The 119104-nt window shown below is 41.2% G+C and overlaps 8 protein-coding genes across 11 annotated transcripts; 2 read left to right on the top strand and 6 right to left on the bottom strand.

Moving 5' to 3' along the window:
• The first annotated feature begins 12453 nt into the window (after positions 1–12453).
• ccn2a (cellular communication network factor 2a) lies at positions 12454–15253 on the top strand. The gene is made up of 5 exons (XM_070849607.1): positions 12454–12717; positions 12921–13137; positions 13248–13499; positions 13616–13827; positions 13940–15253. Exons 1-5 carry the CDS (start codon positions 12655–12657, stop codon positions 14234–14236), a joined length of 1041 nt encoding a protein of 346 aa, XP_070705708.1. The 5' UTR covers positions 12454–12654; the 3' UTR covers positions 14237–15253.
• A 2292-nt stretch (positions 15254–17545) lies between these two features.
• Positions 17546–25313, bottom strand: chga (chromogranin A). Its single transcript, XM_070849795.1, has 8 exons — positions 25268–25313; positions 24943–24992; positions 24022–24115; positions 22113–22181; positions 21919–22008; positions 19971–20273; positions 18750–19183; positions 17546–17861 (listed from the first exon to the last, which is right to left on the bottom strand). Exons 1-8 carry the CDS (start codon positions 25311–25313, stop codon positions 17778–17780), a joined length of 1170 nt encoding a protein of 389 aa, XP_070705896.1. The 3' UTR covers positions 17546–17777.
• Positions 25314–29177: 3864 nt separating this feature from the next.
• On the bottom strand, positions 29178–30491 carry LOC139217481 (phospholipase B1, membrane-associated-like). The gene is made up of 3 exons (XM_070848782.1): positions 30374–30491; positions 29936–30007; positions 29178–29333 (listed from the first exon to the last, which is right to left on the bottom strand). Exons 1-3 carry the CDS (start codon positions 30452–30454, stop codon positions 29196–29198), a joined length of 291 nt encoding a protein of 96 aa, XP_070704883.1. The 5' UTR covers positions 30455–30491; the 3' UTR covers positions 29178–29195.
• A 5272-nt stretch (positions 30492–35763) lies between these two features.
• sel1l (SEL1L adaptor subunit of SYVN1 ubiquitin ligase) lies at positions 35764–45760 on the bottom strand. 2 transcript variants are annotated; one of them, XM_070849339.1, is made up of 21 exons: positions 45214–45760; positions 45030–45067; positions 44361–44556; positions 43103–43270; positions 42582–42687; positions 41884–42046; positions 41712–41765; positions 41519–41578; positions 41347–41428; positions 41058–41212; positions 40798–40854; positions 40641–40709; positions 40163–40240; positions 39910–39972; positions 39640–39727; positions 39226–39374; positions 38813–38978; positions 38515–38589; positions 38175–38347; positions 37937–38065; positions 35764–37780 (listed from the first exon to the last, which is right to left on the bottom strand). In XM_070849339.1, the coding sequence occupies exons 1-21, from the start codon at positions 45299–45301 to the stop codon at positions 37508–37510; spliced, it is 2430 nt and encodes an 809-aa protein (XP_070705440.1). In that variant the 5' UTR covers positions 45302–45760; the 3' UTR covers positions 35764–37507. The 2 variants fall into 2 exon arrangements, with proteins under 2 accessions (XP_070705440.1, XP_070705439.1); XM_070849338.1 differs by having other exon boundaries at positions 38515–38592.
• A 1022-nt stretch (positions 45761–46782) lies between these two features.
• arhgap18 (Rho GTPase activating protein 18) lies at positions 46783–64133 on the bottom strand. 3 transcript variants are annotated; one of them, XM_070849082.1, is made up of 18 exons: positions 64013–64133; positions 56903–57137; positions 56161–56299; positions 55122–55204; positions 54724–54876; positions 54163–54226; positions 53528–53646; positions 52357–52428; positions 52083–52176; positions 51694–51785; positions 51308–51385; positions 51004–51163; positions 50820–50902; positions 50528–50734; positions 50250–50384; positions 48907–49028; positions 48755–48810; positions 46783–48586 (listed from the first exon to the last, which is right to left on the bottom strand). In XM_070849082.1, exons 1-18 carry the CDS (start codon positions 64114–64116, stop codon positions 48495–48497), a joined length of 2088 nt encoding a protein of 695 aa, XP_070705183.1. In that variant the 5' UTR covers positions 64117–64133; the 3' UTR covers positions 46783–48494. The 3 variants fall into 3 exon arrangements, with proteins under 3 accessions (XP_070705183.1, XP_070705182.1, XP_070705181.1); XM_070849081.1 differs by having other exon boundaries at positions 55122–55201; positions 63980–64133; XM_070849080.1 differs by having other exon boundaries at positions 63980–64133.
• Positions 64134–67217: 3084 nt separating this feature from the next.
• On the bottom strand, positions 67218–70117 carry fkbp6 (FKBP prolyl isomerase 6). Its single transcript, XM_070849872.1, has 8 exons — positions 70049–70117; positions 69048–69165; positions 68865–68954; positions 68537–68739; positions 68192–68311; positions 67919–68116; positions 67414–67523; positions 67218–67290 (listed from the first exon to the last, which is right to left on the bottom strand). Exons 1-8 carry the CDS (start codon positions 70115–70117, stop codon positions 67218–67220), a joined length of 981 nt encoding a protein of 326 aa, XP_070705973.1.
• Positions 70118–71552: 1435 nt separating this feature from the next.
• Positions 71553–76178, bottom strand: tmem244 (transmembrane protein 244). The gene is made up of 6 exons (XM_070849950.1): positions 76086–76178; positions 73694–73779; positions 73500–73576; positions 72268–72393; positions 71906–71950; positions 71553–71650 (listed from the first exon to the last, which is right to left on the bottom strand). Exons 1-6 carry the CDS (start codon positions 76176–76178, stop codon positions 71553–71555), a joined length of 525 nt encoding a protein of 174 aa, XP_070706051.1.
• A 5025-nt stretch (positions 76179–81203) lies between these two features.
• On the top strand, positions 81204–93507 carry tmem200a (transmembrane protein 200A). Its single transcript, XM_070849645.1, has 5 exons — positions 81204–81355; positions 90512–90652; positions 90848–91146; positions 91280–91443; positions 92027–93507. Exons 1-5 carry the CDS (start codon positions 81312–81314, stop codon positions 93137–93139), a joined length of 1761 nt encoding a protein of 586 aa, XP_070705746.1. The 5' UTR covers positions 81204–81311; the 3' UTR covers positions 93140–93507.
• Positions 93508–119104: the final 25597 nt, after the last annotated feature.

Raw genomic sequence — 119104 nt, forward strand, 5'->3', positions numbered from 1 at the left:
GCAGGGCGGTGTGTCCTGAATGTCCTGCACCTGCATAAACACAGCGAGCCAAAAGAGCTGCCTGCCGCCCTGCCAGGCACGCTAAACCACATGTCCAAAAGGCAAGAGAATAACATACCTGGGAACATTTACCGTGAGAAGCAAAGGTAAAGCAGAATACAGTTAACCACAAAAGTTTGCATTCAGAAGGTGCAACCTTCTGTTTATACATGCTTAATGAAAGTCAGAGTGAAAAATAAGGTTTAAGTTTTGCAAGTACAGACAAAAGCATACGTGGAAACAAAATACAGAACACTATGGTATGTGTGACATAAGACAAAGTTCTATCTTTTCTATCAGACACAGCGACAGACAAAAAGAGAAACCAGATGGGTGGAGAAGAAGGAAAGTCAAAACTGAAATCAGACTGGGTGAGAAAAACTATTTGGAAACTTTAGGGATAATTAAGTAAAATGAGGTGTATAAAAGGTAAAGGGAAAAATGTGTTAGGACCAGAGAGAGTGAGAAATGGGCCTCCAAGACAGGCTGCGTATTGACATGCTGTGACAGAACACCTACCTGTCAGATGTGCCCCATAAAGGCTCTCCGCAGTGGGACAAGGCTTCATATTCACACAGCGTCACACGACACCTTGTAGTTACACAACTCTCGCACCCCTCAATCATTGTACTGTAAGTGAGACCTCACAAGGGGCCCTGGCCATACATTCTGTGCTACTTTATAGCACAGGGGGCTCGGTTTTAACTAGCAGGGCCTTCATATTTGATCCTGGAGGAGTCTAAACTGTAAAAATGTCTTGAAGAGGTGATTTAATCCAGCTTTTAAATGTGCTCAGGTTAGAAATATGAGGCGTGAGTGATAGCCATCTGGGTTACATACCAGAGGTTTCTTATGAGAAGATATCAGTGATCGCAGAAGAATTTAATGCTATTATTCAGTCTAGCAATGAAAAATCTCTAACTGTACATTCTGGTTAAAAGTAACTCTTACATAGTCACATCTACAACATGCATTACATGAGTTGTCAAAAAATCTGAGTTTGCTGCCACTGATTTGACAGATAGTGATGTTTCCTTCCTCCGTCACTGCCTCCTCCTCCTCTGCTGGCGATGGATTTATACACTGAGCAAGACAGGATACAGCTGGAAAAATACCAGAGAATTCACAGTTGATGATGCAGGAGGCATATTTGGGATGACATATATGGATGATGATACTTTTAACTGGATTAAGATTTGCAAATCTAACAAACTAATAATCCTTAAAGCAGACATTTTGGCGCGTGATCAAGGCTGCTGTCATTTCCTCAACCAGAGATGTACTGAAGGGTAAACTGAGCTCTAGGTGAACTCTGTTTATACATAAAAGTGTATGTTGCACACTTCATGTGAAAGTTTATGAGGACCTATATGAAGTAAATTTGCAGAAGCTTAAATGATTCAGCTCTTTTCTTGCTGAGACTTAGACGAACACACTCGTGCAGACGTATTTTACTGTTCAATATGAAGCAGGAACCAGGCGATGGTTAGCGTAGATTAGCTTAGCTTGGCACAAGGACTGTAAAGAGGAAAGAACGGCAAGCTGCGGTTTTACAGGAAGTTATGTGTTGGACTATTTCTTGGCCGGACGCAGTGTCTTGCTAGGCTAAGCTAACGTCACCTGGCTGTAGCTTCATATTTGGCATATGAGAGTAGTAGTTCTCACTCTTGGCAAATAAATGTGTTTCCAAAAATATCATACTTGTGTATTTTGTGTAAGTTATATAAATGTACGATTTTTAAAGGAAAGAAGTTGAAATGCTTTTGTTGAGGAAACAATTAAGCATGCTTAGATTGGCTGTTGTCCTCAATCCAGGAACTTCCAAATGGAAGCCGTAGTTTACTCACCACTAATTTACCACTGTAGTATTTAAAAACGTCTGTGTTTGTACCCTGATTCATTCCTGCTGAGAGTGGAAAACATATTTCTTGCCATCTGTGCTGAGGTTGGGGAAATATGTGAAACCTGGGTTGTCTGCTGTCTGTTTGACAGCTAGCTGAGCGATGACTCCTTCCTGCGTCATCACTTCCTCCTCACTTTGCTGAGGAATCCACCCTCCACTGTTTCAGCTGGGGAATATTCCATGTTGTTGCAAAGAGGATGATGGGAGCATAATATTTTCCGCTGTCAGTTTGGAGTGGGCAGGTATGCTGCAAGGTAAAGAACACTGTGTCAGAGTAGGACGTCCTGGATGTTTTACTTTATTATGAGGGGATGTTGAGATATCACACTGTCCTCTCTTAGTTTGTGCATTAATGCGGGAGGTGAACTTATTCTTACCTATTTTCTAACCTGCATTTTCTTCAACAAAACTTTAGTATGGTGTCCTTTTTACTAGATCAATGAATTTATAAAAGAAATGCTTTGGTCTCTTGGTTATCGTTACCTCCAGAAAAAGCAGCAGCCATTCTACTTTTGAGAAACTGTGATGCTGAGGTAGCTACTTTTAGCAAAGGAGAGAGAAAACAGTGAGTTACAACAGGCCACCTGTGACCTTCCAGCTAACAGACACATAGACGAGCACAGAGGGGTCAGATTCCCACCAGACAGACAGACAAACAGACAGACAGACACGGAGCGAGGGTGTAGGCTGTAGACTGACCTTGCAGCTCGCAGACAGATGGGGAGAGGCCTTTCGTTCCAGACACACAGACAGACAGGGAGGGGTCCCGTTAGCCACTGTGCAGAAACTGCATATCTGGAAACAATTAGAGCAGATGGGAACCCTGGCCAGGCTGTTTCTATAAGGCACAGCGCAATTCTATCAAGAGTTTATTGGGAACAGTTTGTTCTCCTAATTTGTTCACCAAAATCAGTGGTCACAAAAGTACAGTTCATTATTCCATCAACAACTCATGAAATAGCAGCTAACAATATTATTTTTCAGTCCTTTATTTAGTTAAGAACACACTTGCGTTTGCATTGACAGCCTAGCAAAAGGGGAAAGCCCTCGAAGAGTAATATTTTCACAGCCGTTTATCCTCCTCGCACTAATCGTTCACCTTATGTTCATTTCGATTAGTCATCTGAAAACGGCCTTCCTTTTGCAGCGTTCAGCACTCAGCTCCATCAGGGGACAAATCTATTGTTGACTTTGCATGTTCTTTCTGTCCAGATACCAAACGGATGCTGGTTTTCGTCATCGGTGCCAAGGGGTCAGACTGGGTTTTCATCGGTAAAGCCAGAACTCCTGCGGTGATGAAAGGGACTCATTGCACACTTCCCGTTTACATTGTTTCTTTTAGAAGGGTTTATTCTTTACATCGGTGTTAATGCCAGTACAAGAAGCTGAATCTGTGGCCTGGTTTTATGTTCTAAACAGACACAAAATGTTAGTGTGTAGACAGTCTTTTAACCCTTTTTGATTGTCCATTATTGTGATAACATGACCATGATGATATCAATTTTTTTCAGCTGTAACAAGTAGCTGTTTTCAGCAAAAAAAAAACAACACCTGCTCAGCACCAAATGACAGGTGGACACAGTGAGCAACTAGCTAGTGAACACTGAGTAGCTTTTAGCAGCTAAAGAGCCGGATATTTCAGGAGGTGACCAAAATAGAGGTAAAAGGAGTGTGAGTCTTGGAGACATTCATCAGATCACAGGTTGCCAGAAACATGTCTCCAAATTACTGCTAATGTCGCTGCATACTGTTTGCCATCAGATTTGCCAAATCAACTTAATTTCACATATATCACATATAATCATGTCATGTGATTCAAGCTATATAGGTCTAAAGTCTAAAGGCTATATAGGTACAAAGTCTACAATTTTGAGGCCTTTTCCCCTCAGAATCAATAACATTCTGTTAGAGGGGATGGATATGTTCGTATAAGAGGTAAATAAGCAGCTAAAACTCGGTAAATGGCTTGTAAATAATTGGTCCATTTGATTGAAGTACAGTAAATTGGGATTTGCATTACTGGCAGGCAGCTGCAGAAACCAGCTTAACAAGCTCTATGGCAGGAACACTCTGTTTCTGACAGTAAACAAACAAAGCATTAATGCAGCCATTAAGATTATATGAAACTGTATGAGAGCACAGTTCTCCTGCTGACAACCAGTAAATAACCATCCAGTAAAACAGACAGTAAACACACAATTTCAAGACCAGTTTGACATCTCAGGCAACCTCAGTATGTGAGAAAAAAACACACATGAATTTAAATGAAAGCCTTTAAAAGTCTAATGATAGAAAAACAGTCTGAGTTTATTTGATGTTGAGGAATGTTAAGGTGAAGTCTTGACCTGGATCGCTGCACATCACGGCCCGAAACACCTGTCTGGGAAGCAGAAACCCACAAAGCAAAATGTCATTTTTTTTCTCTGCTTGAAGTAACATTTACCTTGGCAGTGAATGAGACAAAGCAGCAGCGTGTGATTAAAGCCGATGTTTTTATTCAAGGCTTTTACAGGAAGCTAATTAGCTAAGGTATGCAGTCGTGTGCCAAGCTAATAGGGGGAAGCTGACATTCCTGCAGGGAAGTGGTGGCCTCAGAAAGCTACAGAATATGTATTTACATTCAAGGCCTACTCTGCTTGAACCACAAGACTTTCGATTCAGTTCACAACATGGATTTTTTTTTTCAAATTCAAATATTGAAACAAGTTAGGATGTGGTCTTGCTGAGTGAACCACAAGGTGAGTCAATTTGGGAAGACTGGATACAGCGGAGGTTATTTGTTCTTCTGTTGTAACTAGATGATAAAAGTCACTTTGAAATTAAAAAAGCAACAGTAATTGATTCTGCTACAGGTAAAAATGGCTGGTTAGACCTCATTGGGCAGAACAGTGTAATGAGAATAATACGACACAAGTACAAAGCCTGTCATGAGAGAAAAGCATTGTGTTAAATGCACTTACTGGGCACCTCTTTTGACAATTGCATATAGAACATGAATGCAATGTAATGTGTCCTCCAAAAGCTTTTGAATTTGGTGTATTCACACAGGAAAAATGGAAGGTTATTCACAAAGAAAATGGATTCTTCCTCCTCTATGGACCACGCTTCATGCTTTTTTCCTTTGGGTTTTAGTGTAATTTCTCTTTATCTTTACCTGTCATCTTCCACTGCTTGTTAATGTGTCCATTAATGATCGAGCTGAAGGCAGGAGGCACTCAGCCTAGCATAGCGTGTTTTTAACCCCCTCGCTTCCAGTCTTTATGCTAAGCGAGGCTAATCACCTCCTCGCTTTAACTGCATACTTAATGTGCAACCATGAGAATCAATCTTCTCACCTAACTCCTGGCAAGCTGTGAATAAATGTACCTTCTAAAATGTTGAACTATTCCTTTAAACAAACGTGTGTCTTGGGATTAAATGCCTCCATTGTATCTGTAGCACTGTGTGTGGCAGGACCTACGCTATATTTAGAAACCAACACTTGTAGAGGGCATCTTCAGGGTCATAGACTCCATATGATCCCTATAGTTCACTGTCTGACTAAGCAGCAGGCAGCAAAAGGCAACTGATTTTACATGGCTTCATGATGGTGGAGGACTGGCTCAACAGGCAGGCAACAGGCAGGACTGATGTCCGGCTGCCCCGAGACTTTGCTCCATTTCATCTGACCATCTTGGTGTAATATGACTTCCACAAGAGGAAGCACTCAGTGAGACCCAAGTGTGTGATGATGTCTAAGATTAGAAACCATCCTGACCTCCAGCTGACAGGTCACTGAGACAGAACAGAGGCCATCCTGGACCCACATGGAGCTGTGTTTAAGTAAAGACCACCTGACTTCCATATCACTGTGTGTGGCAGTAAATCTACAGCTGAGATGAGTTTCTGCTGTTTGTTGAAAGAGTTACAGCCTAAATTCTCATCAGTGTCTCTAGTCTAAACACTTTCCAGGACACAAGTTTTAAATAGGCACTTTCCACTCTCTCTCTCTCTGCCTTTGACGATTCAGCCACCCATCCACCCTCCTTGTTCTGTACAAATATCTGTACAAATGTTCCCATGCACTCAATCCAGTGCTAGCTTCCACCTGTGAGCTTCAGCCAATGAAAAATGCTTTGTCCAAAGCACATGAAAGCAATATCCTCTCCCTTGTTAACGCAGACTGGCAAATGCATTCCCCTAGATGACCCTAACTAAATGATTTATGAGAAAATTTGACCAAAAAATGCAATCCACCTTCCAACTATGCCCCTCTGGCATCTAATGGTCAATATATTATACCTCGGCCCATTACCCCAAGTAATCCTAAACCCAACTATTTCGTGCGGGCTGTGCCTGAAAAAGATTGGGTCTCATGCATGTTTCCATCTGAACATTTTCCGCCACTCTCGGCTTTAAATAGACACAGTTTCCATCTTGACAGTTCATCTGCCCACCAACCCCATTGTTAAATCTCAACAAATCATCCCCAGGCCCTAAATCCATTATTAGTTTCCACTGCTTGTCTCTTCATAGAGAGGCTTTAAAAAGTTTCCATCATTCTCCAACTCTTTCATCTCTGAGTACTTGACCTGTCCTTTCTCCATTGTTAAATGCCAACAGATTACCATCCCATCCATTTAAAATTTTCACTATGAGTGTTTTTGCAGACAGGCTCCAAATTGTTAACAAAAACAGCTTCATTTGCCTGTTTGCTTTGCTGATGAAACACATCTTGCAGATGACACTAATGTTATGCACCTAATCTCCTGTCTTGGCAGGTTTGTTCCCTTGTTCTGTATTCCTTATTTGTGGCTGTGTGCAATGTTGATACTAATAAATGTGTTTTTTCCCACTGCACTACTTTAACATCTACTAAAATGCCTAAAAGTCTCAGTGAATTACAAAATAACAGTATTTTCCCTCCCATGTGCGACCATGTTGTTTTCAACTTCTCCACCCTCACCGTCTCTCTGCATGCAGTCCAAGAGTTCAAAGAGGCAGAAATATACAGGCAGGAAAATCATTTTGAGATCTTGGTTTCATGTTCAGTTTACTCAGTGGTATATGATGGTTGGTTTGAAGGCTAAAGCCAAGGAACATTCCTCAAATAGCCTGCCAGTTACCACTAATGGAATTTAGTTTAATGGACAGCTGAGTGAAGATAACACAACCAAAGCTTTAAATATGGATCTGCTTTGAGAAAGAACAGTCTCATATACACTTAGTTGCCAGTTCAAACTACAGCCTCCAAAATTACCTTTATTAAAACTTTAATATTTTTATGAATATGGGATTCATTGCAGAACTATTGCAGATTAAATTGTGTTTTAACTAAGCTTACCTGACAAACTAAGTGTACATATAAAGTCCACTAAATACTGTAGCACTAAACATAACAACTCACAACTTTTCAGACTGACATAAATTAGATAGTAGGCTGTGCAACTTAAAGACTTTAGAGATGCTGCATGTACTTAAATGTTCACTGTGAAAGTAAAGTGGCTTGGTGTGGAAGAAAAATGCAACCTCAGTTGGTGTTTTTTTCCTCTTTGATATTTATCTACTTATTTTACCCTCACAAGTGCTGGGAAGGTATGACTGCAGCTGTACTGAATACGAGCAATGTGCAGGAGCCATGGAAACAGATACAGGAGGTCCCACAGGACACAGAGGCCTCCTCTGTGACGTCAGCATCATATATGATATCATCAGCCCTGGTGTGATGGAACTGCACACACATGAGGTGTTGTCAACTGGGAGTAATTTCCACAGAGATTATTCCCAGAAGGAGAGTCTAAACCAGGACGGTGTCGTCATCAGAGCCTGATGTGGGCATATAAAAATGTAGCCTGGTCAGACACTGAGTCTGTCATCTCCACAGATCCTGAAGCTGGAAACTTCCCAGCTGACACTGTTATGTAGCCTCATGATGTCACACAGTAGCTATGAAATGAGCAGTGAAGTAAAGAGGCTATAAGTAGCAGGAAGCTTAGTAAATCCAGACTAAGATAGACGGAAGGCCTTGACCTGGAACTGCTACACAGGTTACATGACCTTGAATTAGTGTGACTAAACAGCTAAATTAGGAACATCCCTCAGTCAGTTTATTCTCTTGGTAAGGATGGATGTTCTAAAAAAACAACAAACTGTGAAACAATGCAGGTTATTACATTATGATTATTAATTACACTGGTGTCAGGTGTATTCCTTAGACTGATTCCAGTGTTCAGTGTTACTGGTTACAGTATGTCAACTCATGGGCTTGTTACAACTAATGCTAGAAACTAATTATTACTCTTACAGTTAAATAATTTCCACATCTGAAATCTAGTTTGTCTACATGTATACTTGTAGGACCTGTAGGATAACTTAAAATCTATAATCAATATTTTCATATATTTAAAGCGAAGGACCCACGGCGTTAACACAACAAACTTTGACTCTTGAAAAACTTAGAGACTAGCTGGTGAACATAGTGTAGGATTTAGCTAAAGAGCAAGATATTTCCTCATAAGTAGGTGGAGACCAAAACAGAGTTAAAGGAGAGTGAATATTGGATTTACGCTCATCAAGCGGCCAGAAACACAACTCCAAATTAATGGTAATGTTGCTCCATAATCGCTGAATGTGGGAATATGCAACTGCTTGCTAAGAGGTTTGCTAATTAACTTCATAAGGTTTAGAGGCCTTGTTTTTCCATGGCTTTACTGATGCATTGGAGTTTCACTTCCTGTCCACTGGTACATAAAGGCAAAACATCCACTAGTCTCACATGCAGTAAATGTTTTTCTTATACAATAAATTTAAAGCTGCACATGTTTTGGCTTTTACTGTTAAATCTTTGTAAATCTAACCTTAACCCTATTATAACCTATAAAGTTAATTTCATTCAGAGAAGAAGATTGAAGGCCAGACAGCTTGCACGCAGGTATGTTTAACAACACCGATGCCAACAAGTACAAAACTGAACAGTCTCCCCTGACATTGTATCACTGCCACGGCTCCATTACTGATTTTAACACACAGCTACTCTCTTACACAAATATCTTGGGCTATACTTAGCCTTGACATATCTGGGCCTGCCACACACAGAGCCATATGTTTCCTTTGGCCACCAAAGTCAAACCATCCACACATCCAGATCTGCAGAACAGTGAGCACGTGGCCCGTCAGCTTGCTGATATTCAGCACAGGAAACCCTGAGACTGACAGACTAAGCTCAGGGAACATTACCGTCTGACTGCAAAAAAGAACAACATTCACAAAAATATCACTTTCCCAACTTACACTTATGATAATAGAGTGACTTTTTCAAATAATCTTGTGATTCATAGACTCCTTGTCATGGTATACCACTCAGACATACCTTCAGTGCGCTATTACTCTCTCAGACTTGATGTTATCTGTTAAAAAAAAAAAGTTCTTGCAGTCTTTAAAAGGCATCAAAATTAGTTAAATCAACCAAAGCATGAAAATTACAACAGGATTTCTCTTTACTTCCAAACGACATTCCTTACAACCATTCAAGAAAATTGCCTGTGATGTAAGATAAATTGACTTAATAAACAACCTGACAGCATTACTCTGCACTTAAGATAAAAATGTCAGCCACGCTCGAGTGTTGTTTTGCAGCGTGGCTGGAGTGCGTTCCTCTATCAAGCTGTTTCCTTTAGATATCATGAAACTTAAGTTTGGGCCCAGAGTAATGACTGACAGCACACACACACACATAGACAAACGCACACATACACGCGCGCGCGCGCACACACACACACACACACACACACACACACACACACACACACACACACACACACACACACACACACACACACACACACGCACACGTACACACACATTTAGTCTGTTTTACTATCTTTGTGGGGACTTCCCATAGACACAATATATACTGTAACTAAAAACTATTAACTATTAACCTACCTTGACCCTGACTCTGACCCTGACCTTAACCATCACCAAACAAATATTTTGACAGTTTTAATTTGATCGATAACAACAACATAGTTCAGAAAAATGTCATTCTTCAAGTGGGGTCCATCCAAATGGCCCCACAAAACGCTGTGTGTGTCTATCCAAGTGGAGACTTAACATCGACACCGTGTATACTGTAACCAAAGAACACTAACCTATCCATGACCCTAACCATCACCAAAAAAAATGTTTTGACACTTTTTGTTTTATCAATGACAACAACATAGCTTAGAAAAACATCCTCCAAGTGGGGCCCAACAAAATATTCCCACAAGACACTGTGGACCCCACACTGTGACCCTGCTCCCAGTTTTTGGGCCCCACCAAGAAAGTAATACAAGAACACACACACACACATACACACACTTTCTCTGGTCTGTTTGAGAGACAGAATACTCCACACACACACTTTTTTTCCTTGCTCAGATGGTCTAACAGGAGTCCCTACTGTACTGAGCCAGCATAGAGAAAGAACATATCCATATTAGGAAAAGAGCAGACGTCCTTATATGGGGAAGCTTCCTCTGTAGTAACAGCCCTGTCTGTTGGCTTCTCCTTCACATTCCTTCAGCTCCAGGTTTCTCTGGGAGTTTTTCATTTCCGATTCGCTGGCTAGAGAAGGAGCAGGGCCGCCTTTCATAAGAGTCTGGCCTGGTGTGTGATCCCCTTTTTCAAAAAAATACACAAACCTCCGTCTAGCCTCTTTCCTGCAAACTTCCATTCTGGGGTTTGATGTAGTAAAATAAGCCTGGCCAGGGGCAGGGCACACCTGGCCTTTTTAAGTTCGTCATAGACTAAACCTCATTAGGCAGGTGAGAAGCCAGAGAACATGCAGCCTTTGTTCCCGTAATATCTGCTCCTCATGTCTTCATGTGCCCTTCACAAAAGTTGACTCAGGATTTTTAATCTTGATTTGTCCTGACTAAGACCCAGTGAAGTCAAAATGTCCTGTCAAATGTGAAATCAAATCCCCAGCCTTTGTTTTCAACAGAATCCTCCAAAAAAATGCCACCTTTTCAGGAAGTATGAAAAGCAGCCTCAAGCTCACATCAACTAACATCCATTTCGGGAAGTGCCATTATCTGAGAACATTAGTCTTTGTCCTCTAATACCTTTCCTGCATACCTTGGCAGGGCAGCACTCTCAGCTCAGGTAACTCAGGAAACAGACTGGCAGGGTAGCATTCAACAGCAGAAATAAATGACAGAATATACAAAATAATAATACATGGTACAATAATCTAATATTTCACAAAAAGGCAAGGATTAGAGCAAAGTCTGGGAAATGAATGCAAATTTGTGTGGCAGAATTTTATTTTATTTCCTTGTCTACCCAATTAATTATCTCTTTCAGATTTATCTTGAGAGCCTTTGGAGGGGACTCGACCCCTAGATTGGGAACCACTGTGTAGTTACAACTGGTGGCAAAAGTGAAATGCCACTTATGCATTGATGCAAAAATATGCATCATATACGAAGATATGAGCCACAAGACCTAATTTTGTGTTGATAATATTTGTATACTTATGTAGGATTTTAAATGCAGGACTTTAACATGTAATGGAGTATTTTAACATTGTGCTATTGCTGCTGTTTCTTCAGTAAAGGGCCAGGATACTTCTTCCACCACAGCTGCCTTTAAATGAGTCTTGTATCCATTGGAGGGAAAGAGGTGCGAGAATAAGATTAGAATAAAATAATGTGTATATCATGTGTATTGTACAGCAGGACTAAAGTATTTGTCATCAAACTGCTTCGTTCTTGCACAAGAGATCATAATGTGCTCACAATGCATTTATAATGGGTAGTGCTTAAAGCTGCAGCCACTGATGTAAGAGCAAAAAAATGCTACTGCAGTGTCCCAGATGTAACCGCACAAGTACAGAAGACAGCAGCAGTTGCCAAGTCTGTGTGCAGGAACGAGCACCTTGATAGATAACCATCTCATGTTAATGATTTAAATGAATTTCCTTTCTTTAACAGCTCGCTGTTAATTTACTAAAGTACAGGCTGTCTGTGCACCTTTGAAGCCAAAGCTGAGGAATGCTGTTGTGGACTGAAAGTCTTACCCATTACACATAAATCTGTTTAATCATTGCATGCTGATGCATTTTTATGAGTGTCTACCTGTTGCTTCTTTCATGTAAAGCTCTTTGTGCTTTAGGTTTAGTTTTTTTTTTTTTCTTTTCTTCTTTTTTCAAAATTAATATTTATAGGTACCGGCTGTCTGTTTGTGAAGTCAGGCTTCAGGAATTCCCAGTGTGGGGTCCCAGGCCTCTAACCAGACTTAACCTCCCATTCCAGATGAAAGCTGCTCTGAGAGAGACAGTGTTGTTTGGCTGAGCAGCAGAGCCTTGCCTTCAGACAGCAGGAATGTGGGATGTCTGGAGTGGGGGTCAGGAAGCGAGGAAAGAATGCCAAGTATGTCCATGTTTGTCCAGGGCTGGCTCTCCATTCAGCCCCAGTGACGTGCTTCGAGGGCCAGCGAGTATAAAGGGAGCTCAGCTCTGCACTCAGAACTCAGATCAACTCCTCTACCGAAGCTAAACTCTAGCTTTCACCAAGAAAGAAAGAAAGACAGACTGTGACCGGAGCAGCAGAGAAACGCTACGAGACAAACGAGACAAGAGATCAACTTGATCAGAAAAGGTTTCTCAAGTTCAAACTCTGAGACTAAAGGAAGACTTTCTCAACAAGACTTAAGGAAAACCTAGAATCTATTTCTACAAGGAAGAAAAGATGTCTGCTGGAATGAAGAAAATGATTTTGATGCCTTTCCTGTGCATCATGCTCTCATACATGGTAAGTTAAAAATCATTGCAAATACTTCTTGGAGTACTAATATATGGGACAATACTTTTAGTCTTTAAAGTTACCTCTTGTCAACACATGACTTGAGCTCTTAGAGGACATTGTGTTCTCCATGTGCTGGATGTATACCTGTAACTATAACACTTGTGGCACTGATATTTAACTGATCATGTGTCTGTGTGTCTTGTGCTCAGGCTGCAGGTCAGGAGTGCAGCAGCCAGTGTTCGTGCCCCTCTACTCCCCCTCAGTGCCCCCCAGGAGTGAGCTTGGTGCTGGATGGCTGCGGCTGCTGCAGGGTGTGCGCCAAACAGATGGGGGAGCTCTGCACTGAGAAAGACCTCTGTGACCCACACAAAGGCCTCTACTGTGACTTCGGAGCCCCCATCAACAGACGCATAGGAGTGTGCACAGGTGAGAAAACTGAAATAACTCCTCACTTATTCGTCATTACAGAAGTCTGCCTTAAACGTCCTCAATATACGAACCCAAACATGACCTTTCCTTTGTTGTTTCCGCCACAGCTCGTGAGGGAGCTACCTGTGTGTTCGGAGGCATGGTGTACAAGAGCGGAGAGACCTTCCAGAGCAGCTGCAAGTACCAGTGTACCTGTTTGGACGGAGCCGTGGGCTGTGTCCCTCTTTGCTCCATGGACATTCGGCTGCCCAGCCCCGACTGTCCCATGCCGAGACGGGTCAAGGTGCCTGGGAAGTGCTGTGAGGAGTGGGAATGTGATTCTCCTTACAGACACAGCTTCATGGGCTCTGCTTTGGCTGGTAAGTTAGTCTCCTTTTCTGCTCATGAGACTGTGGTTTCTTTGCTGGTCTTAAAACAGAAATGAGCCATAATCTGGATGGTCTTTCTAATCTAGTATTTACTCCTGTGTTTACAGCCTACAGAGAGGAGGAGACCTATGGCCCAGATCCCTCCATGATGAGGGAGAACTGCCTGGTTCAGACTACTGAATGGAGCGCGTGCTCCAAGACTTGTGGCCTTGGGATCTCCACCAGGGTCACCAATGATAATCGCGAATGCCGCCTGGAGAAACAGACCCGGTTGTGTATGGTGCGACCATGTGAGTCACAGCTGGAGCAGAGCATCAGGGTGAGTTTTTGTTAAACTGCACTGCTTTCATGAACTCTACAGATATAATATCAAATTAAATAGCCAAAGATTGCTTAATTAAGTCATTTTTCTCTTCATTTTCGTCCTACAGAAGGGAAAGAAGTGCATTCGTACTCCCAGGCTCTCCAAGCCCATGAAGTTTGAGATCTCTGGCTGCACCACCACCAAGTCATACAGGCCAAAGTTCTGCGGCGTCTGTCTGGATGGCCGCTGCTGCACCCCACACAGAACCACCACCCTGCCCATGGAGTTCAAATGCCCCGATGGACAGGTCATGAAGAAGCACATGATGTTCATCAAGTCCTGCGCCTGCCACCACAACTGCCCCGGGGAGAACGACATCTTCGAGTCCATGTATTACAAGAAGATGATGGGAGACATGGCATGAGCCACTGAAGGACGATCACAGCTTATGACTTGAAAACGAACAGAACTCCATCTCATTTTGCAGCTCAGTATATATGTTTTTTATGTTTTATTTTGTCATTTTCTCATTGTAAAAGTAGTCCAGACACTTGTCAAAGTGCCTGTGTGTTTTGCATGGCTGGTATACATCAGCCACATAGACTCAGACAGAGGGTTGCATAGCAGCTCCAAGAGATTCCTGCACTATAACTTCTATTTTTGACAAACCTACTGTCAGGTTACCGCCCAATCCCCTTGAAATCTCTTTTACAGCCCCGTCCAATTTACTGTATGCAATTGTGTTATCTAAACCATGACCTCCTCTCTAAATGAGGTGTCTAATAATTCCCCCCACCCTCCAAGCCCAGACCAGACCTGCAAACTCTAAGCAGCTGTAGATGGAGCACGCAGACCACAGCAGGCCAGTGTTCCCTTGTCCAAACAGGTCTGAATGTGTCCTTGTGTGTGTGTGTGTGTGAGTGTGTGAGTGTGTTGAGTGTGTGTTTGTTAGCGCAGGCCTGAATGTCAGCCTTGTCTCTGTGTCAACGCTGTTCACTCCGCTCACAGAGTAGAGAAAAGGTCAGAGTTTCCGCCCAGCATGTGGATGAGAGAGCAAGCAGCGTGCTGAGTTTAGGGTTAGATATGGAACACAGTGGGCTTTGCCATGGCACTGAGACAAAGAAAAAAAAGACATGTTGACTATTACTGATTCAGGTCAGAAGGAAGAAACCAGGAACAAAGTGTCTATTTTGTACAAAAATAGAAGAAAAGACTGGAAGAATTGTAATTTCATTCCTTTTTTATTGTTGATGTGTAAATTATGTAAATATTTGTACAGTTTAAGTTAATTTAAAAGCCAAATTTGTTCTGTGCTTTGAAATGTATCGATAGTGTATTTTTTGTCAACAGTATTTTTTACTATTTTATTGAGAAGTGTGACAAAAGTGTTACATGTTTCACTTTGTAGCTGGAAATAAAATGTTATATTTTTTTATACAAACATGACTTCTCCAAGTTTTCTGTCTTGAATTTTGATGAGTATGGACTGATTAGGATTTAGTTTTAACATCCACTGACAAATGGTCCATGCACTATAAGATCTAGATCTAGTAACACCTGAAACTAAGCATATTTCACAGGCACAGGACTCACATGTTAGTTATTTGCATCATCTGTGCATGTTTAACCCTTGACATTGAAGTATTCCTGATCATAATCATGAGCACAAATATCGCTCTCAGCAGAGTGCAGGAAATCAACCTCAATCAGTCACTATGTCACGTCTGCAGCTGAGGTGAATGAAGCATGAAGGAGTTTTCTTTATGATAGAGCTAATTAAAATAAACTGGAACTCTGATATTCTGCCCACAGTAGTGGGCGTGTACAGTAGGTATAACAGTAACACATGAACTACATGTTGGTTTGTTCTTCCACTGAGCTCTTCTACAGAAAACAACCACACTAAAGCAAAGAACTGGTGGCTGTTTACCAAATGACCACTGTTCCCTATTGATTTGTTAGCTGAGATGATCGAAAATATTTCAAATGTAATAAATAATGCATTGTTGCAAAGTATTCCTGTCGTTCTTATATAAGAACAGATGGAAATAAATGAAGCATGGTTCAAAAGAACAGTGGGGAAACGTCCCAGTATGATAACTGTGCCCTTTCAAATCTCCCTTGCTGACAGCGCTCACCTTTGGAAACGAGAGCTGAGACAGTCTAATGTCGCCATCTGGTGCCCCTTTCACTTTGTTGCCATTAATTTTTAATAACATGCAGCTTGGTTTGCCATCCATATAAATAGATCTTAGCAGGAGATCCTCACCACCTTAAATGAATCTGTCTGGTCCATAGTTCTAATAGTTAGTCAAACTGCATTATGTTTTTCTGCAGGAAGCTCTAAATATATATATTTGACAACTGAAGTGTCCAATGGTAAACTAAAAAGCCAAACCTGGGTGAAATGTACTCTTCTTCTTCTCTAATTGTAATTCAAACATTTTATGGTGTCTTTAATCTTTTGTTTAAAATGACTTTATCATTCAAAACCACCTTCAAATATTTGTGATTTTTAGCAATGTCCAGCTTCTAATGCTGTGAAAAGCTTCATAAATCTAATGATTTCTCATTAGATCTCTTGTGTATGCATGTTTTGGTGTTGGACTGTATATACAGACACACTTTCAGTTTCCAGCTGTGTCTACGGGAGCTATATTTATGTCAGCTGCTATAGAAAGCAGAACTTTTAGCATTTTCAGTTTCTCCTCTGCCCACATTCTGTTCTAGACTCGTTTCAATCTCAAAAAGCTCTCAACATACTGCTTCTAAATACAGTAAAAACTGATAACATCGCACCGTATGACTCAAATCTACTCAGGCTCTTTCTTTTTAATAGTAGCAGCTAAAACAATAATGCCATGCTGATGCCAAAACTAAGGGTGAAAGTGCTTTTGTCTTGGAATTGAATGTACTGTACAAACAGCTTGTGTGTCAGAGTTATGATTCATCTTCTCAGCTTCTTCCCCCACAAACACAACCAAGTGCAGACTGCATCTACACTGTGTATTAATGTGCCTTTACAGCGAGTAGCTCGATTCACTATGGACTGTGTGTGTACAAACATAGTAGATGAATATGAATATTATAGCACTGAATGAATCTTCACCCTAGTAATTCACTTGCCTTTACCACCTTATATTTAATTAGGTGCTATGAGATTAAAGGGATGCAAAAATTAATTCAGATACCTACACAGTTGTAAATGTGTTAGTATGCTGAGTTTATTGCATGAATTCTCTTTTAAATGTTAGAGGTATTAAAAGAATTTACCAAAAGAGAGTTTTCCAGATAAACTCTTAAATTTATTGGTTTTCTTACATAAATTAAGTACAGTTTAAGATTACAATTCAACCATTAATCTGCTAAAAATGTTCAATTATTGCCTTGGCCTGACTGTATTTATAAGCAACTACGACTACTTCCCAGAAAGAGCTTTGTACATGTATACATGCCGTTACTGTACAGCCTCACATTGTTGGTGTGTGTCTACCTGTATCTGCTTCAACCTTTCACATAAATCAATGTGCAGGGTTAAAATTATTTGAAAAGCAGCCGAGATACATTTGCAGAAAGAGAGAGATGATTGTCAGAGAAAATGAAGGAAAACAAGCTGTCGACCTTCACTGACAGAAGGAATTTTCCTTTAGGCGCCTTAGTGTGTGTTCTCAATATAATATGCATGTGTGTGAATGCAGAAAACTTGTGCATTTGTATGTTTTTAGTGTGCATGTCTAGCTGCAGTATGCTGTGCATCTACTGTATGCTAATGTATGTGAGGGACAGAATACCACAAGGGAGGCTGCAGCAGTGTGGTGCAAGGGGGCATCCTCCAGAAAAACAGCGAAAGATAAAATCTTGTCACATATTCACACAATCTATCTGTGGAAATAGGCAGCTGGTAAAGCGGAGGACGATGAGGAGGCAGAAGAGGTTGCCGTGTCAACTTTTTACCAATCTCTCTCTCAGCCTCGCCGCAGCTCATGGAGTTTCTGGGCAACGTTTTCCAGCTCCGACTCGATGGCTGCCAGGCTCTCAATCTCTGGCTCCTGCAGATATAATGAGAGGACAGCGAGTGGGAAAAAGATAGAGCGCAAACAATCATATATATATATATATGTGAAAACCTTACCAGCACATCTGCTCTAAAAATATCTGGACACAATCAGCATCTACACACTGCTGTTAGGGCTGTTAAGTGTGTGGCCACAGTATGACTGGCTTCCTTTGACGATGCTGCACCATTTTGCATCCTCGTGGGATTTGGGCTGTAAGAAGGATTCTGTCCTCTTTATTTTTCATTATTTTTTACAATAAAACACAGAAACCCAACTAAGTTTTTGGCCTTGAGTTAACTACCCTGCTAACTGCTGAACAGTACAACAATTAAACGTTAGCCTTGTTATGTGGAAAATGACAGAATGCATAAAGTCGTTATTTAGAGAAATAGAGTAACACTTTGGGAAGTATATGTATTTGATTTCTTGCTGAGAGTTAACTGCATGAGAAGATCGATGCAACTCTCTTATCTGTGCGCTAAATATGAACCTAGCACCAAGAGTTCACTAACTTAGCTTAGCTTAGCTTAGCTTAGCTTAGCTTAGCATATAGACTGGAAAAGGGAGAACAGCTTGGCTGACTCTGTCCAGAATCTCCCTACCAGCATACGCAAGACTATTTCTTACCCATAGGCAGCATTAGTGAGTAATTAGAGAGCTTTTGAGGTGATAGAAGATGGGTTTTGTTACCTTCAGACAGAAGCAGGCTAACACTTTCCCCCTGTTTCCAGTCTTTATGCTAAGCTAAGCTAACTGGACACAAGAGTGGTATCAGTCTTCTCATCTAACTCACAGCAAAAGAGTGAATAAACCTATTTTCCTCAGCTGCTTCACAAGGTCACAGCACTTTGTTGGGAGATTAAAGGATGGACAGCACACCTCTGACTTCCGGCTGGCGCTCCCTTCTTCCTCCAACCCCCTCCTCTCCTCAGGTCCCCTTCTGGCGATCATCTGCAGCTCCCTCTCCTCTGGACTCCTCTGCGTGCCTCTTTTCTTCTTCTCCTCCTCTTCCTCTTCCACAGGGACCTCTTTCGAATGATGTGGCACTTCCTGCTGACCGTCAAGCTGCTGCGCCTCCTTTCTGACCGCTTTCTTCTTCAATGGCAGCACCTTGCCCCTCTTGGTCCATTGCTTCGGGCTCTGTCTACTCCCACTCTTCGTCTCACCTTCGCCCTCGTCTTCTTCCTGTTCCTTCTCTCGATTATGTGAGAAAAGTGCAGATCTCTTGTCTTTCTCCTCTTCATCTTCTCCATCAGACTTTTTTTCTTTGGATTTGTCTCGGGGTGCATCTCTCTTTTCATCAGATCCAGCACCTGGGAACATGAAAAATAAAGACTTAAGAAGAATGAATCTCTACCAGACCACCAGCAAAATACTCTCCACCATCAGCAAGACTCCACTTCTTGTAATGAAATATTTCGTGCCAGCTGGCAGCTTTGCCCTCAGTACTGCTAGCTGTGCTTTATGGGTCTTAACGGCATCGCTGGAGCAATGAGATGAGTTGGCTCAAGCTTCCTCTTGTAGAGCAGGTATGCATATTTCATACTTTGTCATTTAAGTCCAAAAAAAAAAAAGAGAAAAGATTTTCTTTGTTATCTTGTTGAGAGGTCTGGAGAGAGCTAAATCTTGATTGCAGTCTGAGGATGGAGATTCATGTGAGCGATTGCAGCTGTAACCATGCACTCAAGCTCATTTGAATTCTAGGACATGGAGACGTTTAATTATTTTGTTGGTGTGCTGTCAGTACGCCAGCCATGTTGGCCTTGCTCCCCTGTGGTGGAGAGTGAAATTCATCATGTAGATGGAAGCACTTCCATCAATCACACAGTCCTTTGGTGGCAGACAGTTTCATCTTTTTTTTTTTTTTATCTCAAGATTCTGCTATCTGCCTTTGGTCAATGCTGTTCCATATTTTAATTTGCTATCCTTGAATAAAATGAATATGATTTGACAGAGTCCTTAAAAATAAATAGCTCCAAATCTGAATATGCATGTTTCCTGTCAGCTTATTAGTTCTCTTTTGTGTTCCCTTTTTGTGTTTTAGGCACACACACATCAAACAAAGACAGGCACACATATAGAAAGAGAATATCGACTTGCCTTTCTTATTCTTGGTCATGCTGTCCTCCTCTGATTTTTCAGTTTTCTCTCTATAGTCTTCTTCCTCTTCCTCCCTCTTTTTAGCCTTGCCCCCACTCCACTCGTCCACAGATAGACTTCCTGGGCTCTTGTCATTTTCCTTCTTTACTTGCATCTCTTCGCTGATGTCATTGTCCTCCTGTAACTCTCCATCTCCCAGGCGCTCATCCTTTTCTTCCTCCCCGTCTCCATTTCCTGTCCTCCTCTTCTGTGACAGAATAGATCGTTCACCGGGGCCTCCTAAAGCCTCCAACATGGATCGATCTGAAAACGGAGGGGGGGCAGAAATTTAATTTACTAGAAGACATTGATTTTCCAGTGATGTTAAAAGACGGTGCTTACACAAAAGCACAACAGTTTATTACCGGGGTCATTTTGTGTTGTAACAATTAAATTTGACTGTTTTCGCTTAATGGAGCAGGTCAGTATGTCAAATTTTACATGACAATGATAAAATTGTTTATGAAGTGACCTTTAAATGCGTCTCTTTTCTCACAAAACAGCTCTCACCTCAAAAACAGTTAGTCCATTACTCAAATGACTGATATTTTCATAACCGATGAATCATAATTTTTCAATAAGGACAAATATTTTATGGTTCCAACTTCTCAAAGGTAAATGTTTGCTACTTTTCTCTTTGTATCCTTGTAAGTTGAATATCTTCAGGCTTTGGACTGTTGATTGGACAAAGAAGAGCTTAAGCTCTGGGAAACTGCAATGAACATTATTTCATTATTTTCTGACTTTTTAGACTGAACAATAAATCAGTTAACTGTGTATTAATCAAAAGATTAATCAATACTGGAAATAATGATAAATAATTTTGTTGCACCCTAACAAATATTAAAGTTATATGATTGTATATGAATTGCTGGCAATAATCACCTTCATTAGCATGACAAGTAAAAGTATCCCTGGTTCTTGGAACGAATATACATTATACATAATAAAACATTATAAATGTCTTATAATAATAATTATATTGAAGTACTGTCATTAAACAATATACCAAAGTACACACAGATTCAGTCCATGTGAATTAATCAATTTTCTTTTTCTGTTCATCTGTTCAACTTTTGGCTCAGATATTAAAAATGGTAATGTAATATCATGAATAGTACATCTAAAATGTACCCCTTGTTATTACATTTCTATCCTTACTTTGTCCCATAGAGCTGAGACTGAATTTATGGAAATCACGTCTAAATACATCCTTGATTTCAGTCGGTCAGTAAGGGAGAGCGTGCTCTCATAACTGAACTGTATTGTACTGCTCTATAAAATGAAATTCTGTACACAGCTAAACAAATATTCATTTAATTTAAATCACTGCATTATTTCTACTGCATTGTTTATGTGCTCATCTTTTCATATGCTTTTACCTCAGAGGTTAGAGACACAGATATGAAATTTGCTGCAATGTCACTCGTGTCTCTTCACTCTTTTAATACCATTTCATCCGTTCTCACAGAGCTCAGACGCCCTTCAGGCTGGCTGTCAGAGGACACACACTGGTACAGTCCAAAATGCATATTTTATAGAATTTTTGTACCAATTCTTGCTTTGCTACTCATCCGCTGTGAGCTTTACAGCACTTTTCTAGCACTGACTTTAAAAAAAAAAAAAAAAGCCAGGTGTGCTGTCACATGGAAGAACCTCATGTTCTGTCCGCAGTAAGGTTTAAATGTACCTCAGCAGTCCCCCTCTGTCTGTCAGCTCTACTTTGCTGGCAACACAAAATGGGAAATAATGGAAGTCATACATCATTTTGACAGCTAGTGCATTTCAAATTGCAGATCAGATATTCCTCAAAATGGAACCGACAAAAATGTCGTTGATCTGTGACAAGAAATAAATAATGCAGGTAAGTATGGATACACCTGAATCTAATTCTACTAAGGAAACTCACCTGCAACATCACCTGCAGGAGTCGGAGGAGTTTGTGTCCCTGGGTCAGGTATACCAGCATCTCTCTGCAGCTGAGCTCTCTCTAGACCACCTGAAATTAAAGTGAGTTATTCAAGCTGTCTGTCTACATAACATTCTTCATGTAAATGTAAAGGGCCACATTCAGCACCCAAACAGACACCAGCTATGACTCACCTTGAACAGCAATCTCCTGCAGCTCTCTCAGAAAGTTTTGATGGCGGAGGATAGAAACAAGCCTGTCATCTGCACACACACAACAAAAATGTATGACTGAGTGGTTAGTGGTTAAAAACCTCACCAAAGAGAGCAGAAAAAGGAAATAATGGGGTCCTGCGTGGGTTAAAACACAGGTATATGTCTTCTCCCCTCACTTTTTCACAGGACTCAGCAATTTGCCTCAGTTCAGTTCGTCAGAGTTAATTGCCCTGAAATTTACTGCTTTCAAAGCAAGAGCACAATTAATCATTTGGCCCACAGAAGCTCCCCCAGTGAATTACAGCAGCAGTGAACACCGGACTTTCTGCTGACCCACAAACGGCACTGCAAACGCAGCAAGCACAAAAAAGACAACTGCTGTATCGTGCTGTGTGCTAAAACCAGTCTGTGATCTTTCTTGTTCCTTGCCTTCTCTTTCTTTTCCCCCCCTTTCTTTCAATGACTTTGATTCACCCCTCTCTCCCCCCTCTCCTCTCTTTCCATCCCCCTGGTGGTGTATGATTTCCCCTCTCACAGCTCCCGCTCAGTAACAAACGCTCGGTGAGTAATGCTCCGATTGATTTTTTTTTTACAACAAGGACAGCATCAAGGTAACACACTAGCTATGTAACCGAATAGTCTTCAGTGAGTGCTAGTGACCCTGCTGTATTATAGCACAGCAGGTTTTTACCCAGCAGACGCTGCATCAATCCATTAACCTTACGATATGTGCACCATGCTCTCAATGAAAAAAGGAAAGCACGTATTGGTTCTCTTAGAGAAGCGCTGTTGTTCCTGTAAGGGCTGTATTGTTTTGTCCTGGTTAGTTTCTGGGCGCATGATGATAATGATGATGATCAAAAAAAAAGATGAGGTTGCATAATTTGGAAAATAATTGCACATTTACGAATTGATTTAGAATAAAAAGGATTGCTTTGTTGAATCTTTAGAGGATTTGCTGAATCCTTACGATACAAATGTCTGAATGTCTGGGACAGGATGTGCAAAAAATATTACAGTTTCAGATTAAAGCCAACAAAGGATTAGGGGATAACCAAAACGTGAAACATTGTTTGTCTGGACAAATATGTGGGGAACTTACTGTATTTCAGCAGTTTATCTAACATCAAAGAGGTCTATTTCATCTTCTAGTATATATCGATATTTTATCAATGTTGTCATATGTTGACTGGAGCTTTTCTTCATCAGCAATTACATTAAAATCTCATTGAACAATTTCATGAGGTGAAATTTCTGTCTCTTATGTTTGACTCTAAACCTGAAATTTGGGAAACATTAAAAAGGTGAGCAAGGTGGCAAAGTAAAGCTTTTAATTTCATCATTTTGTAATTTCCTGCTGCAAATAGTTTTAATGCATCATCATGATATTTTCACATTTAAGTTCCTGTGTAACTTCTTGGTCACAAGCAGCATCTACAACAATCCTGGGAAGCCTCCGAAGATGGAAGTTCATACTGTCTGATACGATCCCACCACTGCCATATTCTATTGAATTTGTTAACTTTGAACCTTTTTTAATCAAATCATCTAATATTACGCTCATTCATCAGTAATGTCCTAAATAACCAGGCTCATTAGGGTGCTCTGTTGCATAGCGGATAGTCTGTTTTGTACAAGAGGACACTATTCTGAACTATCTTAGGCTACTAACGCTGAGGTATGTGACAGTGGTCCATGCTAAATACTTGTCCCCATAAAAAATAGACAGCAAATTAATAACTAAAATAAACATTCTTTCACATGCACCAGTCGACAGTCATACCCACAGCCACGTTTAGATGGCTGAAATTCAGGTATTTGGTCAAAAGTAGCATGAGAATTGATTTTGTTAAAATCACCCAGCTGTCCTCCTTTGGGTGGGGCTCACCTGTCTTCAGCGTGACCAAACACTCCTGACTCAGAGGCATGGGGTGGGGCCTTGAGAGCACATCTGCCAATGCCTCCACGATGCATTTAATCACCTGCAGATACAGAGAGTGCACAGAATGACCGGAAGAACCGTTGCTGCCGCCACATTGTGATATTTGCCATTTGGACAGCGCCTATAGGATCAGAGCATCAAAGAATTTATTTGAACTGTCAGAGACTGTAAAGTAGGATGCTCCTAACACTTGGATGAATTAAGGGTGTTCTGCTAGAAAATATAGTGAGGGCTATAAAGGAATACATTTGCACACTGAAACTCCTCTCCTTCTCTTTGACTGCAGCTCTTGTGCCAACTCGCCCACTAATTCAAAGACGTGAAACTCTTGGATGAGAGATCAAAATCATTTCAGCTCCCATTGTGCTTTCAATGTCAACGCCTGATCATTTTCTTTCACTCACATTTTTTTTCTGCTGCCTTTGAATGTTACTCAGTCTGTATTCACACATCGTCCACACATCTCCCCTCGTATTCTCATCTCTCCAAATCCTGTTCCAGAAACTGCCTCTGTCTCTCTCTCTCTCTCTCTCTCTCTCTCCGTCCATCAAGATGTGAAATGGATCCAGCAATACAGAATAATGGAGGTCAAGGCTCTCAGAATGGTGTCTATTGATTTGAACAAGGTCACACTGAGATGGCCCCCAGTGGAGAAAGTACTTAAGTGAACTAAATTGCTGGGATTAAGTATTTCTGATCAGTGCTTGAAATTGAAAGTGTGGCAAATAGAAACACTGGAATGATATTAATCTGGTATATTTTCTCAGTACAATACACACAATGGTAGAAGGTTTCTGTGCACTAATCCTGTTTCTACAACTACACTCACACTAATGTGTGCAATGCAAATAACACAGTAATCTTTACCTTTACGTCTTCATTCTCCAGCTGACTCGGAGTCAGTGGCAATGACAGAACTGTAAGAAAAGAAAAATAAGAAGAATCATCCCCCCATCATCATCCCGCCTCTGTTGATCTAATCCCTAAAGCTCTAGTGTTATTCTTCTTTATAACAGGGGACCAAAAATGTGCCAGAGGTGCAGGTGGATTCACTCCATCTTTCGCCGCAATTAAAGAACGCGTTAGTCGCTGTCCTTGGTGCTGAAGCAGGCAGCCACTTCTCACAATGCGGGTCTCTCTCAGCTATGCCACAACATCAATCAACTTTAATAGGGTTTTAGCGTTTCCTCACCGCAGTTGGACAGAATAGTCAGAACGAACAGTCCTCTCCCGATCATGTCTGAGGCGCATTAAGCTCTCCAGGAATAGGAAAAAAAAAAAAAAAAAAGAAGCGAAGCGTCTATCAGAAGGTTTTGATTTCACCTTTTTGGAGACGGTGGGTGGATTAGGGACGCATTCTGAACTAAACCTGACCGCCTTTCGGTATTTCTGGAGAGCTAAATCTCCTGCAGCATCGGTACCCCAGCAGCCTCCGTCCTCTCCGGTCTCTCCACCAACACCTCACCGCAACGGAGCGCGCCTTTATAGGACGCTGCGGGGGGAGGAAGTGACATCATCCTGGGGCAAATGATCACTGTTGTACCTGATCATACCTCGCTGGTTGTCAGGGCGTGCACAGGTTTACAGCACCTCTTAGCAATGGGAGTGATGGTTTCTACTCAAGTATAGGGCAGATTTTCAGATTCCAGCATCTCATTTGCATTCTGCATTACATACACGTTTTGTCTCTATTCTACTTTCTACAACTCCAAATAAAAGCTATATACAGAGCTGTGGACCCTTTATTCAAATAAGCACATAAATGTGAACATGCATGCACAGCTCTCATGTCTTTGTCTGCATTATGTGGTGCTCCCATGCAGCACAAAGCTGTATCATCCTACTGTATTTGCTGATTACGTCTGTTTGAATGTGTTGCTAGGTGACAGTGTATTAAAAATGATTGCTGTCATGGCTGCTACAGTGCCTACACTGATCATGTGAACAGGTGGCTCTTTCACATTTCATAACCCAGCACAAAGCGGCATTTACCCTTCCTATCGGTGACAAAGTGGGATCAACATTTGAGCAGTGTGTAACATAGGCCGAATGTACAATATACAGCTCATGGTAAGTTAATCAATAGTTAATAAATAGGCCCGTATGTAATATCCACTACAAAGTGAATGATATGACCATTTTGTGGTTATTGGTGGATTCCTCCTGGACAGATCACTGTTAGATCATTTAAAATCTACAGATTAAAGTGCATTGATAGGGTATAAAATGGGGTTAAACAATGCATTCATTAATATTTGATGGATTATGAATTCCTGTTGCTCTCCACCAATAGGTTCAGTAAAGTCCTGAAGAATCATCAGTTAACCCTTAATGGATCATCAGTTAAAGATCATTGTTATCTAATGCATTTATTTGTGCCACCAGATTAGATCTTGTTTAGGGTCATGCGTTTGATCAGTCTCGCACTAACACCAGTTATCATAGAAATATGACCATGTTTTTAGCTGTTGGTTGAGATGAGATGCATTAGCTTGACATTTTCATTCATGGTGCCCAGAGGATGAATCCTGCAGACTTTGGTGATCTCCTGACTTTTCGTAGAGGACCTACATGAACCAAAAGTCTTTGTTTGTGTCACATAGGGGATGCCATGAATTTAATGTTACAATTATACATTTTTATGAAAGAAGGACGTAGTAATAGTAATAATGCACTAAAACTAGAAAACCAGTAGCAGGTGCCAGTTGACAAATTGGGGGAGAGAATAGACAGACATGTTAACATTATTGTAACATTATCATTATTGTAACATTCATCTAAAGGGAGAAAGACAGACATGATGTAAAGGTCGTGACAGGACTGTGACTGGGAGTCATCAACATTATAACAGACTGATTGAGTGGCTGTTGGCTCACACAGCCACGTGCAGATATTTGCATCAGAAATGCCCTTTTCTGTATTACTGGATTCCAGTGGTAGAATATAAATAAATGTACAAAGCAACTGTAAACTAATAATCATTACATAATGATGATGTATTATGTATTAAGCATGTGGTTTGGAGCCATTATAAAGTGTTAGCAAATGGCCTACAGTCATTTTCTTAAATTAAAGTCCTTAAATTAAACAAAACACATAATGCACAATTGATTTTATGTTGTATCAATACATAAAAGGTCTTTGCACTGATTGGGAACACTGGACCCAGGACTCTATACAACCGGCCTATGGAACATCCTAAAATTGTTTGCTCTCTTTAACCTCATAAGCGCTGAGTCCCAGATGTACATGGGCCAGTGAAGTCATTATCTCCTTTGTTACCGCCACATTCACTAGAAACAACAGACAAAAAGGTTTCTGAAGTGTGGGTTGGACTGTTTGCTGTTTCAAATGTCCTGCTGCATCGTACACCGAGATCTCAAAGGTTTCATTGTGCTTTCAGAGAGACAATAAAGGCCAGTTTGCGTCAGATCCATATTTGTCCCATATCAACCAGCGTCGGCTTTGTTTAAACATGAAGAAGGGGTTTTCTTTGAATGCAGCAATAAGGTTATTATGAAAGCCAACACCTACAAGGACTGATTGAAATTCAGCCCACTGCAGCATCTGAGAGAAATGCTGAAAAAAAAGGGGGACACAGGAGATATAGATTGTAGCTCCTAAAGTGCATGGTTAACTGAAGTACATATTGTGCTGGGTGATAAGAAATAAAAGCGTGTCTTTGTCCTTGAAAATGTTTTACTAAATAAACCGTTTAAATGGACGTCTCCCATTCAAAGTCACTGTCCAAAAAGTTTTGCCTTCATTATGCGCTCAACACATGTTTACCTTGGAACAAGTTTTAGAAAAATGTTCCATCCTGCTCCATACAATGCAACCATACCATGCTGAGTACATACGGTATAGTTTTCATTTCCATTCAAGAGCTAAATTAACATTTCTGAGAGAACCCAAGTAACATGAGCTTCCACCTGTCCTTATAATCACACTGATCAAACAGAGTCAATACATTCTGTGCTGTATGCTCTTAACCAGACGGCAGATGAATAGGAAACTCATCTGTAGAAGATGATCACATGCCACAGCTACTTATGTTGACAATGACTCCTCTGCTCAGCTTGCAGTAGCTTGCACAATATTTAGTTTTTTTGCTCAGTGGGTGGAGTGCTTTGCCTCCTCTGGTGCTCTCGTGCATAATAATGCAGGTACTGGAGGACAGAGGAGTGTAAGTGGGCCAGCAGCAGCCTGGAGATCTGAGGAACAGACGTGTGACTAAACTCTCTCTGGTTCGAAAAGTCACAGCGGGTAATGTGGATGGCAAATTCTTTTCCATCTTTAAATTATTTCAGTGGAAATGAGAACTGAAGCTCAGTCGATCTCCAAGGTACAGTAAATGAATTTTAATGGTGGTTAATGTCATTTGTAATTTAATCTGGAAAAATCCAACTTTGTCTTTGACAGTTCAAAAAAATGTAACATAACGCACTCTGATAATATCAGAAAAGTTGACCTGAAAAATTGGGAGTGAGGGTTCCGTTGAGGTACTGAGAGACCATTAAAGAAAACACAGATTTAACAGACATTCACTTCAGTGTTGGGAAAAGTCTAATTAGTTTAATGTTTTATGTACGAATGTATAAATATCACATGAACAATTCAAAAATTGTTACTTCATGCGTTGCTAGTTACAAAATCTGCAGTTAAGTTAAAGCAGCACTTTGCAAGACTTTTCCTCAAAAATACACCTAAAGTATATTATTTTAAATACAAATGTGGGGGGAACACAGAAGACCATCCCACAGTTCGTGTGTGGTCATTGCCGGTCAATCAGCTTGGTGCAGCAATGACTAATCAAAATTTAAAAGCACAAAAGTAAACTTTCTGCTTGGAGCAGCAGTCATTTCATGCAGAGAAAGCTGCTCACCACCTCCAGCTGCCTCTAAAAATGAAATATTGGGGTTGCAGGATTCACTGTCACATTATGTCTGGCGTCTCAGATCCTAAAACCGCAGTAATTTCCTCTGTGCTGCTATTTGGAGCAAGAGACATGCAAAGTTGCAAAGAGTGTCTCACGAACTTTGCAGGTGATCCGCTGTATCACCTCAACAGTAACCAATGTAGCAGGGACACGCTTGTAAAATAGTCCAGCAGAGTGAAAGCTACACAAGTCCAGGACATCCCAAACCCACAAGAAGCGAGAGCAGCAGGGAGACGGCAGCCTGTGATAGAGCATCGGACTGCAGTCGAGGCTGGCCTGACTTGGCTGCGACCGGTCGGGTGAAGATGTATGGGTGTTCCTACAGATGGCACACAGAGAACATGGTGGGTTATGTGCATCTCAAAGCACATAATCAATCACATTTGTGGTTTTGAGTGTTTTAGCCCTTTAATTAGGCGTCATTGGGGACCATTTCCCAAAGCATGAAGTTGTTTTTAGATTGATTTACAATCATTTAGAAAGCCACTGGTCTCCATTCATTTCACAACTGTATACAAATTAACTTTCAAGACTTGAAAATTACAGTTTTCATGTACATCTATTGGTTTGATCATTTTCCTTTTGATCTGACTCATGTTATTGTTGCACGGTAAAGCAGTTCTGAAAAGTATTATATACTCTGACAACTGAGTCAGACGCCAAAATATTCTCGGAAAAACAAATACAGACAATCAGCAAACATACTGAAAATGATACGGTAAAATAGATAAGAATAAAAAATAGATAGAGAAATGGTCACGCTTGCAACTGTGTTAGTATAAAAACCAAAATGCCTTTAAAAAGGTACAAAATGGTTTTTGCAAAAAAAATTTGCAGGTTCTTGTTTTAGCTGTTCATTAAAAGTGCCTGAAAACCTTCAGGCATTGCTGCTGCTCTGACGTAGTAACAACATTGTCCTACCATAGGCGGACAGATGAGACTGATGGGGTCGGAGAAACTGCTCACAATCATCTTTCCTTCCTGCGGCTGAAACTGTGAGCAGGAGACAGAGAGACCAGGAGGTCATTTGTGGCATCACAGTGGACTATTTTCACTCTTCAGTGTAATTTGTACACGTTAGAAAAAAATCCTGTATCTTGAAATATATTGATTGATATATTTTTCATGCTTGCTTTTCAAAAAATAATCATTAAAAATGCTGCGTCCTTCATTTTCCCTTCCGCTTGTGATCTCCAGCTTTTTTGAATTCAATTATTCATTATGTTTCATCCATTTGTGAGCACTGATGCTACTTGAAAATTGTTTGCATGAGAAATTCTTCTAAATCTAATAATGCAGTGACTGTCGACCTTTAACCTCATGTGCCATTAAAGACAAGCAGTGTGGCTCAGTGTTCACCATGTTGTTCCACAGCCCCTTGGCCAGCTCCTCATGCCCCTTTATGGTGAAGTGGAAGCAGTCGTGAGTGAAGAACGTCATATCGATCTTTCCATTCTGCCCAGAGACAAAAACATACACAAGTGTAGATTTACTGATGGAGCGTGCTGCCGATGAAACGTGACTTCTCTCTCTTTTTCAGCCTCGTGCTAACAAAGCCAAAAGCTACAGCTGTCACCCTCGGGATAGTAATGATTCAATCATTACTGTGTAATGTTTCACACCGATTCATCTCCTGCCATGTTGATATTGTTGTGGCCTTTGGAGAGCGGATGGATTACCGGGAGGCGTGGAGGGTCAGCGTGTTTCAGGAAGGGCTGAAGAACAACAGCAAAGTGGTCCTTGAAGAAACGATCGCTGTACAGCAGCTCCTCAAGTCTTTTCTGTGATGTGGAAGAAAAGAAGAAATTATCTACCATTTTCTTGATTTATAACAACAGCAAATTATTTACAGATAGTAGTTAACATGAAATCAACATGGAATGTTTTGGGTCCATGCACCAGTTTGCACATTAAAGGATTTGATTAAAAGATGAGTATAAAAAAGGAAGTGAGTTACACAATGGATAATAATGACTGAATGAATAATTGTTATGTATAACCATAAATTGAGATGTTTGAACTGCACCTGGAACTCCAGATTGATCTCTATCAGCTCCCGGAGGTCAGGAGACCCTGTTACTGGCTCTATCAGGCACGAGCAGAAAGATCTAAATTGGAGGGAAAAAAGGAGCAAAGGGGGGATTTCCATGAGGATTAAAAAAAGAAGGAATGATACAGAAAATGATGCAGTATGAACTTGTTCTGACAGAAAAATCTGATGCAGAATCAATAAAAATGTTGTAAGTTGGCAAGCTGGCAAGATTCCTGCCATGAATTTCTAATAGTAAAGATAAAAAAGGACCACATGTCGAGTACATATCTGAGCTTCTACTGCAGAATTTGGCCACTTAAAAGATCCCCTTCAAAGAGGTTTAAGACATGAAAATAGTCTGCAATACATTTTGTTTTATGTGGTTAATCACCAAGTTAAAAAATTCCTAAAATGACATTAACTCGTTCTCCTTAATTGAAAAATCAGATATGTTTTTTTAATAAAAAACAAAATTTTTTTTTTTTACATTTTTGAAACTGGAGCATGATTGGCTAAACTAGTGCTGATTTCACAAAATCCTGCCTGTACATCTTAAAGTGAGACACTACAGGTGAAGAGGATCTAAATTGTAACCAATAGATATCACCATGAAACTTTCCCGGTTGATTATTATATTTTTTGTAAGTTTTCTAAAATGTATACTTAAATATGCATGTATGTATTTTCGATGCAACTAAACATGTATAATTAAACACTTCCAGAACATCAATCTGGACATTGGATACATTTTATTTTGTTGACATATTTAAGCAAAAGATTTTTACAGAGTGAATTTAATCTTATTCTGTTACTCCAAAAAATACTGTCACTGCCACAAAAAAAACTATTTTCACCATGTTTTTAGGAATAAAATGTTATATAGATCAGGCTATGAATGATATATGAACAAACCCCTTCAGAATATAGATAGGAATAAAAGAAAAATAGAAAATCTGGTGAAGACACATTATTGAGGCAAAACAGCCCAAAAACTAAACCTCTCACTGACGAGCGATTGAAAACCAATGTTTCTGCCTGCGGTGCCTCACATTACACTGAGAAACTTTCCCTCTGCAGCATGAAACATTTCAACTCTGCACATAAATGATTCTGCTCTGTGCAGCTCCAACAACAAAACAAAGTGACAATAAACAACAAATTTCTTTGAGCGGACTTCATGTTAAGAAAGAGCAGCTCACCTTTGGAGCAGGCACCCCGGGGTGGGCTTCTGCACCTCCCTCAGCGTCTGCATGGGGAGGATCTGAGCGACATTGACGATCATCCGAGGAACCTGAAGCGCAACACAGAGAAGACGTCCATGCTGTAGTGACCACCAGAGCTTCACTGAAACCTTACGACTCCAAACGTGTGTCGTCTCCTTTTCTTTCGTGTTACCTCATTCATAAGCATTTCCAAGGAGACGGTGATGTAATGAATGAAGTTATCCACTGAAAACAGAGCCTGGAAAGAACATGGAGACTCTGCAGGGATTAATGACATATATGTCATGTTATAAAAAGCTTTTTTTCTTTTTTTTTTACTAAATTACACCCAAAAGGCAGACCTTATCTTTGCAGTAATCACAGATGTCATTCATGCCCATGAGAATGGTCAAAAGCTTCCAGTCCTCTTCAAAGTTCAGACCCTGACAGAAGAGACAACAGAGGGTTCAGACGGGTAAATTTGGTCCATAAAACAGATTCAGGGACAGCAGCTTGCTGCAGGATTTGCCAGATTCTGTCTGTTGAGCTTTAATAACCAGCTCCATGAACTCCATTATCCCTCTGTTGTCACATTTGAGAGAAAACAGGGCATTCCCGTACCTCGTAGCCTCTCAGTGTGTCAATCAAATGCCGCGTCTGGCCGGGGAGATTGCTGAAAAGACAGAATAACAACGTTTTTCCAAGCGGCACTCTTGAATAAAACAGAGGATCACACATCTTTGTACAAAAATACTATTTGTCAGGAGGAGCAGCCTGAAGACCAAACAGAGCTAAAAAGGTTAAAACATTTTTGGCTGCAAAATAAGCCAAAAACTGTTCACGTCACACTGATGAGTCCGTACAAGGTGTTGTGTCCCGTCACAGCCAGGTTGAAGCCGGTTTCACTGATATGAGCCTGCATCCCATGAATGGTCTTACCGGGAGCAGCACCGATCACGTTGGGATTGAACAGTTTGATGATGTCTAGAAAAGCACAGTTGGGAGAGAAAAGTGTAAAGACGATTTGCGTTGTGTTTTTTCCCCTTTAGCTGTCTGCTGTTTATAAGGAACGCGTGCAGAAGAAGAAGAAGTGACGTTAAGAGACAGCTGAGAAATCACTGTGATTAAAACATCTTACTTGCCAAAGTAATGACATCCTGAAATGAACCGTAGCCTCCGATGCTGCAAGACAAAGAAAAGTTAAAAAGAAAACAGTAATAGTTCCAAAATCCAAGTACTGTACTTTCAGATTTGAGGTACTTGTACTTTACTTTCTTCTCATGCTACTTTATACTTCTCCTTCTCTACAAGTCAAAGGGAAATATTAAACATTTTACATGGATTTTCACACACAAAACATGTGAAAATGTGATCTAATGATATAATAAATAATGATATAATACATCTTCATGGAGTATCTTCACTTCTAATACTAAAAGTATATTTTCACGATTGTACTTAAGTGGCACTTTTCAATGCTTTTATTTCTAATTGAGTATTTTTACTAAACACTGACCTACTAACTGACCCATTTAACTAATTGTAAGTAGCAGTTTCAAATTAGCATTAATTGCAAATAAACACAAACGGAAAGTCCATAAAACAGAGTGATGAACAAATATTAGATGGATATTCCATCTTTTCTCCGTAACACAAATGTCTTATTGCTGAAAACACAGATAATTATTTATATTATACACTGTCAAACATGGTTTCGGTCACCTCCACGACACATGGCGAAATTCAATAGGAATCCCAAGGACAGTGGTGGCGTTGGCGCCTATGGCCGTCTGAAAAGGAGAGACACAACATCTGAGGAAAGTAAGGAAACATATACTGTGTGTGTTTGTGTGTTCTGCCTAGGTGATTGTACTATTTAAATTACGCCCACGACATGTCTGGTATTTTCCACTGCAAGAATCTAAAGAGGCTTTAGAGAAGAATCTAAAGAGGCTTTAGATTCTTGTAAACATGTTGTAAATGTAAATTTCACAACTCTCAACAACAAATAGCACCTACTGTCAGTGAATCCCCCAAGGCAGCGATGACTTTGATATCTGCCGCCTTCACAAATTCAACTGGACCAAAGCGTAAAAAGAGAGATGGAGATGAAAGAGAAAACTGAATCTAAAGCTTGAACTCTCACAGATAACAGGTTGGTTTGGTGTGGTGTGTGTGTGTGTTTGTGTGTGTGTGTGTGTGTGTGTGATGTGGACAGACCTGAGGAGGGGACTGAGGCAGAGGGACTCATGTCTGGGCACTGGAACAGAGGATGTTTGAAGCTCACCGGTCGAGTTTTCTCCGGAAACTCCTGAGAAGGAAACGAGAGAGATAAAGATGTCGCTGCCAGGTCTAAACCTTTTAAAGTCCTTTATTTTCCAACAAACGTTAAACATGTGTCCTATGTGAGACATTTGGAGAGACACACAGGAAACCTGACTTAGTTTTTATTTTCTCATTTCTCCTCTACCTTGTTCATCCATTATGTTTTCTTTAGTCTGATACAACTATGCTTGTTCTGCACATACTCAGGATGCCTGCTGGTCCATGTGGTATAGTCAGTTGTCCCCAACCCACAGTAACCTGTCTCTTATGGGAAAAGTAGGTTACCCTTTGTTACACACTCACAAAATGTTTGTTTCTTTCATTTTGTCCAGTTCTGTGACTTTTTCACTAAATGTGCAAATCAAGGCCTTTTAGTCAAAGTTAGTTAATAACTGACTTTCCTGTTCCTGCCATCAGAGTTGGATTTTAGTGAGTGATAAAAGCAGGTGTAAACAGTACCTTGTTGAGGGCCTCCTTGCTGTAGTGTCGTATCCCCTCCTCATACTCCCACCACCAGTCGTTGCCTTAGAGAGGAGGATTATTTCCAAAAGGTCCATTTGAAAATCATCCCATGGCCCAACATTCTTCAAATAAATGTATCAAACAAGCAGTTTTCCTTTGACAATGTCATTTACAGCACAAAACCTACGTCAGTTTTTACTTTGGTCGGAGATGTACATGTACCTCTAAATAAATAGCTTTTTGTTACCAGTTCATAACATAATAACCACAAACAACCTGTCTAAAAGAAAAAAAAAGGCCCCGTTTCAGAGGCTGTTGTAACAATAAATGCGGGCACATAGCCTCACATGTGGTCTGCCCTCCTGCTTGTTCTAGCACTTACCTTTGACAGAGCAGGACGTGAGCACACATGTTGCCACGGCGATCCAAAGCCACTCCATAGTAGTGCGTATGTGCCAGTCAATGGGTCGCCCCTACGGACTGCACAATGTGATGCCGAGTTTTACAGCACTGTCGCTTTGTCTCGCCCACCCTCTAAAGCTGAGTGACGACCTGCAGGTCCAGTGAGAGCCGCTCTGCCGGTTCAATCACTGTCAGCAATACGACACCTCAGAACAATAATAAGACTTCATGTTTTCTACATCAAAACATTTGTGACTTTCAAATAACCTTTGATAGTAGCATTTAAGCAGTGAATACAACATTCAAAACCATTAAATATCCATATATCATTTATTAATTTCTTTATAAACTTGTATCTGCGATGGTAAAAATGCAGTCTTCGACAATCTTGACCAGTGTTTCATTTTAGACAAATTGTGAGTTGTGTATCGATTTGTGAATGCAGGAAACAGTTTGGAATAATTTTCATATTGTCCTGCAAATATCATTTTACTGTCCTTTTTTTTTTTTTTTTCCTTATACTTCGTACACTTCATGCAGATGTATTGGCAGATAATGTCTCAATAATTCTAACAACAAGCACATATTGTGGAAATGAACAAATGGGCTGCATGTGGCAAAATCAGAAGTTTCTAATCTTGTATTGATAAATACTGTCTGGTCTAGCCATGGCTTCATTTTTCAGACTATGGCCCATCTGAGCTGAAAAGTGTAGGCAGAGCTCAAACATGGACTTTTGGTGAGGGGGTGGAAATTCTCACAACAGCTGAGGTTGTGTAACCAAACACACACACACACACACAGAAAAAACTAATCCACTTCCTCTAATGTAGAAACAATCCAGAGTTTGAGGCCCTGCTATCTTTAAAGCTGCTCCAGTTTCTGCCTCGGCTAGCACAAGGCTTAATAAACAAAAAAATCTGGCATGTGGCATGAGAGAACTATTGAACTACCATCCAAAAACCGACCACTAGAATAAAATCAAAGCCCGTTGATGGAAATGTTTCACACAGATGTACGAAACACCTTCAAAACCTGCATACATCTGTTCTTCTAACATTTTCTCTTTTAACTGAATTAAATAAAAAGCCTGTGCGCTCTGCTTTCACCATGCCTGGAGTGTGAAAGACAAGTCTGGATGAATTTTCAAACAGGATCTGCGTCAAAGATTTCAGTGACAGCTTAGTTTTGACTGACTTCAGCAGCTTCTCGTTCTTTCTCTGTCTGCCATGTTGAAAGTGTAACAAACATCAACCTGTGTGCTTAAAATCAAATTAACCATTCAGGAGAGCTTTTCTATCAGTTTAAGTAAACCACTTAACATGTTTCTTCTTCTTACACTAATGACACAACATGGCTTTAGTACATTTTAGCACTGTAACAAACAAACAACTAATGAATGCAAAAACTCAATGAAAAAAAAAAAAAAAATCAATGCAAGTTTTGTTCACTCAAATATCTGAAAAAGGTGCCTAAAATTAAAATTTTGCAAAATGATGAGAAAACATGCAAACCATGACTTTCTTTAGCAAATGGATCAGAGCTAGCAAATAAAATTATTTTAGTTCATATTTTTTTCTAAAAACTGCTCAAAATTCGGATTGAAGCAGTTCGGCTGAGTATAATTCTCTCAAAAAAAGGAAAGTGAGAAGAAACTAAAGCACATATCAGATTCCAACTATGTTGATTAGCCAAAATGCCTTTGATCTGGCAACTGCAAGGCTATTTCCATGGTGAGGACACGGGTGCTTCTGGCAGTATCCTGAGTCACAGACTAGCAAGTCCAAAGTCTGTGTTATCATCTCAACACTCTCCCTCTGTAGCATTGTTCATGAGCACCCCCACTGCCTTTCTACAGCACAGGACCAGTATATTCGAAATGGAAAAAGGTAGTTGTGAGACAGCACAGGTCAACATCTCAGTCTTCTTTTAGCATGTGGAAGGGAGCGGGCAGAGGAAGAGGAGCTCAAACTAGCAGGTATTCAGCTAGTAAGCAGCAGCTGCTCCATGGGGCGGGCTGGCAGAGCCTCTTGTCTGTCTTTTACTGCCCTCGCTCCGTCTGGCTTCCTCTCACTGCTGCTCCTCTTCCTCCTGGGCCGGGCCCTCGGCTTGTGTTTCTCCCTGACCCTCGGGCTCGGCCTGGGCTTGCGACGGTTCCTGAGGTGGTCTAGGAGGGGGCGCGGGGGCCGGGGCAGGTGGGCGAGGGGGAACTATGATTTGGTGTTGACGCTGTCTGTAGGCGATGACTGTGCCCAACAGCAGGGCGATGACGGTCATGAGGTAGAGGTCCCACTCCGGGCCCAGAAGCTGGTCCAGATCCACCTGAGAAATCAACTCCTTTAACTGACGGGAGCCAAAGCCAAATGAGAGGACGAAGGACAAAGACATATATGATTAATATCAGTTCCCTCTGATGAGGCTTTTAACTCGGTTGAATTACTGTTTAGAGTTTCTATTTCAAAGCCAAATTGGCACAGCTCCAGTTTGAGAGGTACTCACATTAAGATCCTGCAGGTACTGCAGAGTGTAAACCAGGCCCAGCTTGCACAGGGCCAGGAAAACTGGGACCTGAGCGTCAGGACTGGCTTCTGCGGCCATGTCGTAGAAACGCTTGGCTAAATGGATGTCCTGCAGAGCCACATGAGACAATTCTGACTCACAAACGGGTCTGTGCATCTTTGAATTTGAGAGCAATGCATCCATTCACTATGTGTACTGTGTGAATCTCCATGCCCACCTGTTTGATGCCAAGGCCTTTCTCATGCATGTAACCCAGGTTAAACATGGCCTGGGCACTGTGCTGCTGCTCTGATGCCAGTCTGTAGTGGATGACAGCTGTCTCATAGTCCACATCTGTCCCATAGCCGTAGAAGTGGTAGTCGCCTAGCTTTATCCTTGCTACAGTGTAACCTGGGAAAAACAATCCCATGCGTCAACTTTCACTCTAAACAGTAGCCAATAACTCTCAACTACCTTTCTTCATGTAAACCAGTCACAGATGGATTAGCAATAAAGAAGAAATGCAAAAAAATAAATCTAGCACAGAGATAACATGGACAGAGTGTGTATGAACTCACCTTGTGCTGCAGCTCTTGTCCAGTGGAGCAAAGCACGAGGGTAGGTCTCGTTCTCACTGAAGATTTTCGCTCCTTCTACTTGTTCCAAAGCCAAAAAATATGAAAAGGTTAGGATGTTAGAAAGTATGTGGGTTATCATACTTTTTACTTTGAAAGTTAGTAACCATCTTCCACAGGATCAGAGAATACTAACAGTGACATAAAGACTGCAAAAGTTAAAGACAAACATGATGTGCTTTTAAAACACCCTTTCTTTCTTTCCTTCCTGTCGTGACACTACTGTTTTGGTCTTTCTTACTCTGGTCCAGAATGAAGGCCACGTTGCTCTGGGCCACCTCGTAGCCCTGCTCAGCCAGCAGCAGATACTGGACCAGTGCAGCATCTGTATCACCCTCCTTGAAGCTGCCGTAGGCCGTCATGAGACGTTCTGACCAGCGACCGCGCTCACACACGTTCTTGAAAAGCTGCAACGAACATATAGGCACACAGTGTGACAAACCAAAACACTGGGCCCATGTAACAGTGCCACACAGATGTCACTGTAGCTGTTTTATAAGGTTTGTGATTTATAAATTGTATCCCTTTCCAGCATGCAATACACTACAAAACTGTAAAGAAAGAAGAGCCACACAACATAACAACATGGACGATTAATTGCTGGATCACAGCAGAGAGACGTTCTCAATTGTCATCATTTCAACAGTGCCTCACCTCCACAGCAGTGTGGCAGGAGCGCATCACACCAGTACCAGTGGCGTGCATCTGGGCCAAGTTGTAGAAGGCCAGGATGTGGCCTGTCTGTGAGGCCAGGTTGAAGAATTTAAGTGCCTGCTTGTAGTCACGCTTCACACCAATGCCATCTGAGGAACGACAGGAAGAAGGGATGAGACAGTGAATCAAATGAAGGAGAAAATAAATACTCTAGTCAACAATGAATAAAAAATAAGCAAAGAGAAAGACACTCTGAGGGCTAGAGAAAGAAAACAGATCATTCAAATCTTCAGATTCAGTATTAAAATTTACCAGAAAACAACAAAAACCTATGAAAGGGGGACGTTGTGTACCACATGCATAGGTGTACACACATATATGCACAGATACACACATTCAGCACTCATCACTCACTGTAATACATGGTGCCCAGCTGGAGTTGTCCGTCTACCCAGCCCTGCTCTGCTGCCTTCTGGAAGTATTTCAGTGCCAACTCATAGTTCTGAAGACGCAAAACACACAAATTTCATGTGGCTGCTCTCATTTCAGCACGAGTGACAGTCTGGCAGGTTACTGTCAAAATGAAAACCTCATAGTCCAAAGAACCATACTGAGATTTAAATGTAACCTTATTCCAATTCAAAAAATGTAGGGTTATGATTATAATGTGTAAAGGTTTATTACCACTGGAACGCCTCTTCCATATAGGTAGGCCATGCCCAGGCCACTCTGCCCCACTGGATTACCCTGGATGAAGAAAAAGCAACAGGCAAATGAAAAGGCTAGATAATGACTAAATAACACGCGTCACCTAAGGAGGCAGAAGTGTGGTCCTCTCTAGAGGTAATATGAGTGCTACTTTAATGGCAAGATTTAAAGAGTAAATTATTCAGTTCAAATGGAGATGAAGACATTTAGTCTTCAGCTTCATTCTTACCAAATCAGAGGCCTTCTTAAAGTACTGCAGGGCTGTCTCGTTGTTCTGAGGGAGAAACTCGCTGCCTTCTGAGTACATCTGAAGGACAGAAGGAATCATGTCTCTTAGAAATCAAAAAGTCAAATACAAATGCACTGCACCACGCACAGTTAAAAAAAACAAAACCAATTCCAAATCATTGGCTTTATTTACTTTGGATTCAATCTAGACCACCTCTCTGCTCTCCAACTCACTGACTGCTTCTGGGCTACATATTGATAATGTTTGCAAACACAGTAGTGAAACAGATGGGTTAAAAGAACCTATTTGCATATTCGGAAGTTTTTATAGCTAAGGGACAATGTCCAGCAAGCTTGTCGGTGTAAAAAGAAGTACTTTAATAAAACTGTCTCAGTGCAAACAAATGAGGCAGTTCCTTCAACTGTTCCCACAGGCTAATAGAGAGACAAAAAAGGGCCACCAAGGATAGCTCACTCACCTTGCCGAGGAAAGCCATGGCATGCGTGTTCCCTGCATTTGCGGCCTGGGTGAAGTAGTCATACGCCCTCTGTTGGATAGGAAACGTCAGAAATTCACTGACCAGTGTAAATTACAATCATAAGAATACAACACTGAACAAGAAAAAGAAATGTCACCTGATGGTTCTGTTCTACTCCACGTCCTCCATGCAGGTGTAGCTGACCTAATCCCACCTGTCAGGAGAAAAGTTAGTTAACTTCAGTGACACATAATCAGAATTTAAAAAAACATAAAAAAAAAAAAAAAACTTGCATTACATTTCAGATTGATACTTTCCATTCACTCAGTGATGTGATAATGTCTTCCTTCCTGATATGATCAATACATTTAGTCAGATACTTGTTTGGTATGGGAATTGATGATGACCCTATTTTACCTGAGCTTGTACATCTCCTTTCTCAGCTAGAAACTGATAGTACTGGATCAAGTCCTCTTCCAACATCCCATTGGCAGATCCCAGGTTCTCCACCTCATCCAGCAGCCTGATCCTCTGCACCGCTGAGCCCCCTGTCAGGGACACGTCGCTGGCCACTGGAGGTGGTGACGAAGAGTAGAGTGGAGAAAACGCCGGTGGAGGAGAAACAATTTTGATCACATTATTTGTCCAACAAGAACCAGAGCATCACACCTGAATATTGCATTTAAAAATAGCAGTAAATGCTCACCCTGATTTGCCACAAGCCTGTAGTGTGTTAGCGCAGACTCACAGCTCTGGGGAACACCCACACCTCCCCAGTATCTGTATCCCTAATGAAACAATGAGAGGAAATGTCATTTTCTGAAAAAATGAAGTGACTGTGTCATTAGTCCACTGAGAAAAAAAACAACAAAACTCACCAGAATCATATGAGCTACCAAGTTTCCACCAAGTGCGCCGAAGGTGTAGTAAACCAAGGCCTGAAAATCAGAGAACGTAGGTAATATGTGAATACTTGTAGGGAAAACAGACAAATGTTACATGACATTATATTTGCAAAAGTTTTTGTAATAGGTGTATTACAGTAACCAGGCATACAGAACAAAAAAGTACCTTAGCCTGACTTGAGTTAACACCAAGTCCTGCTGCGTACAGAAAGCCAAGAGCCTTTGGAAAAGTAAACATAGCACAGTGTTACACAACTGATCCTCTAAGCACAAACTCAGCATGTTTAATAAAATGTCAGGTCAAAATGGTTTCAACACATTTTGAATGAGGTCTTTACCATCTGAGCTTTAGGTGAGCCCTCCATGGCAAGGTTCTCAAACATTTCTTTGGCCTTGGTGACGTTCTGGTTCATGTAGTCTCCAAACAGCATGGCATACGCCACCTTCTCCATGGCTTTCTGGTGGCCCTTCTCTGCGACTTTCAGCAGCTTTTCGTATAATCTGAGACAGTGGTTGGATAAGCAGAGGTGAATTCAGAGTGAATTCAGATTGACATATGCATTATAAAAATAATGTGAACATAACAAACAGTACGACACCTAAAGCAAATAAGGATGTGCTGAGCAAAGTCACATGGAATTACAGCACACATAAAACAGATGTGGCCATACCACAACTAAATGTAGGAGGCTCAAGTGGTTCTAGGTTTTAATTTACTGTATTGCAAAAGAAACATCTTATTCTCAGCTTGTATGAGCTTGCTGGTCTTCCACCAGTCCTGATGGTTTAGATGAAAAAAAAAAGAAAAAAAAAAAAGAAGATCTGCCATTATCAGTGTGGTTTGATCTAACGCACTGCTTCATCTCCCTTGGATTCTGTCTTTCTGAGATGAAATGGTCATTTATTTTTCATCTTTGTCCCATTTCTAGACTTCAAGCTAATTATCAAGCCATGAAGAGAACCAAGAAGTGTTTCTTGCAGCCATATATACAGATATACAAAAACCGATGGAATAAATTAGATGGAAGGAACTCACTCTTTTTTCTGGGTCTTCCTGGTGGTGGCATTGAGCATACGCAGCACCGTCTGATACTGCTCCTCAGCCTCCTCCGCCTGCAGTCTCTGCTGTGCCTGCTCCTCCGCTAAGGGAAAGAGAGGAGAGGCCAATAACATGCAGATGAAAAAAAAAAAAAAAAAAAAAACATACAAAACTTTGGCAGCAAAGAGGCAATAGCAATTTCGGAAATTAAACCATGATGTATTCTTAGACTGATTTCCATCATCAGTTTTAGAAGCTGTTGAACTTTTCAAGGGCTTTTATTTTGACAGGCATAAAACAGCCAATAAATAAATTCTTTAACAATTCATCTTTTATTTATTGGGTTTGTGGGGGAAATTAGTGAAACACAAAAAATAAAAACACCTTCATCCAACCAGTTTAGTAAATGACTGCATTCTGGCTTCAAAAAAGACACCAAAGGTAGTTTTGAGTTTGTCCCATTTGCTTTGAGCAAACATTTACATTGTGACAGCCAAGGTATTAAGTTGAAGACTTACTCTCACAGAAACCCCACTTCTTGTCCTGGTCATAGTCGTAGGTTGTGGCGCACCACAGCCGTCCATCCCCCCGTCCATCAGTGGTGCAGTCCAAGTACTCCGTCCTCTGGAAGAGGAACGGGAAGATGCACGGCTCTCCATGGGCTGTTCCTCCATTCACCACAGGGACTGTATTAAAAAACAAAACAAAATTACAATAAACAAAACAGAGAAATAAAGTAACTACAACTGGATATAGTAATGATGACGTATAATTAGTTACAATCTGATTGCTGACTGCATAAGCACTTTTTAAATCACTTTCATTGTGTTTATGATAGATAGATAGATAGATAGATAGATAGATAGATAGATATTATTATCTAATTATCATTTTATTCACATTTCATTTTCATAGTTTTTTTTCCTTTATTTCTGTGTCAAATAAATTCACATGCGTGTACAGGTACAACTGGAGTGACAATAAACATCTTGAATCTGGATTCATGTCCATCGTGATCTCTTTATTTCTATGAAACAACAGTTCCAGATTTACAACTTACAACTTTACAACTATTAACCATCCAAAGTGTGTTAATCTTAATAAATGTCAGTAAGTCTCCATCTACAAAAAGGCCAAATGTTAGAGAAGATGCAGCAGGATAAGTACTAACGACCCCCATGTAAAATGATGTAACTGACTGCAAGAGGAGCCACAGGTGCAAAGCGCTGTTAATTTCTCATGGGGTTTAACCGTTTACCCAATATGGCACAGCCCTGAAACTACGCGCGTCTTTGCTTGGCTTGGAGTCAGCAAAACTGAAACCAGGATAACATAGCTTACAAAAAAAGACAAGACAGTCGTCATTCTCAAAAACAGGTGTGATTTAAGATAAGGGGAATTCCTGAGGGCACTGGAGAATCAGTAAAGCTACTGAGAGCTCATCACTGCTACAGGCCAGCCATGTTAGCCATAAAAGCTTATATATGTGCTAAAATGTTATTATATAACCAAACCAGCCAAGTGGTTCATAAATCCTTGTTAACACAGTTATGAGAAACCTTGTAGGAAAAAAAAAAGACTGAAATAACAAGCTATCATAATTCTAATATTTCAGTGGGTGTCTACATGCAACTGCCTATTTTGCAGTGGTATTCAAGTACCTGATTGGACCAAGTGCATGCTCAAAGTTAACCAAAGAGTTATTCTTTCCTTCTTCTGAATGCACTTAATAAAGTATTTAGAGTTCACTGTTAGAGCAAAAATGTTAGTACTTACCCTCTTTAGGTTTCTCCTCAACTGGAGGAGGCTGCTCAGGCAGGTCCTCCTTCTCCTCTCCCTCCAGTACATCCCCAGGTGACTGTTTCTCCTCTTCTGGCTGCGAGACATCATGACTGGAGGTCACTGAGGCGCCAGCTACAATTCTTGAAGCCAGACGCACGTCTTCCTCTTCAGAGTCTGGATCATGGTAAGACTGCAGAGAGAAACAATCAGTTATTGTCTCTGCATATCAAAAGAGTTTGAATACAGCTGTATAAGGCAAAAGCTATGGATGACTAAAATGACTTAAAAAAACATTTAAATTTGACAATGATTTACATCTCTCAAAAGTCTTGCAACACTGTCACTTTAAAATATCTTTTTTATTGCATTAGGAAAAGATCAACAGTTTTATCCAATAACTCAGACAGGCTTAAAATGATCCATCTCTGTTGCAGTGAGAACATATGATGCAGACAAATCAAACCCTGACATAACACACAGAGTAAGGCAGTAAATGTGGAATGTCAAATTCAGCTCATAAAGGGTAAAGGGATCAGATAAAACCCCTGGTAGTGACACACAGTGGTTTACTTACAATCACATTTCTAACTCACAAGCCGAGTCAATCATTATCGGGTTTGATATGCAATCTTTAAGATAAATATCGAATAGTTAATGGTGTACCTTTAGCTCTGGTGCGTCATTACCGTGTTGCTCTTCATCTGAAAAGTAATAACATGGCAGAAGTAAAGACAGTGTTAACTTGACATGAACAGAACTGTTCGCCAAATGTGGACAGCTGCTTGCTACAGTTTAAGACACATACAACCACTCGTGTCTGCAGGTCTTGACCAGTTGATATACTTACCAGCTGTTATTCCTTTGAAGAAGACTACCAACAGGACGGTCAAAAAATAAAACGTTTTTGCCGTCTTTAAATGCCTCCTGTAGCCCATTGTTGACAAGCTAACAATCTGCTAGCTGTGGCTGCTGCTATTTCTATCACCAAACATTCAGCTACAGTTGAGTCACACTATGATACACTGCATGAATTATCACACACACACGGTCAATAAAACGGAACCGTGTTCACTCTGGATAACGACTTGTTTAATTTTAGCTGCTGTGACTGTCAACCCAGCTAACAAATTTAAACGCAAAGCTACGCTAGCAGAGTTGTAACTGGATGAATTGACGTTTAACGTTAGCTAGCTAACAAGCTAGTGTTACATAGCCGCACAAAAGACCAAATAAACAGCCAAATATTTGCAAGAGACCCAGGTCCTCGGTCTAAAAATAGGTTGTCGAGTATCCCTTGGTACTTCAAAACATCTGAAAGACGCTAAATTTTTATCCTTTGATTCATATTAACCAGATACTACTTAGCTACCCATGTTAAGCCCCTACTACGGATCGACACTTCCTATTCTCGCAATTCGACCAATCACAGCGCGCTTAGTTTGACAGTAGCCAATCAGCGGGGACTAAAGACGTGTCAGCGAATCAGGTGCGTACACAGTTATGTTTCTAGTTGATGGGTTTGTCCACGACACCAAAACACGTTATGAAGGTAACAATCATCAGGAGGCTCCTGTTTTGGACGCATTTTAGAAGCACCATGAACTTCAAGGAAATAAAATGCTCCAAAATATGGCTTGGGACGGATTTGAAGTTTGTATGAACCTGCATTGTGACAACTCAAAGGATACTTGTTGTAAAAAGTGCAATTAGAGGTTTTTTGTAATGGTGTTACCACTTGTGTTATGACTCTTTATGTGTAGTCTAGTTATGTGGTGTCCTGGTGTTCTATTTTGCTTTTGTTTTAGGCCGACTCACCAAAGCAAAGTCCTATTAAATATGGTTAAATTAAATCTTGGATTTCTGAGCCTGACATTACTGGTTCCATATTCAAGGCAATATAAGACCTGCATCTCAAGAGTTTTTAAAAATCCATTTCTTGTCCTTAAAGAATCATCTATGATATTGTTCTGCTGCCATGTGATCAGCAGCTTCACAATATGCTTTTAGTTTCTTATTTAAATCCAAAACACTATAAACACTTTTGTATGTTATTGCAGTCTCTGATTACTCTGATTACTGTCTAACTGGGGCCATGAATTGTCACAGAAAATCAGTTGAATGAAACGGTACCTGGTCAGGGCTGCCAGCTGTCTGATAAAGAAGGATAGGTTACTGCACATTTAACAGTGTGGCCTAAGAGTTCATGTGAAAAACAAATACACTCAGTGGCAGACAGCAGAGAGACAACCAGTCTTTGTAGCAACGGCATGCAAAAATGACGCACATTAAAACAAACAGACAAAAAATGCAAACAATTGCATGCAAATCTTCTCATGGATGTCACCAAAGAGATTCTTCCAGTGTGCCTACACTTTGTTAGGTCCTCTGCATATAGAAGCACTCATAGCAGCAGATGTGGTAATTAATAACTGCATGTTTATTTACAGGCTGTTTCAGTGGTCATTTCAGAGGCAGTAATGAGACAAAGACATCATTGTTTGGAAGGAAAAAAACATTCACAGTAAACAACATAATACAAGACAGGGAGTGACGCAGTTCACAGAAAATTTCTAAGAGTGACACATCATTTCTTGCCAACATCTGAAACATCTGATTATTTGACTGTGTGCAGATATGATCCTCACAAGCAGTCAAAACTGAGAGGAGTCACACAGAATCAGATTAGACTTTTGCTGAAAGAGAAATACAGATATGTGCCAAAACCATAAAATTGGAGACGATCTATTCCTGCGTTAATACAATTCTTGGACCATACCAACTCATATCCAGACTTAGAAGAGCACAGAGCCAATAATCAAAACAAGACAAAAGTATTAGTGTTGAGTTATTTTTTACAACTCATCATGTACGAGTGTATCATTTAAGAAGGCAATTTACACATTCTGCAATTTAAAATTATTACCAAAGAGGCCAATTTATTGTTAAAATGAGTCTTTGGTATAAAACTTATAAGGCAATTTGACTTGATAAATTCAATGCAAAGCTTACATACAACTATCGGTTATAAAGGTTAAAATGTGACTGTTCACATTTGCACACTGCCGAGTAGCAACTTTTGAAGATTCACACACTCAAACATCAAAGATTTAAAAATTTACAGCAATATTAAAATACCATAAAAACAGTGATGTCATCATCGCGTGTCCTAGTTAGCCGTCAGTGACGACATTTTCATGAAAAGTTTTTGGGGTCACCGTTGAGGTGCGCCACATAACGGGGCCCCTCCTTCACACATAGCTCACGGTACAGCAGTACTGCATCATCTCTCCTCTCTCTAAAGTCCCCATCTAGCGTTGGACCCACTGAAGTACGCCCATTCACTCCAATGTTCATGCCCTCCTGGTTACAGTAAAGTCCTTTGACATACTGAGGTTCAATATTGTGACCATTTCTTTACTTTTTAGGGCTTTTGATAAAAATATAAACACATAAAAGCCAATATTCTTAAAATCAGTTATAAAGAAAGTACATATTAAATGTATTCATGTTAGCGTATATAATTAATTCATGATTTGATAAAATTTAGATATTCTATTGCCCTATATAATTTCAGCTTATTACTGCAGACACAACAAAGTGATTAGTGGCGATAAATCACAGTACACAAGTGCAATACTTGGAGTATCACACAATATTAAGGATCACAATTTTGCGGCTCAAGCGCTGTATCAAACAGCAGCAGTGGTCTGTCAGGACTCAGGACTGTCTCATACTTCAGGCTAATGGTACCTGAATCCCAAACATTCCAATATGTAGCATAAAGCAGGGTGGGAAAAAATGGAAAAGTTTGCAAATCCAAGAACATAATTTTCCCCTTTTCTTGTCTGACAATCTGGTTGTTCAATTAAATGCGGGAAAGATGCAGCCAATATCTCCACACAGATTTCACCAAGAAGGGTTTCATACATTTTGAAACTGCCATTGGAGTACTGGTAGTTTTCTGGCCGCTTTCAGAGCCGACCAGTTGTGTGAAGCCATTGCCAAGTGCCTGGTCCAGGTACGTCAAGAAGCAGCAGAGACCACAGAGAACCGGATGACGCCTCCTCTCAGTAGGACACAGTGGTGAAAATCTGGATGATCCAGCAGGGCGTGATGGTGGGAACGAGTTTATCGCTGCACAGCTTTGATGACCCATTCTGCCGTAGGGTTCAGCTGGAAGAGGTCTTTCATATACGTCTCCCCATCTAGACACCTCTCCTCTGAGGGGGGACGGATAAAAAGGAGAGAGAGGAACAACAATGAAAGAGACACGTGAAGTAACTATAATAGACTGCTGCACTCATCTTTGGCTGACTAGCCAGGTGGTCAGCAGAGAGTAGAATAAAATTTGTATTTAAAATTGCACTTTTATTATAATCAGGACTTACTGATGTTCCCACCAATCTCATACAGACACAGCTCTTCTCGTTTCACTGCAACTGAACTGGGAGGACAAAGGGAGAGAGAAAGTAAAGCCTTATATAGTCAGGACAGATACTGTGTGTGTATTTGTATGCGGTGCCACATGTAAACACATTACCTGTCCTGGCTGAGGAAGCGTGTCAATACATCAGCAGCCTGCAACTCTTCAGTGAGCTGAACCGCCATGGACACTTTACTGAACTGTGGTGCTTGGACGCGAATAAATCCCTGCGAACTCTCCTGGTTGTAAACACAGAGACAAACAGAGAGTGAGAGAGACAGAGAGAAAAAAAAAAAAGAAATATACAGTCAATCACACAGCCATAAACACTTTAAAATAATGAGGTCCAATGCACTTCCCTCATCGCACACACTTACGTGAGAACACAAGAATGTGGACTTATGGGTAAAGTCCTGCTCTTCTGTTTAATGAACTCCAAACATTGCCTGGTCTCACAGCACTGAGCTCAGCATGCAGGGTCAAGTGGTGCAGCAGTGACTCATTCACCGCTACATTGTAAAACAGTACTCTCTAATATGCTGCTATATTCTGTAGCTTAGCTGTCTTTCATTATTATAACAAAGCAGCCTGTTGATCACAGACATTGTTTATTCATTTAGGGGTCACATTAGATCAGGGGTCACCAACCTTTGAGACTCAGATCTACCTGAAGGATAGAGAGTAATATGGAGGGCTATTTGTTTGATATAATCTCCCCAAATTAGATAAATGTGTTTGGTTTGCATTTAAACAATGAATATAAAGGATTTAACAGGATTCAAATACTAGGAGATTGTCTGTCGATACTCACTGATTATTGTTAAATGATTCTTCACAATGATTAATAGTAAAATATAACTTTGACCCCAGGTGGGATCAAGTTTACATACATAATAATCTTTTAAAAACAGAATAAAATGATGTTTTAAAAAAAATTATATGCAAAGTTAAACTGGTTATTTTTATTATATTCATGCAAGTGTTATTGACAAAAAAAAAGAGACAATTTGGGCTATTTTTAGACCAAGCTCTACCGGTGACTCATGCTACCTTTCAAACATGCACTGTAGGTGACCGGGGGCTCCCTGGCTCGTGTTGGCTATCCCTACATTGGATACTGCTAAATAAATCCAGTTAAATTGAATCTACTGTACGTATGGAATGGTGCAAATCATTGCACAGATGTGGCAGGGATAGTTATTTTAAAACCCACTCACTGAATGCCCACATGTTGCACCATATGAAAAATCTACCCACAACACTCCTATAACACCACTAGATGTCAGCATTTACCAGACTGTACCTATGACAGTATGATCACCATACAGTAGGGTGATTGGTTGGATTTTTAATGCCCCACACTCTACTTGGGTTATTAAGGTTGTTAATGTGTCTTGATCTCTTAATCTAGCTATAATTAGTCACTGACAAATACATAACCATAAAATCTGAACTCCTACCTCTGGGACAGCTTTATCAGATGGTTTGTCAGTAGTAATCTTCTTCAGCAGCTTTCTTACAGCTCTCTCTTTATTTTGTTTCCGCAGACTCTCCATGTTTTGTTGTCTGACCTGGGTCACTATGAACTTAGGGATCTGGAGACAAGAGACACACACATAAAGGTGAGATTTGATACCCTCCGCAAACACAATACCATCTACCATACTCCATGGATTAACAAATCTAGATGCTTTTGTGGATAACTATGCCGAATATAACAGGCTTTTTAATTTCTTACCGTCCATAGAAGATTCTGGTATCTAATCAGCAGCCGGACAATGTTGGCTGTGCTGGTTGCCATGGAGAACTCCTGTTGTTCTGTAACCTTGGAGCGGAAACCTTTGAACATGAAGATGTTGGGTGCCATGACAACGGAGACATTGTTGAGGGTCATTTTATTCTTGGCTTGATGGTCAATCACACGCTGGAAAAACTCCACCAGACCCTGGGGAAGCAAACAGAAAATGGATTTACACCTGTTTCGTGTCATTTATCGAAGTGAAAATGAGCTAAACTGAGTGTGCGTCTACCTTCAAAGTATCCCGATTGGCCTCAGGTAACAAAAGGACCAGCAGGTTCAAAGCCTGCAGCTGTTGCTTCTTTGTGGGGAGCTCTGTAAACACACACAGAAATGCTTAATGCATGTTTCTCTGCACTGTCTCATAAAGTGGCTGTGATTAAGCAGAATACTTCATGAGCAGATGGTGCACATACTGTTGACAGCAATAAATGCGTTGAGGTACTCCACAGTCAGCAATGGATGGGGTAATTCCCTGATGAACAGCTTCAAAAGACTAGCAGCGTCGTGCTGCTTCAACTGCTGCCATGGAAACATCCCATCATAGAAAGAGGACTCGAGCTCCTGACACAGCGACTGGATTTGGAACAGAAACGCATCCACAAAGTAAATACATGCCATTAATGCTAACAACTAACATGTCTTTATACGGTTATTGCTACAAACCTGACATATTTTACCATTTTCAATGTGCCTGTGGTGGCAGCAGCTTTTACCAACCTTGACTCTTGTGGCCGCTCCAGGGATCCGCAGGAGGCCTTCAGTGTCCAAACCTTCCTCCTCAATATGATTCATGAGCTACAGAAGACCAAGAGAGAGATAAAGGTCACATCAAATAAAAAGTGTAAAGATAATCTAAGCTGGACGTAGTGGTAACATATATATATATATATATATATATATATATATATATATATATATATATAGATATATAGATATATATATATATATATATATATATATAGATATATATATATATATATAGATATATATATATATATATATATATATATAGATATAGATATATTGCTGTTTTATAAGCAGTAATGTTGAACTGTCCATGTCTCAGACTGACAATGTGCTGACTGACTGGCTGCTGTGCTCACCCTCTGCAGTATGAATGGCACTTTGGTCCCAGGAACCCGCCTCTGGTCCTGATCCAATAAAGTGGCAAGGGGAACACCAAATAGACCACTTTCTGCACAAACAAATATTTAGTAAACAGAAATGTCTTCAAACAGTACATTAACTAGAAATGTTTACCTGGAAACAATTTGTACTAATTTTAGTTATTTTTAATGACTTTGTGTGTGTGTGACAGTGTTTGCACGCATCGCTGTTTGTGTGTTATTTGTTGTTTTTACTTTTTACGTCTCAGTTCATGTCTGAGTGTGTCATTTTTCTGTGTGATATTTTGTCTAGCTTTCCCCAGCTGTATATGTCTGTGGTAATACAATGTGTGTGTGTGTGTGTGTGTGTGTGTGTGTGTCTGTACCTTTAGTCTTAACTTTGACAGCTTTGTGCGCCTTCAGGTCTATCCCAGCAGTGTCAAACAGAGCAGTCGACTCCACAAGCACCAGTCTACGCACCTGACAGAACATTGAAACAGACAAAAATATATAAGACAAAGATTTTAAATAGTAACCGGTTTTAAAAACATCTCAAGTACTACGTGAGTATGGCTTACAAAGATTCATCATGAAATAAATATGTCATGTTGTAACAAACGATCACATGTCACTACAAATCATGCTGTCACAACACTTTACCTTTTTCATATCCAGAGGAGACAGATCTCCTACTCTGGTCTGACCTGTTTTATCTCGGAGCAGCTTGAAGTTCTACAGATGAAAAGCAGAAAAAATAAACTATATAAAACTATATTTACTTCAATACTCCATGGTGAATGTAGGCTGGGTAATACTGATTTGACATATAACAGCATAAATAACATGCTATACCACCTTCAACCAGCAGAGGACACTACAGACCAGCACTGAAACTCCTCAGACAGACAAACGCTGCTTTCTGCTGATGTCCAACACAACCTGTATGTTGTACTGTGTGCTCAACGAGACAGATCTCATTGTACTGTACTATGTACTACGTACTGTTTAGTTATAACTAAGTTAAATATATGCTATATTCTAACCTATTCTCTTTGTCCTGTTTTTAATTACATTACCAAATTGTTGACCAAATGACACAATAAAACACCTGACTAAACTATAACTTCAACTAGAAGTAGCCGTGTGGCTCCACCATAGATTATATAGTTACTGTGTCTCATACACACATTTTGTCACACCTAAAATTCTACAATCAACTGTAAAAAAAAAAAAAGGCAGCTGTGACTTAGAAGTAGGGCGGGTCGCCCAGCAATCAAAGGATCGGTGGTTCGGTCCTCCAGTCTGCATGTCAAAGTATCCTTGGGCAAGACACTGAACCCTGAATTGCTCTCGAAGCTGTGCGTCTGTGTGTGAATATGTGCGTGAATGATTGGTTTCCCTTGGCAACCTGCCAGTATGAATATTGGGTGAATGGGTGAATGTGGATGTAGTGTTAATATCACACGTCTGCTTCAAGTGGTCGAAAAGACTAGAAATGCTTTACAATTCTTAAATTTCTGTTGTCAGACCTCCATTTCTGTTGTCTCTGGGAATCATTGACCCACAACGATTAATAAGTTATCAATACAAGCTCTAATATAGCCATAACCTCTAAATTACAGAGTTCCCACAGCAAGAGCGTAATTGAAAATGGCTTTACATGTGTTTGCATAGCAGCGCATTAAATCAGTGTCATTCATTGTTGTTAGTCACAGCACAAATACTGAATGTGTAAAGAAACACACAGCTGAGGAAGTGAATGTGCATAAAGCCACCATGTGTGTATGTCTGTGTGTGTGTGTGTGTGTGTGTGTACAGGCATGTGACTCACCGGTAGTTTGTCATCAGGCGAGTTTGGGCTTGTGGTGCCCTTTAACCTTTGCTGGTTGTCCCTGTAAGTGAGCGCCTGCTCAGAAAACGCCACTTCAACATTCAGTTCTGTCTCCGTTTCTGTGGAGATACAGAAGAAAAAAAAAGGAAATAAAAGATTCAGCTACACAAGTAGTGAAATATAGACATGTTTCTGTGGGTGAAGTGCAGTTGTATATACACAGAGAGAGATAACTAAATGTGTTTTTCTGTAGTTAATACCAAAGTGTTGAAGGCATTGCAGCAGAAAGAGGAACAAAGAGAGGCCGGCTGTCTTTTATGGACCTCTAACTTCTCTACCTGTGTATGAACCCACATTTATAGGCTTTACCTGATTAGTCCACTCAGTTTACAGTGAAATAAAGAAGAGTTTATAATAAATCAGCATTTATGGTTCTAAGATTCTAATGTTGTGTAGATCTGAAATGGAGGAAATACACTTATAAACATCTGCCATGGTTTAATCTCTTTTTATCCATTATTTCCACAATGTGTGCGAGAGTTGCTAGGCAAAAGTTTATTTGGGCCTCAGTTTATCATTCTCCGTGCTGACTCATAAGACGTGTGTCTATGTGTGTGTCTGTATGTAGCACATACCGGCTGAAGTTACATCTTTTTGTCCGTTCTCACTTCCCCCTTTGAGTTCACTAGGCTCTTCATCCTGGAGCACACAGCACAACACAGAGACACAGAACTGTAGAACAGACTGTGTAATGTTCAACGAGTCACACCAACACCACCACCTCCCTGATACATTTCTTTATGTTATATATTATCTTGTCTGTTAATAAGTGGACAAACTGTGTGTCTAAAAAAAAAAAAAACAGTATAAATGCAGTATCAGCTCTTTTTATCAGGCCATCAAGACTTTGTGTCCCTCATAATCACTGCTTACTGTAACAGGTTGCATAAGAAATCAATTAATGATGTATCATAATCATCATAATCTCATGTCTATCAAGTCAAACCAGCTACAACCAGCAGCTGATCAACTAAATTCTGAGTTGCACAGATTAAAACATTTGTCAGTTTACAGCCAGTGAAGCAGCTGAACATCTGTAATTATAATATTTCTTTCATTTCTTTTAATATTGATCCAATGTTACTGATTTGTGTTCATGTGTGTGTGCATGTGTGTGTGTGTGTGCGTCTCCTGACCTTTTCAGGTGGTCTGAATATGTCCCTAACATCAGGAACGTGTTGACGGTTGCGTCGCCGTAGCAACGTCTGCTGTAGTGATGCCACGCGACGCTCTACAGCAGCCGCCTGAGTTCTGGTCAAAGTGGACAGGAAGACAGCGCTGTCCTCTTCCTGTCAATCAATCAATCAATCGATCGATCAGACCCAATCAGGAGTCAGTGGGTATACAGTATCCATCCATCTGTCGGTCTGTCTTTTTTGTTCTTACTCATAAGAGCAGGTCCCGAAGCATGTTATAAGTAAACAGTTCAGTAAACGCTCAGTGAAATATGCGAACTGCAAATATGAAACTGATAAACTATGACTCAAACTGGATTCAGGTCTAACTGTTTAAATAAGGGATTGATGAGCGATACCTGGTCCTGGTCAGCTGCCAGTGAATCATCGAACAGCCGTGCCAGCCCCGCCTCTGTAAGCCACGCCTCCTCCTGTTCGCCTTCTGACCGAGAGAATGAGAGGGGAAATTCAAATAGCTAAGATGGTGCATACCTATTCCCACTTTGTGACTCAAAATGAGGGAAAAGGGAAGACTGGAGTGGAAAAGAATATAGAAAAGAAAAGGGGACACAGGCCTACGCGTCTACAGGTACAGGAAAGGGAAAGGACACACATACTATACAGGAAGTGTGTGTTTGCTTCAGAGAACAATAGTCCTCATAAACGGGCTAAATAAGACTCAGAGAAATACACGCAAGTGCATACCACTTATGTAAGGCCACACAGATCTAGTCTGTACAGGTCTGAGCTGGCAGTGTGGTTTTGATCGACAGCTAACATCTACATACACACATACATAACAGTCTCACTAGATCATCCCACTTCAAAACATATAGTTACTAAAATACTACATATACTAATACAGGATACAGGACAACATCTAGATTGTGGTTGTCTGACATTTCATCTAATTTCCCATTTAAATTCTTCTTTCAGCTTTGATATCTGTTCTAATTGATATGTCTGCCAGTAAAAAACAAAAAACTAGAAATACTAAAAAGTGAAATGTGGTAGTTAAGTTGTTAATTTTTACACGTCTGGATCCGTAGAAAAAAGTTACTGACCAGGCATACCAGGCACAAGCACGGGGGCCAAAAGAGGTCAGGACCTCTGTATGAAGTGACAGCTCATATTTCTCAGTGGAAAGCCATTCAATCGACCACAGAGAGCCTCTTACATGTCTGTGCCCAGAGGCCCATTGTCTCACAATCTGTTCATCTCTGGAACCACATGCATGCCCAAACTAGCTGGTGACCAAACTCTGCTGCTGCATCATCTCTTCTTTAAGTAGAAAGCTCTGAATTAAGACTAAAAATGCACAATGTGTACACTAGCAGATGGAAAGAAAATTGAGATTCATGTCTCTTTCAGGTCGATCGATGACACAGTGTATCGTACCCTCGGGAATTTTCTGCTGCTCCTCTTCTTGCACTTCGCCTTCTCCTCCACCGTCTCCTCTCCCTGCTTCTCCTCCTGAGCCGGTGATATTCTCCACCTCCTTCCAGTAGTCGTCCATCTCCAGCTCGTCCAGAGAGTCCTGTGAGACGAGCAGACGCACAAATATGAGGACTTCATCATTTCCAGTTTCAATTTTCATACCCGTTTCATATCTTGTTTCTGCACTGAACAGCGGTATTGTTGATTAATCTTTTAAAAAATGCATCTTTGTGCCAGATGCGATGCAAACAGATAACAAATGACAGCACAGGACTCACAGCCAGTCTGAACAAGTCTCAGAAGTGGCTGTAACCAGCTGTGCAGCTTCTGTTAGATACAAATCTAAACAGACCTCAGAGCACATTTCTCCAGTTTGCTCTGCTTTTCCAAAAAAGGTATTTAACTTTTATTCATTTGTTGGTTTATTACTGAGTCTCTGCGCTGGTTTTGAGCCAAGGTTTAGTCTCAGAAAAAAACTGAAACTGAAAATACATCTTCCCTGAGATCCCAAAAGATTACTTCAAACACATGACAGTTGTAAACCTGCCAACCAAACTCCTGCAAAATTTTTAACAGTTGCAATTTAGACATTTATCGCAGACGTTCCTATGCAGAGTTAGTACAACAGTAGAGAAGGTTTTTGCCAGTGAATCCCACTTTTTCCAGCTTTTTTTGTTTATGTGATCCTCACTCACAGCCTCACCTGAGAGTTGCAGCGCTGACACGGGGGCCGCGGTCTGGACCTGGAGTTGGGACTGGAGCCCAGTTTAGGGCTGGAGGAGGGCTGAGACCTGGGGCAGGCAGCAATGCTCGGGTTGGGTAGTGACGATGGGTCAGCGCTTGTGGTTTTTGTACTACTGGTGGTGGTGGAGGGTCCATGTCCGTCTCCGTGCTGTGTGTTCTGGCTCTGCAGGACAGTGTAGTGGCCTGTTCTGCGGCTACAAGAGAGACAGACAGACAAAATGTGGCGATCAGTTGGCTTTCTGGCCGGCATGACCACACAAAGCTATTAATCACAAGCTCTGGAGTGAAACTTGCTCCCAGGCGAATGGTTTCACTTACAGCTTGAACACTGTGCACCTTGTTTACCAGTAACGTTATGTTAGATGCCTCACACCAGCACCGATCGTAAAAATATTCTTGGATCATTAACGCTGGATTGTCTGAAAAGCGATTGGGTTTGTTGTTGCGAGTACGCCTTTAATTGCATGACAAGAGACAGGCGGCTTTTGACACATGATGGTCAGTGAGTCAGACAGACAGAAGTCAGCCAACATCTCTGACTAAAGATGAGCCAGCAGTGTGCTGAATTCCCAGCAAGCCAGCTAATGGGGACCTCAGCAGGGACTAAGAATAGAAGCTCTCACACAGCGCAGCCACCCATATGGCAATCAGTACACAACTTGAGGATGTTACGTGTGGTCACGGAAGGTGTTTACTGCAGAAAGAGTGAAATAACAGAGCAGACATGGAAAGGCCACTCAACACAATGTCTGAGGGCTGCTCTCAACCCAAACACTGTGTAACTGCTCTTCTACTGTACAGTTTTAAGACACATACTTAGAACTGCATCGACTAAACAAAGGCTAATAATGTGTGCTGGTGTTTTAAAAGGTTTTTATATTCACTTATCCGAACACACTGTGGGGAAAAAATACAGAGCTGTGTATTTGTCAGTGGGGCTGTTAGAAAGGTTGAAAAATAACTGGATGTTAAACTGGGTGTGTGAGTGGTTACTCTACAAGCAAACCAAGTTTAAAGTCTCTGCAAGTTGATTTAATTACTGAAATAAGAGCAGCTCCCTGCCAGGAAGGAAAACCAACCTATGGAAAACTATGAAAAAACTAGATGCTGGGCAGCAATGCTGTGAAGAATAATGTTAAGTGTGCATGAATTAATAAATAAGCCAAAATATGAAGACGCAAATATGTCACAGTTCAAAATGTCAGACACCAGCTGCCCTTTAAATCACAGATTTAGCGTTCTAATCTGGCATTTAAAATGAAGTGAATGAAATGATGCAAGGGGAATAAATAACCTTTGAGCCTTGAATGGGGGAGTCAAACTACAGAGTTGATGTGCTGTATTAATTAATTTGGCATTATCAGCAGAGTATTACCTTGAGGGTTCACACTGAGCCAAGGCCACATACCACAGCAGACTTCCTGCCACACACACATACGCAAATAAAGCCATAAATAAATATAGACACATGCACTTTGCTCTGGTTTAATAAAGAACATCAGGTATTTTACCAACAATTGACCTCCTACTCTGCTTCCTTCTGCCAGTTCCTCCTCTCTCCCACTACTGTCCCCTCATCCTCCTCATGTATTTCCTCTCTTCCTACACCTTTACGGTGACTTGTGTCTCTCCTGTTCTGGTCCACTGGGCCCTTCACATTTCACCCCTGCTTTCTTCCCTGTTTTTCTATGTCTCTTTCCTCATCGTACCATGTCCTCTCCTCTCTCCCCTCCTCCCAGTAGGAGTTAGTCTAAGCACTGTGAGATAACACATGCAGAAACATGCTGTCTGACTCCTCTCAGTCCCTCTTTGTTTTGATAACAGCAAATCTAGCAGGTCATTCCAGGACGTATGTTCACCGCCTTAGAAAAACCTCACAGACTGAAATGTTTTGTGAGGAACTGCAAAAAATGCCCTTATTCTCTGATATACTTCAGAATAGTTGTTTACCAGGGAGGCAGCGTTAAATGTGTCTGACATGAACTCACAGGATGAGTAAATCATTTACCTTCATCCAGAGCGACAGTATGAAGAATGCTTTAAACCATAAATCAGAGATTAACAAACACACACGCACGCACACTCAAACATGTTAACACACATAGTTAGTATTAGTAGTTAAAGTGATTGAAGACATTAGACAGTAGTTTATAGCAATATAGTCACAATACATGAACATACAGCTGGAACCAAGATGAAGCTGACGTTTGTGGTTTTGAGTGAAACAACACGACGACTTTATTGAATAAATGAATAAATGAAATTAAATGAATTAACGACTTCTAGTGCTCAAACTTAGCTTCCCCTCAGGATGAACTTTGGTGATCCTCTAACTTTTCCTCTAATGCCATCATCAGGTCGAAATTTTAATTGTTCAACACTTTGGGTTATGATAAAAACCTTCAATACTAATGACATTCCCATCAGCCTCTAGGATGGTGGACAAGATAAACATTATACCTGCTAAATATCAGGGTGTTATCATTGTCATTGTCATAGACTCTTAGTCTTGTACAGGCCTGTGGGTGGATGACATCCTGTGGTTAAGTGTCAGTTTGTAGGTATTTTTAGCGTTAGTCCAAATCAGTCTGATTGATTGGCTATAGAGGACTGTGATGTAACACCAGGCACTTGTTCTGAATTATCTGATTGACTAAGACACTCATACTTCGTTTTCTATTAACTATGATCCTGTAGTGGCAGAAAACATGTTTACAGCCATGTTAAAAATTAAGCCTTGCAGCTTCTTGCCGTTGACCATTCGGTGGTTTGTATCGACATCAAAAACAAAAGTGAGAAAGCCGTGCCTCCTCTCAGTGAACTGGTCATAATACTGAGATTTTTGTGTGTGTTTGAGTGCCAAGCTGTGGAAGTGCAGAAAAACATGAGAAAATTATTCAAAGCTTTACATATAATAGTGCACATGACTTTGCTTTCTTACACACACACTCGCAGAGGTCAGGGGGGCTACCCTTGTGAGTAAAACAAACACATTCTCTCTCTGGCACACTTTCATACAAACGCTCACAAATGACCTTTGAAGGAAAACAGTTGCCGCAGCTGTTTGTGTTTAATTGTTCTACTCTTTGTACCTTTATCCACACACTCACACCTTTTATCACCTGCTTAGAGCTGCCAACACTGATGGAGTGTGTGTGGTCGTGTGTGTATGTGTGGTGAGAGAACGGCTTGTAAAAGTCAATCGAGCACTGCGACGTGCAAACGGGAACAAAGGGAAACCGCCTCACCCTGCAAAGAGCAAGTTCAGCACCGATGAGCTGAAGAGGACTCAAGATGTGAGGAAGTGAACTCAGTCGCCTATTTGAGCCCACGTGGCCCAAGTGTGTTTATGGAGTATCACTTAGTGACAGAGTCACAACTACACAGAGACAATTTTCACACCAACGTGATTGAGAGTTGGTGAAAGCTGGTTAACAAGGGAGGTAAATGGCTGCTATAGCAAAAGTAATGGGGAAATGGTTTTAAATGTCTCTCTTTCCAAGTGGCAGAAAGAAATTAACAACATCCATCAACAATATCCACTTTTATGTCAACAGCGTGAAACAGCATCCAGTTTAAATTCCATTCAAATGAGCACACATAGAACGTGGCAGGTGGCGTCGATCAGAGCGATACTCCAGCCGAGCTGTGGGGGCACATCAGACAAACATGGTCTGCAACCGCTGTGGTAAAAGATCGGATTTATTTTTACGCTTTGGCAGCTTCCAAAAATGAACAATGGACAGCTGAGGATGTTTTGCAGCCAACATAAGAGGAGGAAAGAGGATGAGAAGTGTGTGTATGTGTGTGTGTGTGTGTGTGTGTGTGGTATTCCCATTCAGAACAACAGGTGCCAGCTGCCCTCTGTGGTAAACAGAGACAGCCTCTGTTCCTCCTCTCCCACACTTACTGGTCACAGTAATAAATGGCCCACTGGCTGAATAAATCATCTGCCTTTACTTCTGATGAGTCTAAACTACACACTCTGCTCCTCCCTCTTTGCTTGAAGCCTGGATCAGTTGGATGCCACTTTGTCTTTGTCAATCCACTGTCTGGCATCACATTTCTGCTGTTTTAGGCCAGTCAGTCCCTCTGGACATCTGTTTCTCTCAACTAAGTCCTTCTTCAAGCGTGTCTGGTTCACTTATAATACTCTTTTCTGAGTCTGCTCTGATTTTTACTGACTACATTTCCAGGTGATGGCTCGCTTTGTTGCAGCTGTGCTTGTCCGGCGTGCTTGTTCACAGCTCGTCTTCCTTTCAGCAGACGTCATTTCCTGTGCAGCACTGTGCTCCCGCTGTGGGGTCAGGCCGTCTATTGCATCACACAGTGAATTAATATAAACCATGTGTGTCCACTGACTACTTCCATTTTTCTTACTGAGTCACACTACATAGATGCTTGGGGAAGGCCCTTCCACGACGATGGAAAACAGAAACACGCCGCACTAAAGCTAAAAGCTGAACTCCTCCATCTGAATGACATCCACGTGAAAAGACTCCTGGCCGACACAGAACCTACGGCTCCTTAGGTCGGGTGTCCGCTGCTGGTACAAGGCCAGGAGCTTTTCTGTCTGTCTGTCTGTCTGTGTGTGTCTCTCATTTCCTGACTAGGGGAAACAATGACCACAAAACTAAGCCTACACACACACACACACACACACACACTGCTGTGGGAGGTGAGACAAAGACAGACTGTAATGTGATGCTGTTTTTTTTCTAGCTAGCTCGACAAGCCATCTGGAATACACACACACACACACACACACACACGTACTGTATACAGTATGTACACACACATACACACTGAGGCAGGTGTGTCCGTCTGAATGCCAGCTGGACTGTTGCTCTGCGAGTTGTTTACTTTCACCAAACCACTGTTGTTGACAGCAGTTGTTTGCTGATCTAAACACGTACTGGACACATGGTCAGGTCGGCGTGGGTGAATTAACAAACATGTTCTTTTATAAATAAGAGTAGATGTAACTGTACAGTTGTTCCCACGCCAGCTCAGTTCCTGTTCAGTGTTTCCTCTGTGACAGTACCTCAAAATGGGCCTTTCCCTCAGTGTGAGATGCTGGCAGGGAGGATAGAACAGATGAAGTGAATATTGTTACATGCAGAGAGGGTACCAATCAAAGGAAAACATGACTAAATGAATGGAGGAACTTAATAAATACAGATGCCTCTATACGAAGTTAAGTCAAAGCATTTATCAAGCAAAAATGGCAATTATTAGCTGGTTTTAGCTTCTCTAATGTAAGGACTTGCTGCTTTTCTCCATGTCATATCACTGAAACCTGAATATCTTTGGGTTTTTGATGGTTGGTCAGACAAAACAAGACATTTAAAAACATGACCTTGGGCTGCGAGAACTTGCAATTGGCATGTTTGATTATTTTGGAACATTTAATAGACAGAATTGTAGAATTGCATAGACAGAATTAACTGATTGCAAAATGTATTCGTGATGAAAAACAAGGATCACTTACCACAACACCACAACCATAGCATATTTTACAGCAACATGTGCAAATCAAACCTGGTAGTCCTGCTGCTTTACTTTAAACTGCGCTACATTCTCACACAATTCATCATTACATTATTAAAATGTCTGAAAATGGTGAAAAACACGCTCAACAATTTCTCAAAACCTACAATAACATCTAAAAGTGTCTTGTATTGTCCAACTATCAGTCAAAATCCCAAAGACACTCAATTTTCAATGAAGAAAAGCAGCAAATTCTAACATCTGGGAGCTGGGGCCATGAAATATACGACACTCGTGGTTACAAATGACTCAAACCAATTAATCAACTGTCAAAATACTTGCCAATAACTGTTTTATTGATTGACCAGTCAAATTATCTTTTCAGCTCAACAACTAGCTGGCTATTTTTTGTTACAATGGTTTTAATGTTGCACCCACAGCGATGCAGCAGAGTTCGATAGGCAACCTTGCAAAATCTGGGCTAGAATAACAAAGTCAAGGTTAACGTGCCGATCTGCTGATTAGGAATGTGATGGGGGGGGGGGGTCATCATGGAAATAAAAGGTGCCAGGATCTACTATGAGGTTACTGCAGGGTGCACACAGAGAGATGGTGGGTGTCATGCAGTTCTTCTGCACATAGTCAACACACACTACAACCAGTCAACACGCTCTAAACACAGTCAACACACTCTAAACACAGTCAACACACTCTAAACACAGTCAGCACACACTAAACACAGTCAGCACACACTACAACCAGTCAGCACACACTACAACCAGTCAACACACAGTACAACCAGTCAACACACTCTAAACACAGTCAACACACACTACAACCAGTCAACACACACTACAACCAGTCAACACACTCTAAACACAGTCAACACACACTACAACCAGTCAGCACACTCTAAACACAGTCAACACACACTACAACCAGTCAACACACTCTAAACACAGTCAACACACACTACAACCAGTCAGCACACTCTAAACACAGTCAGCACACACTACAACCAGTCAGCACACACTACAACCAGTCAACACACAGTACAACCAGTCAACACACTCTAAACACAGTCAACACACACTACAACCAGTCAACACACTCTAAACACAGTCAACACACACTACAACCAGTCAACACACTCTAAACACAGTCAACACACACTACAACCAGTCAACACACTCTAAACACAGTCAACACACACTACAACCAGTCAACACACTCTAAACACAGTCAGCACACACTACAACCAGTCAACACACTCTAAACACAGTCAGCACACACTACAACCAGTCAGCACACACTACAACCAGTCAGCACACACTACAACGTCAACACACTCTGCACAGCTCTCAAGTTCAAAAATGAGCAGAATAACACTATCATTGTGACCTTTGCTCATTGGCTCACACACACACACACACACACACACACACACACACACACACACACACACACACACACACAGGCGCGTGAAGCCGCCCCTGGCCTCGTTTTAAAGTGCGATATCATAGCCACGCGCGCTCCTGTGTCCCACCTGGGCCCGGGGGGCTCGTGGTCCTGGGCTGACCTGGGGGGGCAGCTGGCTCCAGTTTTCGGCAACAGCTCGGCGTTGCTGTGGTAACCCGTTAAAACCACTCCCTGGGACTGCTGCTGCTGCTGCTGCCGACTCATGTTTCTCCCCCTCTTCTTCTTCTTCCTTGTGCTCCACACGCACAAACACGCGCACACACGCACACAGCTGACATCCACTCACTAACCGATAGGCAAATCTATGTTCACCTACGCATCTATCGATCAGTCTATCTGTCCACGCTTCCCATCGCTGGGCTGTTTTGTTGCCGACTCATTCTGACATCAAACTCTCCTCCTTCCTTCCCTCCGGATCCCTCCTGATCTCGTCTTTCTCTACAACTTGTGTGTGTGTGCGTGTGTGTGTGTGTGAGGGAGACACAGCAGGACAGGGGCTGGATTACAGGCACAACACACTCAGGGATTGGCTAAAAACCCCGGGGCAAAGTTTCACAGGTGGTGGCGCCCCCTTCTGCCCCAACAGTGCCCAGACTACTTCCTGGTGCAGAGTTTCAATGGAGGCTGGTGGTTCTTTTTGGAGGGTGTCTCTTATAAATCCTTTTCTGCATCTGTTCGTTGAGTGCACAGCTTGGTCTCTGCTGTATTTGGACAGTGACACACACAAGTTAAAGTGCTGATATTATTTAACAGATTATTCCTGATCTGCTGTCTCAGTTGATGCTTTTTAAAAAGCTGCTCAAAACACATTTATTCAAACTGGCCCTTTTTTCTCACCTCCTGCTGTTTGGTGTTTATGAGCGATGATTGGTGTGTTTTAGATCTGATCCTCATTATGGCTGATTGCTGTTCTTTTACTGTTTTTATGATCTCATTCATGATATTATCAAATATATTTTGTTTCTATTTTTCTCCTGTGAAGCACTTTGTGACTCTGTTCTGTGAAAAGTGCTATACTAAATGAACTTTAATTACTTTTACTTACTTTTAATTACCTGGAATATTTTGACAGGCTTGAAATTAATATATATAATATATAAGGCTACAAAAAAAAAGAGCAGAAACAATATCTTTATAAAATTGTTCTCTTCCTGCCATAACGTTATTTAAGTTCCCACCATTTTGAGAGGACGGAGGATGTCACCCCCTCCCCCGATGTGTATAACAACACTAGAAAACCCAGGATGTCCTCTTTACAGGACTCAGATAGACTGCATGAATAGTGCTTGGCTCCCACACAGGCCAAAAGTGAATTACCAGGTGGGTGTCCATATTCTTATTAGGTGAGCAGTGGTGGAACCATAGACAGATTAAAACATGCTTCACTTCATAATCACACAGCCAAAACAAGCACAGAGGTTATAAATACCAAACAAATATATTGCCGTACGTCCCCTTATATGAAAAGATGTTTCAAGTACCTGGTGACTGCAGCTGTCGGATAAATACGGAGTAAAGAACAATGTTTTCCTTAAAAACTACAGTACAAGTGAAGCAGTCATACACACACACACACACACACACACACTTAAACCAATGAGTATGGTCAAACACATTATTGTTCACACAGATGTTGTCTCCCTCTCACATTCCTCACCCAAGATGAAGGTAGTAGACCAGTCTGGAGACCATAGTGTTTGTCTGCGTCTGCCTCCAGTCAAACGCTCTTTAACACGGCATGACCTACTGGCCATGTGCTGGGAGACAATGCTAAAACACTCACACACTGTGAATTAGTGGATTAGTCAAAGAAGGTCAATCAGATTTTGCTGCTCCTCCATCGGCCCCTCCCCACTTCTGATCTCCTGTCAACTTACCTCCCCCATCAACCCCCCTCCAAGTACTACAGCCCATCCGTTCACTCTGTCCAGTTACTCCACATCAGATACTGCCTCCTCACACATTATGGCAGCATGGTTTGATGCATGTGACGAGGGTGTATCAGGTGGACAGTAGAGTAATTGCGTAGGCTGTTGCAAAGACATCTAACATTTCATTTTCTATTCATTCATTCATTCTCTATAACACTTATCCTTTACAGTAGGTCATAGGAGAGGTGGGGTACACCCTGGACTGGTTGCAGGGCTGACAAAAAGTGACAGACAACCACTCACACTCAATTTAAAGTCACCAGTTAACCGGCCCTGTATGTCTTTGGACTGTGGGGGGACACCGGAGTGGCTGGAGAACATGCAAACTCCAGCCAGCAGCTTCAAACCTTCTTGCTGAGAGGCAACAGTGCTAACAACGACACCATAGTTGTATTTGGAGTTTTTCTGCCAAAGATTGATTTTAATATTACAACTTAAGGTTCATGCTTTACTAGGTCACCTTTTATAAATGAGCAGGTTGCTGTTCTAGAGGAAGAGATTGCTCAGGTACGCCCCCTGGTGTTTGTTGGTACACATAACAACAACAACTACATCCTTGAATCAAAATGCAAATGATCTCCAAGTACTTGACCCACCAACAGAGTGTGAAACTCGTGCTGTATCACACTTAACTCTCAGCTGACTGTTTTTGCCTCTGCAACTCAAATCTCCCATGCAGGACAATAAAAACTTGTTTTAAGAACAACAGAAAGATCAGTACAGCACATTGGACCATGAAGTTAAAATTCAAGATCATGAAAACTTGCTATTTGCAATTTATGTACTTTAAAAACAACATATCTTTGAAGTGGAAAAGATTTTTATTACCCCCTTGAGAGTGACCAGACCCCACACAAATATTTAGCACTCCAGCAAACACGGTGATTCTAAACAGCCTCAGGAGAGGTGGCAACTTCAGGGAAAAATGCAAGATTTCCTGTGACTGTTCATGTAAATGTTCTTCCAGGCGTAAGTTTTTAGTAACAGAGGTTGAAAGTAGAAATGCTGCAAATCATATCTTCAAACAGAAACACAACTGTTGAGCTACATTATTTACAAAACATATGAACGAACCCGCTCATTCTTTTAAAGGAAACAAACAATATATCTGTACAATATTATTCTGTTCATAACATACGCACAAGGCTGAACTTTCAGAGTTTGCAGTTCTGGAGAGAAAACAATCATCTGCAACACACAAACATTGTATGAAGGAGATCTGTCTTTCTGAAAATCTCAAACAGGGGACATAAGAATGTTAAAAAAAAAAAAAAAATTATGGAAACTGGATGAATGCAGAGAAATGAGCAGATGTTAAACTTGGGGGGAACTGAGTGAGCATCATTTCTTACCTTTTTACTCATCTTCACGTGTTCACTTGCCCCTCAAGTCTCTGAACATCTTGGAGTACATGTCTTTCTGTTTGTCCAAGCTGTCTTTACAGCATCTGAAACATGAACAGCATTTACACACAAGGATACCTTCAGAGGGGGTCTGTGGCCTCGGCTAGCTCTGCTACTTTACACTAAAACACCGGTGTCTGCAGTGTGTCATCACAAGTTTGTCTTACGTTGCCACTTTCCTCAGTAGGTTGTTAATGTCACTGTCAAAGGGCTTCTTTGCTTGAGCAGATATGAGGCAACCCTGCGCGCTCTCGTACTCATGCAGCTCCAGATACGCCTGACAGAGATGACATCAGTCTGAATAATGGACGGATTGTTATCTAGAGTGTAAGCAATTAGCGACATAGGGGCCCCAGAGGAGAAGGAAAAGCTGCTCATGAACTCATAGTGGCTTTTATGGCTCATCGCAGTGTCTAAAGTTAAAAGGAAATAGTTAGATGTACTTTCAAATTACCTGGTGTTCATTGAATTCAAACTAAATGTATTGATGTGATAAATGACTAACTCCTACAGTTCAAAAAGGATTGAACATCAATTGCATCTGGTTCCGTCTGCGTCTCTATTTTTAACCTCCTTTTTAAAAGAAATTTACTATCATTGACCTTAAATGTCTCCAAGGACTTTTATCTGATGGTTTGGAGAATGAATGACCTAACAAAAGGCCCGTCTGACCTGTCCGCAGCGGAAAAGAGCCTTTGTGTTGGCGGAGTCTATCTCCAAGGCTTTGTTGCCGTATTTCAGGGCTTTGTGCGGGCTGTCCAGACGGAGCTCAGTGAGAGACAGGTTCAGATAGAGAGGAAGCAGTGCTGTCTTGATCCTCTCCCTCTCTGCATCGCTCTGCGTTTCCCTGTTCCCCAGCAGCATCGCTGCCTGTGCGCCAAACAGACTCCATTACAAAGTGCATTTTCACCTTTACCAGTGTACCACACAGAAACACTGCTTTACCTGTTTATAACGATCTTTGGCGTTGTCATAACGGCTCTGGTTGAAGCATCGATTGCCAAAGCTGCGCAGTGTGTTGACAACTTCAAGTAGCGTGGACAGAGAAACTGTGTTCTGCTCCTCCTGAAGACAGTGAAGGTAAAAAGCAACGTGAAGTAGCCAGCAATACAAACAGAAAATTCTGAAAGGGCTTTTCACCCTTCTGCCTTATTTTGTCTATAAAAACAAACTCTTTTACGTTAAGAGCAATAGGTTACAGGCTTTAAATATAATCATATATAATTGGCTGTGAATTCTGGAGGCAAATATAACAACATTCCTTGACGGTGACAACAGCAGGACACCTACCGGACTGAGTGCGGTAAAGTCGTCCACTTGTCTGGAGTCCAGGTAGTCGAGGATCTGAACCTCATACAGAACCACGGCAGCAGCAGGAATGAACGGAGGACAGCCCATGTCCCCGTACGCATACCGGGGCTGGAAGAGGAAACGAGAGAACTCTCCTTTCTTCATGGTCAACAGACCCAGCTCCAGTCCGATCAGAGTCACATCTGTTGGGATGAAAATTTCACTTCATTTCAATTTTGCAATCACACAGAAAAGGCCAACAAAAAGGCCACAATTTTAAAACGTTAACAGGCAAATCAGTGTTGAACCCGCACAAGGAGTCACTGACCTCTCCCTAACTTCATCATCCGGGGGTACTTGAGGTTTGTGGTGGTTTCAAAAGGCTGGTCAGAATACTCCAGGAAACCAGAGTAGTGGACTTGAGGATGAAAAAGAGTAAGGAGAAGTAATAGCAGAACAAATCTGGCAAATAATAGCTCTGTTTTTAGATCACGATTGCACACGTATATACTCAGTACTGAAGCGTTTTCGGGTACAGGAGGACCCTCTCCAGGCTGGACCACCTCTTTCAGGATCCCTCCATCTCCCAAGATATCGTTCATCTGCTGATGAAGCTGCTCAAACGGACTCTACAATGACAAGAAATAAGCATCAGCGCTGTTTTCACAGTTAATTCAGTCTGTGTGTAAAGTTACCTGTAAGTGTTGAACCAGCAGGATAGTTATTAGTCTAGTGTTATTCTTAGTCAGAAAAGTAGACACCGTAGATAAAACTATTCAGAAATTAGAAAATTTAGTTGCAGATTCGCAACCTTTTAAACAAAGACAAATCTACAGAAATTACAAAACCACAGATAAAGAAAAATGCTGTAAAATAACAAATCAAACAAACAAACAGTTTCACACAGAGGAAAATTGAGTTATTTACTCTTCTGTGATTTCTTGTTGGTGATTTGTTTTGTCGTTTGCGTCACACTGATGCTGCTGTGCAACATGGATTATTAAATTCACAATATAATTCTACTGTCCAATATTTATTTTGTAAACACTCACAATTGGTTCAGTTCACCAGTTTTGGCAGACCCCCATTTTACCATTTGTTTGGTTTTTATCGTTTGTCAAGTCACATTGTGTTGATGATCTGTTCTCCTGATGACTTTAACATTCAAGTTTGAAGACAAAAAGTTGTGATGATAATGTTGTTGCACTGAATTCAGATCATGTCTAAGCCTCAGTCCTTTTAATAGTGAATAAGGCTAATTTCTTTAGCTTTAGAAAAGACTAAGACTAGGCCTATTCAAACTTTTGACTAATGACAAACATGTAAACATAACATTTCTACAGTCACAACTGAAGCTAACTAACACAAACACGATCATATAACATGAAGTCTGTGGACACAAACATCTGCTAATGACATTAACTATGCTAATAACTATGCTAGCACTTAGCCTGTTAGCTTCGTTAGCCATGCTAGCTAAGCTAAACCAATTAAACATGTTCATTTACTCACCGGAGTACTCAGCCGCTCCTCGGCGTTTATCAGCCTCCGGTGACCGAATATCAGCCCGTTTCCTGACATTTAGCCGGTGGTGAAGACAGGTTCAACTCTGCGCTATTCAACAGGAGGCTTAAATGTGAGTAAAAGTGGCTTCTGACTTTGTTTTGGCGCTCAGGTTCGAGTCAGGTGTCATAATGAGGCTCCACTGTGAGCAGCCCAGCAGTACAGGAACAAACCTCAACAGAAAGTCTCTACATCATTGATAACATATCAAAAAACCTAAGAAATTAAGCTGGATTACTGCATTGACAGATACTGAAAGCAGTAATGCTGCAATTAAATGATGAGTGAAGCTTGTCCTGTTGTCAGTACTACTGTGTTTGACATGAAACATGGATTGTTGGACGCACAGTTCAGGTGCCAGTTTATGTTTCCTTATATGAAAATATATTAATATCGTGATGTTGCTTTAAAATATTATTCTAGTGTTAGGAAGTAAAAAGTGGTACCTGTGTATGGTTAAGAAACACCTTTGAAAAATACTTGGATCTCTTTTCATAAGTTAAAGAGGAGACTTTGAGTTAAAAACATAGTGGCTCCTCTCAGAGGTCCAGACAGTACAGAAGGTGTCCAGTTTACTGACTTCACTACTACAATTAAAATGATCCTTTTAAGTACGATTCTTCAAAGCAATACAGTAGCTACATGTATTTTCTGGATGTCACACACCAACTTGGTCCCAAAGTCTTTTTCCATCTGTGATTTTAGGAGCTATCTATTATGTGTTCTTTGGTGTTGTTTCTCCAGAAAATAATGATAATAGTAATAATACATTTTATTTATAGGCGCCTTTCAAGGCACTCAAGGACACCGTACAACACACAAAATGAAGACAATGTGTCCGGACATTCATTTTGCAGAGAGTATTTAATGTAAATACATTTTAAACTAATATATACAACCAGCAGTAAAATCAGTATGTATTTGTGATGGCTCATCTCTTCATGAAGCCCCAAAGCACATTTTTTTTCATTCTTTCTTCTTAAAAATAAAATTTGATTTCTTCTTGCTGTCTGAACAGGTAATCAATTTCTTCATCAGTACTACACTATATGTATAAATATAATACTAACATTACAGGAGAAATATTGCTGACTGATCTCAGCGTTGCAACAATAAATTGATTTTAAATCGGTCATATCTAGCAGCTGTAAATCCAGTCTTTTCCAGAATGCTACCGGTGTCATCTCCTCTATTACCTTTTACATTATAGTATGAAGTGTGTAAAGAAACGGTACAAAACAATATTCAAACTGTACAGAATACGTTTTAAAAAAACACTATTTTTAAATAGACAAAATTGGCCATTTGTACATGGAGGGATCTGACTATTCTCTCATCAACAAAGTTACAGTATTAACGTTATCATGAACTTAGCAGTACAACCTTTGAAAGTGAACCCACTGGGATGTATCTGGATCTGAGATAAACCTAAGATTTCCTTGTTGTGTTTTCACTAGAAGTTCTGTAGCTCAGCTGGATAGACAAAGTTGCTCCTGAAGAGTTTATAGGCCAGGAGCTGTCCTCCAAATATCATCATCACCAGGCCTGAACCTGCAGAGAAAGGTTTTTAATAAATTAGATGAAGAGGTTCAACCAGAGGTAGATCTGGAGGCCAGCGGCCGTCCTTAAGAAGCCTGAATCTGAAGGAAATGAGTTGTAGTGAGTCTGGGAACGGGCAAAGGTTGGTTTTATCTTTGCCAGAAAGACATGGAGAGATATAGAGAGAGGAGTTTTCACGTTCCGTAAATGGGATTGGAGACAGATAAGGAAACACACAGAGAGGTAGAGAGCAAGTAGACATCTTACCCAGAGCTATCCACCAGTGCTCAGCTGAAGGGAAGTCTGACATCACTGCAGAAACATGGAGACTGTGTGTGAAATGTTAAAAACTTCCTGTACAAACTAGGCACACAAAGAATTCTTCATTATAGTGTTTGCTTTCTTTTATTTTTGGTCAAACGGCTGTCATGAATTTATGCTGATCCTTATGCTGATTATGCTGATCCCCTAATTCTATAAAAATAGACACATACATGGATTGTGCCCGTGTGTGTGTGTGCCTCTACATCTTTTAACCGCAGCCACGATATCCAGTTACATAACCAGGCCTCCAATCCTATCAGCTGTTCCACTCTTTTGATCCACTTTGTGTGTGTGTGTGTGTTTACCTGCTACGGTCATTGCGACATGCAGTAGTGTGACAGTTATGGCGTAATCCCAGACCCACTCCTCTACAATCCAGGCGAACACCAGCCCTCCCAAAACATAGGTCACTTCTGTGGAGATCACACCAACTGGAGGGAGAAAATGCCTCATGATATTCTGCCTCGTCTCTTTATTTTCTAATAAGCTTTACAACCACACGTCCAATTGTCATACAACGCCACGTTTAATCGTACGCTACAGCAGAAAGCAAAAGAGATCAGTCACAATAAAAGTCAGACTAAGTCTTAAGTCAGCGTGGCTAAACCCCTTCACACTACAGGATAACATATCCTCAGCTTCTGCAACAGCTCCGACAGACCACGGGCCTTTTTCACAGCAGACATTTTGTAAAAAAGGCCCAGGATGATGCATTAATGACAGCTCAGCTTTATTCAAGACGGTGTGACAGTGGCGTTACTAGTGTGAAAATACTGCATTCAAAATCTTACATAAGTAAAAGTACATGGTCATTAGAAAAACACTTAATTGATCAAACGTAGAAGTAGTCATGATGCAGCAGACTGGTTGTCAGTGGTAATATATAATAATCCATATTAAACAATTGGATTACTATTACTGAAGGATTAATGTGTAAGCAGCTTTTTCATGTTGTTGCTGGTGGATGTGAAGCTACAGTAATATTAAATTAACTTAATCTATAACAGTGCTTCATATTAACAATAATAATAATAAAAAGATGATGATGTGTTTTGTGTGTAAATCCTAAATCTTCAAAATAACTTATTAAAACAATGTCGAATTGATATAGTGAAGCATAAAGTAGAACAATTGGAATTGTTGATTGATTGATTTTATTTTCAAGTCATGCACAAAAAAAGGGCCCAACCCTGAAGTGTTTACAAGACACCAGAATTACAGCTGCAGTGGTAAAACATTTCATTACAACATTACAGGTTACCTGCTCTCCAACTCAAGCTTTTCATGATCATCAAAAGAAATCAGCATAAATGGAGGAAATTTTACTAAATAGTACATCCCTCACGCCCTCATTGACGGGACGGCAAAACAAAAAAATCAACCTCATTCTCAACACCTGTAGTGGAGTAGAAGGTTCATATCTTTAAAACGTAGCATGAAACCTAAGTAGTTAAGTTAAAGAGTAGTACTTTAACATTGTACTTAAGCAGAGTACTCGAGTAAATGTGCTTAGTTAGACTCCACCAGTGCGACTCACCGAGGTATTTGGGGTTCTGCCATGACGGTTGTGTTGTGTAGTCAAATGGAGCCAACAAGCTGTTGATCTCATGAACCCTACAGACACACCACAGGGGGACAAAGAAGTGCTCAAACTATAACCAGTGCTTATTTATTCTGATGGAAATTAACTTTGTCTCTTATTGCAGCAGGTCTCAGTATTGGCGTGCGTACCTGAGTATTCCGATGCAGAGACTGACGGCGACGTAGTAGAGAGAGTAGAAGCACACCATGCACATCAACAGATTCTGCAGGACGACCTGAGGAGACACAACAGTAACGTTATATACGCTGAGTAATAGTGGGTTTTAATTTTGCATAAAACCTGCTGTGGGAGGAACAGTCAGTCTTATCTGTAATTTCAGTCGCTGATACAGAATATTACTTGATCTATATCCAGCTACTCTGTCTTCCTGCCAGCGTGTTTGCACAGTTGTTTCATTTTCACTTCATTTGACTCCCGAAAAAAAGCTGAAATTACAACCCCGTGCCAGGTTAAACACCCAAATCAATGACATATAAGCTGTTAATCAATGAGGGGATGAAATTTGATGCCTTCTGGCTTTAGAAACATCGTCCATCGACCATCTGCGGAAGTTTGCTTCAAATAAACAAGAGACCCATGAATACCAAGAGGAACATAATCCTTCATGTCAGTGATTTTAATATGTCTGGAAAACCCTACATGTGGAGACATTTACTGGAAAGACGTCATCATTATTTGATGCATTGTGCGTGTCCCAAAGCTGACAGAAAAAATACATCCTCCTCTCCCTCGTGCTCTCCTTTCCTTCGTGACCCAGAAAACCGGCGCTCATGACAGGAGATAGCAGCAAAGAGTCGCTGCCTGCTTGCTTAAGTCTCCTTTCATAGATGATTAACTGCAGCCTTTACAGGAAATGGGCTACACCTTCTGAGAGATAAAGACCTTTCTCCTTCGCGGCTGACATTTCTGCTTGTCAAACACAGGTGTAACTAATCACATTAATAATGGGCTACTTTCCAGTCGGGTGCACCGGTGCCGGGGCCCTGCATGCTGCCTCGCTGGCACACATTAATGGAATGGAGCCCCCGCTTATCTTATGAGTTACACCTGTATATTTCCTGCTGTTACTATTCAAACGTCTGCTGCGATACAGAGCGCAGATAAGATGAATAACAACTTTCACTCCACTGTCTGTTCAAAGGAATTGTCCTAAATCTGTTGTACTGGAGTAATCTTGGTACGTGTCTCGTGTGCTACACAGTGGCTTCAAAGGCTGCAACAAACATTTCTTCTTTTTTTTTTAAATGATGAATAGGACAATTATTTTTATTTAATCTTTATTTCTATTTTATCTATAGTCTTTGGTATTTTTATTTTTATTCAGTCTATTAAATGTCAGTATATTGTAAAGTATGTCTATCACAATATCTCACAAGTTCCAAGGTAATGCTTTCATCTGGCTAAACCTCAGAGATATTCCATTCATAGCACTGCAAACCAGAGAAAAGCAGCATATCTTCATATTTGAGGAGTTGGATGTGGAGACAGTTTGGTATTTTCAGCTACGCTGGTGACATGGTGCCATGGGTGGGTATGTCTCTCTGTCAGTTGCCACCATGTTGGTCCACACTGAAATATCGCAACAACTATTGAATGAATTGCCTAAGTAGGCTATGGCCTCACAGAGCCGCTAGCATGATCAACAAGTGGTCAGCTAATCTGTGTTGTGGCAGTAGAGACTACAGCCTTTCACTTAGAGGATAAGTCATCGGCAGACATTTATGGTGCAAAGGTGCATCAACTGTTTTACTTTCATGCTCCTGTACTTCTTTACTTCCTCTACCTCCCTATTTAGGAAAATTCCTGCTAATAGCTTGAGGCTGCAAATATAAATGATGAATTTTTAAAACTAATCAAATCATGACCCACTTTTCTTTTTCCTTGTGGCTCACCTAAACCACAAGGAATCTATTCTCACCCTGCTCAGACAGCCATGAGGATGTGGGTGTGTCTGAAAGCAGGAAAGTAGCTGAGCTCATGCTAATACCCTGGTCAGAGCTAAACACCTTGGCTACCTCTTGGTTTATTTGTCATCTCCAGACTTAACCGTACTTTAAAAATCCTGCACTGAAAAAACAGCTTTGCGGCTTTGAATTCATGCCTCTTTCCTGGTGAGTTTTTCAAAAGCAGGTCTGAAAAGGCTAAACAGAAGTCTAATTGTGACACCAGGACATAGATCTGATAAGCTACTCAGTAAAATGTTGATTATAACTGTAATGATGATGACATAATTCATATGACAGTTAATAAATTGGAATAAATCGTCTGTTGCCTCTACTCAAATAAATTAATGCTCAGATAAAGCAATGACAAGTAATCAGTTAATACGGTCACACAGTCTATCAACAATAAAGCTGGAAAAAAAACAGACAGTACACTTGTTTAAGAATGCTAATCAGCTATAATTAGCTCTGTTAGGTGTTGATAAAGACCTCGCTGTGCACAGAGACTCTGCTACCTTGCAGGCAGTACTCAGCTCTCTATCCTAACACACTTTCCAACATCTCACAGCGTCCTTACCCAGGTGTCACTGGGTGTAGTCTTGAGGGAGACGGGTCCATGGCGTTTTATGAGCGTGAATCCACAACATCGACAGCAGTAGTCCAACAACATGAATGGTTGCTGGTCTAAATGAGAGAATGTAGGCTACATGTGAGCATTTGTGTGTGTGTGTGTGTGTGTGTGAGAGCATGTCGGAGTCGGGGAAGTGGGAGGGGGGTGGTGGAAGGTGGAGGGGGGGTGGCTGGATTAGGAGAAATGGGATTACTACTAAGAAGTCTGAGTAAATCCTAAAAGGGATAAAGGTGAATGTACTCTAGTACAGACGTGCACACATACAAACAACCCAAAAGACGTAAGCTAGTTTAGAGACTTAATACTTTAGGAAGCACTACTCACAGATTTTTTTATTTGACTTAGTTTCAGGTTCTTCTTTGGTTTTACCCCTTTTTTTTGTTGTTGCCTGAGCATTACTTCTTCCTTTTTCTTCCCGTCTTCTTACATCCTCTTTTCCTTCTTCCAGCTCTCCCATTGTCTCCATCTTGTTATCCACCTTCCCATTCTGCTCTTCTCCTCCTCCCTCCATCCCTCCTTCATTGCTTCCCTTCCTTCAAAGACACAAAACATGAATGTATAAAGCAGAAGAAAAATACTTAGGTATAAAAAACATGCTGGTTATCTTTTGTCTTATTTAATAGTAATATTCCAGGTAATATATTACCTTTGGACTGCTTAGACTAAAATAAAAAATTTGAGTGTCACTTTTGGCTCAATTTTGATCTGCAACATTTTTAACAAAAAATTAACTGCTTATTCAGATAAAAAGTTTTAATAAAATGTCTCACAGTGACATCGACTGACAGATCTAAATATAACAGCTAACCATAACCTTTACATGTATTTTGAAGGTCTGATTGGGTGAGTCGTGTTGCCTCTTTCCCCCAGTTTGATCTATGATTCATCCTGGAAGTCCAGCTCTTTGAGAAATTTGCAGCAAAACATCAAGAGAAACGCATTTAAACAATCTTGTCTGGCAGTTCTGAATATGAACACTAGGTGGTGGTATAGACTCATAGGCACAGAGGGAACTTTAATCCACCAATGAAGAACCAGAACAAGAACAAGAGATAAGAGCCACATGCACAACACTGACAGCAGCAGATAAGATGCTTCCTGATGCACGACTCGCATGTATAGAGATGATAGAGGTGCCATAAATCATTTTGCTCCATGTTTTATTCATCTTTGAGATTTTGAAGGAAAACAGATCACAGAGGCAGAGTCTGTCCATCCATGGCCTGAGAGGACAGATAAGAGAGAAAAGAGGCAGAGGTGAATGACGATAGATCAGCATCCTCGGCTCACTCCAGAAATAGCAACTCTATATACTCTATATTCAACTCTTCAGCGTCACAGCTTGCGTATGTGTGTGTGTGTGTGTCGTAAAGCACATGCACGTGTGCTTTTATGTGAGTGTGGGGTTGACTTGGCTGCCACGGTAACCTGCATCATTGTAACCATAGTGATGGAGAGCATGGGAGAGGGAGGGGGTGCGTATAGAGCAAGGTAGGCGTCATAACTATTCATCCCACTGTGTGTGTGTGTGTGTGTGTGTGTGTGTGTGTGTGTGTGTGTAGCGGTTAACTTTATTACTGAGAATCTCACTAATCATGCAGATCTCTCGCTTTACATCTGTAGACGGTGCATGTGTACATTTTTATTTTGATGTTCAAGCCTTTTCATAATGCTGCAATGTTTTTCACTTTTTTGCATCACCGTGTGCTTCCCTCATCTGTGTAACAGCAATAATGAAAGGCGATTAAAGGAATAGTTTGACATTCGCTTTCTTCGATGAAAGGGGAAACAGGTAGCCTAGCGAAGCTAAGCTAACTGTATTCCTCGGCCGCCCACCTCTGAGCCTGGTTCTGTTTGAGGTTTCTGCCCGTTAAAGGGGAGTTTCTCCTCGCCATGTTCGCCTAATGCCTAATGCCTAATGCCTGATGCCTGATGCCTGATGCCTGCTCATGTGGGGATTCCTTAAAGTCCTTAATTTTGAATTATGGAATCGTTGGGTCTCTCTCCTAATTAAAGAGTTTGCTCTAGACCTGCTCTTAATGGGAAAGCGTCTTGAGATGACACTTGTTATGAATTGGCGCTGTATAAATAAAGATTGATTGATTGGTTGATTGAAGACAGCTAACAAGTGTATCCCCCAAAATGCTGAACTAGTCCTTTAGCAGTAGAAATTTGCCATTGACAACAGGTATCGTATGTGTGTGAATGTGAAAGTATCAGTCGACTACTACGACTAAAAATGTCCGAAGTCATAAAGCTTCATTATCAGGAGAGTGAACTAAACCTGACAATTTCACAAGCACGTGATCACCAAGGTAAACCTAAATCCTTGTTTCAGCCCAACAAAGCTGAGCCTGAACGGGAGCTGTGAAACGTCAGATGGATTTCAAGTCAGTTTTGAATTAAATGCCATGATAAATAACAAAGAAGCACTGCAGCGAAGATTAAACAAACCATGATCCTGACGGGTTTTTGTCAAGTTGCAAAATATTTAGATACGAGCTTGAAGCATGTTCCAGTTGCACACTTAATAAAACATGAGCATGAAAAATGGGACTGCTAGAGACAACTTAACACAGCGCTTCTGTGTCTGGAGGGAGTGTTTACACCACACGAGTGTGTTGTGTTCAGAGGAATCACCACTGCTGTTTTTCTAAATCAATTCAACACACATCTGTATGTGTGTTATGGGGGATAAATGGTTCATGCCTCCCAAATGTGAAGATTTGTTGCTTTCCTCTACTGTAAATGGGTCCCTGTGGTATGCATTTTTAACTATTTCCTGACATTTTATAGAACAAACTGATAATGAAAATAATGGCTGGTTTCCGCCCTAAAAATCCTGCCCAATCACTGAGCCTGAAATAACCCTTGCATGTGTCCCGTTGGCTTTCACCAGTCCCCCTACCTGTCAATCATACTTCAAACCACTGAAATATTCTCATTTCAATAAAAGAGCCAATTCCTCTCCTTCACCCCGTCTTACTCTTCTCTCCTCACCCCATTCCTCCAGATTTCCTCCTCTCTAACGCTTTTCTCTCCAAAACTCCTGTCCTCTGATTACCGTCTCCCCTTTAATTATTTAGCTGCAGACTCCTGTCCACAGCTGTTTACAATAAGTATAACCCAAAAAGTCAACACATTTTGTAAATCCCATAATCCCAAGAGGCTTGTAAACAAGTAATGCAACGGTCAACAATGCACGGCTTTGTTTCTCCTCTCCTTTTACTCCCACACTCTCTCCACATCTCGCTGTCTTCCTCCTGATGTGTTTCCCTCTGCCCCTCTGCAGCGTGTTTTCATTTCGATCTCTTATGGAATGTAAATACAGCGACTGACTGACTGACTACTGCACCAGGGATGTGCCTTCAACATTGATCTCAACCTCTTTAGAGCAGGCATGGGGTAGGCAAGGGCAAAAAAATAAAAAAAAGAAAAAGTGGTGATTCTTGAGGGGTATTTTTAGTGTGTGTGCGTGTGGAGCAGAGAGGGTGTTATAATGAGAGTTAAGGGTGGGGGTGAGGTCGGGTATGTCATGGTCAGGTTTGAGGTCGAGGACGGCGGCCCAGGATCAGCAGAGTGCCCTAATGACTGTACAAGTGTGTGTTCTGGGTGCACATGCTCAGCTGTACCACTCTGCCCTCGGGGTGTTTCATTCCTTGCCAACTTAATCTCAGCCACCTGAACAAATAATGGTCTTTCTGTCTCTCTCTCTCACTCACACACACTTAAAGCTTATTGTTCAAAATATCTGCCCAGTTGTCTGTCTTGCATTCCCCTCACCTCACTCCAGCTGGTGTATTTTCATTGAATTAACTCCAGCATGTAAATACAGGAAATGACACACATGCCAACATCTGCAACGTTTTTGCTGCCCCTCTTTTTTCTCTGCTTGGAGACACACACACAAAAAAGCTGAAAAGTTGAACACAAACAAAGCCCTCTGAGCATGTTAATGACTCCTAACATTTGGTGCATATCTTCCACGAACACCCTCGTGCAAATATTAGAGCTGTCAGTCACTCAAACACGCTGCATTTGTTGCTCCAGGATTGTTTTTATTTCCTGAGCTTTGTGCGCTAAAGCTGTGTTCTGCCATCCTGCTGATTGTTGCTCCCACTGAGGGACATTCAACATGACAAGCTGATCCGTTTTCCTCCTTGAGCTGAGCATCGCCAAGGCTTCTCACACTGTCTTTCCCCACAACCAGTCGTCCCCCTTATCGTGTGCGCCCTGCACATCCAAGAAAACCATGGCACAGTGCCTTATTTCCCTCCTTAAACACGCACACACTCCAGAGAACACACAGCGCTCACACAAACCATTCACCCCCATCTCTCTCTCTCTCTCACTCACACACTCTCTCTCTCTCTCTCTCTCTCTCTCTCTCTCTCTCTCTCTCTCTCTCTCTCTCTCTCACACACACACACACACACACACATCAGTGGAAGCCTCTCGCATTCCCACAAGCGGAAGAAGCGCTTTGGAGGAATTGGATGGAGCTGCCTCGTCTCTCTCCGGCTCAGAGGAATAAAAACGCGCTTTACTCGCCAGTTTAAACTGCTCGCTGTTTTGTTCTTAAAACGCAACAACTCGCTGCTGATGTTTTCTCTAAAGAGTTGGATCTTTTTGTCTTCTTTTGTGGTCTGAAATCAAGTTTTTGGACGCGAATATCGGGATTCCGGGAGTTTTACGCGTTATAGTCGAAACAGTCAGGAGGAACATCACCGCCAGCTTTTGCTGTCTTTTCACCACTGACACAAGGAATATTTTTTTTTCCCGCTGGGGAGTTACAACCTGAGCGTTTACGACTTTAAATAGGCGGGATGTGCTGAAGGGTTTTCCTTCAGGCGTAATAAGGAGCGCGTTTCACCGCCCTCATTGTCCGGAGCGCACACACTCTCCATTTGGCGTAAAACGTGTTCCGCGCTGAATAAAGTCACACAAATAGACAAATCTGACAGCTCGCATGCTAACTGTTACAAGGACACTGTATAATCTCCATTAAGGACCTCGGTTGTGAGTAAAAGACTGCGCTGCTGTTTCCAGACCCTGCATGGGGGCTGAGCCGTCTCCTGTCACCTTCATTTTCTCTGGCATTTCACTGGAAGTAGCCTTCAAAGTGGAAGATGGCTTTTTACTTCCCCCCAGGTTGCAGCCTAATCCCCTTCCATGCCTAATGGCACATTGACAGCAAAACTCGGCTTTTTGCAAAGGTAAGGACTGAGCTGTGTCTGACCTCTCCAACTCTGAAAAACACTCGCTCTGAAACAATCCAAGCTGACAGCTCTACAGTCTATCTTTTTATTTCCATCCATATTTAATGACGTTCTGTTTAATATTTCACGAACAGAGAAGTTTAATATGATGGCAACATCTATTTGCCATCTTTCTACTCTAATTGCTGGTGTTTTATTGGACCAGATAAGCTTTGATATTATTGAGGGTGGTCCAACATTTTGTATGGTGTGTGTGTGTCTATGTGTTGATGTATTGGGGAGGGAACACTATGATCTATTTATTGTGCCAAGTTTATCCAAGCTTCAGATTATCACCTCTCTGTGCCTGCCTACTATCTCTTGATTTTAATTAACCTCTTAGTAGCTTAACAAGGCATGACGTCAATATGCATCTAAAGGCAGGATCAAAGGTCATCATTAGAGGATCAAAGGTCATCATTAGAGGACCAAAGGTCATCTTCAATCATAACCACACGTGTGTTAAGACATATAAAATACTCTGGTTAGAATAATATTTTTTTTTTGCACTGAAGTGAATGTACTGACTTGAAATTTCTCAAATTTACATCCACCCCACTGTCCAGAAACACATGAGATGTCTCTTGTCTTGTCTCTTGGGGGTTTATTTGGTTGGATGCTTTCAAAATCTCAATAGTTTCTTTAAAGTTACACACAGAAATGCGATAAGTGTGAAAACATCCCTCTAGTGTCAGACTCAGTGAAGTGACAGTAAGCAGCATGTTATAAGTGGAGAGGGGCTTCAACATCAGATGCTGTGTCTCTCACACTTTATTGTCTTGTGTGAGTTAAATGATGCCAGTGAATTAGAAGTAACTCTCACCTTGAGAGCTATTTGAAGGATTAAGGTAGCTCACTGAAAAGCCAAACGGCTCATAGTGAGATATCTCCCGCTGCCAAACGTTTTATGCAGAAATAATGTGAGTTTAATTTAAGAATCATTAAGAAGTCAGGCAACATATGAGCTAATCCTTTGTCACAGTTATCCACCAACTGGATAATCCTGTTTAAACACGCCTAGGTCAGCAGTTCCTTCACTTTGTTGCTCTCATTGAGGCGCAAACCCCCCTCCTAATAATGATAGTTCATCCTAGAGGACCCCATGTGTGGGAAATTCAATTTATGGCATAGAATGCTTTAAAGGCCAAATTAAACAAGACCTGTTAGCTCGTGGAAAACAAAAGATAAGTGGACTTTAATTGTTTCTTACGCTGTGGAGAAGGGGCCGCTAGAATCCAAGCACGGACCCCAGGAAAGTCCCAGGCCACTGTTGCAGGGCAGTTGGGGACAGCTCGTGCCTCATGATGAGTGTGGGTGACTGCAAACCAGGACTGTGAGGAAGACAGAGTGAGTCATTTCGTTGGAATAAACAGGGGGCTCACTCCAGTACACACACACACACACACACACACACACACACACACACACACACACACACACACACACACACACACACACACACACACACACACACACACACACACACACACACACACACACACACACACACGCCTGGCATGAGCATCTGATGATTCAATTCAAAACGTAATTCAATTGAGTAGAGCTGAATTGATCACAAGAGGCAAAGACACTGATGCAGTGTGAAGGATGTGAGACAAAAAAAATAAACACTATGTATCATCAAAATAATGAGGGAAAAAACCGCAAACGTGATGGTGAAGAGGGTGCTGGATTTGACACTCGAGTGCTTGCATCAGAAAATGTGCTGCTGAAAGGTCAGTGGGAAAACACAGTGATATATTCTCCAGACAGATGACTGAAGAAAAGCAACACTGAGTGAAGCAACACACAAACACACGCTCGCTGTGTTTATTATCCTTTGCTCATCCTTATCCCTCCTTTTCCTCTTTCCTGCCCAGTGTTGTCAGGGATCTTTTCATCCCCCCAGTCTTAAATGATTTCCGTAGGAGTTTGTGATCAAATGAAATGGACATGATACGCTTTTTAAATCCGCAAAAACCAAATGTTACTCTTCTTCTTTAAAGAACTGCAATAAGGATAGAGACTTGAGTCTTGACGCTGTCTCAGGCTCATGTAGAGGTCTGATTTCATTACCCAGGAGCCAGACAGACCCAAACTTACAGGCATCGTATTTAATTCTTGATTCTGTGGCTCCACTCTAAACAGTTTCACGGTAGAAAACAAGACGCTGAACACTGTGAACCAACACAAATGTGATAACTGAAAGTTTTAAAAAAGCCATTTTCTCATGTTACATCACAAAAGCCCCTGCACAGCCCACGTCCAACTGCACAGATGTTTTTGCCTGATTAGATCTCTTCTAGGGACTGATTTATAAAGTAGAAATTCCAGAAAAACCAAGTAAACATGGATGTCTCTTGTCAGCCAAAATCTGTTATTTAAGAAAATTACACAAGAAAATGTACTGATGTTTCCTATATGGTCGATGCACAGTCATTTTAACCTTCCCATGTCCAACTCTGTGGTTATATTGACACCATAAGCATGCAAATTCCTCTGATTTCTACCATCCATCCCATATTGTGTGAACACAACATAATGAAGCAGAATGGCTGAAAATATCTGTGTGTGCAGATCAGGGGTTCAGCTCAAAAGACACAGCATGCAGGTTCAAAGTTTTCAGTTAGGGGAATTCACGAATGAAGGTCTGCATGTGCCGTGTTGTAGTGTAGTCTGTGGAGTCTACGGACTGACACTCGGCCTCCATTGCAGACCTCTGGGCTCAATCCAAGATGGTGGTTCCTCCTCAAATGTTTCCAATGTGCTCACAGGGGTGGGCAGCTGATCAGGGTTCACCAAAGGGTGACACAATCAGCTGGTATTGGCGGCATCTTTCGGACAGCAGATCGCTTTGTTCGGTCAGCTGTGAGGTGCTCCTCTGCAGCTGACTGTGAACTTTGACCTCTTTAGAAAAACAAACGGTGAAATCTTCCTCATGGATCAACAAAGTAAATAAGTGGAACATGTGGCTGCATGAAGGAAAAAACAGACCTGTTCCTGGTGCAGGTCACATCACGGGTTGTGATCCATGTCACAGCTTTGTGTGTCATCTCATCTGTGTTACACCTTTTTCCTGTCGCACTCTGCAGAAACATTTTTGAAGGATCGAGCTAATAGTGGTCTTATGACTACAATTCGTTACAATCGCTACGTTTCTAGTGAAGATTATGTGTTTATTTTTACAATTATAGAAGACTGAGTTTTGGTTGAGTACAGGTTGTACAGGTTGATGTTTTGGTTTTTTTTTTTGGAGGGCCCTCGCTAAGAGAATTTCCTGAAAACTGTCTCTAATTGTAGCTGCATTTCCTTCCAGCACAGATTAATGTAACAATGACATAACATTAAGTACATTATTAGTAGTTAATGGGCTGAAACATGGAAAACCAAAAGTATGAACCTTTAACGCAGACATAATAATCTGTCCTTTGTCAATTTGCCCACAATCCAAAACAAGAATACAATAACATTATACAATGATATACTAGCCTATACTACATTATACTATACTACACTGCACTTTACTATACTAGACTATATTATTAGTATATCATATTATATTATTTATTTGAACAAACATGAAACAGCCCTCTGAATAAATTAGGTGTGTTTTGAGATTTTGAAGAAAATAACTGTGAAATAATACACTAAATTAATTCTTGTCTAACGAAGTCTATGAACATGCTCTTTTGCACCCACCTGATCTCATTTTGTAATATTGTGCCTGACAGTTGTGTAGGTGTACTCTGAAATTAAGTACTTAAGTTTGAACCGAGCACAAAAACACTTGGCAGTCTATTTATTTCAGTATTTCAAGTCAAAAGCGTTGTCAAGAACCGGTTGCACAGGGATCAGGTCTTGTTCACTGCATACATGCCCTTGACTCATGCAGGTAATGAGTAGATAGTAAACTGGCTTTTAAAAGTCTGAACATTTGCCAAAAGTCAGATTTTACCACAGCAGTCAAGCTGGAGAGGCTGAGACAGTACGTACTCGAGTCCTTTCAAGGGAAGACTCCCATGTTTCCATATTTGTCTCCCAGCTCGATGATATTATGGCAGCTGACCTTAACAGCAGCAGCAGGGGGGTTTGTCTGTCCCTATGTTTAAATCCAGTTCAGGTGAAGAAAAAAAAAAAACGAAGCCAATGAAACAGTTTCTCAGAATTAACGTCGCTAGAACAATTTATGACACAGAAACAAAAACGCATGTAAATTACAGGAGACATAATAGATGCAAATTTTTCTCTCCCTGCCAGGTTCTATTTTTACGTTCCCGCTCATTCCTCTCTCATTACATCTGTCTTTGCTGCTTCCCTTCTCACTCTATTTGTGTCCATATTAGATGTCTTTCTCCATGATGTGCTGCCACACAGTTCACTCAAGTGAGTCATTTGAAACTTTTTTTTCAGCGTCCTTCTTGAGTTAAAAAGTCTCTGGAGTTTGTTGTATGCGGATCAAAACACCTCCTCTATTCTCCTCTAGTCTTCCCCCTCTGGCTGTCTTCTTCTGGACTGGATTTCTTGCAACTCTACTCTGCCTCCCACCTTTACTTCTCCTCGTTTGGACTTTCTATCCCACCTGTCCTGTTGTCTCTTCTCTTCCACAGTCCACACTGAGAGAACTGTGGAGCTTCGGCACAAACTGCATAATCAAGATGTAATTAACACCCCGAAATGCACTGCTAACACATAAATGTTGAGAGTGCAAGAAAATGCAGGGTTTTCTAGCAAGCACCTTTCATGCCAAACTCTCTGTTGCTCTCACCCTCTCTCTTCATCTCTGGTGTCTCCCTTTCGCCAGCGCTTCTCTCATTTCAGCCCACTTGCCAATTCCCTCATGTCTCTATCCATTCTCCCCCAATTCTGCCTCAGCATCTTTTACCGTCTCATTTTTACCTCCCCGTCTTAATCACACCTCTTAGAAATTGAGGGAGAGGTGGAGTGAAATCATTCCAACCCATGTGCTGTGCCACAAAGGGTTGGTTATTTCCTCAATACCTGCGCTTACGCACAAATATAAATCAAAACGACGCCTTGGAAATGTTCCTTTGTTGATGGGATATGGTGTTAATGATATACCTGTCATTCCCGTGCACACAGCTGGTAGTTGCTATAGAAACGTGTCACCTAGCAGCAGCATGTGTAGTTGCTATAGGGACAGTACGTCACGTGATGTCTCCTATAGATAGGTAACATGTCGCTGTCATGCTACAAAAGGCGCCTCCTCACTCTCAGACGCAACACGTGCAGAGGAGTACCACACAGGAGGCGTGACAGTGTAGAGGGGGGAATTTTCTGCTCTGGAGGACATAGTGTTTTTAAAATAGATCTCATGTAAGAGTGTCTTTAAATGTTTAAATGTCTCTGGTATCGGAGGAAAATCTGCTCCTTGAAGTGTGAGGTGTATTAAATAGTCAGGATCGTTTTCTCGCCTTGCTGCGAGTATGCAAAGATAAACAGCGGAAGCAATTCCATCATTATTAAGGTGATCACACAGAGGCTGATTCATTAAATACTAATTTAGAAAATGGCTTATTAAGGCAGTGAAATGGAAAATGGAGCAGTGGATTTCGCATTATTTATAAGTTCTATCTGACAAGAGGTGGAAAAAACTATTAATATTCATAGAGGGTGTGTATGATCACCAACTGAGCAAAGTCCTCTTTCTTAAAAGACTAAAACATAGCACACTGAATGACTTTAAGGATTAAAAAAAAAAAAAAAAGAGGTGTACATGGAGTATGGCCACCCAGCAAAGACATGTGGTCCCTGCACAGGTCCAACACATTCTCCACAGTAGAAAGCCTTGCTGTGTCTGGTTTCTCATCAGGCTGCTGGTGTGTCTGTTAAGGCAGCATTTCCTTCTCTCTGCCCCACTTGTTCCCTTCTTCCACCTTGTTAAAACTACGGATGCACTTGTTTTTCTGCCTCTGTCCTGAACTATCCTCTCCTTTACTGTCAGGCCTCTCTATCATCTTTCTGTCGGCTCATCACCCCCACTTTCTCTCCTTCAAAACTCTTTTCACCGTTGTTTTTCACTATTCAGGCTTTCAATTTCCATTCATGACTCAGTGTTGCACCCAGGTAGGTGCACTGAATTAGTGCTTTTATATCCCCCTCCCTCTTCATCTTGCCTCCCCTTGGCTGTCTTCCTCCCATTCCTGTATTCTTGTCATCATCTTTTCTCTTTTTTTTTATGTCTTTTTAGTCTTTCTTGTTCTCTTTTCTCTTTCCTTCCCCCTGTACGTCCATCCATCCATCCCTCTCTCATTTTTTCAGTAAAACGAGGAGATATCTCCCCCTGCTCTTGAAACATTGTGTGGGTTCCTGCTTGACGCACACCGAGGAGCGAGAGGAGAGAATCAAGTAGAGAGAGCGAAAGAGAGAGAGAGAGTCAGAGTGAGAGGGAGCACAGAAAAACCCGAGAAAAGAGGCTGGTTGTGTTTGTCCTTGTGTGATTCACCATCTGTGGTAAAGCACTTTCCTACAGCAGTATTACCAATAAGATGATTGACATGAAAAATACATTAAGATGTGAGAAGGAGAAAAGAGGGTAGGAGGAGAGAACGTCTGGTCTTGTGTGTGATTCACAGTTACTTTGAATACTAAAAGCTTTGTCTAATTCTGATTCTCGACACACACTTTATTGCTTTGAGATTTATCGAAGAAAAGCGGAGAGGAGGAAAGTAAGCAAATAAAAGCAAATTAAACTTAAAGACGGACTATAAATAGCTCTGAGAGGACAAAGGGTAGGATAAGGAGAAAGACAAACAGAGAGCGATAAGATGAGAAAGAAAGCTGGGGCGGGGGAAAGAGTAAGTAAGTAAGGGGAGGGAAAAATTATTCAGGGTCACAACCAGAATGCATTAGCCGACAGACTGAGGGTGAGAATAGAAGAGGGAGGGAGAGATTTACAGATAGAGTGTTCTTGAAGGAAGAAAGGGAGATAGAGTTGCGGAAGCAAGAAGGGAGAGAGAAATTAAAAAATAGACAGACCAAGGTCATGGGTGTGTTCTTGTTCCCATGCTAAATCTGTTTTATCCTCTTATATACACAGAAAACCAGTAACCAAATAAATACACTATTACTATATTGAGAAAACTGTACCACAGTAACTTTGGAAAAGACCCTAACTACAACGTTTGGAAAAAGTAGTAACATCAAAGCAGTGATATTGTGATATGGGAAGAATTACATCTTAGTTGCATTTAAAGTTAGAATAATGCATCACAATCACACTCTAACTGAAGCGAATGCAGCACGACTGTACGCTGGTGAGTCCACTGAATGGCGCCTGATCCTGAACTGCTGAGCTCCACTGTGATGACGTGTAGTTTCATATTTTCAACCCAACAAGTCGCCCAGCTAAAACAGTCAACAATGAATCTGTTGCATTGAAGTTAGTTAGCCAGAGATTCATCTGAAGAAGGATACTTCCATTCAAATTCTGCACCTCGGCAATTCAACACCAAAACTAGTGGGTTTATTAATACTCTTAGTGCCAAACAGTACAATGCTAATGTTCATGTGCGCCCAGATTAACAGGCATTTAAACCCAAATGAAGGTTTCCCTGAATAAGCCTGTGTTTGTTTTAAGCTCTCTTCCTTTAAACAACTATTAATAGACATCTGAGCAGCTGGCGAGCAGAGAGACTATGATTCATTTGAATATTATATCAGAATTGCAGCACTATATTTCCAGTTTTATAACCACAACAAGACGGAAATAACCTCCACAAGCAATAAATGAGGGATTTAAATTAAAATGAGTAGGAAAAAAAAAAAAAACGAAGCCGTGTGTGTTCTCTCTTCCTCTCTGTTTGATTTCTGTGTGTCTTACCATCTTGTTTCCTGGGTGTCTCTGTCGTACACACAGGAAGAAATGCAGTAAACAAACATCCTGCAAGAGTGCAAGTGTAAGCAGAGTTTCTCGATGTGGGAAAGACGCTGAAAATCTGACACACTTTCTTGTAAAAGACTGCAAAAAAACTGGCTCCTGCAGCTTTTAAAAAGTGACGGCTCTACGTGAGGTGGCACGCCTGCTTAAAATAAGACAAGTAGAGCTGTGATCCCTGGAACGGGTTCAATCTGCGATGGGAGCGATGTTGCTCTCTGAATATTAAGTGTCTTACACCTCCTATATTCAGAGCATCTGGGACACACCGGCAACGCAGAAATTCATATGTGCATCTGTGGACCTGCTCTTAAATATGGCTGTCGGTAATGTGTTTTCCTTCATGTGTATCTGTGCCTCCACCAAATGAATGCTTGCAGCTTTTAAATGGCATTGTTTTGATTTTGTGTGCCAGGGTTGCCAGGTCTGTGTGACAAAACCAGCGCATTACCAGAACTCAAAATATGCCTCTACCAAATCATACGAGCATGAAAAGGAGTTTTTTCCCCAAACAGTTCTTTCTCCCAGCTCCCAAATGTCATTGTGTAATTAGATACAATATATATTACCGGAAATAAAACATTGCTTTATGCAACACTGTGAACTTGCACACTAATTCACTGACACTGATTTGTATTTTCACTTTCTCGTTCCTTTTCCCTCGTCCTCTCTGCCTGGACAACATGAATTTACTGTTTTTACTTCATACTCATTTAGTTAATGTTACACCTTATTTAAACTGAAACACCTTATCATGCTCGGGTTCAGTAAGTGACGTCAGGATGAATGTAGCCAACGAAGCACTTCCATATTATACTGACATCACACACCAGTGCTGGAGCTTATGTCTACGATGCCTCTGCTGCAGACATGCAAGCTTTAGTTTACTTGCTAGAAAGATGGCAGTGGGTGAGGACGGAGAAGAATTGATCCCATGGGAGTCGCCATGGGCGTACATTGAGAACTACATGAGTTTTGCATGTGAAATATGTCTGCTCAACCAGCTGGCAAAAAAAATCAACCCACATTAACACTTCAGAAGCACCCATTTCTGCGGGAAAACTGTTGACCTGGCAACCCTGGTGTACAAAAGACCCAACAAACAGCTCTTCATCTGTGGTTATTCAGTGAGATGGCAGTACAAACACACACACACAGATGCTGGACATACAGTACATGTTAAACTCGTGACTAATTTGTTTCTGCATGTGTTTCCGAAGGTTAAGTATGACCGCAGCAGCAGGTGTGCTAACAGGCTTGGCTAAGCTAAAACGCCAAGACTCCGCCCGCTCTCATGCCAACCGACCCATCGGATCTACATCACCTGGCCTTGGAAACCCCGCCCCAGAGTCTGCCCCCAGGTGAATATGTTGGTCTTCAATTCACAGATTCAATGAAAAGGAGATGATACTAAGACCTGTAATTGTGAATGAGATTTTTCATTAACTACTTTGGGTGACAGGAAACTGGCAAAATGTGATCATTGTATGTCTGTAAATATATGTATCCAAAAACTATCCATTATTTTTTCTTTTCTTTCCATATTTTGCATTTAGAAAGCGGAAACGACGCACCGATGTTGTGGTAGTACGCGGTAGGCTCCGCCTCTACTCCGCCTCCGGGTTTTTCCTCCTCCTGGGACTGGTCATCTTGGCCATAGGGATTGGCATGGCAACACTGGGTTACTGGCCTCACAGTGAAACCATGCCCTCGGCCAAATCACAGACTGGAGGAGGATTTAAGACAGCAGCTGCTGGAGGAACTAAAACAATGACCACAGGTGAAGGAAATGGAGCCAAAATGGCCATCACAGAGGAGGAAGTGGTTAACTCCAGCACTGACCATAATGTGCAAGGTAAGTGGAGAAACAGAAGTTAACCAGAGTCATTTAATCCTGAAAGTTAATTTTGTTTAGCTGAAACTGTGACATCTGTTCCAGAAATACCTCATATTAAATGGCTCATATTCTGCATGTGTTCTGCGTGTAGGTACGTCCTCTAAGCAGACTGGCGGCGCTCTGACCCGATTCCTGGAACAGCATCGTCACTCTGAGAGGATGAAGATGTTTGGGCCTTTCACCATGGGCATTGGGATTTTCATCTTTATCTGTGCGAATGCCATCCTTCATGAAAACAGAGACCGAGAAACTAAGGTAGGGCTTGCACTCTATCAACTCCACTCTATCAACTCCAGTCCATTAAGAACCTTTCATTTTCGGTGGAATAAGCAAAATGCGAACTTGGTGTGAAAGGTTTGAGCATGACAATACATAGAGGAATATTTAGGATTTTCTTCGTTTTATTCCCCTTTGATTCCTGGGATGCAAAACCCCTCCACATAATATATAGTTAATCTTCCATCCTGATCCCCTTTTCTTATTTCTGCTCTTCTTCCGCTCTCTACAAAATGAGGGGCATGCACGCTGCAGTCATCCATATTCATCATCTCTACATAACATGCAAATCACATTTCTGCCGACCTCCTTCCAACCTTATCTCTCCTCTGATCACATTTCCTCTGGTCTTATGCCGTCTCATTCCTTGCTTGATTCGATTAATCCTCTCCTCCTCCCTTCCCCGTGTTCAGGTAATCCATGTGAGAAACATGTATTCCAAGGTCACAACATCCACAACACACACATACACAAATGTGAAACTTCAGAATAAGAAGTTATGATGGAATATTAAACAAACTACTACTGCTACTACTAATAATACATTTCTCTTCTGCACTAGATAATCCATATGAGAGACATGTACTCCACAGTCATTGACATCCATCGCCTCAGGCAGAGAGAGCAAAAACAACACCATCACCGCAACAGCACCTATGCAAGAGAAATCGGGGATCTTCGAGCCTTTGGAGCTGATAACGCAGCACGTATGGCCAGCAACTCCCTCCTGGCATTCTCCTCTCGGGCAGGAGGTGGAGGGTCTACGGAGGAGGAAGAGGTGCTGTTAGGGGACGAGGAGCTCCACAGACACAGGGAGCTGGCTAAGTTGGATTGTAACTTTGCGGGGCTGCTGGCGCCGCTCTACAAAGATCGACCCTTCTGCGGCCCGGGGCTCGGGCTGGCTCACTCGGATTCAGTCCGCCACCAGTGGTCGGTGGACGGAGATGGGGAGAAGGGAGGACACCACGCACGCTCCATTGTCTCCTCCTCTATCTCTGCATTTACTCTCCCCGTTATAAAACTCAACAACTGTGTTATTGACGAGCCGGAGATGGAGGCGATTACTGAGGAGGATAGAGGGGGAGAGAGAAGAGATGGAGAGAGGTCACAGCCTCTGAGCTCCATGGAGTCTCTGGTGGTTCCTGTAGCATCTGTTGCAAAGGCCTCCAAACCCCCGGGCTTACACCGCAGCAACTCCGCCTACTCCTCCTCCTACTGCTCCTCTGTCTCCTCTTCCTCCCTCTCCCCTGCTCCCTCGTCTACCTCAGGCTGCTGGCTCTCCCCGGGGGCGGCGAGGACTGACTTTGGCTCCAACTCCTCTCTGCACATGCTCAGCAGCCACTCCAAATCTCTGGACCTGGAGCGCGGGCCGAGCATGCTCAGCGTGCACACGGAGCAGCGGAAGCACCCTAGCTGGCCTCGCCTCGACCGTAGCAACAGCAGCCGCAGTAACAGTGGCAACCGGGGCAGCAGTAAAGGCTACATGCGGCTGGAGGACAGAGACGAGCAAGGGGAGCGGCTGCTAGATGTGTCACTGTCTGCCACTGCGAGGCGAGACTACAGTAAGCGGGAGAAGCTGCTAATGATATCAAGGTCGCATAACAATCTGAGCTTTGAGCATGATGAGTTTAGCAGCTGCACGCTGAAGAGGGGCAGCTCTGAGACTCGGTTCTGAGGACACTAAGCTAAAGGTTGAAGACAACTGTGTCCTCTCCGGTTGATTGCTCTCCAGACAGTATGAGTGTACAGAGGATTTGTGTCAGGGGGAAACTGATGAGTTTAACAGCTACAACCCAGAGACAGGAAACTCAAACTCAGTTTCAAAGACACTGTTTTGTGCATGAAGCTGGAGAGTAGTTAACAATGGACCATTGTGCACGGTATAAGGTTCAGGACTCATGTCAGCAAGACACTCAGTGCCTGCTCTGTCAGGTCCAGAGGTGCCGTTCTGTAGCTGACCCTGACCTGTGAGCTCTGTGGAGGGGGGCAAGTGAAAAGACAAGTTTCCTACAGGGATCAATAAAAATACATCACAAAAATAAATCACATTACATCATCTGTCTACTTTCTACAAGCATAGCTCTAATAAAGTTTGAACAGGATCTCAACCCTGAGTAAAGGCTTTAGGATCGATACTGTTTCATCAGAACATGTTTTAATATTGCTTTTCATAAAGTGTTACAAGGTCTCATTCCAGTAGCTGCTGGTGAAATCAAGGACACGCTTTCAGCAAGTCTCTTTCTCAGCGGGTAGCGGAGACACAAGCAAAAATATCTCTTATAACTAGGCACAACCTGAGTAATGAGCATGACCGCTTTAATACCAGAAGAGAAGGATCACTAAGAAAATAACAGTAATACTGATCACCTGTGAAAATTAAATTACAAAGTGCTTAATGAGGTTGTGTAGAGAGGCCGAGGCTGATGATCATTTTGAAATCAGTCTTGAGACAAAAACTAACTTGTAGCCTGGTGTAAACCAACACAAGAACACAGAAGTAAGAAAGACAGATATTAGAGGTACAGTATTTGTTTTGAAGGTGGTTTATGTGTGTTTCTGGTTCGGTCTGATCCTCAGATTGAAGCAGGTGTACGAGATGCACAGGAAGAGCAAAGTTAGACAAAACAGTCACTGTAATGTCAATATGCTACAGCACAGAGATGAGTCAGGCTGTGAAATACAATAACGGAGTCCATGTTGCCCTTAGTCACAGTATTGCCCTCATTTTCCAAGAATTATAGTAAGTAATAATAAGACATTTTGTGTGTTTGCTACTACAGTCTCTGTCTACAGCTCTGCTACAGGCATTTCAAGTTTATTTTTTTACTAGAAAAGATCTTCACTCAGGATAGGCAGCCTATTATTCATATGCTGATCACTTTTGTAGACTTATTCACGTATTCTGTTTTACAGACACCCGTAATATTTGAATATCAGTAGGCTAGAGTACAATCAAAAGTACAACACAAACGGCGAGCAGAAATTCAAAGAAATGCCTCAAAACTGCTTAATCATAAAACACAAAGTTATTCAAAATAATCACATTCAAAGCATTTTTCTCGACAAATGACTAAAACAACTGCTCTATTTACATTGTCATTGATTCATTTTAGGCCACTGAAGATTTTTTTGGTTCTACATTATTGAAAAAAAACAATATTTGAAACAAAAGTCCTGCATATAAGCGGCCATGATGTTCTGGCCTTGAGCTGCATACATTGTTTTGTGCTATTTTTATTTAAAGTCCAGGGAGCTGTAATATTTAAGTTCAACTGACATTCACTTTTTTTGTCTACTCTGTAAATAATGTGCCGTGTGCTCTGACACCAAAAGGGACAAATCTATATTTCATACAGACTATAGAGACAGAATACTGTCAGCGTAGACAGAGGCCTTATTTCAATACAGCCTATTAAATCCCCGAGCCAAACAGCAGCCTGCTACACAACACAAGAGCCACAGACACCGAAACAGTCCATATTAGCTAAAGTCTCTCTATCTACCTTATGATACGTCTGACAATAAAATGATTAAAAACAGGTTACACTACAAACAGGGTGGACTAAATATGATTTTAGTTGGACTAGCCATGCTGTCGTCTGCTACAGTCCACGTTTGACGACGCATCTTGTTCTACTTTTTATTTATTTATGCTTGATGACTATATTCACCAAATGGTTTGAATTCAGGATTTTAGCTACTGAGCAACATAGTAATAATGTCTCAGCAAGTTTTGTTTTGAACATGTTGACAGGACATCTCGTCTGTCTTCAGTATATGAGCCGATATGATGCCTCCATATTGCTGAAAATCTTTGTTTCAGGTTGAGTTTGGTTTGTCAGCTGCCTTCAAAATACTGTCGTTCTTAACACATTTATTAATGTAGTTAAAACATCTTTTGTGCTACTTTTAATCTTTTGTTGCAATTCATGTGAACAATAAAACATCAACGCCACATGTGTAAAAAAAAAAAAAAAAAAAAAAGGAAAACCGTTTTAATAGCGAGGGAATCTTGCCAGAGTTTTATTAGTTGGTTTCAAGCGGTTTATGACTCAATGTCTCATTTTATCCTCTCAAAATAAATACTGAAAGATGTTTTGTCCTAATGAGTGTGTTTAACCAATGCTGGTTCCTGCACATGGATTAACACATAGGAGGTCCTCTATTGCCTTTCTCAGGGGTCAGTGAGCGGCAAGAGGCTCTCTGGGGTACAAGTACACACTTACACACACACACACACACACACACACACACTACAAATCTGACCACACACCTAAATGCAACTTCCCATCACTAATTCCTCTTTCTCTCTCTCTCTTTCTTCCTCCTTCTATCTCCCTCTCCTGCATACAAAATAAGCAAAGGTCTGGATGAATCATTATCAATTATCATATGCTCTGCAGCTCTGTGGGAACCACACACACACACACACACACACACACACACACACACACACACACACACACACACACACACACACACACACACACACACACACACACACACACACACACACACACACACACACACACACACTTTTCACAATTCAAAAGCAGAAGGCTGATGATGCCGTCTTATCTCTCTGTGTTACCGAGGGCACAGATGATAATGCTAACCCTTTCTGAAGGCAAGAAACATATTTAGGCAGCAGAGATGGATGATGTCGCATCCAGTTAACATTAAGCCAGAAAGCTAAAATTAACCCGTCCCGCTGAGACATGCCTTCACTCTTTTTGTCGTACCGCTTGAAGATTTTAATGTGACTATGAAATTAAAGGCTGAAGTCTTTTTGAAGTAGCAGTTTCGCCTTTAGCAGCGGACTCAGTGTTGTCAGTGTTGGCTATTATAACCCTGCAGACCTCATAGTTTTGATCAAAAGCAAGTCAGCAGGGCAGTCAGGACACAGAACGTCCTGTAACTACATTCTGCGGCTGCTAAGTGCATCTCTCATTAAAACAGATGGCTGGGTAATGAAAGCAACCAAATCAGATGTTTTAATATTTTACTCTGCACGGACACAAAAATCCACAGACTCTAACTACATGTGCCTTGTCTGAGTAATCCTTGATGCTTCGACAGACGGTGTATTCAAATCTCAATTTCCATTTACTGAGGTACATTGTGACCAAATAGAGAAGGGCACACATGCGCGCTGCACTGCTCTGCATCATCTGGGTATTTGTTCAACCCCGAGCCGATGTGTTACGGAGAGACAGCTCATGCCTTCTCACCTCCTCGGCAGTGTCACACACATCAGCTCGCTGACGGACTGTGAGTCTGTTTAGCAAAGACTCGCAGTCTTGCAATTTTTTGTAAATTTGCATGATGTTCATGAGGACAGATATACAGCATATCTAAACATTTGCTATTGATGGACTGAATCATCTATCTATTAATGGATACGGCTGGTAATAGGATATAGAGTTTATTTTATTAGTCAGCATGTTAAAAACAAAACTAATAAAAAAGTCCAGAGCCTGAAAACTGCCTAAAAATGCTGCCTAAAACTATTAAAAACAAATAATTGAGCTTCACTCAAAGACACGCTGCCTCCTTACAATGCACATGGGCACTGTATTTTAGTTTAAGCTGGAAATACTAAGTAGAGCGCCAAATGTGTATAATCAGCTGATCAACAAACACACTATTTACTCTTGTTTTACATTCAGTAAAAACTATGGTTTGAGGAAATAAATGTGAGCGAGCCACTTTTTAAGATTTACATTCTAAGTACCAAGATCACCTAAGATCATCTCCTCTTCCCTCTCCCTCTCTCCCTGTACTGCATGCTCCCATATCTCACCCCTGTTCGTGTATTCTCCGGGTTTTTCTCTTCTCGCTCTACTCTACATCTCTCATCCCCATCTTCTCCAGCGCTCGTATCCTCCTTTCTCTCAGTACTCTAAGATTTACATTCTAAGTACCACAAAGGGTAGGGAAGTTGGAAAAGTACTAAGACAAAGACCATAAAGCCTGTGAGGCTAAACTTGGGCACAGCAGCGTCTTGAAGTGCTAATGTCAGCATGCTAACATGCTGTGCAATTACATGCTTAGCATGAATAATGCTTGCCATGTTGTTCACCATTTTAGTTTATCTTGTTAGCATGCTGGGCAGTGCCTCACAGCAAGAAGGTTAAAGGTTTGAATCCGCTGGCTGACAGGTTTGTCTTCCTCCCACAGTCCAAAGACACGCAGGTTAGGTTCATTGGCTACTCTAAATTGCCTGTAGGTGTGAGTGTGGTTCTCTATGTGTCTCTATGTGTCAGCCTGTGAATGATTGACCTACAGACTGACACTAGCATCCCTGGAGCTACACTGGCAGCTTGGCTAAAAATAAAACTATATATTAGTGTCCTGCTCGGTAATAGAAACAAATGAGCTTGTAGCTAAATGCCACAGACAGGGTATGGAGGTCGAATAGTATCGAAAGAACATTGTTGGTGTTTTGGTTTGTAATGTGATTTGATGGATTTGATTTGATTCATCATTTGATGTTCAACCTGTGCACATGTCACAAACGCTCTACATTTCCTGGAGCAGCAACAGCAGTTTGGAATAAACAGAAGAAGAGCAGTGAAAGCCACCAAGCCCACTCAGGTGTAGAAAAGAGTGCCAGCTACGGAAACTCAGCCCACATAACACACTATGAAAAACCCTGTAAGTCTGGACTCCGGACAGACAGGAACATAAGGAACAGAAAATAAAAACATTTTAACATTGGGAGTGAAGGAAGAGAGTAAGGCTGTAATAAACCAATTAGTGTAGCATGTCCAGACAAGGATGCATTCACACACACACACACACACACACACACACACATACACAGGCACAGATGAAATTGGCCATCACTAACTCCATCTAGATCACATATTAACAGTGGATTTACATCAATAGAAAAGAATGACTTTGAAGACCCGAGGCACAGTCGAGCTCACGCAGGAGACAGAGGGAAGATTGATTTTTTTATTCACTCATTCATTCCTGTCTTCTCTCTCGGCCACAGTGGGGTTTAATTTTGTGTGTCTGTATATTTTTCTTTCTCTTAAGCATGTGTCTGTAGACGGTGAAAAACGGGGACATTATCTGCACGTGTGAGGCGCCCATGTGCTTTTTGCCAGAAACGACAGCAGAGATGTGGGCAGTTTACTGTCCTAATCAGCTATTAAACGGGCTAATTATTCCGACACATCTGGAGGATAAACTGAGTGGTTTGTAGATTAGCTGAGGAGAATGCCTGCCAGGAAGGCAAACTGCAGTAGCACAGCTGCCGAGGATAATAACGACAACGCATCGTGGTTTGGTATGAGCAGTGCTGAATTAGTAATGGAAATGAGTCATCCAGTCAGTAACATATTGGTTTCCACAGCAGTGAATGCTGTACATTCAAAGTGTACCACAAGTGGTTGAACACTGATTAAAATGTAGATTAAATCACACTCAGACTCAATTTATCTACAGATGGTGAATGTTGAGACGGACGTTATTCTAAGTGCTTTCATTTTTCCATAATCACTGCTACAGAACACAGGGGACCCTAGTGTCAAAGGTTATTTCCTTCAGATGACAGAAAGCGTCCTCACTCGCTGCAGGGTTGCCATGATGTCATGTTAAACCCCCCCAACTGTGTCCTCACCCCGTTGCACCGGATCCTGTGCAATTAAGCAGAAAACTGAGTCTCCCTGCAGTGTGTGTCACTCAGAGAGCCTCGTGGCGATAGTTCCAGTGTACGAGTGTGTGTTCATGCACCTATCTGTGTGTTTGTGCGCTTGCCATGAGGCAGCAGTGGGGGTGCCAGCCTAGTTGCCATAGCAGCCCGAGATGTGCTCTGGACCCCTGCCTGAGGAGTAAACTCAGTCACACACACACACACAGACTGAGCTTTTAAAAAAACAATAGAAAACCACACAGCCACACATTAAATAAAGCCAAAAAAAAGTCACAACAGTGAAATAGCTGTAATCCTGGGGTTGATACAGTTGGCTGCTGCTTTGTCCCACGGTGATAATGGACAGATCAGGTAAGGTCACCACAATTTAGCTGACGCACTTGACCTGAATTTGGCCAGTCTCTGCTGGCGGGGAGCAAAAACGATGCAGAGTGCTGTATGAATATATTAAAGAAATGCATTCTGTTCTAAATATAGGCAAGTGGAGGCCCCTGTTCCCCATACCTGCTCCACTGCTGCCTTGCTGTGCCATCGGCCTCAAGGGGAAGTGCTCTGAGAAGGCTGCAGTAGTAAAGAAGGATGCCGTCTGTAGTGACTACGTAAGACCTGGAGACTCCTTCCTCTGGGACAGTGGTGATGTGATGCTGGACACAGAAATACACAGGAGATCAACATGTACTCAGTGATAGCAGCATTGTGTAAATAAGACTGTTACATTGATCAAATTGAAAAAAAAATGGCTTTGACATTTTCAGCTTCATCTTCAAGGCTTGTAGTGTCTAAACTCAGAAAGGGCTCATTACATTGTGTTTGTTCCGTGTGCCGTGCTCTAGCAACTTTCCGACACATTTATGGGCTTTATGGTGCAGGATTCCTGACCTTTCAAGATAATATCGAATCCTTTTCTTAAAAGAGGCACTTTATTCATTACAGAGGGTACGACACAGCTATATAATAACAGTTATATACTATATTCCTGGTTTCATGTGGCTCTGGAACATGATAAAGCCTGAGAAAATTATTCAGTTGTGATGTATTTTGGGATGCAGTGATCTGGATTGTGTTTGAAGACTACAGTTGTTTTAACAGAGAACCGATGGTAAAAACTGGAGGCGTGGAGTGCTCCAACAATTTAGCATTGCAGTCTGAAAAAATCATACTCACACTGGACAGTTTAAAAAACAAACTCAGTGTTGCACAACCAGAAATAATGTCTTTTTCGTTGTTAAAATCTGGTGCTTACTAATATCCATAATGAAACTCCACCACTGACAGCTTCGGTGTGTTATGGTGGTAGCGGCTAATGTAGCCATGAGACTCTAACCTCAAGCAGATAAGAGGATGCGGGCTACAGAGGTCTGGTAATCTCTCGTTTTTAACTCCACACCTCCTCATATTTCTATTTTCAAACTTGTAGTCTTCAAGATGGGAACGATTCAGGACTTTTGGAGCTTGACCCACATTAAGGACTGTGTGTCAAAACGCCTGCACCCATTGTTTTTTTGTATCCGCCTGCACACGGGGGACACCTTGACACGCATCAATCTGGGAAGATGCATGTCAAGATGCTGCCAGTGTGTGTCAGCTCCCCAGGATATGCCGCTGTTCTAGTTTCCAGTGACGACATGTATTGATTCTTAAAAAAAGCAGACTTTTATAACCTCGGCTTCCCTGGAGCGGTCAAGTAGTTCCTCGACTACTTGACTACGAGTCAGCTGCCATGAACCTCTACATCGTATCATCTGTATTTTGCACTTTTCAAAGTATTCTTAAAAGTAGTATTCTAGTACACATCACAATCATATTCTGATCATTTCACCTGTAATTAGTAGTTTCAGTCACAGCATTACCACTGACATGTGGGATGATAAATGGGGAATAATACTGTTGCGGTGGTCTTGCAATTCTTGAGGAACCGATAAAATTGAAGACTTAATGTTTTAGAAAGTACATGTATTTGTTAGGTTACTTTATTAGTACCTGTGATCATCATAAACTGAGTATTATCATATCATGAATATTCATTGTAACAAAACATTGTTCCTTGCCTTCAAATCACCACCCACTTAACTCTCTGGGTTTTTTTCCCTTTACTTTATGCAAATACAAACTTTTCCACAGTTTGTTAGAATCCCCCAAATGACTACAGTTTCAGAAAGGTGTGTAACTGATCCAAGACTAAAGTATAACTTTCCCCAAGAGGATTGTTAAGACCCTGCATTGTATTTTCCTCACAGCATTTTATGGGAGATCTACTGGATTACTACGTGGTACAAAACGTCTTACTGTGCAAATAAGCCAAAACTTTTAGAGACGGCAGAGGCAGGAACAAGTGAGATGCCACTGGAGTGAGGTGGAGGCTACCAGCTGTTTAAGTGTCTTTAGTTTTACAGCAGTTATGCCTGAGTATCAGATTATTTGACAGAGAGAGTCTAAAAATGCTTTAACTTTAAACGCTTCATAGAAAACCCAGGGCCTCCACGGAGATACTCATTAGACACACAGACACACACACACACACACACACACACACCAGGTGAGTCACCAGTGGGCTTTGTATCTGCTCAATGTTCCTTTCTAAATACAGTCTCTTTCTATTCCTCCACCCATTGGTTTCTTTTTTCTCCCATGGTCTTTTCTTCCTTGCCGTCTCATTTTCCCCACGCTCAGTCACCATCTTCATCATCTCCTCTTTTCTCTTCCTCTCTCCCCGTACTGTGTGCCCCCATATCTCTCCCCTGTTCATCTAATCTCCCATATGTTTTTTTCTTCTCGCTCTACTCTCTCTCTCATCCCCATCTTCTCCAGCGCTCGTATCCTCCTTTCTCTCTGTACTCTCTGTCTCCCTCCTTTGTAAGATCATTACAGCGGAAACAAGCAGAAAGGTCCGACATGAACTGTGAGGTCGGCTGTGTTAATATTTCACACACTCTGAGCGCAGGTGGAGAGAGCTGTTAATGAGAGAGCCTTTATTAATCTACAATTGTACAAACGAGAGAAGCAGATAAAACTGTCAAGAGCAGTACTGTCTCAGTTACTTATTGTTCACATTATTGCTCTAGTCTCTTGTACAGTGTTGTTGCTGTATTTCAGTTCTGGCAGTTATTATCACCAATATTATGCGATCAAATTAAAGATGCATTTACACCCGACATTTGCATGTCCATATCTTATCTAAATATGAAGAAATGAGCGCCGGATCCTGCAGTTCCCATAAAGTATAATGCATAATTTCTTAAGATGAGTTAGAGTTAGATGAGAAGTGTCTCTTGTGTCATTATGTTAAATGAGAAGTCACAGCCAGCAACCACCTAACTTAGCTTAGCATGTGGACTACACTAATTACTATCTGTTCCCTTGAGCTCTGTGTTTTGTAAAGCTCTGTCGACCGTACAAAGTGAGATCAAATCACAACACAGGCATTACTGAGATGAAATAAAAGCTTATTTATAGCAGGTGTAAATGCTAAGGCTCATGATAACGTACCCCCCCGATACAGTCTGCATATGTTACAGACACGTGAATGAATATTTCTCACACTATAATCATACATCAAACACATTTTCCTGTTCATCATCTATCCAACACACACAAGGAGGCCTTTAGTAGCCCTATTTTTAAAACAGTATATATAGTGTTATTTTAAATGACGTGATGTGATATAATAATGTGATCATTAACTGGTTCAAAATAGAATTAGCTTCAATTTTAGATTATATCATATTATTATTATATTGCAATGATATAGTTTGATTCAAATTAATAATTGGTGGCTGAAATTTAATCAGTTCAATTCTAGGGTTGTGTGAAATCTTACATCCAGACACAGGTCATTTCATATCCAGATACATATCACGATATAGCACATTTTCTGTTAATTCAGTGGATAAACATAGTTTATGACTACATGGAAAGGCCTATTTCTTATTACATCTTAAATTATATGCTCAATATATAAAATGTGCTTCATATTTAGTTAAAACCTTTGGGCAAATTTTCAATTAAGCAAATATATACACAAATATAAAAAATATTAAAAAAAATACTGTAGGTAATAAAACTAGAATTACTGAATTGTTTGCCTCTGCAAACCAGTGTGGTTGCAGTTTACATCCAGCGATTGTGTATCAAACCAAATGTGAAATATGGTCACAATACTTTTCCTGAGTTAAGTTGTTGAATAATGACCAGAGAAGAGGTTTTTTTTTTGTTACATTATGTGAAGTTGACCTTTTACATTTTACACATAAAATGTCATCACTTCATCATTTTATCCTATAAGACATTTATGTGAAATTTTATCATCTTTATCATCTCAGCATATGAATTCATTAAGTTATGGTCATAAAGTCATCCCTGGTCATCCCTTAAGGTGTTCCTGAGAAAGGGACGGACATATTGTCTCATCCCACAGCCCTATTCAATCCCAGATCTGATCTGACTTTTGTGCTACACAGAAATGTTTAGGCACAGTAAGGAATAATGAGGTATGCTCTACACATAACATTTCTATTATGAGGTCTCTTCGCAATAGTTTGTGTGAACATATTCCAGTTTTAATCAAGTATACATGAGTATAGATGTATGCATAAAAGGGTAAGGAAGGAAACAGCAATACGTTTAATTGGATTAGATGTTTAAGTGTTTGCAGGCAATGAAAAGTGGAGGAGCAGAGAGACAGAGAAAGACAGAAAAAGAGACTCGTGGGAAATTAAGACATTCTGGAGGTTTGTGGACGGATGTATCCATGGGTGGAGAGCGAGCGAGCGTGGGTAGATTGATAGAGAGGTCACACAACTAGCTCTGTGTGTGTGTCTGTGTGTGTGTTGTGTGTGTATTTTGTGCTTTGTGTGCGTGTTTGTGGTCTCCAAGCGGGACCTATCCGACTCTTAAGAGTCAGCAAACTAAAAGCTTTTTCACAACACACACACACACACACCTTTATGTCTGCATTTCTTTACCACACACACTGTACCTAAGTACTGTACACTGGTGCTGCACACACACAAACACACACACACTCACAGCTGCAGAGTTGCTGCAGGAAGATGTTTGGTCTCTGTCCTCATTAATAAACTACAGTGCATGCATGAATGAATCTGTGTGTATTTGCGTGTCTTTCATTGTGTCCTAATGGATGTGCGCATTTGCTATAATTATTCACACACGCATGCACAGACATACATGTGGATATAAACTTGTATGTGCATGCTTTTGTGTGTGGTTTTGTGTGTGTGTGTGTGTGTGTGTGTGCGTGCGCATGTCCATCTGCCTGACTCCCTGTGTGTGTGTGTGTTAAAAGTTTAAACATCCCCTCCCGTATTTCCTGTCTCTGCAGGCATCGTTTGCCTACTCAACCAATCAAGAGGAAGCATCCCACATCTCTCTTAATGAGCCAATTAAATTAGTGCTGCTGAAAGGAACGACCTCAGGGCGCAAACCCCACGCCTCCTTCTGCTTTTCTCTTCTTCTCCAGCCTTCTCTCTCTCTTTAATTGCCATTCAGCCTCTCTCTATCTTCTTCCCATCTGTGGCTTCATTGCTGTCCTCCCTTCTTCTCCTCATGTCTCTGTCTCATCAGATGTTTCTCTCTTTTCCTCTCTAGGTACTCTAGGCGCTTCTGTCCCTAATCCATCCTTACTTTGACCAGCTTAATTGGGCTCATCGGTCATATATATATATATATATCGTTATAGATTGGCAGTAGGAGATACAAACACTCACACATATCTTACAAAGAGCTCTTTTACATAATTAAAGTAAAAGGACCAGTTGGTTGCAGATTGGTAGCTGCAGCGTTAAAGCTGCTCTAAACAGAACAATAGATCAAATGATTAAGTCTTAAGTGAAAGGAGTCTCTTGTTGTGACAAACTCAGAGAATTATCACAAAACGCTGCAGCTCCACTCTGCCCTACAGAGCTTCTTAGCATATTGCAGCTCATCTCTATTAGTGGCATTTCCAGCAGCTGTTTTCAGCAAAAAAAAGCTCTGAAACTCACTGTGCGTTACCTGCCCAGCACCAAACAGTGTACAGACAAGAGTTAACAGCTAGTTGGAGAATATAGTGGAGCTTTTAGTGGCTAAAAAGGCAGATGTTTCCCTCAGGAGTGTCTGGAGACCAAAACAGAGCAAAAAGAAGAGTGAATATGACTTACAAACGTCAGCTTGACAGAAGCAAGACACAGGCTGAATGTGTAGACTGTGGTTTGATCACATTTGATGGAAAGTCACAAGTCACAGTCGTTTTCTTTCTTAGATTATTTCTCTTTGGAGCATGGAAACATTTTATGAGCCACATTTTCTAACTAAACGTTTAATTGTATCTCAACGTCTGCTTGTATATAAACTGCAGAAGCAGTACAGTAGGTAGCATGAGGTAGTTGTTCAAGAGGTTGTTTTACTTTGCAGCTGAATTTAAAAAAGTCAAATAATTGAATCAACTTTGAATGTTATTTCATGTATGACAGATATATTTATATAGATGGGTGACAAATGAAAAAAAACACACTGTCAGATCAGCTTCAAGGCTCCCTGGCACAGATTGTTCAAGTCTCTGTAACCCTGCTGGAGGGAAGAAATACGAGTCTTCTGAGAAATATTCCCCAATAATGATGGTGGTGAGAGCTGTCTACCCCATAGCTGTTGGATTGAGATCTCATTTATCATATATCATTTTTATACTCAACACATTCAATCACCCCTGTTGCCTTCTATATTCTTGTTTCTTCTTCAGGGTCACCCATCAGGGTGCAATATATGGTACAGCAGTTTACAGCAGTTGTTGGTAATGCTGGAAATCAGGAGAGAATTGCAAGATTTATACCACCCAACAGGTGGGGAACAAGTCTGCAAACACCATCTCTCAGTGGAAACGGTGACGTGGAGCAGAGCATCTAAGAACAAACAACTCTGCACATGCTGAAGCAGATGGACGGCAGTAGAAAACCAAGCCCGACAGCTAATGAGATAGCAACAAACAAGTGATCATCACAATCAGAAGGACCTGAAGGTACACACTCACTGACGAATCCTGGTCTGTGTTCTCACATGCTGATAGTGGGTTGAGAAATTGGCATAAATAACACTCCACCATGACTTGTATAAACAGCACAAGCTGGTAGATATGGTTGTATGGTGGTATAGAGGCCTTATTGACAAATACTAGTGAACACCACAGAGCACCTAAAGATGGTTGCTGACCAGGGGAAGGAGCATGACAGGAACTTCAGTATCGTCCAGTGTCCTTTTGCAGCTAGAAGTCAACAGAAACCACCTAAATCTGCAGAAACTGAACTGTGACACTTTCTTAGTTTTATGTATATTTGAAAGCTTTTGTATCTCAGATCATGGCTACAGAAAAAATAACTACATTTAGCAAACTGCAAAACAGTTTTCCTACATGCCAGAAAACATCTGCAGTGTTTTTTGTGGCCTGGATTTACATGGGAGGAAACCACACAACATCTGATTTTGTCACTTGGTATCCAGATCAAATTTGAGAAGGGCCATTACTGTATATATATTTCAACAGGACCAGTCTGACAGCCTCAAGGGGGACACCTAGAGGCTGTGCAAGCAAGCGAATGACCAAAGATGACTTGATGTGCGATTCATGTCATAACTCTATCATACTAAACAAACGTGATGACGGCATATTTTCTTATATCCTCCAGGTCTGTCTTTTTCTCCCCTTTTCTCTCACTTATCTTATAATCTTCATAAATTAACTCACTGGCCTGAATATGATCAGGATTCTAAACATGTGGATCGTGTAAAAACAGCTACAGAATGCTGTGCTGTGGAGAAAAAATACAAACGCCATGTTCCTTTTGATTTGGAGGAAATAAGGTTTGAACCAGAATTAGAAATCGAGAGGCAAGCGACCTTACCTAAAGTTCTTTTCTTACAAAGATCGGATCAGGGTGTGATGATGACGATGATGATGACGACGATGATGACGACGATGATGACTTTGCTCTGTGTGGAAACATAACTTGGTGGTTTAGCATGGACGCAGAAGTGGAGCAAAGTTTGTCTTCGAGCCAACAGAAAAAGGTAAGGGGAGTTAGAGGACAAGACTGGATTGAATTTCTCTCAATTAGTCAACCAGTGTTTGAGAGAGAGAGAGAGAGAGAGAGAGAGAGGGAGGGAGAGAGAGACATCAGTAATGTCTCCAACTGTCTGCCATAATTGGTTCACTTGGGACTGTTGCTGCATACACAGTACCACACACCCACACACACGCACACATTACAATAGCCATAAGTGCCTCTAAATGTTAACAGAGATGGCCTTGGGTCGAAAACAACAATTATCTTTGTGAGACATGCCTCTCACATATACACACACACACACAGAGTGTATAAATGCCTGTGTTTGCTAAGTAGTTATTTAGCAGCATTATTTACCAGAGCTACAACGTTATCTACGGGGAAAAATAACAAAAGTTCATTCCAAGTGTTTACAGTTGGATATAATCACGATAACTTGAATGAAAAACAACTGGTTTTGCACTTGAATCGACATCAGAGGGCCAACAAAGCAGGAACAGATGTGGAGCAAAAAACTAAAACACATACGGGGGACGTGGACAACATAGAGTTGGCTACACGAACATAAGGTTACACAAGAAATGCACTTATTAATAAGAGCAGAGAAATAACCTTTGAATCCTCTCCTGTTGCAGAAATCGAAAGACAATATATTCACCATTTGATTTAGGAAGTGGATCCATGAAAATATCACAATTGCTACTCATCTGCCCATAAAAGAGGACAGAAATGCTGGGGATACACCATTTCTAGAGCATTTAGGTTAAATTTGAAAGAAATAGAAATATGTAATTCAGAAATATGCTATTGTTATCAGAGCTAATTAATAAACATATTAATCAATAGGAGTCAATGTGAAGTCTACCTTGGGGCACCAGGTCTTACAAAAGGGATAAGAAAGCCAATTTAAATGATTCAGTCTCATTAACTATACAAAACTAAATCGATTTGGAACAGATTGATGATTAACTTAGTAACTACTACCATAATTATGATATAGATAGCTAGTTGGAAGCTAATGGAGCTCTTGGCAAAGGAAAGACTAAAGGCCAAATCCAAGATGGCGACAAACAGGGACGCCATGTGATTTAAGGGATAAAAGATAAAAGTGGGTAGGAGGTAGCCAAAGGATACACGTTAGGTTTGTCCCTCGGTGGAGGTTGAGGCCAATTGACGTAGATGTTTTCTGTGTAAAACAGAACTAACATAAACTTAGCAGTGTGGCATAACAATAACTTAACACATCACAACTCAATCAAACAATCAAACTCAATGAACACAATACAAGCAAATCCAGACATGTACATTAACTGGGTTAACAGTTGCTAAGCCACGTACACAGTTATGCCATTCTCTGTGTGCCCACTCAAGGTTTGTGTTACCAGTCCTTGGAGGGAGAAAGACAGGTAATTTGGTGTGCTGGCAAATCTTTTGATGAGCCAGACTGGAGAAAGAACCACTGCCAGAGGAGGTCCTTGTCCTTGTTGTGTTCTTATTGCTGGTTAGAGGACAACAGTCGCTCCTTTGTCGTTAGCTGCTCTGCGCTCACTTGTTTTGTGCTTGAAAAGTCAGCAGGCAGACGTGTCGTCGCTAAATAAATTTGTTTCAGGCCGCGGCCATGAAGACAGTGGTCTGCTTTGTACAGCCCAGACTGAGGCAGAGCGCCGACGGCTGAGGAGCCCGTGGGGAAGATCCCTGGAGAAGAGCTGAAAAGTTGCAGGACGAAGAGAAAGTACAATGGAGGAGCAGTGCTTTTATTGACCTGAGAATGTCAGGGGTCATGTGCCACACGCTGACCAATGGTAGCCGAAAGCTCGGCCCAGGTCTGGAGTTTGCACCCAGGTGTGAACAGCTGAGGGGTCTGAGAATTTTTGTGTCATGGGGGAGTGACTCTGGAGGAAAGCCTGAAGGTGGCTGTGGGTATTTTTCAGTCGGATACTTTTAAAATCTACCAACTCTTGCTAGTTTCTCCAACCTTTCAGACTCTTTTAAGCTTGCACTGCTTTCCTGTTTGCATTCTGCAGTAGCATACTGTGCTGTGCGCCACCTGCCCAGCACTAAGTTAGCAGCGAGCTGTCCCACCATTTTTGTTTCAGCCATGAAATCTGATAAACTCTTTACACCAGGCTTGCTGAGGTGAAGAAGTAGGCAGGGTTTGAACTTTTCTCTAAAGCTCTTTGTTGTCATTCTTCAAACTACTTCCCTAACATTTAATTTATAGTCAGATTACACTTGTATTATCTAGTTTATTTCAAACATAAACCAGCTTTGGTAACCCTGACTCTGATCTCAGCCTATTTCCAACTATCTTGTGCTTAAAGCTGGTATCTTGCATGTATTTTAGTTAATGAATCAATAATAATATCAATATATCCATGTGGTAGAGTACATTTACCACACTTCAACATTCTCTCCACACTCAGCTACTTAGGAATGTTGACCAGTGTGTGTGAATGATTAATGACATCTGTTCAAAACAAAGCAACTGTACCAGAAACGATGCATCTTACATTAGTTCATTTATATTTGCAAGGACCAAATTCGAGAACAGACCAGTCGTATCACACATGGCTTTCCACTCTGTGGTATTGTGAACTTCTTGACAGCCAGTGTGAAATGGAAGGAAAGAGAAAGATATGATGGCATGTTAACATTTATGCACACTAACACACTAACTCTGGCCGTGTTTTTTCCCTGTTTCTCCCTCATATGCTCAGCCTACATTACTTTCTGTTACACACACACACACACCCACACACACACACAATCAAACACACCATTCCACTTCCACTGGTGAAATAATGCATATTTGATCTGAAGTCACAGAGTTATGAATTATACACAGAGCAGCCTACACAGAACTTAAAAGCTGCTCTGTGTGTGTGTGTGTGTGTGTGTGTGTGTGTGACGGAGACACAGGAACACAGAGCAGGCTGAAGTCTTCTGATTCTGACAACTGAGGGACAGAGTTTGTGTCCTGTTCGACTCGGCTGGTTCAGGTGAAAAACATACATACTCAGTGTCCAAACTCAAATCACAGCATGTCATCCACTCCTCTGACTCCAAGTTCACACTCTGGCTTCACTGTATTATCCAATAAAGATGAAAATGCTCAAATTAATCAATCTTTCCAAATTCATCAGTACAAACGTAATGTACTGTAAAAGAAAGCTGAATTTTATGGGTACTGTACTGTATCACTGAGGCTTTGCACCAAGCCTCAGTGGAGAAAAAAACATCTCCTGTGATGGAGTTATTTATTTGCCAATTACAACAAATATCCAAGAGAATAGGAAAGTTTTAGTGCATATATATATATATATATATACATATATATAAATAAAAGCTCTCCTCTTAGCCAGGCTGATAATCCTCCCATTAGCTGACTGTTGCGTGCTGGTTCCTGCCCTTCAGAGAAAAGCAATAACAAGGACCTGAGCCAACAAGCTACATGATTATGATGAACAACTCTGACAAAACTTGAATTGTGCGTAAGGCACCCATGAGCTAAATGCTCCTCAATAAGATTCAATGCAAGGCTAATAAAAGCCCTTTATACAGAGAAAATAAGGTTTGAGCAGTGCACAGATATTATTAACCATCATGATAAATCAGGAGGAAGGTTAAGCAATAAAGACAGGAGGAAATAAAAAAGATGGTGACATTTCTTTCTGTATGAGAGCATGGAAACAGGCTAAATAAAGCAAGATAACAGCAGACAAGGTACAGGTAGCGATGAACAGTTTGTATCAGTAATGCGCAGTAGCTGTATTGTCGCAATAGTCCGTAGCTTAGTGCAAGGTTGTGGCTACCAGAGTGTGGAGAAACGTCAAGGATCAACAGCACAGCAGTCATGTTTTGACCTAGTTGTTTAACATGGAATAGTTGTATGAAACACCAAAGTTTTCCCACTTGTCAACAGAGCAAAAGCTGTCATTATTTCTAACGCGCCCCCTGGGAGCTGAAGTATTTAGAGAGGAAGTTGTCGCCACATGGCCAGCTTGCGTCAGGAATGAACTTTTGCTTCCTCAGGGTGTAAATCACCTAAACTGAAGCATCGGGTATCTTTCAGGAGGCAAGTGTGCATGGTATTGAATAATATAAATGACCACTTCCACTGCTGCACAAACTGATGATTTAGTCAGTAGCGAGCGAGTGATGAAACGATGAACAAGACTAAATACCACCAGCAAAAAGAATATCAGACGACAGTGCCACAGAGGTGTGGTACACAGAGGCTTTAGACTTAGAAGTGCATATGCTCAGGAAAATAGAACAAAAGCTATGAGCCCAAGATTCAAATGAACTGTCCAATAAAACTGTTTACTTGTTATTAAGATTTCTTCCTTTGATCTCAGTCGTGCAAGAGATGCTAAAACAAGGATAATGTAGTATGAAACTACTGAAACCAATGGCGTTGACATCGCTTTTGCCTGAGAGACTCATAGCAGTGTTGATAATAAAGTGATGTTATTTTGGGTCATAAAAATCACAAATCATTCTTCAGTATTCAATATTAAATACCATTTTTCAAAATATCTCCCGTGCAAATTATTTATTACTTCAGCAAGTTGTGCAATTTTCAGTTCGAAGCAGAAGGTTTAAAAGTGAGCAACTTAATGTTAAATATCGTCTTGTTCCTCCCCTGCTCTTCATCCTCGTCTTTCCTCTGCTGTGTCCCTCATGTCCACCACATCTTCCCCCAACATGTTCACCTTCAAAGAATTTCTATCTTCTTTTTGTTTCTCTCCTCTCCATTTCATCTCCTTCCTACTGGTTCTGCCCCTCTCCTCTCTCTCTCTCTCTCCATCTCTTTCCTTCCTAAAAATCCTAGATCACTCCTCTCTCTCTAAGTCCTCTTCCAAACTAGTAATAAATGAAACAGGGGATTAGTGACACTGTGATCCCCACATTTAATCCTCTATTTATTCTTAAAGGGATCACACACTGTGGGTCTCAAACATCGAGTATCTCCTTCAGCGAGGACATACCTTTACATCTTTTCATTTCAAAGACAAGCTGAATGCAAGCAAGCCATTTTCTAAAAAAGCACAACAGTAAATGTGTCTGTGTATGTTTGTGTGTGTGTGTGTGTATGAGAGTGAGATTAAATTCAAAGTAATTCTCTCTCTGCTCATCATTGGCCAGGCACAAGTATCTGCTGTTAAATGACACAAAGCTACTTTTCACTGATTCAAATAGCAGCCAGCAAGAAACAGCAGCTTGGAAAAGTGCTTGGTGTGTGATGATTTAAAGATACTAAAGGGATGAGACAGGGAAAAGTTGTACTGTAGCAGCCTAAAGGCAAGATGACATGTAATCACACAAACGACTGCATGGGCACTTTCTACACAGAAACTGTTATTTGTGAATTTGGCTGACATTTTATTTGGCAGCTTAATCTTTTCAGCACATCGCAGGTCTCTGCTGCTGGGAAATGTCTGCCATCTGTTTATATCTGCTTTACATCCCAATAAGGTTAAACAGGCATGTACCCACATCTGTTTATGGCTCGTGCATGTGTGCAGCTTCATGACACCTAATGTACAACACTAACCATGATATACAGCTCAGCGTTTGAGCCAACGTGGGCTTTACCCTTGACCTCTTTAACCTTTGTTTTCTCTGGGTGCAGCCTTTAACTTGGTGCTGTTGAGGAGGCATTTGTGTTTTGTTGTGAAGCTTTTGGCTGTAATCATGGCACTATTGGTCCATACTTTGGTTGGTATAACACTTTGGTCCATGCGCTCTGAAATTTTGTTAACATAGTCATGGTCCCAGAGGATGGATCCTACAGACTCTTTTTAGTAGGCTGACTTCTTTCTGTTACCAACATTTTTAATTTAGAGTCAAATATCATGACGATTGTTGGATGGATTGCCATGAACTTGCTTACAGATATCCGTAGTGCCCAGATGATGACTCCTACTGACTTAAGTGATCCCTGGAGTTATCAAACTCATTTATCCACTCAAATATCTCAACATCTACTGGATGAATTGAAAGAATTTGAATTTTATGTAAAAGACAGGCACATAAGACATCTATGGTTCCTAGACGCCTCTAGCGTCTAATTTGTGGTTTCGAGAGAGGTGTCTCAACAACTCGGACTAATACACAGACCTTCATGGCCTCTAATTGTGATGACTTTCTGTTTTTAACTTTTCATTTTGTTCATTTTGCAAAGTTTCAATTCAAAATTTCAATTTGTTCAACACTTTGGTCCAACAAATACCCTCAAAACAAATCTTCTATGGGCATATAATTGCAAAAAAGGGGACTATTTTCAGGCTCTTGCTCCAGTGTGCCAAACCATCCTCTTGTGTTTTTTGCTCGCTCAAATGCAAACACACTGAGCAGTTAACCTAACTGTTCCAGATGAAGGTCACTAAAAAAAAAAAGGTGTGAGAGTTTGCAGACTTTTTATTCTAAATAGTTAAACGCACTAATTGGGAGAGACACTACAGCCTCTTTGCTGCGAAGTGACACCAGTAAATCTGCTGTTAACCACAACACTGTACAAGCGCCTGTCATTTGAAATGAATCAGTCTATGATCAGATTTATCATCAGCAGCATGACGATCGTAGCATTTGGCTAAAAGCACTGCTGTGCTAAATACAACATCAAACATTGTGTGGCTGTGTACTGTATAGTCCTGATAAAATCCAAGCTATTGTGGCTTGACATTACAGTTTCCATGACAAGTCATGTGGTGAGTGCAGCACAATTTTAAAAGCAGTGGCATACAGATAAAAGGACAAGAAGGGAATGCGGAGAAAAGAGGGGGAAATAAATGAAAGAGTGTGAAACTGAGACAGGCGAGAGCTAATTCCATTTCCCATCTTCCCTTTATCTCTTCTCTCTTTCACTGTAACCTCCTCATCCTCGCCACCAAACCCTTCCTCCCTCTCCCGGTTCTCCCCCTCTCTCTTAACACCCACCGCTCCTCCCTTTTGTCTGAGGTTAAATGACCCCTCTCAGAACAAGAGCATCATCCTGGGGAATAGATAACCTTTTAAAGTCCATCCTTTTAATCCCTCACTCACACACACACACACACACACACACCCTCTTTGTCTATGTATTTCCGTCTCCCTCTATCCCTCCCTCTTCTCCATCAGTCTCTCCCGCCCCTGCCAGCCTGCGAATGTGAGGACATGTATAGCACACTCAAATTTCAAAGTAACTAATTGAAGACACTTCAATTACAAGCCACCCTTTCACTTTTCTGCTCTCCAGCCCTCTCCGAAACAAACTGAGTGTGAACATTACATTAAACTTGTAAGTAAAAGCTCTTTTCCATCACCTCCTCTCCCCGTGTTCTACCTCTCTCCTCTTTAAAGAGATTATAGCTGCTGGTCACGTAGATACGACGGGCCTCAGCAAAGTGCTCATCATCTGCTCATCTCTGGGCAGCAGTACAAAACTGTGGTTGTACTGCTGGACAGTTGGATCGGCTCCCTGGTGTGAGTCAGTGTCGTGTGTGCAGTTCATCGCCTCCTCTCCCCAAAGGACATACACACTCATTCATGCATCCCTCTGTTCTCCTGCACCCACTCCCCACATGGCGACGTGAGGCCACACCAGTAACCCTGTGAGGATGTAAATCTCTTTTGAGGCACCACAAAGCTAAAGTGACAGAGGGACGAGAGATGAATGACAACTTCACACCTCTCAGATTCTTACCATTAAAGGTTAAAATGTCAGTCTGGCCTGAGGGTAGTGCGATAGTGACGGCGATATTTATTCTCTGTACGCTGGGCATCTAATGTCATCTTCCCTGTTTGTTAGACTCTACGTTGTCAGACTTGGCGCAGCTTTCATCTGTCAAAACTAATTCTCTGGGCCGCAGCTGTATGAGCTGATGAGTGCTGATGAGACGTAACATTGAGTTTCCTACAGTTAGACTGTGAACAAGCACGTTAAAGTCCGACTGAAATCATATCCAGGAAACATACTCCATCTTCAAGGCCTGCCATGCATCATTGTTTGCCAAAACATCAGGTTTTAATGAAGAACACAGAATGAATGATCAACTGTAGAATTGGAAAATGATAAAATACTGACTGGTGATAATATAGTTGTTATAACTATCTTTTCATGACGACATTACAGGATTATTGCATCAATTTGATGAGGTCAAGATATATAACTGGTTTGTGGTAATTTAATCTCTACTCATCTGAATTCTCAGCAACGTCCTATATTATAATGTATATCAATATCATGATTAAAAATGACATAAGCCTTGATAGCAGATTTTCACCATACCGCTCAATCCTAATCAACGGATGGATCTTTTCCTCTGCAGAACAAGTTGTTGCGTCTCCCTTTTTCTACTAGCAGATATTAAAATCCATTGAAAATGGTCACTTTAGCCAGTAATTATATCATGTAGACTGGGAGACTTTTCTGGAGCAACATGAGCAATGCGCCTGTTAACAATAAAGAAAAGTCAGACAGTGGATAAATACTACTTATGCCATAAATGCCTTCTGTCCTGCATCATGTCTTCAGCGGGCTGTAAGACAAGCAGTCATTTCTAATCAAATTTTTGTATCTCATATTGGCTCATGTTGATCCATTTAAGTCGCTGGCTCATCCACATCCCTGCTGAGGGTAATAATGTGTACTTCAAATACTCCATATTTCCAGCTGGAATAGTATTAATGTTTATCTCCACCACAACTGTAATTAATCACAGGGATTACAGCAGGAGTTCTGTGTCTAGGAACCGCAGATTAAAGGATGACACCTGCGTTATCAAATTTCATCTTCATCTGTGCAGCAAGGGAGTGTGTGTACAGTGTGTTCAAATGCCTCCACAACTAGCACACACACATACACACACACACACAGCGGTCACTGGCTGATGAGGATTGTGTGCATGTCTCTGTGTGTAAACGTAATAAAGGATGCTACTGGCCATTCTTATGCAACAACCCTGTCAGCCCTGATGCTAAATTGTCGCCATGGCAACAGATTTAGCTGCTGCAAAGCTTTAGTCTCTCTCTCTCGCTCTCCCCCACTCTGTCGGCCTCTCTCACTATCTGCTTTATTATTCTGTGTCCTCACCTTTGTTCCTCACCCTGTCGACCTTCTCTCTTAGTTTTAATTCAATATAAATGGGTTTCGTTGGAGTGAAATATGTACGCTCTCTCCCTCATTTTTCGTCCCTTCCCCACTCTACTCTCTCCTCCCCTCTCCTCCCCCATGTCTCATTCCCTCGGGTCTCTTTCATCACATCTCTCTCTCTTACATCCGCCCACAGTGTCTCTCTACCACTCATGCTCCCCCGTCCTCTCTCACTGTCTGGTCCTCTCTTCCCTTATTCCTCATCTGTTTCGTCCCTGTCAATCCATCTCTCTCTTAACAATAGCCTAATTAACAGATTAATTATTTCTGCCAGTTTCTGCCTCTTCTCCCCTCTCTCTCATCCGCCCTGTTGCTGTCAATAGCTCTCTCAATCTCTGTGATTGACAACGCGATAAATTTAATTAACGGGGGATAAAATGCCAAATATTTTTCTGCCTGCTTTCCATTCTCCATTTCTTCACTTCCATCCCCTTTTCCTCTCCCTCTGTCTCACACTTCCACCCACCATCCTTTCTTGTTTTTTGTCTCGCTGTTAAGTCTCTCAGCAGCTCTATCTCTGTGAACACACTTTCTCTTTTGCCATTACCAATAGATCAAGCATGGACAAATTAATATGCAAGGGATGATTTTCTTCCTTTTCCTCTTTCCCTCACCCTCAGACCTGTCAGTCGTTTAATAACTGCAGGCTAATCACTGTTACATTTAATTTGTCATTATCTCACTTTTGTTCCTCTCCTGCACGCTGACTTTACCTTCAAACATCAGGATGTGGATGTCTATCGGAGAGAGAAAGAGCAACAGAGCAGTACTGAAGTCTTTTACTGATTTTCTTCTGTCACTCTCCTCTCAGTGCTCATCCTTGTCTAACCACTTACTCTTCACAATGTTCTTTTCCATTTTGCAATCCTGAAATCTGCTCCTCTCGCCTCTGCTCTTTCCTTATTTATGCTTTACAGAAAACAGGCAGGAATAGCCTGGACAGGAGCAAACCGTGTCTTCTGTATAGTGTGAAAAGTGACATTTCATGACAGAGAGACATGCAGTGCGAGTTTATACTACAGACAGGTGCAAAACACAACAGCTTGTCATTATAGAATAATTCTGATAACTCCACACGCCATTGACAAGTAAACTAGAAATACACAGATTTTTTCCTTGGGTGATTCTAATTTCCATTTTTTTAAAAGCCTGAATTGCACATTTCAATTTTTTTATGACATTTTTTAATTGGACTTTTAATTATTTATAATTGGCACAAACATTGCTGTAATTTTTCTTTAATGAGAAATTCAAATGTAGGTTCATAAAACTCTTACATTTTCTCCAATGCTGCACCAGGTTACAGGTCCCCCACTCGCTGTCAAAACAAATCTCAAAGCAAATCTCAGCCACAGATCTAAACCACCTATAACCACTGTAACTTTTTTTGTTTTAATCTTTTTTATTAGAACTTTTGGTCCTCCTGGTGTGTTTGCAAAAGCTGTATACACTGTAACTGCTTCAATAAGGTTGCTAAAAAAAAAAAAGACTTACAGTTAAGATGGCAGTGAAGATAACAGAACTTTTAGAATGTATTCATGTCGTATCATACGCCTTGTATGTTCAGTGTTAACATAGCAGGCATGCTCAGGTTCAAAATGAGACCAAACTTTTTTAGTTTTTGAAAATAAGATTAAATAAAGAACACTGTGATATTGATTTGTGTCTACAAATGTAAGTCCTGAGACCTACCATTGAGAGTGCATACAATATGTAGTTTAATATGTCTGAGTTCCACATTGCTAGTAGAAGCATCGCTGATGGTGTTGTCGGAGCATAGTATTGCAAGCTTTATGTCTTTTTCACTCACAGTTGAAAGAGTTGAATCCTGGTGTACCCAATCATCCCGGTGTCGGCAGACAATCAGCTACATCTGAGGCTGGTCGGCTGGTCAACGGTCGGGCTGACTGAGCTGAAAAATCATCGATTCCAGACACTGGCCGCTCAATAAGTACACCCCAAATGTAAACAGGTGAAAAGGTGCTCAGAGGTTTGGAGAGATGTAACTTTATTTTTGATGAGTGCTAGAATAAAAAAAGAACAAAGCTACAGTAGTCTCAATACGAGGAGATCAAAGAATGAAATACTCTATTTAATGGTGTAAAGACTAACATTTTGGACATTATTATAAGTGATAGAAGCAAGTGTGCACCAATTTCTTACAGTAAAGCGGTATTCAATAACCTATATGGCCTTTATCAGTAACCAGGAGGAGATGTGACAACACTACCAAAACAACTCAACAATAATGTCTGATTTTTCTCAGTACGCTACCTAATTACTGCAGAGATCAATGGATATGTCTAGAACAGAAAGAATACCTCAAGTACTGAAATAAGTATACTTTCTACCATGCAGTCTGATGGTTTGACATTCTTAACATTATGATGCAGAGGCAGTCAATGCTCTATATTTACACTGGTAATCACATTTTGGTGGTAACACAGAGATACCACATGGAGACAAGATATGTGACTGGATTTTCTTCAAATTGGATACTATTAAAATCCTCCATGATGGTATATTTAATTCTATATAGATCTATACATATTGTGTCGGAGTACATTTACTGTAGGATCAACTGAGGCACTTTTCATGGATGAAATAACAGCACACATACTAAAAACGTGAGAAATCGAGGCACTTTATCAAATTGATGCAAAAATCTTTAATCCCGCTCATTGATCTGCTCACAACTGCACAACCAGACTGACAGTATGGCACTGGATGACAGAGTATACCGTCATATCACTCTACGGAGTAAGCCAAAGAAAGGCTTGGTGTAGT

This window comes from Pempheris klunzingeri, chromosome 18 (genome assembly GCF_042242105.1).
Source record: "Pempheris klunzingeri isolate RE-2024b chromosome 18, fPemKlu1.hap1, whole genome shotgun sequence".
Classification (NCBI taxonomy): domain Eukaryota; kingdom Metazoa; phylum Chordata; class Actinopteri; order Acropomatiformes; family Pempheridae; genus Pempheris; species Pempheris klunzingeri.

Coding starts and splice junctions, on each gene's coding strand:
- ccn2a (XM_070849607.1), top strand. CDS start 12,655: ATGTCTGCTGGAATGAAGAAAATGATTTTGATGCCTTTCCTGTGCATC. Junction 13,138..13,247: donor ACGCATAGGAGTGTGCACAG/GTGAGAAAACTG, acceptor TTTCCGCCACAG/CTCGTGAGGGAGCTACCTGT. Junction 13,500..13,615: donor CATGGGCTCTGCTTTGGCTG/GTAAGTTAGTCT, acceptor CTGTGTTTACAG/CCTACAGAGAGGAGGAGACC.
- chga (XM_070849795.1), bottom strand. CDS start 25,313: ATGATCGGGAGAGGACTGTTCGTTCTGACTATTCTGTCCAACTGCG. Junction 19,184..19,970: donor CATGACCAAGAATAAGAAAG/GCAAGTCGATAT, acceptor TCATGTTCCCAG/GTGCTGGATCTGATGAAAAG. Junction 17,862..18,749: donor GCGCCAGCCGGAAGTCAGAG/GTGTGCTGTCCA, acceptor TTATATCTGCAG/GAGCCAGAGATTGAGAGCCT.
- LOC139217481 (XM_070848782.1), bottom strand. CDS start 30,454: ATGACGTTCTTCACTCACGACTGCTTCCACTTCACCATAAAGGGGCAT. Junction 30,008..30,373: donor AGGGGCTGTGGAACAACATG/GTGAACACTGAG, acceptor TCCTGCTCACAG/TTTCAGCCGCAGGAAGGAAA. Junction 29,334..29,935: donor GTCTCATCTGTCCGCCTATG/GTAGGACAATGT, acceptor TGCCATCTGTAG/GAACACCCATACATCTTCAC.
- sel1l (XM_070849338.1), bottom strand. CDS start 45,301: ATGGGCTACAGGAGGCATTTAAAGACGGCAAAAACGTTTTATTTTTTG. Junction 42,688..43,102: donor GAAGTGGGGTTTCTGTGAGA/GTAAGTCTTCAA, acceptor TCTTTCCCTTAG/CGGAGGAGCAGGCACAGCAG. Junction 39,375..39,639: donor GCTGGGCACCATGTATTACA/GTGAGTGATGAG, acceptor GTCGTTCCTCAG/ATGGCATTGGTGTGAAGCGT.
- arhgap18 (XM_070849080.1), bottom strand. CDS start 64,116: ATGAGTCGGCAGCAGCAGCAGCAGCAGTCCCAGGGAGTGGTTTTAACG. Junction 54,877..55,121: donor TGGCAGCTGACCAGGACCAG/GTATCGCTCATC, acceptor ATTGATTGACAG/GAAGAGGACAGCGCTGTCTT. Junction 54,227..54,723: donor TATTCAGACCACCTGAAAAG/GTCAGGAGACGC, acceptor TGTGTGCTCCAG/GATGAAGAGCCTAGTGAACT.
- fkbp6 (XM_070849872.1), bottom strand. CDS start 70,117: ATGTCAGGAAACGGGCTGATATTCGGTCACCGGAGGCTGATAAACGCC. Junction 68,312..68,536: donor ACTTTACCGCACTCAGTCCG/GTAGGTGTCCTG, acceptor CACTGTCTTCAG/GAGGAGCAGAACACAGTTTC. Junction 67,291..67,413: donor CTACTGAGGAAAGTGGCAAC/GTAAGACAAACT, acceptor TTCATGTTTCAG/ATGCTGTAAAGACAGCTTGG.
- tmem244 (XM_070849950.1), bottom strand. CDS start 76,178: ATGTTGTTGGACTACTGCTGTCGATGTTGTGGATTCACGCTCATAAAA. Junction 72,394..73,499: donor GCAGAACCCCAAATACCTCG/GTGAGTCGCACT, acceptor TTCTCCCTCCAG/TTGGTGTGATCTCCACAGAA. Junction 71,651..71,905: donor GCACTGGTGGATAGCTCTGG/GTAAGATGTCTA, acceptor CTTTCTCTGCAG/GTTCAGGCCTGGTGATGATG.
- tmem200a (XM_070849645.1), top strand. CDS start 81,312: ATGCCTAATGGCACATTGACAGCAAAACTCGGCTTTTTGCAAAG. Junction 90,653..90,847: donor GCCCCAGAGTCTGCCCCCAG/GTGAATATGTTG, acceptor TTTTGCATTTAG/AAAGCGGAAACGACGCACCG. Junction 91,444..92,026: donor ACAGAGACCGAGAAACTAAG/GTAGGGCTTGCA, acceptor CTTCTGCACTAG/ATAATCCATATGAGAGACAT.